General features: G+C 40.1%; 4 protein-coding genes across 16 annotated transcripts in view; all 4 read right to left on the bottom strand.

Moving 5' to 3' along the window:
- Positions 1-33455: 33455 nt before the first annotated feature.
- LOC105491625 (zinc finger protein with KRAB and SCAN domains 8-like) lies at positions 33456-40425 on the bottom strand. 6 transcript variants are annotated; one of them, XM_011758193.2, is made up of 3 exons: positions 38173-38309; positions 35494-36575; positions 33456-33649 (listed from the first exon to the last, which is right to left on the bottom strand). In XM_011758193.2, the coding sequence occupies exon 2, from the start codon at positions 36507-36509 to the stop codon at positions 35700-35702; it is 810 nt and encodes a 269-aa protein (XP_011756495.1). In that variant the 5' UTR covers positions 36510-36575; positions 38173-38309; the 3' UTR covers positions 33456-33649; positions 35494-35699. The 6 variants fall into 6 exon arrangements, with proteins under 6 accessions (XP_011756495.1, XP_070953540.1, XP_070953539.1 ...); XM_071097439.1 differs by lacking the exons at positions 33456-33649; positions 38173-38309 and adding exons at positions 34524-34644; positions 40301-40425; XM_071097438.1 differs by lacking the exon at positions 33456-33649 and adding an exon at positions 34524-34641.
- A 3164-nt stretch (positions 40426-43589) lies between these two features.
- LOC105491626 (zinc finger with KRAB and SCAN domains 8) lies at positions 43590-62487 on the bottom strand. 4 transcript variants are annotated; one of them, XM_011758198.3, is made up of 7 exons: positions 61431-62487; positions 60797-60899; positions 54488-54996; positions 53678-53819; positions 51124-51215; positions 50678-50801; positions 43590-49996 (listed from the first exon to the last, which is right to left on the bottom strand). In XM_011758198.3, exons 3-7 carry the CDS (start codon positions 54902-54904, stop codon positions 49035-49037), a joined length of 1737 nt encoding a protein of 578 aa, XP_011756500.1. In that variant the 5' UTR covers positions 54905-54996; positions 60797-60899; positions 61431-62487; the 3' UTR covers positions 43590-49034. The 4 variants fall into 4 exon arrangements, with proteins under 4 accessions (XP_011756500.1, XP_011756501.1, XP_011756499.1 ...); XM_011758199.3 differs by lacking the exon at positions 60797-60899 and having other exon boundaries at positions 54488-54993; XM_011758197.3 differs by lacking the exon at positions 60797-60899.
- Positions 62488-73716: 11229 nt separating this feature from the next.
- Positions 73717-79109, bottom strand: LOC105491629 (zinc finger and SCAN domain containing 16). 3 transcript variants are annotated; one of them, XM_011758205.3, is made up of 4 exons: positions 79003-79109; positions 77877-78271; positions 76877-77015; positions 73717-74370 (listed from the first exon to the last, which is right to left on the bottom strand). In XM_011758205.3, the coding sequence occupies exons 2-4, from the start codon at positions 78261-78263 to the stop codon at positions 73850-73852; spliced, it is 1047 nt and encodes a 348-aa protein (XP_011756507.2). In that variant the 5' UTR covers positions 78264-78271; positions 79003-79109; the 3' UTR covers positions 73717-73849. The 3 variants fall into 3 exon arrangements, with proteins under 3 accessions (XP_011756507.2, XP_024651761.2, XP_070953536.1); XM_024795993.2 differs by lacking the exon at positions 79003-79109 and having other exon boundaries at positions 77877-78926; XM_071097435.1 differs by lacking the exon at positions 79003-79109 and having other exon boundaries at positions 74268-74428; positions 77877-78935.
- Positions 79110-139084: 59975 nt separating this feature from the next.
- The window catches only part of LOC105491628 (zinc finger protein 165), an 8682-nt gene continuing 3587 nt past the window's right edge, over positions 139085-144179 (bottom strand). For all 3 annotated transcript variants that reach the window (XM_011758204.3, XM_011758202.3, XM_011758201.3), the window contains exons 2-4: positions 142682-143092; positions 142264-142402; positions 139085-139992 (exon numbers count right to left, since the gene is read on the bottom strand). In XM_011758204.3, coding sequence (XP_011756506.2) covers positions 139085-139992; positions 142264-142402; positions 142682-143092 — 1458 coding nt within the window. The remainder of the gene's footprint in view (positions 139993-142263; positions 142403-142681; positions 143093-144179) is intronic.

Consider the following 144179-nt stretch of genomic DNA (forward strand, 5'->3'; position numbering starts at 1 on the left):
GGATATTATAGTTATTTTTGCCCACGTCTCATTTTCTGTACACAGCTATAAAAATTTTGTAGGCAAGACCTTCAATGACTGATTAATCTTTACATGCCCCAGAACATACCACATAGGCTTAGGTGTGCAAGTAACAGAGGTGAATTCTGTTAGGATTAAAAGTTAGTGTAGGAGAAGCAGAGACAAATAACACTGAAAAACTAGGTACTGTCTAGTGCCTGCCATTAGTGAGGCAGAGTTTCCAAGTGCCAATTCCAATATTTATTACGTCTTTCCTAAGCAACAAGAACATTTATTGGAAAGCCCCACCACTACCATCACCACCAGATGTATACCAATGACATGTATAAATAAAAATGTTATGTGACCTCACATCTGTTAGAATAGCATATGTGTGTGTATATATATATATATAGAGAGAGAGAGAGAGACAGAGAGAATTGTACACACAATACTTGTTACTTTCATGTATATGATATATATGCTATTCTAACAGATATGATATATATATATACACACACACACACACATACCTATATATGAAAGTAACAAGTATTGGTGAGAATGTAGGGAAATTGGAATTCTTGTGCATTGTTGGTGGGAATGTAAAATGGTGCAGCCACTATAGAAAACACTATGGTGGTTCTTAAAAGACTTTAATATAGAACCACCATATCATCCAGCAATTTCATTTCTGGGTATACACCCAAAAGAACTGAAAGAATGGCCTTAAAGAGGTATTTGTACACTCATGTTCATAGCGATGTTATTCACAATAGCCAAAAGGTAAAAGCAACCCGGGTGTCCATTGATAGATGAATAATAAACAAAATGTGGTATATGCATATATAATGGATAATTGTTCAGCCTTTAAAAGGAATTCTGACATATGCTACAGGGATGAAACTTGATGGCATTACACTAAATGAAATAAAACAGTCACAAAAAGGCAAATACTATATCATTCCACTTATATGAGGTACTTAGAATAGTCAAATTCATAGAGACAGAAAGTAGAAAGCTGAGGGCAGGAGGAAAATAGGCAGTCGTTTTCTAATGGGAATAGAGTTTAGTTTTGCAAGACAAAAAGAATTGTGGAGATTGGTTGCAGAACAATGTGAATATTCTTAACATTATTAAACTGTACACTTGAAAAACAGGATGATACATTTGTGTTACATGCACAGTAGTGCCCCTTTATCCACAGTTTTGCTCTCTGTGGTTTCAGTTATCCATGGTCAACTTCTATTCAAAAACATTAAATGGAAAATTCCAGAAATAAACTATTCATACATTTTAAATTGCACAGTTTTCTCAGTAGTATGATGAAATCTCTCACTGCCCTGCTTCGTCCCACCCAGGATGCAAATGATCCCTTTGTACAGCATATCTGAGCTGCAGATGCTACCAGCCCATTAGCCACTTAGTAGCTGTTCTGCTTATCAGATTGACTGTCATGGTACTACAGTGCATATGTTCAACTAATCCTTATTTTACTTAATGGCCCTAAAGCGCAAGAGTAGTAATGCTGGCAATTTGGATATGACAGATAGAAGCCATAAAGTGCCTTCTTTAAGTGAAGAGGTGAAAGTCCTTGACTTAATAAGAAAAAAGATCATACGCTGACATTGTTAAGATCTACAGTGAGAATGAGTCTTCTATCTGTGAAATTGTCAAGAGGAAAAAGAAATTCATGCATAGTATATATAGGGTTTGGTACCATCCACAGCTTCAGGCATACACTGGGGATCTTGGAATGTACCACCTGCAAATAAGTGGGGACTACTGTCTTTTATTATAATTAAATATTAAAAAGTTATGTGAGGCCTCCAATAAGTGGCCCTCCTGTTTTCCCCCTTCCTAGAACAGATATGTGGACTGAGGTTCTAGAACTTCATTGGACTATGAGGTGATACTGAGGAAAAGAGCTACAACCCATGGTGTAGCAGAGATAAAGGCAGAATGGGGTCCCTAATGCTCCTAGAGCGATTGACCCACCCCTGGACTGCTTTCCTCTCAGCATCTGATATGGTTTGGATGTTTGTCATCTCCAAATCTCATATTGAAAATTGATCCCAGTGTTGGAGGTGGAGCCTGGTGGGAGGTGTTTGGGTCATGGGGGTGGATCCTTCATGAATGGCCTGGTGCCCTCCTTATGATGAGTTCCTGCTCTGACTTCATGTGAGATCTGGTTGTTTTAAAAGCATGGCACCTCCTCCATGGCTCTCTTGCTTCCTGTCTTGCCATGTGATATGCTTCTCTTGTTTCACCTTCCACCATGAATAAAAGCTCCCTGAGGCCTCACCAGAAGCTGAGCAGATGCCAGCACCATCTGCTTCCTGTAGAGCCAGTGAGCCAGTTGGCTTCCTGCAGAACCATGAGCCAATTAAACCTCTTTTCTTTATAAATTACCCAGTCTCAGGTATTCCTTCATGGCACCACAGAACAGACTAATATAGCTTCTACCTATTCAATACCTTTAAATCTTTCCCTCTCTGTCTTATAACCCAATTGTATTTTGACCATGACATTTACTAGTGCCTAAAATGCTTTTATTTGTTATTTATCTCTCCTTCTTACTTCATGTTCACTAGAATATAAGCTCCATTTTCATGGCGGGACTGTCTGTTTTGTATGCCACTGTTAGTTCCACTGCCTAGAAGTGCCTGACATATAATAAGCACTTAATACATGTTTATACAATAAGAGAAAGAATAACAATACATATTGGAGCCTGGGTGACTAGGTCAGGTGGCATCAATACAGGAAGTCATCAGAACAAGATGATGAAATATGTAGCAAAGGGAAATGAAAATAAAACCTACATATAATAGGATACCAGGGCGTGAAATAAATGTAATATGGTGAAAATGTGGGGCATGGGTGTTTGGAGGAGCTGCTACACACCCACTAAACCTCAGTTAGGTTTCCAGTGTGGGATGGAAAGAGAGACAAATGATCTAACACCAAACTCTTTTTATATGTCAATGACCATCAATCACTATTAAGGGGGAAAAAAAAGTAGTACCAGTACTGGCTACACCAAAAATAATTAGAAATAAAGATAATGTGCACAAAATAACATAAATTTCAAAAGAAAAAAGAATTTTCTATGGCAGTTTCAGCGTAGCTATTTTATTGCATGAACACTTTATTGTACTGAATAGGGTCAAATCACAAATAAAGTTCTCTAAATCCTTTTTTTTTCCCAGAATTTATTACCCATGCAGACTCACTCTCCAATGTGGCACCAAAGATGTTCCTTATTTAATAAGAGATTAATAACATTGAGTCTCATAATGGATAAGCCTTTTCATAGTGACTGATTCTCATGTTGACAAAAAAAAAAGAAAAGAAAAAATCAGCCTTGTTTAAAGTTCTCACTGAACATTGCACCCCAGAGACTGCTAGGTGTCATAATTTTCAGGTTCAGACAGGGTCCTACGGAATCCTAGTAGCAGCAGTGTCTAAACTGCTGGCTGAAGGTCTTCTCTCTGGAAGGTAAAAACCCTAATCCCTGAAGTGGTCTTCCTCAAACTTCACCTTTACTATCACAAAACCTTCCAGGAGGAGCTGCTAGTCAGTAGGCTTCTTTGCATCCACAACCATCTGGGACAACAGGAGCTGTGACCTCAGCAGTGTCTGGGTCGGGAGATATTAAAGGAGCACCCTGAGGAACAAGAAGTAAATGATAAATGGAAATCGAATTTTTTGCTAAAATTGACATAAGTTAAAAAGATGAATTAATGAGAGTATTTCATTAAAAATAAAGTGAGGATTCTGGGATGGTGAAGTAGATGTACTGTTCCCTGTTCTTTCTACTAAGTACAACTAAAAACTCTGGAGATTATATATAAAACAAACATAAGAAGTCTTTAAAAGGTGAAGAGAAGGCAGACTGCATAGGAACCTCAGGATTCAAGGAATTACCCAGTAATGAGTTCCTTAGGTTTTCTTTTGGCCGTATTTATCCTAAACTTGAAAGTGAAGACAGTAGCAACCTGAAAATGCCAACAGAAGCAGATTTAACAGTAACAAAAGCTTGCTGCTGCAGCCCAAGGATCAAGAAAGGGGCAGCTTAGCAAGATAAAAAACCCTTTTAGATAATAACTGCTCTACTCCAGCCAAACATGACAGAAAAACTCCCCCTGCCAGAGTAGTATCAGAGAAAGCCAGGTTAACCAAAAGATTCTGAATAAGATCCAGAGTTTCAGAACATAATATAACAATTTCCAGGTTTCAGTCAAAAATCCTTTTTCATACCAAGGAGCAAGAAATTCTCAGACTGAATGAAAAAAAAAACAATTAATATTAAAACTGAGAGGACAAATATTAGAATTATCTAACAAAGATTTTAAAGCCGCCATGACAAAAAAGCTTGACCAAGCAATTACTAACATGCCTGAAACAAATAATAAGAAAAAACAGACACAGCAAAGACACAGAAAATTTCAGCAAATAGGAGAAAAAAGAAGAACCAAATGGAAACTTTAGAAATGAAAAACAATAACTAAAATTTTAAAAAGCTCAGTAGATAGGCAGAATGGCAGAATTGAGGGGGGAAAAGGAAAGAATCACTGAACTGAAAGAGAACAACAGAAATTAACCAATCTGAATACCAGAGAAAACAGACTAAGGAAATTAAAAACAGCCCCAGGAATCTGTGAACTATAACCAAAGAGCTAATGTTCGTATCATTGGAGTACCAGAGGGAAAGAAGAGGGGGGCAAGGATGAAAAAGCAAAAAAAATAATGACTGAAAATTTCCCAAATTTGTCAAAAGACATAAACCTACTAAATTCAATTAAGTTGAGAAAATCCTAAACATAATAAACCCAAAGAAATCCATACCAAGACAGGTAATAATTAACCTTCTGAAAACCAAAGACAAAGAAAAAACTCTTGAAAGTAGCCAAAGAAAAATGATACCTTAAAAATACAGGAAAAACAATGAGAATGACAGGGATTTTTCATCAGAAACAATAGAGGCTAGAAGGAAGTGTCACAATATTTTTCAAGTGATGAAAGAAAAGAACTGTCAGTCCAGAATCCTATATCCAGAGAAAATATCCTTTACGGATGAAGGCGAAATCAAGAAACTTTTAGATGAAGGAAAACAGACTTTGTTATCAGCAGAGCTACCGTAAAATAATGGCTAATAGAAATTCTCTGAACAATAGGAAATGATGAAAAAAAAAAAAAAAAAAAGGAACATTGTAACACCAGAAAAGAAGACAAAACACAGTAAGCAAAAATATTGGGCTGGGCACAGTGGCCTACACTGTAATCCCAGTGCTTTGGAAGGCTGAGACAGGAGGATTGCTTGGGGGCCACAAGTTCAAGATCAGCCTAAGCAACATAGTGAGACCCCCCATCTATACAACAACAACAACAAAAATTAACTGGGTGTGGTGGCACTCACCTGTAGTCCTAGCTACTTGGTAGGCTGAGGCTGAGGCTGGCGGATCGCTTGAGCCTAGGAGCTTGAGGCTGCCATGAGCTATGTTCATACCACCTCACTCTGGCCTGACAGGGTGAGACCTTGTCTCTAAAAAGCAAACAACAACAACAAGAGTTGGCCATGGAATAGACTTTCCTTCTCCTCCTGAGTTTTCTAAATTGTGTTTGATGATTGAAGTAAAAACTACAACACTGTCTAAAGTAATTCTAAGTGTATGCAGAGTATGTATTTACAAGCATTATAAGTTGGGAAAGGTAATATGGGAACTTGACACTGGTAGACTGTGACAACTTAAATACATAAAATGCAATATATAGAGAATCCCCTAAAAATGCCATACAAAGATACACACACACACACACACACACACACACATACATATATACAGATCAAAATGGACTTTAAAAAAAAGTCTCAGTTACCCACAGGAAAGCAGGAAAAAAGAAAGAAAGAAAGAAAGAAAAAAAATGCAACACAGAGAACAAACAAAAAGCAAAAAATAAAACGGCACCAAGTATATGCTGTCTATAAGAAATTCACTTCAAATATAATGATATAAGTATATTAAAAGTAGGCCAGATGCAGTGGCTCACACCTGTAATCCCAGGACTTTGGGAGGCTGAGGCAGGAGGATCACTTGAGGTCAGGAGTTCGAGACCAGCCTGACCAACATGGTGAAACCCCATCTCTACTAAAAATACAAAAATTAGCCGGGCATAGTGGCAGGCACCTGTAATCCCAGCTACTCAGGAGACTAAGACAGGAGGAATCACTTGAACCCAGGAGGCATAGGTTGCAGTGAGCCAAGATCATGCTACTGCACCCCAGCCTAGGTGACAGAGCAAGACTCCATCTAAAAAAAAAAAGTAAATGGGGCCAGGCACAGTGGCTCATGCCTGTAATCCCAGCACTTTGGGAGGCCGAGGCGGGTGGATCACCTGAGGTCAAGAGTTCAAGACCAGCCTGGCCAACATGGTGAAACCCTGTCTCTTCTAAAAATACAAAATTTAGCCAGGTGTGGTGGCTTGCGCCTGTAGTCCCAGCTACTCAGGAGGCTGCGGCAGGAGAATCACTTAAACCGGGGAGGTGGACTTTGCAGTGAGCCAAGATCACACCACTGCACTCTAGCCTGGGTGACAGAGTGAGATTCCCTCTCAAAAAAAAAAAAAAAAAAAAAAGTAAATGGATGAAAAAAGGTAGACCATGCAAATATCAGTTAAAGTAAAGGAGGAGCAACTATATTAATGTGAGATAGAGTAGACTACAGAACAAAGAAAAGTACCAGTCACAGAGGGGACATTACATAATGACAAGAGTGAATTCACTAATGCGACGTAATAATCTTAAATGTATCTGTACCAAAGAATAGGTAGGCAAAATATGTGAATAAAAACTGATAGAACTGAAAAGAGAGAGAGACAAATCCACAATTATATTAGAGAACAATTGATAGGACTAGACAGAAAATCATCAAGGATACAGAAGAACTGAACAATACCATCAGCCAACCAATAGACATTTATAAAACAGTCTGCCCAACACCAGCAGAACACATATTTATTTTTAAGTACCCATAGAATATATAACAATATGGACCATATCCTAGGCCAAAAGACAAACTTCAACAAGTTTAAAAGAACTAGAATGTGTTCTGCATCCATAAGGAAACCAAACTAGGAATTATAACAGAAAGATAGGGAACCACTGCCAAATTGTTGAAAACTGAATACATTCCTAAATAAGTCAATAACCAAAGAGGATGTCTTAAGAAAAATGAAAAAATACATTGAACTAAATGAAAATTGTAAAACAATAATATTTGTAGGACACAGCTAAAGCAGAAGAAGCAAATTTATAGCATTAAGTGTATATGTTAGAAAAGAGAAAAAGTCTCAAATCAATAATTGAAACTTTCACTTCCAGAGCCTAGAAAAAGAAGAAGAAAACCACAAAGCAAGCAGAAAGAATCAAATAATAAAAATAAGAGCAAAACTCAAATGGAAAATTTTAAAAACTATAACAAAATCAATAAAACAAAAAGCAGGTTTTTTGAAAAGATCAATAAATTAAAACCTCTAGTAAGACTGATAAATAAAAAATTAGGGAGGACACAAATGACCAATGACTACAATGAAACAGGAGCTATCACAGCAGACTCTGCAAACACCAAAAGGATAATAGGGAATACTACGAACAATTCTCTACAAATATATTTATTCTGTTTTTGAGACAAAGTCTTGCTGTGTTACCCAGGCTGGAGTGCAGTGGTGTATGTGATCATAGCTCACTTCTGACTGGAACTCCTAGTCTCAAACGATCCTCTTGTCATCCTCCTGAGTAGCTATAACTATAGGTGTTCACCACCATGCCCAGCTAATTTTTAAATTTTTTTGTGGGGATGGGGGTTTTGCTATGTTGCCTAGGCTGGTCTCTAACTCCTAGCCTCAAGCAATCTTGCCTTGGCCTCCCAAGTTGTTGGTATTACAAGCGTAAGCCACTGCGCCCAGACTGTACACAATAAATTTAACAACATAGACCAATTCTTTGAAAAACACCAACTATCTCAACTCATCCAATATGAAATAATTTTAATGTCCTAATAAATACCAAGGAAATTGAGCTCAAAATTATTAATTTTTTTTTTAAACAGAGTCTCACTGTCACGCAGGCTGGAGTGCAGTGGTGTGATCACAGCTCACTGCAGCCTCGATGTCCTGGGCTTAAGCACTCCTCCAGCTTCAGCCTCCTGAATAGCTGGGACTATAGGGATGCACCACCACATGTTGCTATTTTTATTTTTTGTAGAAATGGGGTCTTTCTATGTTGCCCAGGTTGCTCCTGGGCTCCTGCCTCAGCCTCCCAAAGTGCTGGGGTTACAGGTGGGAGCTACCGTGCCTGGCCAACATTTAACCTTTTTTTTTTTTTTTTTTTTTTTTTGAGACGGAGTCTCACGCTGTTGCCCAGGCTGGAGTGCAGTGGCGCGATCTCGGCTCACTGCAAGCTCCACCTCCTGGGTTCACGCCATTCTTCTGCCTCAGCCTCCTGAGTAGCTAGGACTACAGGCGCCCGCCACCGCGCCCGGCTAATTTTTTGTATTTTTAGTAGAGATGGGGTTTCACTGTGGTCTTGATCTCCTGACCTTGTGATCCGCCCGCCTCGGCCTCCCAAAGTGCTGGGATTACAGGCTTGAGCCACCGCGCCCGGCCAACATTTAACTTTTAAATCCATGATCCATTTTTTGTTAATTTGTATATAAGACATGATACTTAGGTCAAGGTTCATAGTAAGACCGTCTCTACAAAAAATTAAAACACTTAGCCAGGCATGGTGGTGCACACTTCTAGTCCCAGCTGTTTAGGAGGCTGAGGCTGGAGGATCGTTTCAGTAGCTGTGGTGGCACACATCTGTAGTCCTAGCTATTTGGGAGGGTTGTTTGAGCCCAGAAGATCAGGGCTGCAGTGAGCTGTCATAATGCCACTATATTCCCACATGAGCAACAGAGTAAGGCCTTGTCTCAACAAAACCAAAAGAAAAAAAAAGTAAATGTAAAACTATAAAATTTTTATGAAAAAAAGCCATAGAAGATCTTTAGGATCTAAGGTTAGGCAAAGAGTTCTTAGACTTGATACCATCAACATGATCCATAAAAGGAAGAATTGACCACTGGGACTTGATAAAAATTTAAAACTTGTGCTCTGTTAAAGGTCCTCTTAGAAGGATAAAAAGATAAAGTTGCAAGTGGGGAGAAAATACGAACCCATATCTGATGATACTAGTTTCTATAATATATAAAAAACTCTCAAAAATGAATAGTGAGATAGCAATCAGAACATGGCAAAAGATATGAAAAGACATTTTACCAAAGAATGTTCAACATCATTAACAATTAGGGAAATGGAAGTTACAAGCATAGTAAGAAATTACTGTTCTATCAGAATACCTATTAGGATAAAAACAGAGACAAACACCAAATGACAGAAAAAAATGTAGAGAAACTGGATCACTTATATTTTGCTAATGGGAATGTTAAATAGTAGAGCTACTCTGGAAAAGTCTTGTAGTTTCTTTCTTTTTCCTTTTTATTTTATTTTATTATTATTATTATTATTATTATTATTATTATTATTTTCAGACAGAGTCTTGCTGTGTTGCCCAGGCTGGAGTGCGGTGGTGCGATCTCGGCTCTCTGCAAGCTCTGCCTCCTAGGTTCACACCATTCTCCTGCCTCAGCCTCCCGAGTAGCTGGGACTACAGGCACCCACCAAGGTCTGGTAGTTTCTTTAAAAAAAAACTGAACATGTGGCCAGGAGCAGTGACTCACACCTGAAATCCCAGCACTTTGAGGTGGGCAGATCTCTTGAGGCCAGGAGTTTGAGACTAGCCTGACCAACATGGTGAAACCCCATCTCTACTAAAAAAACAAAAATTAGCCAGGTGTGGTGGCAGGTGCCTATAATCTCAGTTTCTCAGGAGGCTGAGGCAGGAGAATTGCTTGAACCCGGGAGGCGGAGGTTGCAGTGAACCAAGATGATGTTACTGCACTCCAGCCTGGGTGACAGAGTCTCAAAACAAACAAACAAACAAACAAACAAACAAACGAAAAACAAAAAACTAAATATGTGACTATACCAGATGACCTGACAATTGCATTTTTGGTCATTATTGCAGAGAAATGATGACTTATGCTCACACAAATACCTGTACATGAATGTTCACAGCAGCTTTATTCATAATAGCCAAAACTCGAAACAATCCAGATGTCTTTCAATGATGAATGATTAAACAAACTTTGGTACACATATACCATGAAATACTACTCTGCATCGAAAAGGAACAAGTTATTGATATACCCAACAACCTGGATAAATATCTAACAAATTACAGTGAGTGCAAAAAGCCAATCGCAAAAGGTTACATACTACATGATTTATATAATACTACTGAAATGACAAAATGATAGCAGTGGAGAACAAATTGTAACTTATCCACACAATGGAATGCTACTCAGCCATAAAAAGGAACAAATACAGGCAACATGAATTAGTGGTGGGTAGGAGCCTGACCAAAGAGACTCAGAGCTTGAGTGTTAAATTTTCCAGAATTCTGCAAGACATTAAAAAATACATTATTAAAATTGACAACTAAATTATTAATATTAATATTTTTTTGAGACAGGGTCTCACTCTGTCACCCAGGTTGGAGTACAGTGGTGTGATAACAACTCACTACAGCCCCGAACTCCCATGCAATCATCCCACCTCAGCCTCCCAAGTAGCTGGGAACCACAGGGGTGCACCACCACGCTCAGCTACAATTTAATTATTAAAAGGTAATATATACTCAAAATATATCAATTTCCAATTTACTACATTTTACTATTACTTCTGCTCTTGAGGTTGTCTGTATATCTATATAGTAGAAAGAATCTATAATCCTGTGCTACCCCACATCTCTTCTCAACTCCATGACTTCAGTGATTTGACTGGTAACCAGCCATGGTGCAAGTACTGTACACCACAGAAAGCTGGATGTTGGCAAACACTTCAAATCAGGGCTCGGTTTATTGTTTTCTTGGCTGTGCAGATTAAGGAAAATGTTAGATAAAATGTTAACAATGCAGAGTAAACTTAAAAGTATGTCATGTCTAGAGCTGTTACACTGTGACTAGCACAAAGAAATGCAATTCTTCCAGTGTTTGAAAATGATTATCAGCTTCGGCAAAGAAGTCCCTCATATCCTTGACCAGTGAGGGACATAGTTAGTGCTGAAGTTGAAAGGGGTTTCAGTTGAGGAAATATAATTTGTAGGAGGGTGAAAATGCTGAAATGAAAGGTTTTTCCATCTCCATTTGAACTCAAGGAGCTGTGTTCACAATGGAAAATATATACCCTGGGCTTTAGCCATGATGGCGCCACTAAATTTTGAGTTACTAGGGGCCAAAATTGCTATGTCCTCCACACTACTTAGAATATTACACATCCTTTTTTCACTAGGAAATGATGATTCTGGAGTTGAGATGTGGAAGGGTCTTTAACTCATCTTCTAGATTGTGGCTTGCTTGGTCGGTAGCCAAAGTAGGAAAGAAACAGAGACAACGTACCTTGCACATTCCAAGCTCTTAGATATTCCAGTGTCCTCAACTGGTACTCAAACAAGTAATTTCAACACTAGGCTATGTTAAAGTTAGTCAGAAATTGAAATGACTTCAAAACAAAATAAACAGAATTCAGTAGAAAAATATATTTTTTAAACAACTGCCCTTGTATACTTTTTTGTTCCACTGATACTTCATTGCATTTAAAAAAGGTAATTGCAGGTAAATTCCTTGATGTTTATTTTCCTAAATTCTCAACTTTCACAGTATTTATGATTTTTATAAAAAGTCTTCAATGTGGCATCCATGATGTTCTTAAACAATGAAGTTCAAGAAACAGTTTATCTCAGTAAGAAAAAATCCTGGATACTACTTGAAGTTGTCACCAAACACATAGGCAAGGTGTTCAGTTGTAGTGGATTCTCTGGTGATTAATCAGGGCTGAGCTTCCACTGCAGGCTTTGCACCACTCACCCCACTCCCAGGTCTTGGCACAATGTGGCTTCTCTGATGTTGAACCAGGGTTGCTCTCTGCCCCTAGGCTTTCCCTCACTCTTCACATTTATAGGGTTTTTCCTCAGAGTGGACTCTTTCATGTTTGTTGAGATCTGACTTCCAGCAGAAAGCTCACCCGCATTCAGAACACTCAAAAGGTTTCTTTCCTGGGGGGATTCTGAGATGGTAACTAAGACCTGTCTTCTGACTGAGGGCTTTGCCACACACTTGACACTGATAGGGCTTCACCTTGTTGTGAATCCCCTGGTGTTCTATAAGATCCTCTCCCCTTGTGAGGGCCTTTCCACACTCAGGACATTGGTATGTCTTATCCCCAGTGTGGATTCTTTTGTGGTTCCTCAGGCCAGTTGACCGAGTAAAGGTCTTTACACACTTATCACATTTATATTTTCTAGGCTCAGGAGAGTTTCCATGCTTGCCTCCTAACTTGTGTTTATTAAGCCTGAACATTGACTAAAGGCTTCAGACACTCATCACATTTATAGGACTTTTCCCCAGTGTGACTTCTCTGATGTATGATCAGGGTTGAGCTCACATTAAAGGTTTTTCCATACTCAGCGCATTCATAGGATTTTTCCCGTGAGTGGATTCTGTGATGTATTATTAGTTCTGAGCTCCGGCTAAAGGCTCGTCCACATAAGGACATTCAAAAGGTTTCTCTCCAGTGTGGATTCTCTGGTGTTGGTTAAGTCCGGCATACTGAGTGAAGGCTTTTCCACATACTTTACATTCATAGGGTTTTTCTTCACTGTGAATTCATTGATATTTAATAAGAGGTGAACACTGCCTGAAGGCTTTCCCACATTCATTACATTCATAAGGTTTCTCTTTGTTGTGGAATTACTGATGTTCAATGAGGTATGAACTATGGCAGAAGGCTTTCCCACAGTTCATACATTCCAAAGGTTTATCTCCAGTGTGGAGAATTTGATGCTTCGTAAGAACTGATCTCCAACTAAAACATCTGCCACATTTACTACATTGATGGGGCTTTTCTCCAGTGTGGATTTTAAGATGTTGGAAGAGTCCTGCCTTTTCACTGAAGCTTTTCCTACACTCTTTACATTTATGGGTTTTTTTCTTGCTGTGAAGCCCCTGATGCTGGGTAAGTTCTGCACGTGTGATGAAGGCCTTTCCACATTCTGTCCATGGGTATGGTTCCTCTCCATTATGGATCCTCCTATGTATCTGAAGGCCTCTGATCCAGGTGAAAGTTTTCCCATACTCATCACATTTATATATTTTTTCACCCGTGGCATCCTCATCGTGCAATTCCAAATTGCATTAGGCTCACTGTCTATTCTATGTTTGGCATGCTGAGACACAGTTTCATTACATCCATCAAACTCCTCCCTATGTGGTTCTGTTACTTAACAAAATTCCTGCTTCATGCCTAACATTGTGATCTCAGTCTTCATATCATCATCTGAAACAACAAACCACAAAACTTGAGGAGAAAAGACAACCCAAAAATAGTAGTTTAAGAGACAGACAGCTAGAAAGGCCAGTCTTTATGTTAGGTTAATTTTAGCAGTGGATATTATATAGTCTCTTTATTTGGAGTTCAGAGAAATATGTCAGTCAAGGCAGTAGGAATGGTAGTAACACAGGTATGGAAGTGAGAAAGAATAAAGCATGGCTGACTTACCAGCAGAATATGGTAAATTTTATAGGATGTCTCTTCTGTGATTATAGAAGATTCCAAGTTCTATCTTGCTAGTAAACTCTTTCCATTGACATACTCCCTTACCGACTTTGATGTAGACAGCCACTATATGGAGAAACCAATGTTGTAAGGAACTGAGGGTAACCTCTGGCTAGCAGTTAGCAGGAGAGTGAGGCCCTCTGTCTGACAACCTTCAAGAAACTGGGTCCTGCCAACATCCATGTGTGGTTGGAAGTGGATCCTTCCCTTGTAACAGATGAGATGCCAGCCCTAGCCAACATCTCATAAAAGACCTTGAAGCAAAAGGCCCAGCTAAGCCATACCCAGACTCTTGACCCACAGATATTGTGGATAATAAATGTGTGTCTTCTTAAGCTGCTAACTTTGTGGTAATTTGTTAAGCAGCAACAAATAACAAATACACCACTAGTATACAAATGCAAAGTTTCCTAACTATAAGAACTATAATTTTTAAAAAATGAGTAAAAACAAACCACACATTAAAAAGCATATATATGTATATACATATATACATACACACAATACGTATCTATGTGTGTGTATATACATTTATACTTATGTCTATATATTTGCATGTGTATGACATGTAAACAGAAAGCAGAAGAAAATTATATTAAGATCAAACATAGCTGTCATATAAATAAATGCAAATAGGCTTAATCTACCGGTTAGATCAAATTAGATTTGATCAGAACAAAACTCAATTTTATTATGTATGTAAGAGATATAACTAAAATAAAATGATTGAAAAAAGTTGCAAATAAAGAATGAACAAGGGTAAATTAAGCAAATACAAATAAAAAGAAAGAATTCATCAAACTCTCAATTTCAGAAAAAGACCAAAGAATAAAGTGAGATAAAGAAGAGTACTTTATAATGTTAAAGAATACAGTTTAAATGATGATAGAACAGATATGAATAATTATGCAGAAAATAACAAGAGTAACTTTCTTAAAGCAAAAATTATAGGAGATATAAAAAGTTTTAGAAAAAAACAGAGACTTTGTCCTCTGCCTAAAAAAACACCAAATGAACAAAAATGAATGAAATCAATAAATTAAATCTTATGGAATATTTACATATGTCAAGCTCTATACCCTAAAAATAGAGAATTATCTTTTTCAGGTATACAGTGAACATTAATGAAAACTGATTACTTATTTGGCCACAAAAAAAACACAATAAATTCTAAAATGTACCAAGAACATAAATATTCTCAGATAACAATGCAACAAATCTAAAATTAATAACACAGTCAGAAAACAAACAAGTCCTTCTATTTAAAAATTTCAAAATTTTCAACTAATTACTGGTTCAAAAGCAAAATACAAATATAAATTTCATATTTTCTAAAAAATAATAAAAATACTACATTTAAAACATTTGAGATTCATCTAAATCAGTGTTCAAGGAAATATTCATAGCACCATATAAATCAGTAATAGAGGGAGAGTGGAAACAGAGGGCGAATAAAACCAACCCAGCTTAAAAGTTAGGAAAAAAACACACAACAGAATAATCCAAGATAGCCTGCTCATTAATGCACACTTTGTTGACTTTTTTTCCCTTTCCTGTTTCAATAATCCCTCCTTGTGCTTCCTGGAATCACTTCTGATACAATCTACTACAACTTAAAATATGTAAATAAATAAATGAACCAAAGGAGAACACATGGAAGGAATTAACCAAAATAAATGCAGAAACAAATTAACTATTAAAAATAAACGCTATCATGTTAAAACTGAATTGAATACATCAATAGGAACTCATGAATTTTTAGAAAAGAACTGTCCATTGAGCTCTGTCCAGGAAATGTCTAGAGGCAGTGTTACTCTAGTGATAAGGACACCCCTAGCACCCAGATTTTGTTTTCCAGTACTAGTCTCCATTAAAAAGAACCAAAGCTCCTTCAGAAATGCTCGAGACCAGATCTGAGAACAGGGGAGGTACAAAGTGAGCCTGGAACAATTAATTTTGCTCAGAAAGCAAGCATTCAGAAATTAATAGGGTCATGGCAAACAGATGTAGACGCAAAACTTAAGATGTCTACACAAGCCAAAGATGTGTCAATTTGAGCACTAAAAAAAGTAATGACTATGGTGGATTAAAACCCTGATTCAATGAAAATCTGTAAGTCTATTACAATAGTAACATAGAGAAAGTCCTAAAATCTCATGTCACAATTTGAAGTGCCTATTAAACCACTCCTTGGACTTAAAAATTGGTAAATAAAGGGAAAAAAACTAAGTACTAATAACTTCCTAGTAGGAAGTGACCAAACTGACATATTTGATGAGGGAAAACTCTACTATAAATAAAAATGTCAGTTAATAATGTAGAAGGAATGAAATACTTATAAAATCATTCTGTCACCCTTGACAAAATGACTGACCCATAAAAAGATTATCAAACATTATGTATTTTGTTGATGAGAAACTGGCCATTCACATAGTGCCAAAGTGACACCACAAAGTTAGTAACAAGGGGAAAAATTAGCTGTTCAATGGAGGGATCAGACTCTCATCATACTAAGAAAGTGATTTAATAGTGGGTCACCCAGATGTCAGTGTCTCCTGTAACCTAATATTAATTTTATCCCCAAATGTTTAACTTGAATCCTTCAAGCCTTTTGATCTAACTTGCAGTTTACAGGAAATATAGGGAATGTAGGTATCAAAGGAAGTGACATAACGAAGAAACAAACAAAATTTCAGAGGGTGAGACAACTAGCCTGGACTCATCAAAAAGACTGTTTAATGGGGGGGGAGGGGGGCAGGGAAGAGACAGTAGGACTGCTCTAGAATAAAAAATTAAGAGGCATAACAACCATAGGTATCGTATAGCTCTGGTTTGGGCAAATCAATTTTAAAGACATTATGGGAAAACTGGGCTAATTTGAATTTGGGCTGAATTTAGGTAATATTAAAATGTAATGACGGGGAAAGAAGAAGATTATAAACTGAAGAGAATCGGTTATAAAATACCATACATAATATGATCAGATTTTTGTAAAAGGTATATGTGTGTATGCATATATCCACACATACACATATATAAACATGGAAAAAGATGTACAGATATAAAAGTCATCAATCATAATCTCTGGGTGGTAGAATATAATGCTTTATTTTCCTTATTTTTATTTTTATTTTTGAGATGGAGTCTCGCTCTGTCGCTCAGGCTGGAGTACAGTGGTGCAATCTCTGCTCACTGCAAGCTCCGCCTCCCGAGTTCAGGCCATTCTCCTGCCTCAGCCTCCCAAGCAGCTGGGACTACAGGTGCCCACCACCATACCTGCCTAATTTTTGTATTTTTAGTAGAGACGGGGTTTCACTGTGCTAGCCAGATGGTCTTGATCTCCTGACCTTGTGATCCACCCTCCTCGGTCTCCCAGAGTGCTGGGATTACAGGCATGCACTACCATCCCTGGCAAATTTTGTATTTTTAAGAGACGGGGTTTCTTCATGTTGGTCAGGCTGGTCTCGAACTCCTGACCTCAGGCGATCTGCCTGCCTTGGCCTAACAAAGTGCTGGGATTATAGGCGTGAGCCACTGCACCTGGCTGGCTCTTTTTTTTTTTTTTTTTTTTTAATGCACATCACAGTTTCTGACCTATATCATTATGCTCCTTTCTAAAGAACTTTTTTGGCAAATGATGTGTATGGGCGACAAATTCTCCCACTTTTTGTCTGAGGAAATCTTTTGTTTTTTCCTTCATTTTTGAAGGATAATTTTGCTGAATATAGAATTCTAGGTTGGTGAGATTTTTTTCAACATTTTACATATTTCACTCTACTCTCTTCTTGCTTGCATGCTTTCTGAAGAGAAGGCCAATGTAATTCTTATTCTGGCTTCCATATAGGCGAAGTAAATTTTCCTCTAGCTTACGATTTTATTTCTTTGGTTTTCTGCAGTTTGAATATGATATGCCTAGGTGTAGATGTTTTGTTTATTCTGCTTCACATTCTCTTGGGCTTTCTAGATCTGTAGCTTGGTGTTTATGATTAACTTTGGAAAAAACTCAGTCATTATTGCTTCAAATATTTCTTCTGTTCCTTTTTCTCTTCTCCTTATGGTATTTCCATTACATGCTGTTATGGACTGAATGTTTTTGTCCTCTGCTCCCATTCACATATTGAAGCCCTAACCTCCACTGGGGTGGCATTTGGGGATGGAGCCTTTGGGAGGTAACTAGAGTTAGATGAGGTCATGATGGTGGGACACTTATAATGGGATTATAAGTACCCTTCTATTAAGAGACACCTAAGAGCTTTCTCACTCTTTTTGCCACGTGAGTATACAGCAAGAAGGCAACCCTCACCAGAAACCACATTTTTAGCCTAGGGAAATGTAGTAGGCAGAAATTTTCCCACCCACCCAAAGATGTCTATGCCCCAATCTCTAGGATCTGTGAATATGATGTTATGTGGCAAGAGGGAAGTTTAAGGTTTGCTATCACCTGACCTTAAAATAGGGAGATTATCCTGTATTATCTGTGTAGGCCCAATGTAATTACAAGTATCCTTAAAAGTAGAAGGGGGAGTCCAAAGAGAGCTTGGAATGATATGACATGAGAAAGACTCAACTCAATGTTGGCTTTGAAGATGGAAAAATAGGGCCAAGGGATGTGAACAACCTCTAGAACCTGGAAAAGACAATAAACCAGACTCTCCTCATTAAGTCCCCTAAATGAATGCATCTCTGCTGACATCTTGATTTTACCCCTCAAGTTCTTCTGCTCTGAAAAAAAGAGATTTTAGCCCAGTAATACTCATTTTGGACTTCTCATTTCCAGGACTGGATGATAATACACTTGTGTTAAGTGACAGCTTGTGGTCATCTGTTGTAGCAGCAATAGGAAACTAATATAGCTACCTATTACTCACTGTTGAGGCAGACCCCTTCCAAGTACTTTACCCAGTGCTTTGTGAATTAGGAGATTCTTCCATGTTGCTGGTGGGAATATGTACTGTTTCCAGCTTTGTTTTGAGTGTTTTGAGGACCTCTAGATGTTGATTTATCTCAGCTTCTATTTATCTGAAAATGTCTTTACTTTTGTTCTTAAAATGCTTTGCTTAGTACAGAATTCTGTGTTGGCAGTTACTTTCCACAAATTTCAGTGTCTTTTGGCACTGACTTTGTTTTACTTAGCTGCCAATCTAATTGTTGCTTCTTTTAAGGTACTTTTTTTTCTTGCTTTTAAGATACTTCCGCTGGGTGCAGTGGCTCACGTCTGCAATCCCAGCACTTTGGGAGGCCGAGGTGGGCAAATTGCTTGAGCTCAGGAGTTCAAGACCAGCCTGGCCAACATGGCAAAATGCTGTCTTTACAAAAAATACAAAAATTAGTGAAGCATGGTGGTGTGCACCTATAGTCCCAGCTACTCAAGAGGCTGAGGAGATAATTGCTTGAGGCTGGGAAGTAAAGGTTGCAGAGATTGTACCACTGCACTCCAGCCTGGGCAACAGAGCAAGACCCTGTCTCAAAGAAAAAACAATATATTTCTGACTTTAATTTTTAGTAGTTTTACTATGATATATCTAAATAATTTTTTTCATTTATCTTATTTGGGGTTCATATGGTTCTTATGGTCCCTGAATCTGTGCTTGATACCCTTCATAAATCTTAGGAAGTTCTCACCTATTCTCTCTGTAAATATTGTGTCTGTCTCATTTCCTCTCATTTTTCCTGAAATCCTAATGACAAATATTTTGGATCTATATTCTCTGTGTCTTACCCTTTTCCTATATAGCCCATATTTTGTCCCCTTGTGCCTCATTCTGGATATTTTTTTCTAAGCTATTGTCTTCAGCTGTTTCATCTGATGCTATATCCATCCACTACTATTTCAGTTGTTTTCCAATTTCAGGATTTCCATTTCATTGTCCGCCCCCAACTGCCCCCCTCGCCTACCTCCCCCTCCCCCCGGCATTTTGTTAAACTTTTTTTTTTTTTTTTTTTTTTTTTTTTGAGGTGGAGTCTCACTCTGTCACCAGGCTGGAGTGCAGTGGCACGACCTCTGCCTCCCAGGTTCAAGTGATTCCCCTGCCTCAGCCTCCCGAGTAGCTGGGATTACAGGTGTGTGCCACCATGCCCGGCTAATTTTTTGTATTTTAGTAGAGAAGAGGTTTCACCTTGTTGATCAGGATGGTTTTTATCTCCTGACCTCGTGGTCCGCCTGCCTTGGCCTCCCAAAGTGCTGGGATTGCAGGTGTGAACCACCGCGCCTGGCCTGTTAAACTTCTTAATCCTGTCACTTATATTTGAACACTGTATACATAGTTATTTAAAAATCTTGTATAACTCCAATTCTATATTCCTCTTCAGTGTATTCTATTATCTGTTGCTTCTGTTGGGTTTTCCTTTGTGTCATTTTTTCTTCTCATATGCCTAGCTTTTAAAATGTTTTGCAAAATTGTTTGAGAAATAATTTGAGAGCTATGATAATATTTCCTCATAGAGAGGATTTCCAGGAAGCTATAGCATTATGGAATCACTGAAATCCAACTGCAGAAGAATATTCAAATTTGAGCTACAGTCCTGGGATGGCCTGCCTGTCTGGTTCACCCTTACTCATCCTTTGGGGTCCCACATTATCAGTGAGCAAGTTAGTCAGTCCTGTCTTTCCCCAAACCCCAACTTGGAAGTTCCCAGAATTCAACTTTGGTGTCTTTTTCTTTTGTGAACTTATCAAACATTTGACTCACTTTCTCAGGTGCCCCTCCTAGAATCAGAAGATACCTAGAAAAACAATGGCCCCAAAGACAGGGCTCATCTCCGTCTATCTCCATGCTCCTCTAATCTAGCAATCTTTCACTCTCTAATTAGTTCTCCAATGCCATTAGGTAGATTTTTTTTTTAAAGCATTATTCCCAGCTTTTCCACTTCTCCTCAGTGGAAGCGTTGGTTCATAGTACCTTGTCTGCTATTATCAGAATCAGAATTCTGGTCATATGTTTTTGCAGGGTAGATGTAATTAGAAAAGTGATTTCAACTCCAATTCCTATGAATTATTTTGACATTCTAACTTAAGGAAACATTTACATTTAACTTACTTGATTAAAAGTTCTTTAAAAAAAGAATACATTATAAGCAATTCTTCCTGAGAAACTATCGATTTTGAAAAAATTCTCTAATTTTAGACCAGATAATTTCAGGATGTCCTTCAGCATTTTAAGCCTAAATCCTTTAAAAAAATCCAAGTGAGGGCCGGGTGCAGTGGCTCATGCCTGTAATCCCAGTCTGCAATTGCCTGTAATCACCTTGGGAGGCCAAGGTGGGAGGACAGCTTGAACTCAGGAGTCCAAGACCAGTCTGGGCAACATGGTAAAGCCCCATCTCTACAAAAAATACAAAAATTAGCCAGCATGGTGGTGTGCGCCTGTTGTCCTATTCGGAAGGCTGAGGCTGGAGGATGACTTGAGTTGGGAGGTCAAGGCTGCAGTGAGCTGAGATCGCACCACTGCACTACAGCCTAGGTGAGAGAGACCTTGTCTTAAAATAAATAAATAAATAAAAATCCAGTTGAGAAAAATACTGCTTTCTTAAACTCTTGGTCTTTAGCAGTGTCTGGGGTGAAGAGAAAAGGGGATTGCCTGTAATTAAAACTTTCACCGGTACTGACAGGTGTGGCTGGGGAATGCTTCTGGACTGAGGGGCAGAAGCTGTCTCAAGAATGCCTCTTCCTTTTTTTTAAATGCCAAACTTTGTGTGAGGTACTAACAGATATCCCAGACTTAACACGTTCAATAAAAATAAAAAACAAATACAAAAAATCCCTGCTCCAACTGCATTCTCCCATCACTGTTAAAGTAACTCCATTCTTTCATTCTTTCAGTTGCTCAGTGCCAAAACATTAAGATTCTAAATAAAAATGAGTCAAAAGAAAATAATTTTGAGACAGGGTCTTGCTCTGTCACCCAGGCTGGAGTACAGCCACCAGATCATGGCTTGCTGCAGCCTTGACCTCCCTGGGCTCAGGTGATCCTCCCCTCAGCCTTGTGAGGAGCTGGGACTATAGGTGCATGCCTCCACACCTAATTTGTTGTTGTTATTGTTCTTTGTAGAGACGGGGTTTCACCATGTTGCCCAGGCTGGTCTTGAACTCCGGAGCTCGAGCTATCTGCCTGCCTCACCCTTCGAAGGTGATGAGATCACAGGCATGAGCTACCAAGCTGGGCCTTAAGAGACATTCTTGCCTCTTCTCGTTCTCTGTAGCTCTATGTCTAATCCATCAACAAAATCTTTTTGGCACTGCCTTCAATGCTTATCTAGAATCTGATCACATATCACCACCTCTGCTACCTTTATCTAAGCCATTCTCATTTCCTTTCTGGATTAGCTTTAATTCATTAATGCAAATAAAAACTAAAGAAAGCCTAAATACCTCCTAACTGTTTTCGCAGCTCTCACCCTGGCCCCATATAGTCTAAGTTTTGACTTTTTAAAAACTGACATGTCATATCTTTCCTTACAATCCTATAATAACTTTCAATTCACTTGGGATAAAATTCAAAAGTCCATAAATTGGCTTACAAGTCTATTTCTTTTCTTTTTCTTTTTCTTTTTTTTTTTCAGGCAGAGTTTCACTCTGTCACCCAGGCTAGTGTGCAATGGCATTATCTCGTCTCACTGCAACCTCCACCTCCTGGTTCTACCTCCTGATTCTCTTGCCTCAGCCTCCTGAGTAGCTGGGACTACAGACGTGCACCACCATGCCTGACTTATTTTTGTATTTTTAGTAGAGACAGGATTTCACCACGTTGGCCAGGCTGATCTCGAACTCCTGACCTCCAGTGATCTGTTCACCTCGGCCTCCCAAAGTGCTGGGATTATAGGTGTGAGCCACCATGCCCAGCCTGCTTACAAGTCTATTTCTACAGGCCCTCTCCCCTGTTTCTCTGACCTCATTTCCTACTACTGTCTCAGTGGCCTTGCTGTTTCTCCAATGTCAGCACCTTTGCAATGGCTGTACTCCCTTTCTGAGATGATGTTCTTAGGTAAAAAGGAAAAATATTTTATTTTCTCTTTGCTCATAGCATAGTCTGATATGTGCCTTCTTAGGTTACACTGTAGTTTAAGTAGTATAATCAGTTTGCATCACCAGACCCTGAAAAGTCAGGCATTATTTTTGAGGTTGAGGTTTTCTCATTCTTATGTTGGAGATTCATCTCACTCCAGGCTGCTAGCAGATGAGAATATGCCTGCCTGGTTTAGTTGTCAGTTGCTCTCAGAAATTCATGCAGAAAAGGGGCTATCATGATCAGGCTAAGCTGCCAGACAGGTCTCTTAGTTCACAAAGAACAGAAACCATTACTTGCTAGTGATATTGACACTGTGCATACTTGTGACCCAGCAATTTGACTCCTGGGTATGTTCTCCAGAAAAACACTCCCAAAAGTGTTCAGAGCAAGACTGTTTATTATAAAGAGTTGTTTAAAATAACCTTCATTAGAGGAACGAATCAATGACTAAGTATTGCACAGCAGTTAAGGGGGTGAACTAGACTTTCATATATTGACATGAATAAACCTCAAAAAGCAGAATGGCATAAAATGAGACATATTAACACAAGACCAGTTTTGTAAATCAAATATTTAAGGATGGGAGAAACACGACTGGGATGAAAGTAAAGGAGAAAAAGTGTGTAAGAATGAAAGCAAGGCCTCACACAGACCAATGATTATGATGTGCCACGAAGTGAGTTCATAATCAGTCCACACTGAGTACCCGAAGTTATTCATTGATCAGGTCTGGGAAGAGGGTAGAATCCTATGGCAAACATAATTAGTGGCCCCTCTGTAGGCTGGAATGAGACCAACCCATAAACAGAACCCTTGGAATAGTCATTCAACAAGCATGTTTTGAGGGCCTTTTCTGTATCAGTCATTATTCTGTATATTAGAGACACAAAGATGAACAAGGCAGTAAGGTCTGTTGTTCATCATACTGCAGGTTCACACAGTCTATGCACATTTCTACGCCTTTTTTTTAAACAAAGGAATAGGAAATTTTGGGAAATGATTTGCCAAAACACACATCTTTATTTGCAGCATTTCTGAGACTAACATCATAAAAAATAAAAGGGAGTAAGTCTGGAAGAAGTGATACACTTATTGGGTCCCAGGAATAAATGTCAAAATCATTCTTAGAAAAATTTTAGTGAGCCTTATGAATTCCAAACAAACAACAATATAGTCAATAATGTTTGGATTATCCAGGTTATAGTTACGTGATTAGTTATAAAGACTTACCCTCTACTCTCTACCTCTACTACAGAAAATAAAAAGTTAATAGTATCAAAGACAGTTAAATATCCATAGAGACTGGTCACAGATTAATTCCTCAACTCTGCCCATGAAGTGATATGCCAATCTTCTTCTAATAACAATTGTCTTTAATTCCATAAAATAATGTCAAAGTGATAATATGCATTTGGTCTATTTTTTTTTTTTACTGTCACCACTTCTATTTAATGGTCTTTTCCTTAACCATGACAGATGATGTTGAAAAATTACTCTCTCTCTACCACATATTTGATCATTGAGGTCCATTTTTGTTGTGTATCCTTTGTTGCTTAGTAAAGGATGAGTTCATCAAAATGTTTTCTTACATTTGTCCAAGTCACAAAGCTTCCATCTAGTGTGGACTCTGATGCTGGATAAGATCTGAACTTTGACTGAAGGTTTTCCCACATAATTTACAAAGAGCGTTTCCCTCTATGGGAATCTTGATGCCCTTTAAGCAATGAGCTAACACTGTTAGCTTCCCTATGGTCATATGCATACAGTTTTGTTCCAGTGTGGATTTTCTGATGTATACGATTGAGCTGTTTTACATTTTTACATTTATAAATTTTCACTTCAGCATGGGCATTCTGATGATTGAAAAGTGCTAGCTTCCAAATAAAGGCCTTCCCTCATACACTACATTCATAACGGTGCTGCTCTCCAGTGTGGATTCTCTGGTGGGTGACCAGAGCTGAACCACAATGAACCTTTTACTATCTTCTTCAGACCAATAGGGTTTTTCTGCAGTGCAGATTCTCTGATGTTTAATAAGGCTGTCACAGCACTTTGAGGCTTTGCTACACCACGAATATAGATAAGGCTCTTGTCCAAAATGAATTTACTTATGTTCAGTAATACTGAGCTCACACAGAAGGCCTTCCACACTGAAGATATCCATAAGAGCTCTCTGATGTCTGACAAGACACTGACAAGATCCAGTGTCTTAAGATTTTGCCACATTCTTTACTCTCATGCAAGCCCTCTCCAGGATGGCTTCTCTGTTGTTTCATGGAACTTGGGTTTACACTGAAGGTCTTTCCATGTTGAAGATAAACATAGGGCTTTCCTCCAGTTTGGACATGCTGGTGTTCAAGTCAGGGCTGCTGGTGTATTAAGGCTTTTTTAAATAGGGAGGGATATTTTCAGAAAAATGACTTTCCCACTAACTTTACATTGAGAGCCTGCTTGTTTTATTACAGTTGCTGAGGTTGAAAATCATGTGCAAACTGAAAGGAGGGTTTCCCACTCTCAGAGCATTGGCAGGACTGAATTTCAGAGCAAATTCTCCCAGGTGTCTCAGGTTCCTTTATCAGTGATACTCTCCTTAGCTTTAGGCAATGTCTGTTGTGCTTCTTCAAAGGGGATCTCCCCTCACTTGGGAAAACTATTCAGAAGCCCATGAACTTCTTCAGTGTTGGGTCCCTAATAAATGTTTCTATTTAGTCCCCTGGGCATCACTCTGTGTTGGACTTCCTCTGGAAAAGTCTTGCTTTGAAACAGACTCCTGTTTAAGGCCAGGAGTCACCATCTGAAAGAAAGGTTGATTATGCAATTAGCACCTTTTTCCTGGAGACAGAAAGGGGAATTCTAATGTAACATATATGAGTAGCCTACAGAGAGAACCTACCTAAAACACACTCTTTATATATGAAGGCTCTAAGTAAGGATATGTTTGCTTTTTCATTGATTTCTGCTCTTATCTTTAGTACTTTCTGCCTTCAGCTTTCTTTGGGTTTATTTTCCTGTTCTGAAACAGTAGGTCTCAATAAATGGTAGACAGTAGTAGTAGTAGTAGTATCGTTAAAGCAAAACAGGAGAAGTAAAATAGAAGTAAGAGGATTGGGGAGATTCAATACTGATACAAGATCTACTATGAAGATAATAACATAGAAAGCAGAGGATGAAAGAGGTCATCATATCAACATCAATACAGTATTTTACTATGTACTTGGAGAAAGGATAAGAAATTCAAAGCTGACGGGGTATCAGAGAATATCTGGTCTGTTTACCTCATTTTTAAGGATACAGAAATTGAGGCCCAGGTATGAGGCATGAGCCTAGGTAATACGGTTACTCAGAGGTAATGACTGGATGAGACCAAGGGCTCCTGAATCTCAATCTCACTTTTAGAGTTTTTACTAGCACACCTCATGACTCTTTAAAGCCCAACATGGTACATAGACATAAACCTTCAGATTAAAACTCTCATAATACAGCACTGTGGTTAAGAGAAAAGATTGTGAAGTCAGACTTCTGGTTTCAATTCCTGGCTCTACCGTTTCCTAATGGACAGGTTATTCAATGTCTCTGTTCTTCAACGTCTTCAGCTGTAAAATGGGAATACAGAAGTATCTGTCTCATAGCATTGTTATTCATTGAGAAAAAAAAAAAATATATATATATAGGCATTCAGGAAAAGCCCTGGTATAGAAAGCATACCATAAATATTGGCTATCAGGGTAGATACGCTATCTCAATAATAGATTATTGTTATTACACACTGAATTCTTTGTAAGGATTATTTTCCCCACCCCACAGATACTAGGCTTGGTAATTTGAGTTGTTTTAGCTAATGAAGTGGAAGTGACATATGCTCCTCCAGAGTAGCTAATTTAAATGCATCACATAGTCCTACAACTGTTTTTTCTATTGCTGTAAGAGCAGCACATTCAAGGTAGGACTGCTCCTCTAGCCTGGATCCTAGAACAGAGAGAATGTATTGCACAGCTGCAACTGACCCATAACTGATGTGCAGTAAGAATAAACCTTTGTTATTGCAAGCCACTGAGATTTGGGAGGTTGTTGGTTACATGACAAAAAGCTAATTGATCCTAATTAGCCCAAGATGACTTGTACAATCTCAAGCCATACCAAGGGCTGCAAAGAATCCATAAATAATAATAATAATCCCTGCAGTCAAAAAACTCACAATCAAAGGAGCAGGACAAGAGAGACACATACAAAGTAAAATAGGGCTGGGTGCGGTGGTTCACGTCTGTAATCCTAGCACTTTGGCAGACCATGGAAGGTGGATTAGCTGAGCTCAGGAGTTTGAGACCAGCCTGGGCAACATGGTGAAACTCCATCTCTACTGAAACTACAAAAATGAGCCGGGCAAGGTGGCGTATGCCTATAGTCCCAGCTACTAAGGAGGCTGAGGCATGAGAATCGCTTGAAACTGGGAATTGGAAGTTGCCTTGAGTTGACATTGTGCCACTGCATCCCAGGCTAAGCAACAGAGTGAGAAACTGGCTCAAAACAAAAAAACAAACAAAGCAAAAGAGAAGATGAATGTTCTAAGAAAGAAACAATGTGCTATGGGAGGTGAAAGAAGGGGAAGATTGGAAGTAGTTACAGAAATGCAAATATGTTTGTTTAGAAATCAGACATCAATAGAGCTCAACCTAAAATGTTTTAATGAACTGTGCAACTTGTTCTAAACATCTTCCAGGTTGAAGCTTTCCTACTTTTTGATAAAGAAGTTTGGAATCCCAACTAAGCACCCAAACTGTGATGCAGAAGATTCAGAGTTTTTTCATGAGGAACAAATTGTCTTTACTTAGAAATTTGTCTACTACTCATGCTCATGCTGAAGTGGGTTGGCTTTATAGCTGGGCAAGAATAAAATTTAGCTATCTATTCACACATCCATCTCCTAAACCATCACAAAAAGAATCTGAGGTAGCTATAAAGAATATGTGATCACAGATACTTGTCACAGAATTCAATCATGAATCTTAAGCCAATACTTGCTTAATGTATGTGAAATCTGAGAGACACTACTTGATAATCATTTAACTTTCCATCCATTTAGATTCTTGAAGTCGAACCCTTTTGATTATCAAAATCAAGATTATATAAAGCAAATCCCTGAACATACTCTTAGCATCATGTAGAAATGCTTCACTAAGTTAGAAATTTCATGGGAGAATGAACTAAAACTATATTCAATAGCTTGGATCCATCTCACAATGTCAAAAGAAACAAGTCAGCCACAAAGGAGTTACGTGGTATACACAAAGTTCAAAAACAGGCATAATTCATCATGGTGTTACAAGGAATCATGGGGATAAAGGCTTTTGGAAGGCTGAAAATATTATTTCTTGACCTGGGTGTGGGCTACACAAGTGTGTTCACTTAGTTTAAGTGATAAAATTGTATGCTTATGATTTGTATATTGTAGGTGTGTTGTAATTTAATAGAAGTTAACACAAGATTTTGTGGGATTGTTTTAGGGTTCACTATGACCCATTTTTTCTTTTTAAAACTATAGTTGAAGACAATATCTATTATTTAATATATTTTACACAGGGATTCAAGCAATATGTTTATTTGAATTTAGTTCCAGGAAAAAGTTCATCTCTGCAGTCAAAGAGAGTTGCTTTCTTTTGTTAGGCAAATAAAAAACAATATAAAACAACCTATTTTCCCTTTTGCTAATTGCCAGAAAACTTCAACTTCAGTGCTCAAGTGCATTAATCAATTATTTCTGAGAAGAGAAAAATTTATCATCTGCAGTAGGTTGAGTGGTGGCCCCCAAAAAGTTATGTCTATGTCCTAACCCCTGGAATCTGTGAATGTGACCTTATTTGAAAAAAGGGTCTTGGCAGATAATTACTAAGTTTATGATCTCAAGAAAAGATCAGCCTGGAATATCCAGGTGGGCCCTAAATCCAGTGACAAGGATCCCTGTAAGAGATAGGAAAGGAGAAGACAAGAGAGTAGACAAAAGCTGTGTGAATACAAAGGCTGAGATTTGAGTGATGTGGCTACAAGCCTAGGATTCCTAGAATCTGGAAGAGGCCAGGAAGTACCCTAGAGCTTTCAGATGGAGTGCAGCCCTGCCAACAACTTAATTTGGACTTTTGGCCTCCAGAGCAGTGTGAAAATAAATTTCTGTTGTTTCATGCCACCAAGTTTGTGGTAATCTACTATGGCAACCCTATGAAAATAATACCATCTGAAAAGTTCAAACAAGGGGACACTCTGCCTTTGTTTTAGCTCTTATCAACAAGTTTCCTTTTGGGGCATAACTAGTGCCCCGTTTTGGGGGTAATTTTTGTTTAAAATGGTACGCAAATATAGTGGTGAAGTGCTGTCTAGTGTTCCTAAGTGCAACAAGACTGTTATGTGCCTTACAGAGAAAATAGGTGTGTTAGATAAGCTTCATTCATGCATGAGTGATAGTGCTATTGGCTATAAATACAATGTTAATGATTCAACAATTCAGTACATCCAGAAAAAGGAAGAGAAAATTTGGTCGTCTGTACATGAGGTCACTAGGGAAAGTGCTAAAAAGCCACAGCTACAGTGTGGGATGAAGCTAAGAAAAAGCCAGGCATGGTGGCACATGCCTGTAATCCCAGCTACTCAGGAGGTTGAGGCAGGAGAATCACTTGAACCAGGGAGGCGGAGGTTGCGGTGAGCCAATATTGCGCCATTGCACTCTAGCCTGGGCAACAAGAGTGAAACTCCATCTCAAAAAAAAAGAAAAAAAAATTGAGAATTCATGAGATGACAACTAATTAAAGAAAAAAACCAAGAACATGTGACACCCATCTAAGTTAGTGCTGGCTGTCTCCCATACTGTGGAAAATGTTAAAAGTGTGTGTGTGGAAAATGCTAAAGTTTCAGGCAAGACAGGTTCTAAAGATTAGAAGGCTATGGAATATTTTTTAAACACCTGTGTAGTATTATACAGAAAAGGGTTATGTGGAAGAGCTGCTTTCCTTATTTATTTTTATTTTTTATTTTTAGAGAGACAGGGTCTTGTTATGTTGCCTAGGGTGGTCTCAAACTTCTGGGCTTGTGATCCTCCTGCCCTGTCCTCCCAATGTGCTAGAATTACAGGTGTAAGCCACCTACCTGCTCAGCCAAGGAAGAGCTGCTTTCAAACCCTGATGGGACTGGTTTATTTCACAAGCATGTTGGCGAACAAATGTTTACAATGCAAATGATATATGGATTGATGAAAATATTATGAGTACAGGCTCACAGGAATTTAACCCCCCATTAACTCTAGGAACAACAGTTCAGTACTCATTAATTCAGTGTTTGTGGTAACATTATAGGACCCAACTAACGGCAAGTAATGTGAACTGACTGTATATAGTCGTTCCTCGGTATCTGTTGGGGACTGGTTCCAGGACACCTCAGCATGCACAAGTCCCTTATATAAAATAACATGGTATTTACATATAACTAAACACATCCTCCTATATACTTTTAAATCATCTCAAGGTTACTGATCATACCTAATTTAATGAAAATGCTATGTAAATAGTTGCTATACTATATTTTTAAAATGTTCTATTATTTTAGAAATCAGCTACCAGTGGAGCTCAACCTAAAATATTTTAATGAACTGTGCAACCACCAAGTAAGACTTGTTCTAAAGTCTTGTTTTTGTGCAGGTTAAACAGAGTCAAAAAAATGTGAAACCCTTCTCAGCTAGTGCTGGTTAGCTCGCATACAGGTAGTGTGAAAAATGTTAAATTTTTAGGCAAGGCAGGTTGTGAAGATCAGGATCAAGATAACTATTTATTTATTTAATTATTATTATTTCTGACTACTGACAATACACGGTTGAATCCATGGATGTGGAACCTGTGGACGGGAAGAGCCAATTTCTGAGGGTAACAAATGGGAAAATGATTTTGTTTGAGTCTAAGAGGTTGGCAGCCTTCTATTTCTCTTCTGCTGAGTGTATCCAAAGAAGTGAATGGTTAGCAAAGGCTTGGAATATCCAAGTTTCAAAAATGTTGGAGGTATGAGAGAAGGGTAATCTCAAGATGAGTCACTGGAGAAAGGAATCTACAGGTGAGGTCACAGCAGGCCTTCCAGACAACGATGCCAACTATTACCACTTCTTTTTATCATGGTAGTAGAGGTCATACTAATGTAGTAAGGGGGAAAAAAAGTATAAAAATTTGAAAGGAAGAAATACAACTGTCATTATTTGCAAATGGTATATGTAAAGACCAAAAATATCTATATGTTGTTAGAATGCTGGCTACAAAGTCAATATATAAAAATCAATGCTAAGTCTCTGTAAACAGAAAGTAAATTTTAAAAAATGACACTACTAACAATTACATGGAAGCAATGTCAAATGTCTAGAGATAAATCTAATACAGATCATTAAGACACAGAAAACCATAAAATATTATTGGGAAAAATTAAGACCCTAAAGAAATGGAATGCTATACCATGTTCATGAATTAGAAAATTCATGCAAGAATGTTGATTCTCCCCATTAATCTATAGATTCAATACACTCTCAATCAAAATCCCAATAATTCTTTAGAAGGGAGTGGGTCAAATTTGACAGCTGATTCTAAAATTTATATGTAAATGCAAAGAACCAGGAACAGCCAAGACACTTATGAAGCAGGAGAAGAAGGTGGTGTTAAGAACTAAGCTGATGCAGAAAGAACTGAGCTGTCAGGTGTTGTGGTGGTCAGTTAAAACATGCCAAAACGATAAGGTATCAGTCAAGGCTTCGATCAGCAGTAGCATTAGCAAGAGGCTCAGCAGGAAAAAGTGCTGGCTCCTGCAGTGTTACATTCTTACCCATGGAACAGAGTCAAGCAAGCGTCAAAAGAATCAGCCAAGTATGGGGATCATCTCACTACTAAGACAAACCTGAATAAAAGGCTCCATCCATTTTATGGGCCTAAGGGCTGGTAGGAGAAAGAGTGAAAATTGCTAGGACTGGAAAAGTACTAAATATTGAAAGTGAAGACAAGTGGCATCAAGGTTCCTGATCCTAGTAAAAAGGTCTCAGAATTGTTTAGAGGAGGCCACCAATAAACAGACCTCCAAATAGAGGTGCTTGGTATGCAGATATGCCTAACAGCATGGCTGGGCTGGGGGTCTGGGTCCTTGACTGCAACTTTCTTCAGAGACTGCAATGCATTGGCTGTGCCCCAAGTCTGGCATGGGAAGCGTAGCTTTCCTTCATGAGGTGTACGGACTTTGTAACTGCCTACGGTTGGGCCTGAAAAATGACACATAAAATTTGGCACGGAGTCTGACTCTTCAAGTAGGATGATTTGCTCCACTGGATACCAGAAAAATGTAAAGCTACAATAATTAGGAAAATCTCATATTGATGCAGGGAGAGCCAAATAAAGCAATGGAACGTAACAGAGAAACTAGAAACAGATCCATGCATTTTTGGAAAATTAATTAATGACAAATTGGCACTGTAGAACAGTGGGAAATAACAGGTATTCCCATAAGTGATGAAGGATGAAAAGAATATCCATATGGGAAAAGAATGAAATTAGACTTTACCTCACTCAGGCAGAAAAATAAATTTCAAATGGATTACAGATACAAATGAGAAAGCAAATTAGAAAACTTTTTAGAATGGTCGAGATTATCTTCTTGATCTTAAGGGAGAGAAAGAATTATACAAAAGACACAAGACACACACGAAAGAAAAAGACTGATAAATTTGACTATATTAAAATTAAAAACTTATATTCATCAAAAGACACCATTAAGAGAATAAAAGGTAAGCTATAAAGATGGAGATAATATTTGCATCCTCTATGAAAAGAGCTCATATCCAGAATATGTAAATAATTCCTATAAACATGTAAAAAAATTGAACAGAACTTTCCAAAAGAATACCAGACAGTAATAAGTAAGCAAGGAAGCTAACCTACTCTTAGTCCAAGAGATGTCACCTCATCTTTCAAGGTTACTAGCTGCATGACAATAAAAAGTGGCCTGAGTAAGAGCTGGTATGCCCTTGCAATGTTGGCACACCCAACAAGACATGTAGGAGTGCAAGGCCCAAGGAGGATGGTCTCTCCCAAAAATGGTACACTGAGTTACAACATAAAATGGGTTTTTTACTGCACAAAATGTTTGAAGAAACACTGGTCTAAAGAATATGCTTCACACTTCTTAGCAGAACAAAGAATGTCATGGTCTGGTCATAATATACTACTTTCATATGCATATTCTATGATTCTTGAAATATAATCAAGGTCCATGAAAACTTCCTTCTTTACCCCCAGATGCATTGTGCTTTTTCACATGCTATTCTCACTGTACCTTCCCTCATTCCTCTTTATCATATGGCTCAAGAACTCATTTTTTTTCCTCCAAACTTTCGTCCTCCTCCAAAGCCTTTCCAATTGTTTTCGTGAGTCATTGTTAAACCTTCTTCAGTGCAAAGTACTCTACAAATCCAGTGGCTTTATCACAGTATTTGTTGTTTTCTATCTACTCTCTTCTCCCTGTCACCAAATAGCCTGCGAGTCCCCTGAGATTAGGGTGCTTTTTTTCACTTATTTTTGTATTCCTAGCACCTGGCACAAGACCCAACCTAAAACAAATAATCACTAGTACCTTACTTTGAGCTCAAAAGGAATAACCACAGTACACATATCCTGACTGCTTAATGGTTAAATTCTTCAACAAAATAAATTTATTTTCAGAAATAGCTCCTCCTTCAAAGTCTTCAGAATACCACTCACTGCTTAATATTTATAGTTGTGCTGGTTTGGAGTGGGATATGGCATCACATTCAGTGCTGATTCCAAAAGGGTGTCTTCCACCCAGATGACTGTCTGTAAACCTCCATTCTAGAAACAAACCAAGATAGCTGGGGTTAGAAAGATAAACATTAAAAACATTGAAGATAACAGCACAGAAATGGGGTGACAGGTCAAACAAAGGAAAACCTAGTCTCCTTCAATTGTCAAAGACAGGAAGAAGCAGGGCAAAAGAATTCACACATGAAGTCAGCAATGCAAAGAGAACTTCTTGAAGCCCTTCACTTCTGCTATAAGTACAGTATGTGTTTTAACTTCTCTAATGTGCCCAATTCCCTGAGTAAGGTCCATTTCCTCAATGTGAGCTCCAGAACCATGATCTTCTTTGCCTTCAATCCCCATATCCAGGCCTTGGGCAGGGCTGTAGGCACTACTCCAATACCAGAGGCTTCATCATGTGCTTTTCCACATGAATCTCTGACCTTAGTGCCTTCTGGTCACAAGTTGGCTCAGAGCTTCATGAGGTCCAGTGTGTTTTACAGCTGACTTGCCTGAAGTGCTGATTAGGATAATTCATGGAAACTGTGCATCCCTTTGCAACACAGAGCCTCTTTCTGAGAAGTGAACAACATTTCACCTTCCCAGAGAGCGTTCTCTATAATCTCTTCCAAATGTGAACCACCAAAGCTATTTGTAATTTCTATCAATTTGGCATATTCATCTTGAACCTCACATTAATTAAATTTCAGGAATAAAAAATTTCAGGACTATTACTCACGAGGGAGAAATCACTGTTAAAATAGAAAAACAGCCTAACCCGGTGGCTTATGCCTGTAATTCCAGCACTTAGGTAGGATAAGGCGGGAGGATCGCTTGAGCAGGGGAAGTGGAGACCAGCCTGGGTAACATAGTAAGACCTTGTCTCTCCAAAAAATAAGAAATTAGCAGGCATGGTGGTGCAAACCTGTAGAACCAGCTATTTGGGAGGCTGAGATGGGAGGATCACTTGAGCCCAGGAAGCTGAAGCGGCAGTGAGGTGGGATCACACTACTGTACTCCAGCCTGGATGATACAGCAAGATCCTGCTTCAAAAGGAAAAAAAAAAAAAAAAAGGAAAGAAAAATAGTAACAAAGTAATTTTAAAGTCCAGATTTCTCTCCTGAGTTTCACATGTGCAAATACAGGCTTTGGAGATTAGGGTTAGGAAGTGAGATCATGGTCTGGTGGACAGCTCTAGTGCGATTCCCATAGACAAAGCAAAAACATTTTCAAAATCAAACTCACCTCTCAAATCTGAGTATTCTTGGTTGACATTAGGTATCAAGCTTCACATAGTCATCCTAAAACCAACACCAACCTCGAAAAATTCCCCAAATGTCCCATTATTATACCTCTGAGCCTTTGCATATACGACACCACACACAGCAATGAGCTATGATCAGCTATGAGCAAGGGTCAGAAGTCAGAAATACTTAAATCTCCTCGGGAAGTTTTTGTCTTTGTTTTGTTTGCGTTGGTTGAGGAACCTCAGTCAAACTCAAAAGCTTATTGAGTCAGTAAGTCAAAAAAGGTTTAAGGCTTTTTGACTATGCAAGAATCTCCCTGAAAAATTATCTGTTGGGTTTCCTACCTAAAAAGATGCTCTACCTTCTGCCAAGAAGTCACAAACACATCTAATCATCCTAAGAGCACAGTGGTACATCAAAGGCAAAGAAAGATAAATGGGTTGGTATTTTCCAGATTCAACTAAGGATATGTCCTTCCTCTCTCACCAATTGCTTCCAATGTCAAAATCTAATGTTTTATCTATAACACCAACAGCAACAAAACAACAACAAAAGGCTTGCTCATAAGAGGAAAATGTTTGAATTGCTAGTTTGCTCTAAGCCAACATAAACTACATTATATACTATATGGTTTTTAAATGGCTTTACCTTATGAGTTGCAAAATTACATTCTCAGAAGTAGATGTGATTTTAGAGCCTTAGAAACAATGCTGATGGAGTTACTTTTCAGTGATTTCTCACTTCAGTATTTCAAGGATGAAGTGTCAATTAAGGGATTAACTTTAACCATACTCTTCTTTCGATGGTATCTTCTGATGTAACAAAAGCCCTTTGGAATATATTTGCCACATAAATCACTGATGACACTTTCCTTTGGCATGTATTTTCTGGTGTTTAGTAAGATTAGAACTCCCACGGAAAGCTTTCCCACACTCTTCACACTCATATGGTTTCTCTCCAGTATGGATTCTCTGGTGATGAATAAGGGTTGAGATCTGGCTGAACGCTTTTCCACACTCTCCACACTCATAGGGCTTTTCTCCAGAGTGAATCCTCTGGTGATTAATAAGTGCTGAGTTCACATAGAAGGCCTTCCCACATTCCTTACACTCATACGGCTTTTCTCCTGTATGGATTCTCTGATGCTTGATGAGGGCTGAGCTCACACTGAAAGCTTTTCCACACTCATCACACTCATAAGGTTTCTCACCAGTATGGATTCTCTGGTGTTTGATAAGGTCTGAGCTCACACTAAATGCTTTGCCACACTCATTACATTCATAGGGTTTCTCTCCATTGTGGATTCTCTGATGTATAATCAGGTGTGCCCTTACACTGAAGGCTTTCTTACACTCATTACAAGTATAAGGTTTCTCACCAGTGTGGATTCTTTCATGCACAGTAAGGGTTGAGCGCACGCTAAAGGCTTTTCCACAGTGATCACACTCATAGGGTTTCTCTCCAGTGTGGATTCTCTGATGTCGAACAAGGCCTGAGCTCTGGGCAAACTTCTTTCCACAATCATTGCATTTATACCGTCTTTCTTCCATGCGCCTACCCTCATGCCTTTCTAACTGGTCCTCATACTGAGAGACTTTTTCATACTCAGGAGTCTGTAAAGTATCCCCATTATATATGCTAGGGACCTTCTGGTGTGGGTCCATCCTTAGAAAAACCTTCCCTTCAGCCCTTCAGAGTTGACACCTTGTTCACACCTCTGGCCTTGAATCCTAAAATAATAAAGAGACCTTTGAAATGTGCTTTATTCCTGTTGCTAAAGCAATATAATATGATATAGACTAGAGCTCTCAAACACGTTCAGTAATCCCAGGACACGCCAATCATATGGCACTCACATAAAATGTTTTCATTCAGCCTGTATCATGTCTCAGTAACATCAAAGAACTGCTGGAATGAATATCTGACTCAAACGGCTATTTAAATATATCTTCATGGCACACGCCTATCATCTCAGCTACTTGGGAAGCAAAGGCAGAAGGATCACTTGAGTCTGGGAGATTGAGGCTGCAGTGTGCTGTGATCACGCCACTACACTCCAACCTGGGCAACAGAGCAAGACCCTGTCTCAAAAAATATATATGCATAAATAAAATATCCTCTATAAAGGCATCTAAAACATACACATACAATCTGGAATATAAATAAATATAAAAATAATATATAGTTCCTACTTTTAAAGGCGAATCATATTTAATTAAATTGGAAAACAAGACAGAAACTCAAGAGATTTGCAGATAGAGCAGATGAAGGAGTATGGGAATAGAAATGGCAATAGAAACAAATTCAACTGATAAGAAGTTTGGAAAAATGACAATAACACCATTAACAGGTATGTTTTACCACCCACAGGAGTCCATACTACTTGAGATGGAAGAGAGACATGGGGACGAAAAAAGCTCTGTTCATTGCTATGCCACTACTAATTCTGCAGCTGTTGTTGCTATGATAAACAGTATCTCAGCAACAGGGATGCTTTGTCTCTGCTGGAATTGTGACAGAATAAACCCTTCACCTCTCCAAAGAAAATGGATGGCTGCTACTTTCTTGGGAACAAACCTAGTTTTGTGTCCAAACTTGATAAAATTTTTGCTTCCAACTCAAATTACACTAATTACCCCTCTCTGCTTTTTTCCACCTTACAAATTGTTTTATGTCTCGACAGTTATAACTTAACAGTATGCACCCTTGATATGATGAGAATGGCACTTCAACTTTGTGGCCTTCCTCCCCAGAATGTATAACCTCAGTATAATAATGACAAAAACAGTTAAATCCCAATTGAATGATATTCTACAAAACAAACAAACAACAACATTACCAACAAAAACCAACACAAAGCAGAACTGAGGATCCAGACCAACAGAAAATAAGGTCTCCATACCTGCACCCCACTCTCGCAAATTTAGCCCTGTCAGAAAAGCAAGTCGGAGTCACTCCTCTAATTAGGAGTTTTAAGAGCCTCAGAGACAGCCAAGGACAGGACTCAAGACATCAGCCTGCCCCAGCCATCCTCTCTCCCAGAGTTTCTGAGGGTCTACTCTGCCAGTGCAGAAGGGCCAGGCAGGAGATGGGGTAGTGAAGGGAAAGAAATATAAGAGGGAGGATGATGGAGAGGGAGGAAAAGGGAGGAAAGAGAAAAGAGGAGGAGTGTGAGAAAGTGGGTGGAAGAGGGGAGGGGTGGGGAAGGATGGAGGGAAAAGGCAGGCCTGAGGCGACCTGGCACAGTACATAGTTTCTCCCATCCTCCGAGGGTGTCCACCCCAGGGCATAAGCAAAACCCTAGAAGAAAGTCAAGAGGGAACTCACCTGAAAAACTGCGATTAGACTATCTGACCAAGCGACTGAGGACAGCTGTTGGCCTAGAAAGCTTGACTTTCACTTCCACAGATTGTGCGCCTGGGCATCTGGTCATCTACTCTAGGATCCTGGAGGCTTCCCTCTCAGTGGTTTGTGAGCTGGCCAGAATGGACCGTGTGAAGAAAGGATCGCTTACTCCAAGAAGGCATTTTATGCTTTTTATCTCATTTAATCCTACAGGGCAGACATTCAAGTCCTTCTCGCATATATATAAAAACTGAGAAGCAAATAAATTTTCCGAGGTCAGGCACCTGTTAAAACAGCCAAGATGAAATTTCAATCTAGGGCTTGCTTCCCAGATTAAGCCACTTTATGGCTCCTCAGGGGTTAGTACTCAGAGAGTAATCTCCAAATTAATTTGTAAATTCAACACTATTTCCATGAAAATATCAACTTTTTAGAAGATTTTAATGTTCACCTAGAAGACTAAACATGCAGGACTACCTGGGGAAACTGAGAAAGAAGGGTACTTATCCTAAAGAACTTACATATTACAAAGCCTTAATACTTACAGTGTGTAGTACTCATGAAAATGGTACAGAAGGCTCAGAAATAGGCACATACATTTAGCATACAATAAAGGTAGCAAATAAGTTAAAAAAAAAAGTGAACTCTTCAAATGCATGGTGAGAACTGGATAACCATCTGGAAAGATGGTAAATTAGATTTCTACCTTACTCTATAAACTAGGATATATTCCAAATAAACCAGTTTTAAATGTTATAAATGAAACCATAAAAGTACCAGAGGAAAACATGAGGTGAGTCCTTTATAACCTCAGAATAGAAAGGCCTTCCTCCTGGCCGGGCACAGTTGCTCACGCCTGTAATCCCAGAACTTTGGGAGGCCAAGGTGGGTGGATCACAAGGTCAGGAGTTTGAGACCAGCCTGACCAACAGGGTGAAACCCCGTCTCAACTAAAAATACAAAAATTAGCCGGGCGTGGTGGTGCATGCCTGTAATCCCAGCTACTCAGGAGGCTGAGGCAGGAGAATTGCTTGAACCCGGGAAGCGGAGGTTGCAGTGAGCAGAGATCGCACCACTGCACTCCAGCCTGGGTGACAGAGCAAGACTCCATCTCAAAAAAGAAACGCCCCCCTCTATGAGACGATATCCAGAGGTCATTAATGAAAAGATTGATAAACTTGACCCACATAGAATAAAAACTCCTGTGAGGTAAAACAAACAAACAAAAGCACTTTAAGCAAAGTAAAAGACAAAAAAATGGAAATACAGTTACAATTTCTATTTCTGAAAACTGGCAGCCAAGATGAAGCTCCTGAACGATAAAAAAACGTGGAAATGGCAGATCTGAGCTGTATTCTCTCCTGCTCCAGTCTCACTCTGAACTTAATCAGACTCTGCTAAGCATTCACAACTCACTTATCCTGATCCTATCCTATAGCAGTTGTTTTAAAGTCTCCTTAGGTCCCTTACTTCCAGAATCCCCAGAAGACCACAAAACGCCAAGTTTAGCACAACTCTTCTGTAGAGGGAAGAGTCTGTCATTGACACCTCAGTGGCATATTCCTGGATGGCACTAGAGAATATCTTATTCTCCCTCTGCTTCCAGAGCTGGCATTTCTTGCCTACTTCCTGACTGTATCCAAGAGCTGGGACCAGAAAAAAAATAAACACATGAGTTTATGAAAGAATCGCTGTAGAAATGAATAAATCAGCAGAACAAGCTAATCCCAGGGAGGTAAGGAGAGTAAGAAATAATTACAACAAATACCTGGATAGCACTTCCTATGTAGCAGGTACTGTACATGTAATCCTCATAACAACTCTAGACAGGTTCTTTTACTATCCCCATTGACAGATGGCATATAGGCACAGAAAGATAAAATGACTTGGACAAAATCACAGTTAGTCTGGCTTCTGACTTACGTGCTTAAAAAGTAGGGGAAAAAAGGGAAGAATCCCTAAGGGACCAAAAGTTTTAAGATAACTTGATAGTATCTCTCCCCACCTGCTCTCTGGATTCACTCAATTCCTTGAAATCATCCAGCTTAGCCACTTCCCCAAGGAAAATCCTCCCTCCCTCCCCTGGTCAGTGCTGCTCCCTCTCCCAGACCTGGTGTTCCTCAGATAGGATGATCAGGAACTGGCCTCAGCCACTGTCAACTGGACTGCTGGAGCCAGCTTACAGAATGCTGGCCTGTGGAGTTTTCTCATTAACAGAATCCTTGGAACCAGCGAAACCAACTCCTCTAAAGATGCAGTCAAGCGTCTTTTCCTGTAATTGAAGAGTCTTCAAGAACACTTCTGTAAAAGAAAAATTATTTTACTCAAAGAAAAAGCAAAGATTGCCATAGGTGTTACACTACTAAGGGTTTTGGGGGGAAAGAAGTGCAATGCTAAATAAGGAGCTATTTTGCAAAGGGCTCTCAGATCACATGCTGGGGCAGCAGGTCTGCAGTGGGAATCTTTCCCATTGCCTTTGAGCACTGGTTGGGATAGTGGAAGGGCTCATGAGAGAACAGCATTAAGGGTGCTGTAAGGTGGTCCTGGCGTGGATGGAGGTGACTGTTAAAGGGAAGGGTAGCCATTTACTGCCAAGCTGAAGTACAGAGAGAACGAATTCTGCATTCAAAATGAAATGTCACGGGGACAATTAAGTGGTAGAACAAGCCTCTCCTGAATTTAGAGCACCGAACACTTATTTCCAATTCTTTGCAATTTCCCCCTTTTGTTTGAAAAAGCTGAAGATCTGATGGGCAGTGATACCAATTGGTACCAGAAGCACACTTGTAGTTGGTACTCAATGAAGTTCTGAAGACGGCAGTAAAGACCAGGGTTGTAACTGAAAGGGAAGTATCCCAACTCTGGGCCCCTGCAGCACTAAATCTCGAGGAAAAACCCTTTCCTGGAAGACTGCATTTGCATACAATCCCCACTGTCCCAGGAGGGGTTGCCTCTCCTGGGGTTCCTGCTCACATTCCACCCAGGCAGGCGCGGAGAGAGGAGGTCTGAGGGGTTGCAGCTGTGCAACACCCACCCAAGCGGCACCCAGATGCATACCAGCCTTTCTCTGCCTGTGCGCAGCAGCCAGCTCCGAGGCCTCGCCGCAGGGAGGAAGTCCCTCTCAGCACTTCCGGGGCGTGCCCCGGAAATCTCTGGGCGGGGCCTGGCTGCGCCCGAGTTTGCCAGAGAGGGGTTGAAACCTCCACCTGTCCAGGCTGTGGTACGGGCGGGGTCTAGACCGGGAGCGATTTGCTGTGGACCGTCGGCAATGCTATGACTTCCTACCTCACCTCTCCCGAAGGTTGTTTTTGCTTCCTGAGTTTTATCCAGGGCACGACCACCCGTGTATGTTGGAATTTAAAGATAGTACAGCTGGTGAAATATCTCGTGTGGGCCCTACAGGATCCCTTAAACCGACAAACGGGGCCACAGAAATCTGGTCTTATTAGTGATCTGAAAGCCAACACACTATATCCTGTGTGCTTTCTCAAAGATTAGAGACAAGAACCAAGAGCAATCTTTTCAAAACATGACTGCGATACTGCAAAATTTCTCCGGCTATTCAATTATTTATTAAAGAATTTAACTCAAAACACTGTAGTCAGCAAATATACTGGCTTGAATATAAAGCTGATAAAAGGAGTAATTCGTAAAACAAAACATTAGAGGTGGAGGCACAAAGTTTGAATCCATCTTATGGCAGAGCATGAATTAAGAATATACAAGGGTCACATCTGAGAGCATAACTAGGGGAGAATGGGCAAAGCCCCAGGAAACCTAACCAAGTGGCCTCTTTGAGCCTCCATTTACAGAATAATGGATTGGAACACTAAACTTAGCATTCTAGACTATGAATATTTAAATATGACAGAACAAGCAGTTATTTCTTTGGTGTATTACACATTTAAACTGATTTTCTAACTTGGGTTGAACTTTTGAGACCTCTGTCGCCCAGTGGCATAATCACAGCTCACTGCAAGGGCTCAAGGGATCCTCCCACCATATTCTTTTGAGCAGCTGGGACGACAGACGCATCCCACTACACCTGATTAATTTTTTTATTTTTTAAGTTTTTTTTTAGAGACAGTCTTGCTGTTGCTCAGGCTGCTCTTGAACTCCTGGCCTTAAGCAATCCTTCTGTCTTGGCCTACCAAAGTGCTGGGATTACAAGCATGAGCCACTGCACCCAGGGGTTGAACCTTTCTAAACCTGCTGGATTTAGTACCACTGAACGGCAAAAGGAAGCTAGTGCTTCTAAAGGCCTACTTTTTAACGATTTAATTTAGGAAATCACATTTCCTCCTACATATTTGCCTTCCTAAATAGGATTAACACAGTATGTTAAAAACTATGTTAAAAACAAGTAAAGCTGGAATGGTTTTACTTGGCAAACTGACAATATTCTGGCTTGTGGTTTCCTTGGTGTGCTGGTAATTCCTGCCTAGTGGCTGTCCAAGGGACTGAGGGTCGTACGTTGACCTCAAGGATAAATCTTTGATGTTATAGCCCCTCTGCTAAAGAGACAGCCCCCAGCATTTTACCGTTGATGCTATAATGAATCAAGATGTGGAAGACTAAAACTAGTACTTCTGTAACACTTGGATGCTGAAACACTTGGCATAGAGATGATGGCAGATCTGATGCTGAAAGCAACCTTAAAACATCAATAACTTTATTGTTTCTCAATACCCTGACATATGTTGCTGTGAATGCCAAACACTAAGTCTTCTTTTTCTTTTGTAGTCTTAAACACCACAAAATATGCACACACTTAGGATTCTCTTAAAGCTTGGAATAGCTACTTTTTCTAATTGTATTGCCAGTACTTCATATCTCTTTCTCCTATTTACCTTAAATATATCAAGTCTCGCAACCTCAGCATTAAGGATTTTGGGCCAGATAATTCTTTGTGGGGCGGAGGCAGGGGCAGGGGCAGGGGCAGGGCAATGTGGGGGGTGGGGTTGTCCTGTGCAAACATGATGCTTAGCAGCATCCCCAGCCTCTACCTACTAGATGGCCAGTAACATCCCAGCTGCCCACCAATGGTATGACCAAAAATGTCCCCAAACATTGCCAAATTTCTCCCAAAGAGAATCACTAATCTCATATACCAAAGCCTATTCTCAAGCACTTTTGGAATTATAACCTTAACACAATAGTCTCAGTGCTTATTTTCTTTCTTGACCAATAAGGCTGGCCAAATGGAAAGCTTCAGCTTTTTACACATAATTTCCTAAAGTTGAATTTTTTTGGCCTTACTCAGGTAGAGGCAGATCCTGACATACTATACTAGCATATGAAAATAGGTCTGTACATTTTTGAGCACCCAAAGTGGTAAGACACATTCTTGAAAACAGCTTAAAAATTTCTGTAGATAACACCACAAATAATCCACACAATACTTCAACAAGCATTTATTAAACGCCTACTATGTGCTCAGCACTATACTAGGCACTCGGGGGTGCAGAGATACAAATGTAAAAGTTATTATTCCTGCCCTCAAGGAGCTTACAATTTAATTTTGGAAATAAATACAAATATGAAACTATAACACAGAGTGCTAGAAAATAATTACAAAGCAACATATAAGTACATGGACCACAGTATAAACTCAAAAGATAAGTGCTGAGGCAGCACAGAATGAGGGAGGTCACCACATAAGGTGATGTCAATCAGGGAGAGCTAACTCAGAAGATATAAAGATAAGCTTTGAAGGGAGTGATGAACATGAGCTGGGACCAAAGAGCAATCTAAGCACAAAGAATAGCATGAGAAAGGCACAGAGGCAAGAGCTTGTAAGACATCAGTAGAAGGCTGTAGGAAGTTTGAATCTGTTGAATCAAGGTGAATATGCTAGAGTAATGAAGGCTGATGAATATTAAGCATAGAGGTAATGGAGAATTTGGAACACCACTGCTCCGTAGGAATTATCTACTGGGTGTTACTTAGTGAAAATGAAATTTTACAATAGAGATATTGTAAAAAACAGGTGTTTGAGGAGGATTGCCTTGGAAAAATTATCTACTGGGTGTTACTTAGTGAAAATGAAAATTTTACAATACAGATATTGTAAAAATGGAGTTTGAAGAGGACCACCTTGGAAACTTTATACAAGATGAGGATCCTGGGAGCAAGGAAATTGGAAAAAAAAGAATTACAGTAACCTGGGCCTCAGATCTACAAGAAAGGCTATAATGGGATGTGAGAAATGGGAGATCAAGCCTCAAGGAGAAAACTGATTAAAAACTAGACTGACAGCAAGTTTTTGGACATGGAGAATGGAGAGCAGAAAAAGATAACTCCAAGGCTGGGGTAAAAATATGAAAGGTGGTGACACTTTTCAGGGCAAAGGAATTAGGCAATGAGGCCGGTTTAAAAAGAAAACAGGAGTTGGCGATATATGGTGATGAATCCTGTTTTCAAATATCAAGTTGTACAGGTACCTGTGGAAAATTCCAAAGTCACAAACTGACCCACAGGGTGGGAAAAATGAAGTCATTCGAATACAAATAGTAGGTATAAACAATCAAAATGGATAAACAGGAGTACAGAAAATAAAGTGAATAAAAGATAGACAGGGAGATTATTCTCAGCGGAGAAGAGAAGGGGGAGTGGGTGGAAAGATCAGTCAAAAAAAGAAAGCCAGATATTAGAGAAAAAGGTTCCCACAAGCCAAAGGAGGGAGAATTCAACAATATAAAATATAAATTAGATCAAAAAGGACATTAAAAAAAAAAAAAAAGGCCTTACTATTTGTCCACTGGTGAGTCTACGAACCTTTCACTGGAATGCTAAGTATGAAAGCCAGCAAGAAGAAGTTTTAAGAACAGATTAAAGAAAAAGGGGGGGTTGAAAAGCGGAAGACATGTTTGAAAAACCATGAACAACAGAGGAGAAATAGAATGGTAGTTAGAAATGGGCAATGAGGTTGAAAGCATTTCACGTTTTATGCTGCAGATGAACTTACTATTGTTATCCTAACTGACCATCTGCCTGGCCTGGTACATGGATATTTCATTTCCCTCCACAATTCTATTTTCCCTTTGGCAGTTTAGAGAAAAATTATATTTGAATTTATTATTGCTTTATCCTCCCAGTTACTCTGTTAAATATGTTTTGTTTGCACAATTTAGTTTTATGGTACTACAAAGCATCAGCACTTAAAAATGATATAACTATAACCCCAAAGGGCATTTTCAACCAATTTACCAGTAATTCTAATGTATTTGCACTCTACTGCATATTCTCTTCCCCAGTACCTCTCATGACAAGGGCTACATATTTTTAAACAGCTGACTAGATTACCATGTACATTATACACAGCATAGCACAGTAGTCAGAAGCACAGGCTCTAGTCTAGAATCAAACTGTGTGGGTCAGAATCAGTTTTATCACATACTGGCTGTGTGATATTGGTCAACTCACTCAACTCTCTAAGCCTCCGTTTCCTCATCTATAAAATGGGGGATAAAATAATACCTACTGATATGGTTTGGCTGTGTCCCCATTCAAATCTCATCTTGCATTGTAGCTCCCACAATTCCCATGTGTCGTGGGTGGGACCAAGTGGGAGATAATTGAATCATGGGGGCAGAACTTTCCTGTGCTGTTCTTGTGATAGTAAGTCTCATGAGATCACACTGTTTTATAATGAGGAGTTCCCCTGCACAAGTTCTCTCTTTGCCTGCTGCCATCTATGTATAAGACATGATTTGCTCCTCCTTGCCTTCCACCATGAGTGTGAGGCATCCCCAGCCATGCAACTGTGAGTCCATTAAACCTCTTTCCTTTATAAATTACCCAGTCTCAGGTATGTCTCTTTATTAGCAGCATGAGAACAGACTAATACACTTATTATGAGCCTGAGAAAGGCATAACAGGGTTGGGCACACAGTAAGTGCTCAATAAATGTCGGTTATTTTTATCTGGAGACTCAGAACCAACAGTAAAGTTAACTGCTCTGTTTGGGAATCAACCACCATATTCTAGCACTGCACCTTGCTCCACGGAGAAAATCTTTGAAACCTAACATGCCTCTCCCAGGGCTATGTTGGATGGCATTAGAGTTATGAAAGAACCACCTTATCATGTCAGTTCCTAAAATGAGAAGCTTAGGATGGGAGGAAAAAGTACTGATGAATAGTTCATTTCAGGTAACATAAAGATAGAATCTATAGGATAAAGGAGCTTAATGAATGCCATTCACAGTTAAGAGCTCAAAATAACACACAGCCTGGTCAATAATATTCTATGCTAAGAGTGTGAACTTGAGACAAAGAATGATTTATAATGATATCCTCAAAGAATCCACAGCCTTTTTCTATTGTCTTATACCGTTTGGCTAATTCTATATATGTGCTGTATCAGCTTTGATAATTCTTTCAAGACACAGTCTTTTCTCACACCGAATATAACACTAATTTTTCTAGTCATTATTTTCTCCGAATTTATGCCAGATGCTTAGTGATTCTGAGATTTAAGTAATCTGGCTACACATTACTCTGAATACTGACACATAAAGAGACTTTAGCTAGTACATATGTACACATTTCAATATGTTGCTCTGGTCTATGGCCATACCACCCTGAATGCACCCAATCTTGTTACTATGTTGCTTTGCTAAAAGGGCTTTTTATTGGAATAGAAGAGAAGCGTTCTTCTAAAGTGTACGGCAGGTGTGTGTGTGTATACATACACATGTGTACACACACATGTATTTTCCCTCTGACAATGCACCTATCATATGTAATACCTGCATACAAGGTAGTACTGGCCCCAGGAAGAATCAGTATCTTACAGAGGGTAAGGCACAACTGAAACAGAGAGCGAAGATCTAGATATGACCAGATTTAGTTGTTTCTGGTTTCTTAAAATTTCAAATACAAAGAAATTAGGAATGGTAACTTACAAATCAAAAAAAGAAACAAGAGAAGGGAGAATAAAATAAAGGATAATGAAAAGGACTGTTGGAAACCAATTTGACAAGTGATGGGTGCCTTCATTCACCAACAGCTCAATGAAATTGATGTAGATAATTCTGATGTTGTTAGTAGTCAAAGTGGGCCATAGGGAGGCAGAGAAGGAATGTTATAGGGAAAGAATTTATGATCCAAAAGGTGGTCCTCTATGAGATAAGATTTTGATTGCTATTTTTGACCCATCAATCATAAAATAATATGATTGTTATTTCTTTTCAAGATAGTCACAGGGTGAAATTATGAAGCTTTCATCAGAACCTATTTTTTTTTTTTCTGAATAGGCTTAATGTAATCAATTTTAAGTTTGAAGGTTAATTTTGGAAAGCCCAAAATTAACTCCAACTCTGGTAAATAAGTGGCTACTCAAATGGTAAAACTAAAGTGTAAGAGTAATAGAGGGTTTTCTCATATGGGTTATTAAATGGGAATTCTAAGAATGTTCCAAATATTTGGAAGAATACAGTAGTACTATTGGAATAACAGTACTTGGGAATAACAAGTGACAACCCACATTGGATGCGTAAGTTCTGGCATGTTACTTTAAACCAGTCTCATTACTTTATATAGTATTCCTTGGTATAATGAAAGCCTCAAAGATGAAATATAGTGCCTGGTGATACCGAGTTTAATAGTACATCTCTGTTGGTAGATTACAGACATGGATTACAGATCAAGTGCACCAGAGTTCAAAAGAATGAAAAACTGTGAGGTAAGATATTAGATTACCACTGTGGATATTAAAGTCATATAAACTAATGGCAAGAAACAGATGGAGAATAACGAGTGAGGTGCTAAGGCCATCTAAAGAGGTGGGTGCAAGGTAGTGATAGGAGTGACAGACCATCTAGTCAGGGAATTTGCACAGGCTGATAAGAACCTGAGAAAGCAGTACTGTAATGGGCCAAAAAGGATGAGTATACATTCTTTGTAAGGTTTTTATCTTCCTAAAGCATCTTTGTCTCCTTCTCCTACCTGATGCCATAACTAGCATAGTGCAAACTATTTGTACCACAGTGTACAGTGGGGAGGTAGAAGGAGAGTCAGAAGTCAGCAAAATGTATAACTATCCAAGATCAAGAGCAGCTGGGCTGAGTCTCCACTCACCTCTTTCTCTGTATTACTCCCATAACCATCACTATATGTGTCCACTTCCTTTGCTGACACAGGTATTGGGACTGGGGGTGGTGAAGGATATATATAGATGCTTAATGACTCAATGGAGTCAGTGAAGGTGATACATGAAGAAAAATGCTGGAGTGCTGTTAAAAATATAGCATTCTGAGTTTGTATGGGAATACAAATTTCCACTGACTAGAAGGAATATTAGAATAAAAAAATGCACACTTAAGCATAAATACATTAAGTGTCTGTAAAATTTTCCTAGAAAGCTACATACAAATATAAGTTTCACACAGAAGCTACTTGTGACTCTAAAGCAGCTTCTTAGATCAGATTAGGAATACAAGGGCACCTTCAAGGGAATAAATGGGAGAGAGGGATCACAGGAGATAGGAAGAAGCAGAGGAACTAGGAGTAGCAGCCTCTCTCAAATCTATAGCTACTCACCTAAAAGACAAACTTAAGCGCCTCAAGCCACGACAAGCAACTTGCTCTAATGCTATTTTAAATTTCTAAAGGATACATTTGTCAGGAGCTCCATCAGATACTTTCAAAGACAGTCAAGCTAATCAAACCCCAAGGCACTGGGCCCAAATTACTGAAGAGCTATCCTAATTTTGCCACCACTATAGATTCTGACACTAAAGTTGTGATGACCTTTCTGCCTTTTAGTACACTGAAAGACCTCTCACTGATGTGTGGTTTCTCTAATGCTGAATAATGCTCAAATTGTAACTGAAGTTGTTCCTAAACGCCTATGGATTCAGATTTTTCACCACTGTGGATTCTCTGATGTCGAATGAGACTCGACCTCTGAATAAAGGCTTTCCCACACTCATTACATTGGTAGGGCTTCTCCCCTGTGTGAATTCTCAGGTGTTGAATGAGACCAGTGTTCCCATTGAAAGCTTTCCCACATTCTTTACACTTATAGGGTCTTTCTCCAGTGTGGATTCTCTGATGTTCAATAAGGCCTGACTTCTGACTGAAGGCCCTCCCACACTCATTGCATTTGTAGGGTTTCTCCCCAGTGTGGCTCCTCTGATGACCAATAAGATGTGAGCTCCGCCTGAAGGTTTTCCCACACTCATCACACTCATAGGGCTTCTCCCCCGTGTGGATTCTCTGATGTCCAATGAGGTGTGAGCTATGACTGAAAGCTTTCCCACACTCATTACATTCATAGGGTCTCTCCCCACTGTGGATTCTCTGGTGCAGAATAAGGCCCGCACTCTGACTGAAAGCCTTCCCACACTGATTGCACTGATATGGCTTCTCCCCAGTGTGGATTCTCTGGTGCAGAATCAGGCCTGTGTTCTGACTGAAGGCTTTACCACACTCCTTACAGTGATAGCGTTTTACTTTGTTGTGGATATCCTGATGTGAAAGAAGGGCTGACCTGTAACTGAAGGCTTTACCACACACATTACACTGATAGGGTTTCTCCCCAGTGTGGATTCTCCAGTGGCGAACAAGGCCTGAGCTCTGAGCAAAGCTTTTCCCACATTCATCACACTTATGTCGTCTCTCTTGTGTGGGATTTCCCCGCTGCCTCTCTAATCTGCCCAGAAGGTCTCGGGCTTCTCCATGCTCAAGACCCCTGATAATATCCCCGTTGCATTTTGCAGCTGTCTCTCCATGTGGTTGGATTCCAGTAGATATTACCTGTTTTGATGCTAATTCCCTGTTCTCATTCCTGGTCTCACCACCTGAATAAAAATGCAATAAATAAACATTAAGCCAATGTCACATCCTATTCTTTATGGTAGGAGAAAGGAACTGAAGATAGGGGAAGAGGAAAGTACACATGAACAGCTATAAGTAAACACAAAACTTCTGTCTCCAAAACAGCTTCTTAATAGTGACCTTGCTTAATATGAGCTAGTCAACTGGGAAAGAGGTACCATTAAAAAAAAAAAAGGTAACTGGAAGGGGAACTAAAGTCAGGAAAGGATCAACTGAGGTAAGATGAAAGCTGGGGAGTGAGAGGAATATGAAACTACTAAAAAAACTAATGAGCAGGACAGAAATGGGAAAACACCCCAAACAGTCATCAAAAGGGAGGAGATACAATTAATTTATGTGAGAAAAATCTATGTAGGAATCCCATGACAACTTGGAGAAGAAATGTATGAACTCAGACAGCACCTGTGAGATGTCAATTTCCAACTGGCAAACACGCCAGTACCCTAGTACAAAATATAAGGAAGTTCTGGACAGGAGAACAGAAGTTTCATGTAAGATTTCAAGAAGTCTAAACATTATATCCCTCCGTTGGATCCTGAGCTTAAACTCAACTATGTCTTTCAGAAAGGCTGTAGCTACTATACACATAAACAACAAACAAACAAAAAATCTAAAATGACAATAATAACCACAGTTCTCCTTACCCAGGGAGAACACGTTTCTGAAATTTTCTGGCCTGTTATCTCTACTCAGATCCTTCTGTGATGGATCAAGAAGCCACTCCTCTCGAATAAGGGACACGGCCATGTCTTCAATCTTCTCCAAAGTCTGAAACAAAACAAGATACCCATTTGGGGACTGTGATTCTTCCACAGCTCAAACCTAGAGCTTGGGAGATCCACCAGTATTGGGAGAAGATTACAACTTGGAAATGTACTATGTAAAGGGATATGAATAGCCAGGAAGAAGAGGAAAATGCATGAGATCAATTGGGGGAAATTTAGGATCGATCTGTCCCTAGGCAAAAGAATTTTTGGGACAAGTTTTTGGGTAGGTACTGCTACAAACTAGACAGTCTAGATATAGGGCAGATGCCACAAACACTGACAAGCACAGCTATGGGGTTTCAGTGAGAAGGAGCACAACTCACCTGGAACCCTGCTGTGAGAAGTGTAGCTGTCATTTCCTGGTCTCCAGAACTTCCTTTCTGGGAAGGAGTAGGACTCTGGGAAGTAGACATGGCTGAGAGGAGAAAGGAGCTATGAATGAGACCAGTCCTGTCCTGTGGTTGTGGGAGTCGGCAGTCACCAATTCCAAATTATTTGTATTTTAGCAGATATACATGTATGCCAAAGATTTTGCACATGAAGTGCTGATATCTTGGATTCTGGGCCCATATCTATGGTTGCCCCACAAAACATATGCACCTCAATGTCCCTGAAGTCAGACTGAAGTTACATTCAAAAATAGAAAGTATACTGGTTTCCTAACAGGAATCACTTTTCAATTTCTTCTCTACCATCAAAACTACTTCTATCTTTGTGCTTGTACACAGTATTTCCTTAGGTCCTGTTCTCTTGGCAAACCAAGTATCAGAATCAATCAATCTCTATTAATTCATTATCTTTCTGAAATGTCTACTATGGCTTCCAATATTTGCTTTCTATAGATATCAAACAACTTACTATTAAAATATAGATTACTGTATCTCAGGCAACAAGCTTTAGGACTTTAGACAAGAATTATTAAGAGTGTTTTAATGCTTCTTTAGAAATATTAAAAAGTCATATTTATAAACTAAATCGCATAAATGAAAAAATATGAAATGCAGGGGAAGATGAGATTGGAACATCTCATTCTGCAATAAAGTAAAAAAAATACTCAAAAAACGATGGGAAAATGTCAAGAGGATACAAGAGCCAGACTGAAGGGGCCTTCTGTGGCCAAATCTGAAATGATTTAGCAAAATAAAGACAGTGGCCGAGCACAGTGGCTCATGCCTGTAATCCCAGCACTTTGGGAGGCTGAAGTGGGCAGATCGCTTGAGGCTAGGAATTCGAGACCAGCCTGGCCAATATAGTGAAACCTCGTCTCTACAAAAATTAGCCAGGCATGGTGGCATGTGCCTGTAATCCCAGCTACTGGGGAGGCTGAGGCATAAGAATCGCTGGAACGCGGGAGGCAGAGGGTCCAGTGAGCTGAGATCACTGTGATCACAGTGAGCCACTGCACTCCATCCTGGATGACAGTGAGACTCTGTCTCAAAGACAAAACAAAAACAAAATAAAGACAGTGACAGAATATTTATGGAATAAATAGGAATTTATGAGTCCATATTGATAAAGAAAAAATAATAAAATTGGGACAAGGGAACACTCTCCTTTACAATAAAGAAATGTAGAAGAAATGACAGAGTTAGAAAACCACTACTTCATAACTATTTCAGTAATCACTAAGTCAGTTAAGAAGCACCAATGAACACTAAAACTAGTGTTTTAACAAGAAAAGTTTAATGAGGACTAAGATATTTAAATACACTCAAGAGTATCTTCCACAAATTATTTATTACTTATTAGTTACAAATTACTTATTAGTTACAAAGGGAAAAATAGTAACTATACAAGAATAACTTTAACCAAGTCATCAAAGATAACACCACCAATAATAGGACAAATTCCTGTTGTACCCTTAAGAAGGAGTACAACATCTCTTGTTAAGATTTAGGTCCTGTATCCTTGGCAGGGTGAGGTGTTCCTGCCAAGTATATATGACCTCAATGTAAACATGATCAAACATCATGCAAATCCAAATTGCAGCCATTCTACAAAATAACACACCTGTACTGTTCAAGAAAAAGAAAGGTTGAGGAACTGTTCCAAATTAAAGGAGACTAAAAAGCCATGACAATTAACCGCAAAGTGTGAATCCGGACTAGACTCTGAACCAGAAAGGACATAATTGGGGCAACTGGTAAAATATGAACTGTGGCCTAGGTTGGTATTGTAGCAATACTACATTTCTTAATTGTGATAAATTTAGGAATGTATTTATTTAAGTTACCTAAGAAATGCTCTTGTCTGAGGAAATACATACTGAGTATTTCCAAATGAAGTGGCATGACACTACCAGCATAACCCCAAAAACACCTGTGTTGTAAATGTACTGGGGTAACAGAAATACGCAACTACATAAAAAATAGCCAAATTATTTAATTTGTCCATGAGTTTACCACTAGAATGAATAATCTATATTTAAAGCCTAAACATTTAAACACAGACATTGGGACTGGTCTGTAAACAGGATTTTAGTTCCTGGGTCTTCAGGAACGAGATAGGTATCCCAAATGGACTTTTTTTTTTTTTTTTTTTTTTGAGATGGAGTCTCGCTCTGTTGCCCAGGCTGGAATGCAGTGGCGTGATCTTGGCTCACTGCAAGCTCTGCCTCCTGGGTTCATGCCATTCTCTTGCCTCAGCCTCCTGAGTAGCTGAGACTACAGGTGCCCGCTAATTTTTTGTATTTTTTTTTTTTAGTAGAGATGGGGTTTCACCATGTTAGCCAGGATGGTCTCGATCTCCTGACCTCGTGATCCGCCCACCTCGGCCTCCCAAAATGCTGGGATTACAGGCGTGAGCCACCACACCGGCCCCAAATGGACTTTTATTTCTACTTCCCCTCCTTATTATCAATGAAATCTGGCTACTCACCTCTCTCTTGTGACCCTTGGGGCACTGGAGATTTATGCTGGGTTGCTTCAGATTGGAGCTGAGTATTTGGAGGCTCTGGTGCAGATTCTGAATGTACTACCTCCTCCCAGAGTACCCTATGTCCATGTACACGAGCTGAGACCTGGAAACAACAAACAGTTGGATAATAAGAAATTCCTTTGCGAAATGTAATGAACAATGAAAAAGGACCAAGAACACATCTATAGGGATACATACTTGGGGAAGGAAGCAGCGGACTCTCCCTTACTCCTTAGGGACAGTAAGGAACACCAATATGTAGATGAGCACAGAAAGAAAGGCATCATTTTTGCTTAGTACTAAAGGAAAAGATTTCTGCGGATGCCTTCCCTGCTACACAGAACACCAATATTTTGTGCTCCTAAGGCAGAAGAAGGAGGAAAATAACAAACTTAAAGCAGTGCTATGCAGTAGAAAAATCTTTTAATAAGGAACTAGAAAGCCTGATTTCTGGTCTCAAATTTACCTTTAATTATTTGGGTGTCCCTGAAAAAGTAACTTAAGCTTCCTATGCATTAAGTTCCCATCTGGCAAATAAGAACAACACAGTTGTAGGGACATTATGACAAAAAAAAAAAAAAAAGGATTTATATCCTTTACAAACATAAAAAGAACTCTACAAGTACGAGTCATAACTACACTAAAACTATTTTCATCCTTATCCAACAGAAACTGATGCTAAGCATCTGCTCTCCCACTGTGATGCCTATGTCCCTCTACCAAGCTTCCAGGACTCCCACAGTCACAGCATGCACACCTCCTTCTACTTACTGGTCGTCCTAGTATATCAATCTGCCTTTCCAAATCCTCTAATAGGGTCACCACCTCCTCTCCGTTCTCTAGCTGATGTTCCTTAACCAGAGTCTGGAGCTCCTCAGGTAGGATGGTCAAGAACTGCTCCAGCACCAGCAGCTCCAGGATCTGCTCCTTGGTGTTCAAATCTGGCCTCAGCCACTGATGGCAAAGTGCCCGTAGTTGGATCAGAGCTTCTCGGGGTCCTAGTGTCTCCTGGTAGCATAACTGCCTGAAGCGCAGGCGGAACAGTTCTTGGCCAGGAGGATTATTCTCATGCAGACTAGATTCCTGGTCCCAACCATGATCCTCCTCTACCTTGACGATTACAAGATCCTCTTCAGGAGTCTGGTCTGGTGGGGATGGGGCTGATGGCTTTCTTGATTCTTCAGCCATTAGAGCCTGAAAAGTTCAGTAGGTTCGTTTCCACTATCTTCTTTATCTTCTTAAGAGAAGACTCTTCTGAGGGCCTCTTTCTAAGGGTACTTCTTCATGAAGAAAATATGATAGTGTTAAGGCAAGTCAAAAGTCACTGTAACTTACTATGGTATCTTAACAAGTTCCTTATCATGACATGGACTTCACGGTTCAGCCAACTAAATGATCCTCCCCACTGTTCCAGAAATAACTTCTTACTTCCCTTTCTGCCATGCCAGTCACGCCAAACCCATCCATAGAAAAACCCCTTCCTTCTGCTTTCATCACCATGTTTGGGGATGTGCAACATGGCTAAGCAAAGTTAGGAAACTATGTAGACTGGGTCTAGTTGAAATTCTGTGTTCAATCTCAGCTAGCCTTCAGGGCTGCTCATTTAACCCCTTTTAGCCTTTGTTACACCAGCTGTACTAACCTGGTTCTACACACTTCAGCTCTCAACCTTTCCCTTACTTGTAACAGATGAGACTAATTTCCATATAATCTAATTCAAGGTATTGTCAAAAACTTTCCTAACACTTTGCTCTTCTCCACCCAACATTCCTTATCCTACCTGTGCTCCCCATCTTTCCTCCTATCTCAAGGTTAATTTCCTCTACTATGGATGTGACCTCCAACTCAAAAACTCTCTATGGAGCACTCCAAGGAACCAGGATGCCCTATTGACACCTACAATCCAAAAGTCTACTCCTACACTCAAAAGGCTACATACCATATGATTTTATTGATGTGAGATTCTGGAGTGGGAATCTCACATAAAATCATATAGTATGTAGTCTTTTGAGTCTGGCATCTTTTACATAGCATAATACATTTGTTTTTAATCAATGATGCATCAGCAGTTTGTTCCTTACGTGGATGAATGTTTAAATGTTTATCCACTTCCCAGTTGAGCAATATCTGAGCTGTTTTGTTATCACTGAATAAAGCCACTATGAACATCTGCATGAGTTCTGGTGTGAGTGTAGTTTTCATTTTATTTGGGCAAATATTCAGAGGTTAACTTGCTGTGTCATAAAACACATATATGTATAACTTTATAAGAAACTGCGAAACTGTTTTCCAAAGCACTTTGCATTCCACTACCTGTATATGAGAACTGCAGTTGCTCACCAATTTGACCAGCACTTGATATTGTTTTTGTTTTTAATTTTAGATATTCTAATAGGTTTATGTGTGGTGGCAACTCATTATGGTTTTAACATCTCGTATGATTTTAGTATGCATTTCTCTACCAATAATGTTGAGCATCTTTTTCTATGCTTACTTAACATCTGTATATCTTCTTTAGTGAAGTATTTGTTCAAAACTTTTACCTATTTTTTAATTTAGTTATTTTAAAATTAGGTTTTAAGCGTTCCTTATATACTCTGGACACAAGTCCTTTATGAGATATGTAATTTGCAAGTATTCACTCTTTTTCATTCTTTTCACAAGGTCTTTTGAAGAAAAAAAGTTCATTTTTTTTTTAGTGACTGTGCTTTTTGTGTCATATCTAAGAAATCTTTGCTTAATCCAAGGTCACAAATATTTTCTCCTGTTTTTTACTAAAAGTTTTATAATTTTAGGTTTCACATTTAGGCCTATGATCCATTTTGAGTTAATTTTTGTATAAAATTTGAGGTATGGATGGAGGTTCATTTTAAGGATTCTCCTTTACGTACTCAACTGTCTTTGTGTATTTGTCAAATATCAGCTCACTATATGTATGTATATATAAGGGTCTATTTCTGGAATCTCTATTTTGTTATTTGACCATCTATTCTTTCACCAATACAGAATAGTCTTGATTGTGTGACTTTTAAAATCTTGAAACCAAGTAGGTGTGAGTCTTGCAACTTTGTTGTTCATTTTCAAAATTATTTTCACTTTTCTAGTTCTGTTGTCATTTGATACACATTTTAGAATCAGTGTATTAATTTCTACAAAAATTCTTGAATTGGATTTGTACTGAATCCATAGCTCACTTTAGGGACAATTGATATCTCAACAATACTGAGTTTTCCATTCCATGAATACAATATGTCACTCTGTTGAAGTCTTCTTTGACTTCTTTCATCAGTACTGACACTACCTTCTTAAAGGACAAGATAAAATACTGTTGCCTTTAAAATCCTTTCCTGGTGTCTCCAATTCTAAATTATTTTCCTCTCATTCTATACCTCTGTTACTTAAATGTGTATTGTTTTAATGTGACTTTCCCCATAACTGTATATTTATTAGTTCTAAAGGAATTCTGACTTCGTAACTTAATTGTATTTTCCCCAGAGGCAAAGGTCCATATCTTTATCTTATTGATAGACTCGAAGAACATTAGCTGTATTTACAATAGCAAACCCAGAACATGTTTATATTTCTTGTAAGAGTGAGGTTTAAAAACAAGACCTGACGTCCAAAAAAAGTTCAATTTCATGATCTTATTTCTTTGTGAAATATGTCTATGGTTTCCATCTTTGGTATAGACATCATCTTTTGCCTAGAATTGCAATGGTAACTTTGGTTATGCTTTTTTCCCATTCATGTTCTACAGTATTGCCTACCGTGGGTTGAAATGTGTCCCCCAAAAAGATATGTTGATTTCCTAACCTCTAGTACCTGTTGATGTGACCTTATTTGGAAACAGGGGCTTTGCAGATGTAATCAAGTTAAGATGAAGTTATACTGGAATGGAAGCCAATACAACTGGCACACTTTTAAAAGGAGAAAAGACACAGAGAGACTCTCAGAAAGGAGAAGGTCATGTGAAGACACAGACACACAGATGAATGACAGCTAAGTGACTACAGAAGCAGAGATGGAGTTATACAGCGCAAGCCAAAGCTTGTCAATGACAAGAAGCTAGAAGAGCATGGCTCTGGCGACACCCTGATTTTGGACATCTAGCCTCCCTAACTATGAGACAGTAAGTGTCTATTGTATTAAACTACCAGGTTTATGATACTTTTTTTTTTTTTTTTTTTTTTACAGTAGCCCTATACTGCCAGAGAGATTTTAAAAAAATATGTAGTATGACTCACTTTCTGAAAATATTTCAATAGGAACCAAATTATTTAGCATGGTATGCAAGGCCCTTTATGAATGTAAACCTGGCTGGCTTTATCTACTTTAAACTCACATAAAGCCTTTTTGGGCTGTGGCTTTCTCATACTTCCACTCTACTACAGAGTTCTTTACTCTAGCTCAGTGGTTCAAAACTGATGGCAATATTGTCCTTACCCCCATCCCAGGGACCTTTGGTAATATCTGTAAATATTTTTGTTGTCACAACTTGGGGGGAAGGGGTGCTACTATTATCTCATACATAGAGGCCAGGGATCCTACAACGCTCAACACAGCCCCCACCACAAAGAATTATTTGGCCCAAAGTGTCAATGCCAAGGTTGATAAATCTTGGTCTAGCTAAAACCATTCAACTTTTTGTTTTTTTTTTCTTTGAGACAGAGTCTCACTCTGTCGCCCAGCCTGGAGTGCAGTGGCACAAACTTGGCTCACTGCAAGCTCTGCCTCCCGCGTTCACGCCATTCTCCTGCCTCAGCCTCCCAAGTAGTTGGGACTACAGGCTCCTGCCACCACGCCTGGATAATTTTTTTGTATTTTTAGTAGATATGGGGTTTCACCGTGTTAGCCAGGATGGTCTTGATCTCCTGACCTCGTGATCCGCCCACCTCAGCCTCCCAAAGCGCTGGGATTACAGGTGTGAGCCACTGTGCCCGGCCTAAAACCATTCAACTCTTAACTATAATTTATCTACTACCATTTTCATGAGTTCTTCTCTGTCATCCCCCTGCCATCTGTCATTCCTACCAAAGCATTTTTTACATGGTCCAAATTTAGGACTTATCACATTGTGAGAATGGGTCATAGCCTTACTGCAAATGTTTACTGACAGAGGTGATCATTATCTTTGTATTTCAGGAAACACTGTAGAGAATGAAGAAGAATGTAAGTAAAGGTAGCATACCCAAAACCAGTTGTCATAAGATGCTAACATCAAGATAAAACCAGAGACCTATAGTCCACAAAGAAGAGACAGGTACTTAGGAAAAAAATCAGATTACTGTACATATAGTTCCCCATACGGATCATCAAGGCAGCGCTTATCTTTCTAGTTTTTGGAGTTGCGGCGGGGGGTGGGGGTGGGGGTTGGTTTATAGACTCTTCAACCTAAAGAAAACACAGAACTTCTTTCCAGCAAAATGTCCACAGATACAAAATTATACATTCAATTTTAGCAGGGTTCACAGACTCAAAGGCCATCTAAGAATGACAGAAAGGTTAAAAACAAACAAACAAACAAATCCTCCATAGAGAGTATGTACAGAAAAGGAAGCGAATTTGAAAATTATTTTTAAAGTTAGACAAGGCCAGGAACAACAGGGTGGAGAGTAAACTACAGATTAGAAGAACCAAGGAGCAAAAGATATGGTTAAATATATCAATTAACATCAGGGGTATAGTTCACTGATTACGATTTTACAGGAAAGTGGAGGAATTTGCTAGAATAGTGAGATTTGGGGGAAGAGAGAATTTGAGGAAGATGCTGAGATTTTTTTGAGAAAGGGTAATCAATTTGGTTTGAACAAATTACCTATTTGTTTTTGTTTGAATAAATTATCTATAATTTTAAGATAATTTATTTTAAAATGATCTTAGCTCATTTTAAAATAATTTAATTTTTCAAATCAAAACAAACTTAAATTTTCTTAAAATAGCTTCTTGTGGTTTAATGTTAAAAAACTTAAAGGTCATTACATGGGACATAAATTCTAACTGTTTAGAATGTGATGTTATATAGTGATAGTCTTACCATGTTTTCTTGTAAATTTCCTTAAAGCCGAAGTTCATTTTTAACTACTGAACAACTGGCCATCTATTACTGAACAATCCTCATCCATAATGGTTATAAAATATTTATTATTATTATCATTATTATTATTTAGGGACAGGGTCTCACTATGTTGCTCAGGCTTGAGTGCAGTGTCTATTCACAGATGCAATCCCACTTCTTACCAGTACAGGAGGCTATAAAATATTTTAATGTGAAGTGTGCAGCATTCAAGAACTTTATATTGTTGATGTGGTATTAAAAAGTCTCAATAGTAATACTGATGAAAACCAGCTAATTACCAGGTTTGTTCATTTTTTATACCAAATCGGCCAACAGCTCTTGCCCATTGCCCATCTTGATTATTCTATTTAGTGGCTAATTTTCCATATTTTTAAGTCTCTTCCCTCTCTAATCAGCTAGTTTTTGAGAATTACAACCTATAAATAACTGAGTGCAAAATTACTCCACTATGTACTTTCCTCTCAGTTTTGTGCGTACATGTCTGTATTAAGTTGGTGAGCACTGTGTGGATACAGACTGATTTTTACAGTCTCCTTAAATAACACCTAGTCAAGTTTACATGAGTTTAATATGCCATCTTTAAAGCTTCCTCTGAATTTTAAATGCTGTAATCCTGTGAGATACTGAAGGCACAACTCAATTTTAACAGCATTATTTTTTCAATAGTTGTAGAAGGAATGTATTCTTCCTTCAGACTAAGTCTAATTTGAGAAATGTTTGGGAACTGAAAACAAAACAAAAAAGACATTTTCCAGGATTTAAAATCCAAGAAAAAGTAGGTGAAGCAAATACTATGCTTTGTTATCTCAAATTGCATTAGCTGAAAGTTTTAATTAACATCACATTTTACATTTAACCACAACAGAAATTCAAAACATGTATGTATTTGCTAAAACAATGACTGTTCGTAAATATACTCAACGGAACTAACAAACAACAGAAATATGTTTTTAAAGGTGGTGGTGGCAGTCAAAGTAGCCTGACAAAAATTATTCATGACTAACCAGAGTTTTGGAAATGGGGACCTCCCAGAGTTCCTCGTTGGCTAACTTCAGTTTGCTTTAACGAATGAAATAGGCATTCTGATAACGCTGAATTCTGAATTACCTTGAAATTAAAAAAAAAACAAAACAAACTTTCGTATAATTATCTAGTCAACACACCACCAGTTTCTGAAAACACTAAAGAAAGCAGAGTAACAGCAAAAATGGGTATGCATGGAAAACTGGGGCTTCCAAAAGCAAAATATGTCTTTTTTTAAAAACTGAGAATTTTGTTGTGACCGAAACGCAAAATAGGGCTATCTGAAAACAATTCAGACTCTGGAAATAATTGGATAAAAAATAACATGGGGGGGGTCAGTTCCCCATTTTAAGATAAACACGATCGACTACAAAATCATACCACAAAACGATTATCTATGAAGAAAGCTTCATAAAAGGTTCCCTCGCAAAAAGTTCGAGGGCAATGCGTGGGGACGTACTCTGCCTGTACCAGCAACTAAGGCGTCGGAATCGGTCCGCGGCGACGACCACCGCACATGCCCCTCTGCGGACCCCTCACGCCAGTCCTCAGCTGCGGCCTGGACCAGCCACAAAGCACCCACTTTTCTCCGACCCAGAGCCCGACCGTACTCACTGTGAGTTGCAGAGGCGCCCCGGCGGGGGGAAGGTACGCTGCAACGGATAAACACACCCGGAGAAAGGTCGGGAAGTAAAGGGGATGAAAACTGTACTCCAACCAGGGCCCTCCGGCCACTAACTTCCAAATCTGCGGAGGCACAACACCGTCCAGCACGCATCTTGCCCCAAAGGCACTTCCGGAAGCTCTCTAGGAGTCCTGGAGGTCTAAAAGCTCTATGGTCTGCCGACTGCGGGTACAGGAGTACCACGCCCCTCACCTGCTGTGTGCTGTGCCTCGGGTTCGTCTGCGTGCCTCAGGCTTCCCCGTCGCTGGGGCAGTGAACGTGCTGGGGAATAACGGACCTTGGTGTCCCCTCTGCCTTGTGTGCTCGTGCAGCTCCGCGCGTTCGCTGACAATAGTAACGGCCCCCTGGGGGTAGATATCCGACGTAGGGAGGCTGGAGCTGTGTAAGGAGGCTAGGAAAGTGTTGGAGGAGGGAGCACTTCATGGTTCCTTAGGATTCCAACTGGACTCGCGTTTGGCCCCGTTACATACCCTGTACTTTACTGTTCATAAATATATTCATAAATATATCCAATCCTCCCACATAGAGTACAAACTTCATGAGAAATTCCTGCTAATCACAGTTCATAGTTTTGTGAAATCCCTATGGCATGGCACTTAGGAATCGCATACTTAAGTATTCAAAAAATCGTAATTAAATATATATTCTTTTTGGATCTTTACATATTTCCCACTCTTTCCTATGTTAATGAATTTCAATTGCTTACAACGTCTGCTTTGCTGCTTAGCTGTTTTAATGCTAAACCTATGATGTAAGCTTGGGGAGTAAACCCTAGTTTTAATACCACAAAATTTGGGGAACAAATCTATGTTCATTCTTTTTTTGCTAGTCTTTTTTTTTTGAGACGGGGCGCTATTGCAGAGTGTGATGGTGTGATCATAGCTCACGGCAGCCTCAACCTTCTGGGCTCAAGCAATCTTCCCACCTAAGTCCCCCAAGTAGCTGGGACTACAGGTGTGCAGCAACCTCAGCTTTAAAAAATTTTTTCTTGTAGAAACGGGGTGGGGGGGGGTCTCAGTATGTTGCCCAGGCTGGTTTCGAACTCCTGGGCTCAAGTGATCCTCCTGCCTCAGTCTCCCAAAGTCCTGGGATTACAGGCATGAGCCACCGCCCTGGCCCTATGTAATGAACAGACCTGTTGCATTACAGCTTTTTAACTTTTGAGACTAATAGGATTTCAGGGGTGGAGGTTGTGGCAAGAGTTAATTTTTGTTGTTTAGGTCTCATGTATTTATTTCCTTCAGCGCCTTTCCCAACCACCTATTTATTGAGTTCTCAGGGCTCCTCCAATTTTCACCTTAATTTCCCTCTTTATCTGCTCCTGCTGGTAGCTACCACCACCGTTTCTATCCCTTCCCAATTACTAACTCCCCAAATTTTGTGTACTGACAAAGTTGTTTTGATTTAAGGGTTTTGTCATCTAATTATCACATGAAAACAAGTAAATAATAGTAAACACTAGGAAGCTACAGTGCTTCTGGACTCCTTCAAAGCACTTATTTTTGCTTTTTATTTCACAGCTGTTGCTTTCCACCTGGGATGGTAACTGGAAGTAACTGGTGACAGATTAGAACTCTACTTTGTTTCTTTTTTTACGTTTAAAAAATAACTTTTTTGGCTGAGCAAGGTGGCTCATGACTGTAATCCCAGCACTTTGGGAAGCTGCGGGAGGATCACCTGAGCTCAGGAGTTTGAGACCAGCCTGGCCAACATGGCAAAACCCCATCTTGGCAAAAAATACAAAAATTAGCTGGGCATGGTGGTGGGCTCCTGTAGTCACAGCTACTCCAGAGGCTGGGGCAGGAGAATCACATGAGCCTGTGAGGCAGAGGCTGCAGTGAGCTGAGATCCTGCCATTGTACTCCAGCCTGATCAGTGGAGCAAGACCCTGTCTCATCTTAAATAAACAAACAAATAATTTTTAAGTCTGAAGTTGTGCACATACGTAGTTGTACAAATTCAATGTGCACACAACTATGACTGCACATACTATGTATAAAATTGTGTACACATAGGAAGTAAAATAGCATCATGCTATAGGCAGTTTTCTCAAACTGGACACACAGACACCGATTATAACAGATAAAATTGATAAATTTGACTTCAAAATTTTAAATTTAAATTCTCATCAGAATTTAAATCTTCTCAAAAAAAGCACCATTAAGAAAGTGAAGAAAAACTATACACTGGAAAATATTTGTAATACATCTATCTGACAAAGAACTATCCAGAATATATAAAGAACTCTCACAATTAAATGAATAAGATAATTCAACACAAATAGGCAAAATATTTGAACACTTTGTTTACAAAAGATAAAAGAATGGCCAGTACGCACACTAAAAAGTAATAATTATTCATCAGGGAAATGCAAAGTTAAAACCACAATGAGTTACCACCACATATCCATTAGAATGGTTGATAATATCACCAATTTCTAAGTTATCCAGGTTTGAGAGGCTTCCTTAGCTTACTCAATGAAATATGGAGATAAAGGAGAAATTATCAGCACCAGATTTCTCCTTTGAAATGTTACTTTTCTCCATTAATGTAACCACCATCCTCAGTTCTAATTAATTCATACCTATGTGACTGCAACAGCCTTGAGATAGTCTTCCTAACTATCCAAGACGTGGTCCTTAAATATCATTATCATTCTTCCAGTCACTAACCCTGAGTGGTTCCTTATCTCTAAGTAAAATTTAAACTTCTCTGTTTGCCTTTTATTTTTTGTATTTTTAAAAATAAATGAAACATGATATATTATATCAAATTATTAAAAGCTGGTATCTCTACCCTCAAATGGTATTTACCTAGAATGTTGGGAGATAATTCGTTAATGGTCTCTCAAATTACTCCTAGTCTTATGGTAGATTTTTCTTTCAGGTTAGCTTTTCAAGGATATTTGTATCTCCTTTTAGAGCACAGTTGTTTCCTGACCAGGATAAAGATAATGGCTCATTCTGGGGCAAGGCTAAGCAAAGGATGGGCTTCCTACGCTTGGCATTCCTCTGTTAGGTTGCAAACCCACTGTTCCATCCTAGCAGAGGAATGCCAAGCTTAGGCCACTCTGTGGGCTTTGGGAACATAAGCTTTGGGAACAAGGGAATATAAAGCTTATGTTGCCTGTGTTATTAAGTAATAAAGTCTTATGTCTCTGACGCAGGAGTCCAGTGTCTTCTGTTAGTATCCATAAAACTGTGGCAAGTTAAATTGTTAGCTTGCAAAGTAGGGTAAAAGTTTCACAATTTTCGACATGGGGTAATCACTGTTAAGTCTGGAGTGCATCCTTTTCCTGTACAAATACCCCACAAATTATATCTACATACACAAAATTTTTCAACAAAAATGGAATATATATTGTTCTGACACTCCTTTTGTCACTGATCATTTATCGTTTTAACGGTTGAAAGGTATTCCTCAATAGCATATGTCATATGTAATTCTTCCCCATTGATAGACATTGATAAACAAGTGTTTTCCTTTTTTTATACCACTAGCATCCAGTCTGCCTTTTATTGCCTTCCAGAATGACCTTCTCCCTATCCCATACCCCTGGTCACAATTCCCCTGTACCCCCAAGTCAAAGGACTTATCTCATTGCTCACTACTCAATCTAAACACTCGTCTATTATTCTAATAACCCCCTCTCAAGACTTTATTATTCGATTTTGCACTGATCACATTCTGTCTTATATTACTTGCTATTGTTACATTTGCTGTCAATAGATTAAAGCTTCCATAGTTGAGGTGTCGGTTCTGAGATCTCCCTCCCAGTTCTAGTAAGTGGTAGCCCTTGAAATATGCAGATGTGCCATACATTTCTGACAGGAAAAGTGGTTTGCCTTTTTTTGTCAAGTAGCTAATCAATCTGATTCATCCTCTTCCTTCAATTCTAGTCTTATTCAATAATTACTTCTCCTTAGGTAGGTCCTCATTCACCCAAGTACTTATCAAGCACCCATCATGTGACAGACGACAAGTGAGGAGAAAGTGCTGGGATGAGCACCTCTGTAGATCATCCATCCATCTTTTGTATCCTTCTTGGTTTTTCCTTTACCCAAGTCCTGTACTTCACTCTTCTTCACCCGTGCTTCAGAAAAGCGGAAGTTGGTTAATTAATTCCATTTGTCTGACTTGGATGAGAGTTGACAGCAGACAAGGGGAAAAGCAGGGAAATGCCCTTAGACTGTTCTTACATGCACTCTCACACTTAATAGTCAAAGCCACCCTATGAAATAGGCACTACGCTATTAGCCTGACTTACATAAACGAGTAAACAGAGGCTTGAAGAAGTTAAAAAATAAATTGCCCTAAGTCCTCACTGGAGAGTGGTGGAGTCAGAATTTGAATCCAGGTTTAAAGAATTCCAGTGCCGGCACTCTGCACCTATTTCGCTCTAGACACTCATTTCCCCTAAGGATCAGAGAAACTCAAAATAGGCCCCTTGTCTCCGTAAGTCCGCAAGGTCCTGCCAGTTCCCAGTGAGCAGGGCACCGGCAAATACAGTCTGCGACCGCGAGACGTAAAGGGAGGAATGCTCCTCGGCGCCCCTCCCCAGTCTATCCTAAAGTCAAGAACGTCCGAGCCCGCCTTTCTCCGGGGGCGGGCTGCACTAAAACAGTAAAATCCCCCATTCCCCATCAGCGGTCGACTGGGGGCTCTCCCGAAGCGGCAGCTCTATAGGACCACTCTTCTACCCCAAGATCCCTCGGCTTCGGCCCCCTCAGTGCCAGGGTTTGCGGGACCCCACGCTCAAAGTCTCAGGCTGGGGTCGACAACTGCAGAGAGGGTCGGGATAGGAAATTGCGGGTAGCGGCAGATGCGGGTCCCCAGGCATCCCGGAGGTTCCCACAGGTCTGCACTGGGCCTACTTTGCGAAAAGGGCCCAGCTACGGCAAGCCTCGTTCAAATCAGATGCCAGACAGTGTTTCTTCGGATCCATCCAAATAGGTCCCTAATTTCTCCTTGTGGGAGCCCTGGGCCTCCTTCCAGGCCGGAACCCAAGTGTTTAGGCAGCTGGGAAAGACCGGCCCCCTTTTTCAGTTCTCTCGCGACCTCTAGCCACTTCCGGTTGCTAAAGGTTCCCAAGCAGCCCACGAAAACGCTACGTGAGCTGGGCCCTGGGCCAGAGGCAGAAAACGGACGGAAGAAAAGGTCTGGCCGGTGAGTGTCAGAGTGAGAGCGAGGTTGGGTGGTGTTCTCTGCCGGTGGATAGGCTCGACCGTCCGGTTTGGGATTGAGGTTAAGTATTAGGGAGCGGTTCAAAATTATGCTAATTGTTAAGATTACGAGTATTATTTAAAAATACACACAACAGCAACAATACAATGTATCCATGAAGATCAAATGTCAGTTAACTGATTTAAGCAGCTTTGATAGGAAGAAAATGCTGAATTTAAGGCTAACAAAAAGATCTAAGTGCGCTGTTAGGGACTAAGACTTTTATAACATTATGGGCCAATCACTCTTCTAAACCTTTCACATTTGGTCACTCATTTAATTCCTACTTTATGAGGTAGATATCATTATAATACTGTTTTACAGATGGGGAACCTGAGTTTCAGAGAAAATAAGTGTATTAGCCAAGGTCATATAACTAGTAACTGGCAGAACAAAGATTCATGTTCAGGCATTCTTCCTTTAAATTCTGTACTCTCGCCTTTCGTTGATAACCTGGTTTTATCAGCTTAGGAAATTTGCTGTCCAGATGAAAGTATAAGTTTCTACAGAGATACGTTATTGCAGCAGTGTTCTGAATCTCATCGGGTTTGTTGGCAATTTGTCTTTAAACAAAGGGTTTTTTGTTTGTTTGTTTTTGTTTGTTTTTTCTTTTTCTCTCTCTTTTTTTTTTTTTTTTTTGACAAGGGTGCCTTCCACAGAGAGATTTAAGGAGAAGAGAACAATAAAAATTTTCATTTTAATAAATAAGCCCAATGTCCCCTCTCCAGTTTCATGCCTCTGATTCTTCTCTGTCATTATTTGTTTCTATTAGGTTAAATCATTTTACCTTTCTGGTATTTAACCATTTTGACCCACAAAAACAAGGGATTTCATTTGTTTAACCTAATACAGAGACATCTTTTCAAGCAGAATTTAGGAATCTACAACAATGAGCAAGATTATATTTTCATCTCCAAAATGTACCTTAAATCTGTTTGTTTCTCTTTATACCCACTGGGAACCCATGGTCCATGCCACCACCTTCCCTCACTTGGGTTACTACAGTAGCCTCTGGACTGATTTCCTTACTTCTGCTATTTTCTCATTCTTGCCTCTTTAAGGAGCCAGAATGATCTTTTAAAAACAAACATTGGATTATGTTCCTCCCTTCTAGTAGTTCCCCATCACGTTTAGAATACACATCCCGGCCCCTGCTCACCTCTCTAACCTAATCTTGTGTGACCTTCCCCTTAATCCAGTGCTTTCAACACGTGACCTTTTTCAGTTCCTGTAACACACCAAATTCATTCCTAATCAGAGACTTTGCATTACCTCTCTCCTTTGTGTGGAATGGTCTTCTGCAGAACTGAAGGTCAGTTCTGTCTAATAAATAGGAAGATAATAGGATTCACCTATGTAATTTAGGACTTTCTTATTAATAGCCATATTAAAATGCAAAAAGGCAGGTGAAATTATCTTTAGTTTAAACCATCATATCCAAAATATTACTATATCAACATCTAATCATTATAAAAATTATTAATATCCTGTATTCCATTTTTTGAAAGCCAGTGTGTTTATACTTATTGGACATCTCAATTCACATATTACATTTTCATAAATAATTTATACTGAGATTACATAAAATTTAAAATGGAAAAAATAGATTCACATATCCAAATTATTTCAAACATACTTAAAAGTTACCTAGTGAATTATGAGTTTTAAAGTTTAATTAAAATTATAAATTTAGTTCCTCAGTTGCAGAGCTGAATGTACTTCGTGGCTACTACACTGGACAGTACAGATTTAGATCAAGGATAAAATGTCTATGTTCATGTTTGGGTCAAGGGGCAAAGAAGAAAATTGCACCAGAAGTGTGGCAAGGAGGGAAGGGGAAGGTCTGCAAAAATGCAGTGTAAGCTCTTTATGCAAGTCACACTGAAGTCACATTACTAGTCCTCACTAGTAAATAAAGTAAGGCTTTCTAAAGTAGACTACTTTTTAGCATCATTGCTGCACTGATTTTAGGTATGTTGGGAATAATTTTCTGGGGTAGGAAAAGGGTCCAGTAGTGCTGGTCACATGTAGCATTTCTTTCTTCTCTTTCCTTCCTTTCCCTCCTTTCTTTCCCTCCTCTCTTTCATTTCCTTCTTTCCCTCCTTTCCCTTTCCCTTCCTTTTGTTTCTGCTGTTGTTGCCCAGGCTGGAGTGCAATGGCACGATGATCTCGGCTCACTGCAACCTCTGCTTCCCGGGTTCAAGCCATTCTCCTGCCTCAGCCTCCTGAGTAGCTGGGATTACAGGCATGCGCCACCATGCCCAGCTAATTTTGTATTTTTAGTAGAGACGTGGTTTCTCCATGATGGTCAGGGTGGTCTGGAACTCCCAACCTCAGATGATCCACCCACCTCGGCCTCCCAAAGTGTTGGGATTACAGGTGTGAGCCACCGCGCCCGGCCACATGTAGCATTTCTAAGTAGAATTTTATTGTATATGATGTGGAACAGTCATAGTAATCTGATTATTTTCCTATAGTTCAGGGGTTCTCAACTGGGGGTAATTTTGCCTCTCAGGGGACATTTGCCTCACTCAGCCTGCCCACCAAATTGCCTGGAGACATTTTTGGATATCACAAGTGGAAGTACTAGTAACATCTAGTGGGTAGAGGCCAGGGATACTGCTAAACATCCTACAGTGCAGAGGACAGCCCCTGACATCAAACAATTGTCTGGCCCAGAATGTCAATAGAAATAGTTTCTCAAGGTTGAGAAACCTTGCTCTAGAGGATCTGAGTAAGAAAGACTGAGATACCTACTCTTTTAAAACCTCAGCCTAACTCCCTTGTAATAGTATGATGGGAAAAACAGGTTGTTTTGAAGCATTTCCGTTTCCATTTGTTTCCACTGTTGATGGATTTTGTGATGAGACTATAATAAAATAATTTCATCCTCAGGATAAGAATGTAGACCATTTAATAAAGCTAATATAGTGTGTGCTGTACACATAAGACTCAAAGCACTTGGGATCAGGAGCTAGTCTTTTTACCTTTATATGGCTTGTATCAGATAATCCACTGTCTCCAACAATGATTGATGCCAATATATTAGAATCACTTGTCTATCTTTCCTATCTCCATCCCTTGTTTTATAGTTGTTCCTCTCCCTATGCCCTTGCCCTCCTTTTAAAATTATTCTCTTTTCATCCCTTTCTCCTCGTTTTCCCCCTTTTCATCAATACCCACTGACACCTCCTATAAACCCTCCCTCAACACTCATCTATTTGTTCCATTCATACCTGTTGACACCCTCACTTAGAACTGCCAGTTCACTACCATCCCATCTGTGTCTGAGAGAGCTGTCCCCCATAATCCCTATAGCTGTCTGTTGTAATTACTGTCTTGTTAGTCCATGAAACTACAAAATATAAATTCTTGACTCCTCCCCCAGAAAAAAAAAAAAAACCCTCCAGAAAGATATGAAGAACAACAACACATTTGCTTTCGACACAACTCTCTGAGGAACTGCTTTCGATGTTCAGGGTTTTTTTTTGTTTTTTTTTTTTTTTTTGTTTGTTTTTTTTTCAGACCAGGTGCTGTCCATTCGGGATGGCTCTCTTCTAGAACTGATACAGTGTCCAAAATATTACACCTCCTCTTCCAAGAAATGTGGCTTGATTGAGCTGTGTTATTTCCAACTGGTTGCACTCTCACCCGTTTCTTCTGTGGGTTTCTACATGCTTACTAAGACACTGCCTGCGTCTCCATAGTACCAGCAACTACTTCGATTTCCTTTGACCTCATGCCTCTTTTGCCTTTTGCCTGCAATTATCCTAGATCCCACTGACTGTTCTTCTCTTACCTACATCATGCTAGGCTGTCTCTGGCCCCATGTCTTTCTGTCCCTCCCTGACTCTTACCGTTACCCTTCTGATTAACATTAGACCAAACCTGTGGTGGGCACTGTGGTGGCAATTTGGAATCAACATAAAATCTAAGAAGGGGCCGGGCGCGGTGGCTCAAGCCTGTAATCCCAGCACTTTGGGAGGCCGAGACGGGTGGATCATGAGGTCAGGAGATCGAGACCATCCTGGCTAACACGGTGAAACCCCGTCTCTACTAAAAAATACAAAAAAAAAAAACTAGCCGGGTGAGGTGGCGGGCGCCTGTAGTCCCAGCTACTCGGGAGGCTGAGGCAGGAGAATGGCGTGGACCCGGGAGGCGGAGCTTGCAGTGAGCTGAGATCCGGCCACTGCACTCCAGCCTGGGAGACAGAGCGAGACTCCGTCTCAAAAAAAAAAAAAAAAATCTAAAAAGGGTAGAATGGTTATACTGCTCCAGACTGCTCTTCACTCAGCCTTTAAGGGTGCAGAACTCTAAGACTAGAACAGCTCTTTGTACATAATACGTATTCAAAACTACTAGCTGAATGGAATGTTCTGTCATATATAGCAGAAGTCCCCACGTCCCCGCCATGGCCAGGAAATCAGGAGGTGAGGGGCCAGTGAGCAAGCAAAGCTGAGCTCTACCTCCTCTCAGATGAGCAGTGGGATTAGATTCTCACAGGGTCGCAAACCCTATCGTGAACTGCACATGCGAGGGATCTAGGTTGCACTTTCCTTATGAGAATCTAATGATAAATGAAACCACACCCACTTCCCTGTCCCTGGAAAAATTGTCTTTCACGAGACCAGTCCCTGGTTCCAGAAAGGTTGGGGACTGCTGATACAGAGGATAAAGGAAAATCAGTCTGTCATGTGTTTACCAATTTTAGGAAATCTACTCTTGGGGTAGCCAAAATCATCTTTCTTACCATTGCAGAAGCCTCCCTAAATTCAAGGAAGGATAAGATCAGAAACGTGAGTTTCCCCTTTAAAGATCTGAACACTTTCTAAGCATTGTAGTGTTTCTCAGAAAGATTAAAGGTAAAAGGGGAAAAGCCATTATTCAGAAAGCACCTAACTTTATTTTTAAAATAAGGATGTTTCTAATACTAATATTAAATATTTCATACTTTACTTTTCAGGACCATTAAAGAAAATCCTTTCTTTGACTGTTTCAAATTCTTTGAAATATTGCTCAGGTAATTATAGTAAGTCACAAAACAAGTATTCGTGTGAAACCTGACATTAAAAAATGTGTTGATGTAAGATATTCAAAGTAAATATACATTTTTTTTAAAGGACCATTATGTTAAAGGGACATAAAAGCTCAGTTTATGTTTAGGGCATTATGAGAAATACCTCAAGATTCATTTTCTTGGCGGGGCATGGTGGTTCATGCCTGTAATATCCAGCACTTTGGGAGGAGGATGGGAGGATTGTTTGAGGCCATGAATTCGATACTAGCCTGAGTAACATAGTCAGACCCTATCTCTAAAACAAACAAAATACCCAGACACGGTGGTGTGTGCTTGTAGTCCCAGCTACTCTAGGAAGGCTGAGGTGGGAGGATCGCTGGAGCCCAGGAGTTCCAGGCTGCAGTGAGGTATGATTGTGCCACTGTACTCCAGCCTGGACAATGAGGCTAAACTCTTTATTATTATTATTTTTTAAAGATTCATGTTCCTATAGTTGTAGACATAAAAATGATTCTTGTAGTTTTCCTGATCTTAAACACAACGATAAAGCAGGTGTTCTTAATAGATATCTTCAATTGAAATCTCTTAATTGAAAACAAGAGATTTGAAGAGATTAGATCACTTCTTTCCTGATTGTTTTGGTGATCATTATTCCTAGAACTAAGCAAAGAACCAGAGTTCTGCTCTTGGCAGTTTGATTGGTGGTGTGAATTTGAATGTGCAAGGCCTTCGGCCACAATTCCTGTCATGGTATAAGATTCTCAAATTAGTGACGTGGCCAGGTGTGGTGGCTCACACCTTTAATCCCAGCACTTTGGGAGGCTGAGGTGGGCAGATCACTTGAGTTTGAGACCAGCCTGGCCAACATGGCAAAATCCTGCTAAAAATACAAAAATTAGCCAGGCATGGTGGTGCATGCCTGTAATCTCAGCTACTCAGGAGGCTGAGGCAGGAGAATCGCTTGAACCCGGGAGGTGGAGCTTGCAGTGAACAGAGGATCACTCCAGCCTGGGTGAAAAAAAGACAAAAAAAGTGTGTATCTGTGCTATCCAATATAGCTATGAGCACTTGAAATGTGAGGAACTGAATTTTCCATTTTATTTGAGTTAATGTGAGTACTGGCCACCAATCTGGACAAACTGGACCAAGTTAGATCAACCCCTTCCTATCTCCCTCAGTTTAAAATAACCTGAAATCCAGAAAAGAAGTTATTTATCTAGTTATAGATCCTTTCCTCTCCCCAGCAACTCCTAATGATCACAGACTGCCTTCTCCTCCATTTTGTTTTCCTCAGCCTCCTTTTTTTCTTCTTTTTGAGATAAGGTCTTGCTGTTGCCTAGGCTGGAGTGCAATGGTGCAATCACGTCTCACTACAGCCTTGAACTCCTGGGTTCAAGTGATCTTCCCACCTCAGCCTCCTAAATAGTTGTGTGGGACTACAGGTGTGTGCCACCATGCCTGGCTAATTTTTCTTAATTTTCTGTAGAGGTGGGGTGTCGCTGTGTTGACCAGGCTGGCCTTGTCTTCTGATGGCTTATTCTTTATCACTGGCAAACAAAAATTTCCAAAAAATAATCATACTCCCCATTTTAAGATAAAAAAGGGATATTTAGGATATTATATGAGTAATGATGGAAAACAAATAATTAGCATTGTTTTATATGTTAATCTCAAAAGTAGTTTTCATCTGTTTTAACTTGTCAAAACATACCTGGTGAGCTTCCATTATCATCTGTACAGAAGGGGAAATGAAGGCAGAGAAAAACTGTATGTCTTGCCTAAAGTCAGACAGTGAATGGTCAACTAAAAGGATCTAGAGCAGAGACAGAATTAATTCACTGTCTTTCATCCAGGAACCATTGATCTTGGACTGCAGGTGACCAGTGTTGTCAGTGGACAAAGCTTTCTGAAAGAATTCTTGATTCCCCCTCAAAACTGAACTAATTTGAAATAAAAGGACATTTTACTCAGGTAGATTCTTTGGTGCCAGAGAAATTTAATGATGACTGAAGCTTTGACCACACTGAGGAAACTCAAGGTTTCTAAATTAGATTCTCTGATAACTAGTTAGGCCTGAGTGTCTAAAGAACTTTTGATATCACTACTATATTAGTAGAGTTTATTTGCTGTATGAATTCTTTGATGTCTAATAAGAGCTGAACTTACTCGGAAAGGTCTTCCACACTCATCACATTCATAGGGTTTTTCACCTGTGTGGATTCTCTGATGTTGAATAAGACCTGTGCGCCCACTGAAATCTTTCCCACATTCTTTACATTTATAGGGTTTTACTCCAGTGTGTACTCTATGATGTCCAATGAGATGTGAGCGCTGAATGAAGGCTTTTCCACACTCGTCACATTTATAGGGCTTCTCTCCAGTGTGAGTTCTCCTGTGTTTACTAAGGTCTGAGCTATGACTGAAACTTTTCCCACATTCATCACATTTATATCGTCTTCTTTCCCTCTGTTGCCATTCTGATCTGCCCTCATTTTCCATAATATCTTTGGACTTAGGATGCTGAGGAGTATCTTTGTTCAGTCTGTCATTTATCTCCCCAAGGAATTCCTTGTCTTTGGGCATATCTTCCTTCTGGAACAACTCTTCATTCTTAGTCCTAGTTTTATCACCTGTAACAAACAAACAGTACACAAACGGGTCCTATTGTATGTTTGAGAAGCAAACAGCCTATGGAAGAAAGAACATGTAAATGTTATAAATGTGTTATAAAATAATGAGAAGTCAACATAACAACACACATATCAAATATTTGGTACCATCTTATTTTTGGTATCATCATAGCACAGAGTCACAATGGAGGGAAGAAATAAAGAAGGAAGATATCAGCAGAAGAAGTTGTTTGAGAGTAGATTAAGAAGAAAAGGCAAAAATAGAGCTCAAAAGATAAGCTAGCAATACTGTATAAGGGAAGAAGGATAAATGAGAGGACTATAGATATGCCAAGGATAATTAGAGAGACTGGAGAACAGAGATGGGGATGGAGGTAAAAGTTTGGGAGAAACATGCAGGGGCCCGAAACATAGGTGGCAAGTAAAATCAAGTAAAAGTGAATGGAGAGGATAATAGGATTTGGGGTCTGAAAGGAATATAGTGAATAGGAACCATCCAAGGAGAGGTGTGTGTTTGAAGGATAATAATTAGCTGGAAGCAGGGTGACAACATGCAGGTCAGGGTAAACAGAGGAATGAAAAGGAATAGGAAATGACAATGGATAGTCAGTGTATATGCTGGATAAAATATTTTTTTCCTGAAACTGATGTTCTTGCTGTTATCGCCTCCTGTCTAAATCCTAGCTTAGTGGTTTCTAACCTTACTGTGCATCAGAATCAGCTGGATGGTTTATTAAAATACAGATTGCTGATTTTCCCTCCCACAGATGACTCCTTATCAGAATCAAACTCAGAGCAGTTGCTATTCTTAGAATATTATTCTCTGATGCTATTTTTTTTCTCTGTTTCTTTGCCTAAAATGTCACCCCCTTTCAGTTCCCACATGACCTTCTCAGCTCAAGCAAGCCTACTCTGTGATACTTTTGCAGGTGCACCTTAGGGATAGCTATCCTCTTTGCAGTTCACAGTGTATCTCTAGTACAGTAATTATTATGCTATTGTAAGTGCTCACTCTCCTGCTTCTTGAAGAGAAGTAATGTAAGTGTCTTACCTTTGGATTCCTTACATTTATTTTAGTATAGTGCCTGGCATACAGCTGCTACTTAGTAAATGCTCAATGAAAGATGAATGAATCAAAAGATGGGTTGAGCTAGGCACAGTGACTCACGCTTATAATCCTAGCACTTGGGAAACTAAGGTGGGAGGATCACTTGAGCCCAGGAGTTTGAGACAAGCCTGGGAAACATAGTGAGACCTCTCTTCTAAAATAAAATAAAATAAAATAAAAATAAAAAAGAACGGATAGGAGGTTCTCAATCTCACTTCTAAAGTCAAACTAACCAGTACTCCACTCCTAGAGTTAAAGCACTTAAATGCTTCTTTATGTTACATATAATTAAATGTCATCCTTTCCAGATAGCAGCTAGGAACATCTTCGCTCAAAATAATCTTTCAGATTAGACAAATCATTGGGTAGGGATCCTACAAAATGGGAGAACTATATTGGTAAAACTTAAGTAGTAAGAATACATACAAAATAGGCTGGAGTAAAAGGAACTACCCGGAGAGGCATTATTAGACATGAGAGCCTCTAGAGAAAGGGCGGTAAGCACTGAAAAAGGTAGGGTTTGGACAAACTGGAATTTAAAATTCACCTGCTTTTTAATGTAGCCTGGGGGATACACTAGACACCCTCGTTTGTAATTAGGGAGCTGGGATGGGGGACCAAACCCAGTTAATTTGACATGCAGATAAAAACAAGAAACTTTGCTGTACTGACTGATCATTGTCTCTTTTCCCTACTTCTTTCATCATGGGAATGTGTTATGGATTGACTTGTCTTCCTCCACAAATTCACACATTGAAGCCTTAACCCCTTTCAAACATTACTGTATATGGTGATAGGGCCTTTAATGAAGTAATTAAGGTTGAATGAATTCATAAGGGTAGGACCCTAATCCAGTAGTACTAGTGTCCTTACAAGGGGAAGAGACACCAGGAGTGTGTGTGTACAGAGAAAGGCCATGTGAAGACACAGCAAGAAGTCTGCAAGCCCAGGAGAGAAGCCTCACTAGAAACTAACCCTGTAAGCATCTTCTTCTTGGACTTCCAGCCTCCAGAACTGTGAGAAAATAAATTTCTATTGTTAAGCCACCCATAAGTCTATGATATTTTGTATGGCAGGCCTCGCTGACCAATACAGGGTGCCATAAGTTCTCCTGTCTCAAAATGGAAATTTAGGGAGATTTGGAACTAGAATCATTAGATAACAACAGAATTATAAGGATATTAAATAAACTCCATCCTCATCCCTTGGGCCAAATAACAGCTTTTTTTGTCCAGTGAGAAACTAAAATATAACTCTATCATGGAGCAAGGGTAGTAACAGGAGAAAATTATCCACAGTGAGGTGGAGGACAAGCAGGGAATCTTTAAAAGGAGAAAGTTCTCCTCTCACCTAAGGAAGCACCTCTTCCCTCATATACTTAGAGCTGTTCCTGCTTACCATTCCTTTGTGGTTTCCCAGCTTCCTGCTCCAGTTGGGTCTTCTTGGGATGGAGCTGGACAGTCAGTGATTCATATGGCCTTCCCAAGGGGGCCAACTTGTCCATGAGTATGTCCTGTCTCTCTGAATTGCCTGGGACCTAGGGAAAATAAGGTGTGTAAGGTGAACTTTATGGAAACTTAAGTAACTTCAGATAATCAAATGAAACATCTGCCAGGGACATAGGAAGGGGGGACAAAGTCTCATTTCATTGTAAATGGCAATAATGGCTAGGAAAAGGAACAGAGGCTAATCTCTACAATTGAGGACACTAGAGAGTAAAATTCAGTGTCTCTTCTTTCATTGATCTGCAGAAGTCCAGGATCAGAGCACTGGGATTTGGAAGGTAGCTTAAAAATCATCTAGCCCAACTTCCAGCAAATGGGAGCATTTCTTCTATAACCATTCTGTCTGATATGGTAGTCACTAGCAAAATGTGGTCACTGAGTACTTAAAATATGGCTAGTACAAATGAGATAAATATCGTGGGTTAAAAATATATTTCACCTGTTTTTGTTTTTTTAATGTGGCTACTAGAAAATTTAAATACATATACAGCTTTCATTACATTTCTGTTGGACAGGTCTATTCTGCAATATCCTTGACATCTACTTGAATCTCCGCTTGAATACCTATATGGAAAGGGAGTTTCTTATGGGGTAGCCTATTTTATTTATGGGTATCTATGAATGGCAGAAGATTATTTCTTTTCCTCTAATACCTGATTGCCTTTTGGTAACTTCCCATTGATCTTAGCCTTCCAAACAGGCATAGAATCAGTCTAGTGACTCTTTTCTCTTTACCCAGCCACACTTTAATTATTTGACATAGGTAGTCAGGTCCTTTCCTATGCCTTGTTCTTTAGAGTATAAATATTTTGAGATGTTTTTTCATATGCCTTTTGCTTTGGCTCCGTCCATATGCCCTTATCACTCACAGCCAGATGACTGCCCCTTCACACCTGCTTTCCAGGTTCATCAAGCTCTCTCTCCAGATCCTCCAGCACAGTCACTGCCTCCTCTCCAGTCTCTGGATGGTGTGCCTGCACCCATGCTTGCAGGTCTTTAGGAAGAATGCTCAGGAACTGTTCTAGCACCAGCAGGTCTAAAATTTGCTCCTTGGTGTGGCATTCTGGCCTCAACCACTGACGGCAGAGCTCCCATAGCTGGGTAAGAGCTTCACGGGGTCCAGGTGCATCCTGATAGCAGAGCTTCCTGAAGTGCTGTCTACAGAGTTCCCTCCTGTGAGGACTGCACTTTGGTGAGCTGGAATCCTGTCCCCAGTAATGGTCTTCTGCCTTAATTATCGGAAGTCCTTTTCGTTCCTCAGGTTCCAGGGCTGTGGTCATTCTGGGCTCTGTCAGGAGAGATTGAGTCAAAGAGAATCTCTTAGAATCCTGCCTCAGAGACACTCCTACGGCATAAAAAGTTGTTACCATAGAGAAATTACAAAAATTGCTGTGAACATAAACACATCATAATGAAGCCAAGCCACCAGAAGTCAATCAGAGAAAACAGTCTTATAGGAAGCTGAAAACAACAAAACAAAACAATAAACAGTGACGCAGGGACATGGTTTGAATCTGTGCTCTATTGTGTAACTTAGAGGAAGTTATTTATTTGGACTAGAACTACAGATCCTCATGTACAATTCTCATGTGTGTTACAGGGTTGATACATAGATTACATGAGAACGTATGCAATGTCTCTGGCATGGCAGCAGGCACTAGTAAGCACTAAATAAACACCAAGTATTATTAACTGCTTTGTTAAAAGGCTCTTCATTCTGTTACTATGAGATGCATGGGCCATTTGTGTCCCCAGGATTCACTGGTTATAGGATATGTGTGCCAACCCTGGAAGGGAATCAGATGCCTCTGCAAAGGAACCCGCAACCAGTGTCCCCCTTCCACCCGTCCTCTCCCAGAAGGTCGGGCCAACTCCTCTCCCGTAGATCTGTTGGGGGACGGAGGGAGGGAGAGGAGTATTACACTCTGCCCGCGACAGGGAGGTGTGGGGAGGGTGTTGCTGCTGACCACAGCTGCGCCTTGTCCCCTTTTCTCCACCTGGGAGCCGGGAGACACTCACCTTACGCGCGGGGAGGAACAGGTGCAATAGCTAGCGTCCTTTGCACAGCCCCGAACAAAGACTAGACTCAAAGACACCAATCAGCGCCCGGCCGCTTCAGCCGGGCACTTCCGGGCCGCTCTAGGAAGCTTCGCCTCTGTGGCAGCTTTAGGGCTTACCTCCTCAGCCCTAAGCAGTGGAGGACCCGGGTTCTACACCTCGTATTGATGGGATTGCGGGGCCTGCAGGCAAGTCTTATTTCTACTTTTTAAAAATGTTTTCCGGTTTAATTATTAAATAAGTAATATGGATAAGTAATGCATTCACATACATTTATTAAAAAAAGTAAATGTCCCCCAGCGTCTAGTTTGACAGTATTTTTCGTGACTTGTATATCCTTCCATAGATACATTACACCGTTATAGATTGTCTGCGCTTTTTCCCCTCTGCATAAAGAGTAGCATTTCTGTAACTTTCTTATTTTTCTTTTTACCAAGTGATCTTGGTAAAGACTGTACATAACTGTTTCCTTGATCTTGGTCTTTTTAAACAACTGCACAGTATTCAACTGTGTATTATGTGCCGTAATATATTAATAAACTACCCCATTGGTGGCCATGAGGTTGTTTCCAATTTTTCTTTTTCAAACATTGCTGCAATAACTTACCGTGAACTCACATTTTTCATGTGTAAGGATATATCCATAGTCTGCATTTCTAGAAAGGGAGTTACTACAGCATAGAAGAGGGAAATTTGTACTTTTGTTAATGCCAAATCACCAATCATAGAATCTACTAGCAATATTCTTATTTACCTATACTTGTCAACACAGTGTTATAAAATATTTTGATCTTTGCTAAACTGATGGTTGAAAAATGCTCTTAGTTTTTTCCTCCCTCTTCCCGTTTCTTCCACAAATATTGATTTACCTACTATGCCAGGCACTATTGTGGAAGCTGGAACTAATTTTGAGCAAAACAATGCCCTTTCTTTCATGGAATTTATAATCGTGTGTGTGTGTGTATGTGTGTGTGTGGTGGCAAGGCAGGCAATAAACCAAAAAAAATATAGTGTATAGATGGTGAATATTAGTGCTAAGGAGAAAATAAAGGAAATAGGGAATTTGGGGTGAGAATGAAGTGATACAGTTTAAATAGGATATTCATGGAGGACCTGACTAGTAAATTGACATTTGAGCAAAGATTGAGGGAGCTGAGGGAATGGGCCATCAGGGATAAAGATGTTTCAGGGAGAGGGATAACAAATGCAAAAGCCTGGAGTGAGGTGTGTTTTAAGTAATTTGGGCAAAGGAAGGATACTTGTTTTTCTGGAGCTGAGTGAGCAAAAGAGCATTGGGTGGAGAGAGAGTGAGAACCTTCGGTGAGTGCAAGGGTATTTTTACTCTAAAATGATAAAATGCTAAGCTACTGAAAGTTTATTTTCTTTTCTCTTTTCTTTCCTTTTCCTTTTTTTTAAGTGATGGGTCTCATTCTGTCACCCAGACTGGAGTGCAGTGAGTGGTGTGATCATAGCTCACTGCAGCCTGAAATTCCTGGGCTCAAGTGATTCTCTTGCCTCAGCCTCCTGACTAGCTGGAACTACAGGTGTGAGCTACACAGCATGGCTCATTCGAGATTTCTGAGTAGAGAAGTAACATGATTAAACTTGGGTATTGAAATTATTATTTTGGCTGCTAACAGTAGACTTGAATGTGAAGGGGTTGGGCAAGGGCAGAAGCAGGGAGACAGGTTGGAAAACTGGACTGGGAAGGGGCTTTTTAAGAATAACGCAAAACCCTAAAGACATAAAACTGAAAAGGCCATGGAGGAAAAGATAAATGAAACTGGTCTTGTAAAATTAAAATATTTGAATGAAAAAAGTAAAAATAAAATATAAATTAAAAGTAAAATATGCCACACATCTAAAAGACACAGCTGATTTTCCTTATATACAAAGACCTTTTATCTTACCAAAAAATAAAAATATGAACAAGCCAATAAAAAAATAGACAAAGTACTTAACCTGCATGCATTTATTGTCAGGCCTCTGACAATATGATACAAAGCCATCATAACCCCTGTGACCAGCAAGTATACATCCAGATGACCTGGAGCAACTGCAGAACCACAAAAGATGACATTCCACCATTGTGATTTGTTCCTGCCCCACCCCAACTAATCAATCGACCTTGTGACATTCCCCCCACCCCCGACAATGAGTCTCATGATCTCCCCACCCTGCACCTTGTGACCCCCGCCCCTGCCCACAAGAGATAACCACGTTTAACTGTAATTTCCCACTATCTACCCAAATCCCGTAACACTGCCCCATCCCTATCTCCCTTTGCTGACTCTCCTTTTGGACTCAGCCCACTTGCACCCAAGTGAAATAAACAGCCTTATTGCTCACACAAAGCCTGGTGGACTCTCTTCACACGAACTCAGATGACATTTATAGAACACAAAACTAAGAATAATGAATATGAAAAGATTCACTAATAAGAATTTAAATAAAACAAGAAAGATGTTTAAAAATCTTTCAGATTGCTAAAGACAAACAATTTATAATATTCAGTGTTAGGAAGTGTATGGATATACGGGCAAACTTAGTTGTACATTTTTAGAAGGTAAGACTTATTTAGAAGGTGAGAAGTTGTCCATACCCCTTGATTCAAAACTTAGCTTCCTGGATTTATCTATATAGAAATGCTTACTTAAATGTTTGAACGTATGTACAAAGAAGCACTGTTTATTTAAATTGGGAAACTCGAATGCCTAATATTTGGAATTTAAATTTCTATATGTCTATTCATTAAAATACCACCCAGTTTTTAGAAACTAAGAGATGCCAAAGGTATATTGAGTAAAATAAAAAGTTACAAAAGATATGGTATGATTGTTTTTGTGAAAATTATTATCTTAAAAATGTTGGCCAGGCATGGTGGCTCACACCTGTAATCCTAGCACTTTGGGAGGCCAAGGCAGGCAGATCACGAGGTCAAGAGATCGAGACCATCCTGGCCAACATGGTGAAACCCCGTCTCTACTGAGAATACAAAAATTAGCTGGGCGTGGTGGCATGTGCCTGATAGTCCCAGCTACTCAGGAGGCTTAGGCAGGAGAATCACTTGAACCCAGGAGGTGGAAGTTGCAGTAAGCGGAGATCATGCCACCGCACTCCAGCCTGGTGACGGAGTGAGACTCTGTCTCAAGAAAAACAAAATAAAGTAAAATAAATAAATAAATAAATAAATAAAATTCACCGTGAGTATCAGTTGGGGGTAATCTTAAGGAGAACTTGCATTTTATACATTGTATATTTCTGGAATATTTCAATTTCTTATGAAGATTTGCTACTGGGAAATGGGAAAAGATAATTGTTCTTAAAACCCTATTTATTCTCCACAACCTACAAATTGATGGAGAATTTCATCAATATCTATTTTCCTCCTCTGAAATTCTTTGTTTGACAAGTCAAAGATAAGTAATGAATTTACATAAATTTATTAAAAAGAATAAATGTCCCCAGCATCTGGTTTGACAATTTTTTTTTTTTGTGAAATGTATATCCTTCCGTAGATATATACCTTTTGTAGATATATACCTTTCATCTTAAAGGAATTATGCCTTGTAAAAGGGTATAATTCCTTTAAGATGAAAATCAGATTCAAATTCCCTGTGCTTTTAAACAGTAAATATAAGTGAGCAAATAAATTTGTGTGAAACATTTAGAAAGTGTAGATATAAATAATTTTCAAATAAACTTTAGAACACTCTCCACTCTGGAAAGAAAATTTTAGAAAAAGTATAACCCCTGCATTTCTTTCCATTAGAAGTACATGATCAAAAGCCAAAGTCCCTTTTTCCCTTGACTGTGACATAACATGTCCCTCATAGGCAACTGAACAGATAAAAAATCCAGACAATGCTTAGTAATTTCCTGCTTCCCCTTTAGTGCACAGTGTATTATCAGTATATTTTGCTCTCTTTATTTTAAATATCTTACTGAATTAAATTATCTCATCAGGTTTTTAAGCACAAGCCCAGCCTGCTTTCTGGATGACACCTGCCACAGGTCAACCTTCCTGAACTTCCTAAATAGCCCAGAATATTCAAATATGCCCCTGGCTCATCATCCAACTTCGGAGAATTAACTGGCTAGCACCTTGGAGCACCTGCTGTGGTAACGTGAGTGGCTGAACACCAGACAAAAGGAGGATTCCAATCATTGTCGCAGATCTTGTTAAAATCCTGGCTCTATCCTCAGCTTAGGTGTATTCTTCCTGTACTATAGGATAAAGCCTCTCTGACGTCTTCATTAGTCTAAGTATACAGTCTGGTATATGACAAGCAGGACCTTCCTCTCCTGCCCCTGTATCTTCCAAAACTACAAAAACAGAAAGCCCCAACCTTCTCACCCCTGCCACACACAAATCCCTACAGTGGACTATTTAAAAAATAACAGTACTTGGTAGATGTATATTCTCACTTGCTTTCGTTATAGAAAAAAGAAAGAAAATAAATGAACTAAGCATCCAACTCAAGGAATTACAAAAAGGAGAAAGCCTCCCCTGCCCCCAAGGAAAAAGCTAGAAAAAAATAAAGTAAAAGCAGAAGAAAATTGATTAGAAAATAGAAAAATAGTGACATTAATAAATAAATACAAAAATAAAATCTTTGTTAACAAGCCTATGGTAAATCCAATTGAGAGAAAACATTTAAACATTATAAATCACAAATAGCAGAGGAAAATAGCCTGCTAACATTTTTGAAAATCTCAATGAAATTAGTGATTTTCTGGGAAAAAATATTAGTTCCAAAATTCATTTGAGAAGTGGACAAATCTAAATAAACTAACCCTACCCTAAAGACAATAATTGAAAATGTTATGAAAGAATAATCTCTGGACTCAGATAATTCTGTAGCATTTTAATTTTTCAAAAGCATTTACATGTGTGTGATGAATTCTTTCTAACTTTTCCATTTGGAATATACAGAAATTGGAAGAAAAAAGGGGAAATCTAATTACCTAATTACCCAAATACAGTTGAGTTTGTTGTAATTTCCTTTCAATTTTTAATATTTTAAATATTTTACATAGTTGTGATTATATTATGTAATATATTCAGTGATGAAAAGAACACAAGCACGGCTATGCTGCTTGACTTTTTTTTTTTTTTTTGAGACGGAGTCTCGCTCTTTCCCAAGGCTGGAGTGCAGTGGCGCTACCTCAGCTCACTGCAGCCTCTTCCTCCCAGGCTCAAGTGATTCTCCTCCCTCAGCCTCCCAAGTAGCTGGGACTATAGGCGCACACCACCATGCCCAGCTAATTTTTGAATTTTTAGTAGAGACAGGGTTTCACCATGTTGGCCAGAATGGTACAATCTCTTGACCTTGTGATCCACCCGCCTCAGCCTCCCAAAGTGCTGGGATTACAGGTGTAAGACACCATGCCCGGCCCGCTACTTGACATTTTAATGTAATAAAAACTTGTCATTTTATTATAAACTTTTCATAAGAATAATTTGTCTATACATTGTTTAAGAAAATATATAGAACCTAAAAGAAGAATTGGAAAGTTTACATTAAATATATAAGGTGCTTGGTACAATGTCTGAACCACAGTAAGTGCTCAACAAATGGCAGCTACTATTGCTATACTTTACAAGGGCTTTTCCTTTTGCATGTATCATTTATTTAATTCAGAATGAGTATTATTATCTCAGAAAATACTGTTGCAGGGTGGAGAGGGGGAATAGACAAACTTCTTCCCACAAAGGAGCACTCTGGATGCCTCTGGAGAAGCCAAGCATATATTTTTGCTCCTCAGGAGAACCTTTTTTGCTGAAGTGGCATCTAGGCTGAGCAGGATTCAACAAATTGGGGCCTAGAGTGGTAGACAGGAGAGGTATCCTGTGTCAACACTCAGAGACTAACACAGGGCAAGGATCCTGAGTGGCCCTCAAGGAATAGTAGTAAATTTAGATTTGGGTTAGGATCCTTCATATAAGGCATTTGGCTTACATGGCTTGGAAATAAAAGGTTGATTATTACTCTGAAGTCAGTGATAAAAAGAACATAAAGTACTCCTACCTCCAGAGACCTTCAGCTTCCATCTCACATTTCTCTAAAGGTTGCTGCGTTCTCCCCTACTATACTTTCACTAGCTTGGCTTCCATTTCCTCTTTTTAGTTTGTTTTTGTCATGTCCTTGTCTTTTTTAACCTCTTTTTCCCTTCCCCCATCCTAATTTCTCTTCACTTTCCTTTGCTCATAGAGTTTATTCCCATCCTTCCCTTATTCTTCGCTGCTTTTTTCGGCCTACCTCTCCATTTTCCCACTTTGGCCCCATTCTACCGTTTTTCCCACAACTGCTCCTAATACTAAATACTTCAAATGTAAATGATTCTCTCCTTAGTTTAATACCTGCTTTTGGCCCAGTGTTTTTTCACTATTACACTTAATGTTGACCCCCTTCATGTGTTTTTTATCTTACCCAAAGAACTAGTCTTTAAGGAGTCTCCTAGAAGCTATTATAGTTGACTTCCCATAGATTACCTACAAATTCTATCCAAATAAAATTTCGAAGTGGCTTTCCTCTAACTTCAGGTGATCAAAGAATATATTTAAAATTTTTAATCTAAATCTTCAGATTTGTTAGCAGAAAACCTATTCTTCATAGAAAAATTTAATTGGAAGGCTAATATATAAAACTAATGAAAGTGAAGCTGTTTGGGTGGTAAAGCATCTACAGTCCTTGAAGCCTCACTAAGAAATCCTTAGGGCACACAGTTTAAATGGGTGAATGAAGGGGACAGTGAAGGGGTGGCCTGCCCCTCCACACCTGTGGGTGTTTCTCCTTAGGGGGAACCAGAGACTTGAGAAAAGAAATGAGACACAGAGACAAAGTATAGAGAAAGAAAAAGTGGGCCCAGGGGACCGGCGCTCAGCTTACAGAGGACCGGCCAGCCCAGTCTCTGAGTTCCCTTAGTATTTATTGATAATTATCTTTACCATCTTAAAGATAAGGGAGTGGCAGGACAATAGGATCATTTTAGGGAGAAAATTAGCAGTAAGACATATGGATAAAGATCTCTGTGACATGAATAAGTTCAAAAGAAAATACTGTGCCTTGGTACACATATGCAAACATCTCCATAAACCTTTTAGCAGCATTGCCCCAGCGAGTCCCACCTTATGCCTTAAGGCGGTTTTCTCCTATCTCAGTAAACAGAGCATACTATCGGGTTTTACACCGAGATGTTTCATTGCCTAGGGACGGGCAGGATTTTTAACCAGCAAGCTGCCTTCAGGCACTTGTTTAACAAAGACACATCCTGCGCAGCCCAAAATCCATTAAACCTTGAGTCACCACAGCACATGTCTCTTGCAAGGTCAAGGTTGGGGGTAGGGTCACAGATTAACAGCATCTCAAATACAGAACAAAATGGAGTCTCTTAATGTCTACTTCTTTCTATATAGACACAGTAAGAGGCTGATCTCTCTTTTCCCCACAGGACAGTATAAAGCAACAGAAGCTGTGTGGCAGTGAGGACCGTGTCCAACTGGAGAGTAGAATGAATTTGAATGAATTATTAGAATGAATTATTATTTACACAGGTAGGATGGTTCAGTGAGGGTAAAACAAGATTCGTCACGCAAATTCCCAGTAACCTTTCACATCTTAAAGATGGCAAACAGTCCAAATGGGCTGTATTTGGCCTGCACAGGCATTTCCCCACCCAATGCAGTATTTTTAGTACTTTGTGTTCTAGGTGAGAGTAGAATGAATCAGCTCGTCAACTGCTGCCATGTGGGAATGTGGTGTCTAATGTAGTCACGTCATGCATTTTTGTAAAAGTATCTGGAAAGTTAGATTTTATGTGAAATCTCCAGATTCTTAAATAATGGCAATAGTTTTAAATACTTTTAAAAATACTGCATTGGGAGGAAATGCCTGTGCAGGCCAAATACAGCCCACTTGGACTGTTTGCCTTCTCTAAGATGTGAAAGGTTACTGGGAATTTGTATGATGAATCTTGTTTTACCCTCACTGAACCATCCTACCTGTGTAAATAATAATTCACTCTAATATTACAAAATGGCTTTTGTATTTCACAATGCTTTTAGGGTAAGTAAGTAAAAAGCTATAGTATTTTATCAAGTTAAAAAAATACAGGGCTTTTTTATGTAGATCAGATGTTCTAATTTCACACTCTAGAGAAAATTATTACTCCAACTTCAAAGAAAGCAAATAGAAGAGGAGAAAAAGGGAAGGGGAAAGAGAACAGTAGTAATTGCTAAAACCTCCAGTATATGTCTAATAGAATTTTTAGATTTCCTGAGCCACTTGCTTTAGAGACATTTTGAGAGTATGGAATAAGCCCCTGCAGAGTCCCAGTTTATCAGGGGATGTGCCTAATGGCAGAGAATCAGAAAGCCTTGTTTAGCAAGCCTGCAGGTGCTTGCCCATTTCAGCCTTCACATATATTTTCTTTCCTTTTTTCTGGGACAGAGTCTTGCTCTATTGTTCATGCTGGAGTATGGTGGTGTAATTATAGCTCATTGCTGCCTTGAACTCCTGAGCTCAAGCAGTCCTCCTGCCTCAGACTCCTGAGTAGCTGGAACTACAGGCATGCACCACTATGTCCAGCTAATTTTTAAATTTTTTGTATGTTGTATGTAATTTTTTGTTATATGTAATTTTTCTATGTTGCCCAGGCTGGTCTTGAACTCCTGGTCTCAAGTGATCCCCCACCTTCACCTCCCAAACTACTGGGATTACACGCCTGAGCCACCATGCCTGGCTGTATTTTTAAATGACTGCTGAAATTGCAATAGTGATTGCAGAGTTCCCTACAAGACTGTATTGGTGGCATCTTTTTCTAGTTGGGCTTTTTTGATGTTCCACAGGAATGAGCGTAGATGAACAATGTTGCACCACGCTTGACATCACCAGGGATTCTTTTCAGTGTGGATTTGCTGATGTAAAATGAGGTGTAAGCTCCGCTGGAAAAGTTTTCCATATGCACCACATTTGCAGGGCTTTTCTCCAGTATGGGTTCTTCGGTGTCCCAAAAGATGTGAGCTGTTACTGAAAGCTTTCCCACACACATCACACTCAGAGGGCTTCTCTCTACCATGGATTCGCTGGTGTCTAACAAGAGCTGAACTGTATCTGAAGGCCTTTCCATGCTTGTCCCATTCATATGGTTTCTCTCCACTGTGGATTTTCTTGTGACAGAAGAGGACCAAGCACTAGCTAAAGCTTTTCCCTCACTCACTACACTGCTATGGCTTCTCTTCAGTATGAACTCTGATGTTGTCTCAGATATGAGCTCAGAGAGGATTTCCCACAATCATTACACTGGTATGGTTTCTCTTCTGTGTGAGTTCTCTGGTGTCAAATAACATCTGAGCTGTCATGAAAAACTTTCCCACACTCACTACATTGGAAATGTTTCTCCTGTGTGGGTCCTTCAATGCTGAATAAGATATGAACTGTAATAAAAGACTTGCACACTCATCACACTGATAGGGTTTTATTTGGCTAAACTAAAATTTACTGATGGTCAGTAAGTTGTGAGCTCTGAGTAAAAGTTTTGATACATACATTACATACATGAACAGCGTGTCTTACGGTACAGATTCTTTTATGTCTAATGAGGCTTGAGTTTTGAGTGAATGTTTTCCCACATTCATCACACTTATATTTTCTCTCAGTTGATTGTGTTTCTCTGATATACTACTTTGCTTTTTTTTTTTTTTTTTAAAGACGGAGTCTCGCTCTGTCGCCCAGGCTGGAGTGCAGTGGCGCGATCTCAGTTCACTGCAACCTCCAGCTCCTAGGTTCAAGTGATTCTCCTCTCAGCCTCCCAAGTAGCTAGGATTACAGGCTTGCACCACCACACCTGGCTAATTTTTGTATTAGTAGAGACGGGGTTTCACCATGTTGGCCAGGCTGATCTCAAACTCCTGACCTCAGGTGATCCGCCCATCTCTGCCTGGAGTGGTGGGATTACAAGCCACTGCGCTCGGCTCTCTGATATATTTCTGTCCATCCTTCATGTTCTTGGGTTTCTCCTCATTCAGAAGCCTTTCCATTGATTTTGCCAGGCAAATTTTCTTGGGATTCAATATCTACAGAATCAGTTCTATATTATTGATTCTGATAACATAATCTGAAATAAAAAGTAGAGCATCCAAATGTCACTGGGGTATACAGGAACTAAAATCATATACTAGAAGTAAATGGCTTAAATATACCAACAAAATGGTTTTAAAACATTTGAGGAGGAAATTGGGGGATGGCAATGGAAGAGAGGATGGACAGAACTTTGAAGGCATGATTGAAGAAAAGAATGGAGAAAAGTAGGGAGGAATAATAATCATGATCCAATGAGCAAGCACAGTAAACAACAGAAGAGATCTAAGATAAAAATATGTTCACCAGGAAAGGCCGGAAGTTGAGTAGAGAAAAGTAAAAAGAGAGACAGGAAGTCAACAGTGGCAGGTACCCCGTGAGTGCCATGAAATAGTTCTGTGCAGGTTGCCCTGAAGGCCTCTGGGAATACCGAAAAAGTCAGGGAATCAGAGCACAGGGAAGTATCCCATTTCCCATGTGCAGAACAAACAGATTAGGCACCTTAGACAAAACACGATGTTATCACGGGAATAGAACAGAAATTACTTTGGTCCCTAAAGACCTCACTACTTTTTTTGTAGAGAACACTGGGGATCTGTCAAGCTTGAAACTGCATTCTGTGGGTCATTTCAGACTTCCCAGGCTAACAGTCACTAATAGAGAGAAGGTTCTTTAACAGACCCTCAACTTGCATCTGTCTTTGCCCAGGGGATCCATGTTCCTATAATTCCTCTGCCTATATTTTCTGGAGAGGTTCCTCTGAGCAGGGTCTCAATACCCTCATTTCTTCAGGGCAGGAGATGTGGCCATATCCTCAGTAATCTATAGTTTTTGAAAACATGAGATTTTCATACCCAAGGCATATTTGCTTGAACTTAATCCTATTTTTAGGACCCAGAGTAAAGGGGAGAATTTGTAACTACATAGGAAGAACACAGAGAAAAGCAGTGTTTTGAGTGGATAAGGAACATTAAATGGAAAAAAAAAAAATCATGAAGACAGCTGAAGCACTAGGACACGGACAAGTCACAGCTAACTCTAGGCAGAGGCAGTGGGATTCATTGTGCTAAAATATGTTGACTAAACAGACTCGGATGAAGAAGAGAAGGAGCCATGGTGAGACAGTGAATTCAAATCTTTGAGAATGTGGATGAGGAATAAAGTTCACTAAGCAATCTGTCTGAGAAAAATGACTCTCATCTGGGTCTTGGAACTTCTGTGAAGGGCAGGAACAAGGGATGAGGCAGAGCTGAGAAAGCACATTGCCAACAGTGAGATCAACCTTCTCTGGGGGCCTCGTTTTACACCAGAGCCTGCAATAATCTCACCATACCAGCTTGCCACACTGCTTAAAAACCCCTCACTGTTAGTGGCTATTTAAGGTTATCTTAAAGTCTTTGGGTACTTTAAAACTTTATGTTACAGCTACCTGTCTTGGTCCATTTTGTGCTGCTATAACAGAATACATAGACGAGGTAATTTATAAAGAACAGAAATTTATTTCCTGACTTCTGGAGGCTCGAAGGTCCAAGATCAAGATGCTGACATCTGGTGAGGGCCTTCCTGCAGTGTCATCCTAGTCAGAAGATGGAGGGGAAGAGAGAGAAAGAAAAGGGGAAAGAGGTGTTGGAGGAAAAAACACACCAAACTCATCCTTTTATTAGGAACCTACTCCCATGATAACTAACCCACTCCCACAATAAAGACATTAATCTTTTCATGAGGGCAGAGCCCTCATAACCTAGTCACCTCCTGAATATCTCACCTCTCAACACTGTTGCACTGGGGATTGAGTTTCCAGCATGTGAACTCTGGGGGACAGGTTCAAACCATAGAGCTACCTGAAATATATCTGTGTGCAGAATCTGAAAGCAAATTGTACAGATACACATTTATAAAAGAACATAGTCTTTTAGAACCATTAGCAGATAAAAAAGTGACTATCATAGATGGCATCCAAAAGACTACTACAGATATAGTAACTAAAATCCATATTAGCATCAGAAGAAAATATATGGATTATTATAAAAAAGAAGCACAACATAGAAACTCAATTAGTAACTGAATAAAAGAGGTTGAGGAAAATGGTGTATTTCCAGTCAAGATGGCACAGTGAGTTTGAAGGGGTGGCCTGCCCCTCCACACCTGTGGGCGTTTCTCGTTAGGTGGAACAAGAGACTTGAGAAAAGAAATGAGACACAGAGACCAAGTATAGAGAAAGAAAAAGTGGGCCCAGGGGACCAGCGCTCAGCATACAGAGGACCCACACGGGCCCCAGTCTCTGAGTTCCCTTAGTATTTATTGATAATTATCTTTACTATCTTAGAAAAAGGGAAGTGGCAGGATAATAGGATCATTGTAGGGAGGTGGTCAGCAGTAAGACGTATGAATAAAGATCTCTGTGACATAAGTTTAAGGAAAAATGCTGTGCCTTGATAAGCATATGCAAACATCTTCATAAACCTTTTGAGTGCATGAAGAGCGGCATTGCGCTAGCAAGTCCCACATTTCGCCCTAAGGCGGTTTTCTTTCTCAGTAAACACAACATACAATCAGGTTTTACACCGAGATGTTCCATTGCTCAGGGACGGGCAGGAGAGAGATGCTTTTCTCTATCTCAGCCGCTAAGAGGCCTTCTTTCCTCTTGTACTAGTCCTCCTCAGCACAGACCCTTCACGGGTGTCAGGCTGGGGGACGATCAGGTCTTTCCCTTCCCACGAGGCCATATTTCAGACTATCACATGGGGAGAAACCGTGGACAATACCTAGCTTTCCTAGGCAGAGGTCCCTGCCACCTTTGGCAGTATATGTGTCCCTGGGTACTTGAGATTAAGAGAATGGTGATGACTTTTAACCAGCAAGCTGCCTTCAGGCACTTGTTTAACAAAGCACACCCTGCACAGGCCAAAATCCTTTAAACCTTGAGTCACGACAGCACATGTCTCTTGCAAGGACAAGGTTGGGGGTAGGGTCACAGATTAACAGCATCTCAAATACAGAACAAAATGGAGTCTCTTACGTCTACTTCTTTCTATATAGACACAGTAACAGGCTGATCTCTCTTTCTTTTCCCCACAGAATTCATACTTCACCTCCAAATACAAAAAGTAATAGATAAAAATTAAAAATCTGTAAACACATCTGTGCTAAAAAAAAAAAAAAAGGAAAAGGAAAAAAACCCAACAAGATAAACATTTCTGTGTACCAGAAAGGAAGCAAAAACACAGAATGGTGGCTATAGCTGAAGCTCTAGGCCTGCTGGGCTCCTGGTCTTAAAAAATGACTGAAGTCTTGTCACCAGGGGAACCTGGAGAACTACAAGTGCTCCATGAGAGGAGGGACTGGCACCATCACACTGCATGGTGCCAAAGGCTAGGTGGAACAGACAGGCACCCACATACACAAGTACCTTAACATGCACAGAGCAAGACAGTACCCTGTGGCCAAGAACCATGTGAAGCCATCTGGAAGCCTGTGACTACGTTGATGATATTTGTGATATCACATGGAACAGGAGTCCTAAAATATCACTGTATAAAACCTCGTTCTGGAGGACGAGGTGCAGGTAAAGGTACAACAGAATTAGTAAACAAAGAAGAAGAGAAAGTAAATAGGCCAGAACTCCAAATGAGGCTAGAAATAGAAATTTCAAAACGAATGAATTGAATGCTAAGAAAGATGGTGACAAAATCACCAACTGGAAGATGAATTCAATCCAGATGAAATTACTTTCATCAAACATCCTGATGAAATTAATAGATTAAAGATATGGGGAAAAAAGATAAATAACATACCATCCATGGCAAATATAAATTTATGAAATGAAATAAGCAGAACAAGGATAATTGCTATGAAAACTGAATAGAAATTTTAGAAGTAATAGTTTTTGAAATAAAATCTTCAGTGGAATGGATAAGCTGAAGACAGTCAAAGGGAGAATAAACTGGAAGATAGTAGAAGAGGAATCCACTAGGATGTACCACAGAGACAAAGACATAAAACGTGAAAAAGCAGTTAAGTGGAATCGATGATTGGTAAGTGGTTTTAATGAGTACATGTTGGAAGCCCCAGCAGACGATAATGTAAGGAATAAAAAAGATGCTTATTTAAGGAACTCATAGCTGAGAATTCCCCAGATTGAAAAAAACCATGGGTATTAGAGCAAAAGTGTGCATTTATAGGCCAAGCAAGCTGAACAAAGATAAAACCGTACTGGACATACTTAGTGAAACTCAGAGCATAAAAGTTAAGAGTAAATTTAAAAAGCTACTAAAGAGAAAAAAATGGAATCTTTTTTTTTTTTTTAAAAAGGCAGACTACTAGTAGCTTTTTGCTAGCAAACAATAGAAGCTAGAAGAGAGTAAAGTATTAATAGTATCTTCAAAATGCTAAGGGAAAAAAAAGTCAGTTTAGAATTTTATCCCAGCTACATGATTTCAAAGGAAGGGTAAAATAAGAGAACTTTCAAACATGCAAAAGCTCAGTCTACCACCCAAAGAACCTCACTAAAATTTTTTTTTTTTTTGAGACGGAGTCTCACTCTGTCGCCCGGGCTGGAGTGCAGTGGCACAATCTCAGCTCACTGCAAGCTCTACCTCCCAGGTTTACGCCATTCTCCTGCCTCAGCCTCCTGTGTAGCTGGGACTACAGGTGCCCGCCACCTCGCCCGGCTAGTTTTTTGTAGTTTTTAGTGGAGACGGGGTTTCACCATGTTAGCCAGGATGGTCTTGATCTCCTGACCTCGTGATCCACCCATCTTGGCCTCCAAAGTGCTGGGATTACAGGCTTGAGCCACCACGCCCGGCTAAAATAATTTTTAAAGGATAGACTTCAACAAGAGTGAACCCAGAGGAAAGGTGTTAGTATACAAGAATGGTGACCTCGGAAATTGATAAAAATTATCAAAAAATTTAATTTACTATTAAAGAACTCATCTGTTGAGCATACAAGCCCTTCATGATCCTAGAACTGGGATTCTTGACCCTAGCTACACCTGGAGAGTTAAGAAGAAAAAGCAAGCCCATGCCTGGGCCCCACTGTAGTCCAAAGAAAATCCACTTTCTGAGGGTGAGGCCCAGCCACTGATAAATTTTTAAAGTCATCCAGATGCACAATCACATCACTCTGATGTGAGACTGCCCTGCCTACCTTTCCAGTTTCATTTTCCTAACTCTTCACCTCTCTCACATTTTTACATTCCATCTCTACTATAGAGTTAAGAACATGGGCTCTGGAGACAGGCTATTTAAATTCTACATCTGCTATCTATTAATATGGCAGTCTAATACCATTTTAGGATAAATCTGATAGACCTATCTACCTACAGCCTCTAAGGGCAGCAGTGATTTGCAGGCCAGAGTGAGCACTCATGTCCATAATTTATAAAAATTTCTAAATTATGAACAATAGTTTTATTATTAATTAAATTAATTGTAATTAATTTAAATCTTCATGAAAAGGATCATTTGTGTTCACCCTACTCCAAGAATATGTTATACATCTTAGTAAGATGACCATTAAATAATAAAGTTTGACCAACAAATGGCAAGCTTCAGTTATTTAGGGAAACCCTAGCATGTAGAACACCTTATTTTCTAATAATGCTCTTACTAGAAAATTTGGAAAACATGCATTTCACAATGATACCAGAATGAACAAACATACCCCTATAGGTAAGATGTATCCTACAGTCATTAAAAGTCCTCCCTAGGTATAATGAGGAAGACCATTATGAAGAAAACATAGCTCATATTTTTTAGATGACACTAGTTCCAAAAATTATGTTCTTCATTTCCATTGGGAAAGTGAGCATCATTTCCACCCATCAGACATAGGAAGATTCCAACCCTGATACCTGGATCCTTACTGAAGCCAGGAGAGGTGTCAGAAAGAGCCATTCTGTCCTCTTTCCAGTACGCTCTGGAGCTTTAGGACAAGTGATCTAGCTAAATCTCTCGCTCCCTCTCCATCCACCACCTGAAACTGCGCTACTGTTGGCCCTCATAATGTTGAGTTGCAACTATAGCAACAGTCTTTAAGGTGGTCCTTTTTCTCCTCCCTCTGCAATACAGCTTATATCTAGTTTATAGGGCACATGTTAGTTCCTGCTTGTATAGTTGGTTTTCACACTGCTATAAAGATTGAGACTGGGTAATTTATAAACAAAAGAGGCTTAATTGACTCAGTTCTGCCTGCCTGGGAAGGCCTCAGGAAACTTACAATCATGGCGGAAGGTTAAGGAGAAGCATTGTGGAAGGTTCAGGAGAAGCAAGTACCTTCTTCACAAGGTGGCAGGAAAGAGAAAGTGCACAGGGAAAACTGCCACTTTTAAAACCATCAGATCTCATGAGAACTCCCTCACTATCACGAGAACAGCATGGGGGAAACTGCCACCATGATCCAGTCATCTACCACCAGGTTTCTCCCTGGACACATGGGATTACAATTCGAGATGAGATTTGGGTGGGGACACAGAGCCAAACCAACTGCTCAAATTAACCCCCATCTCAAGAAGAAAAGAAAAATAGGCTGTCTACAATTTTGTTCCAGACCACCTAGTTAGCATTATTCCTCTATTGGCTACTCTGTCTCAGCCAAACTGATACACTCACATCCTCTTATCATTGTTTGTACTTTTCCACAGTATTCCTCTGCTTAGACTTCATCATTCACCTTTACTGAGCATTTTCTACATATCAGTTGCAGGGGATACACAAGAACTTCAGACAAGTGAAGCAGTTAATACAGTATGCTAATGCTATGACAGAAGTATGCATAAGATGCATCATATAACTCAAACATGTGGGGGGTATCAAGAAAGGCTTCCTAAAGAAGGTGACAACTGAGTTGAATCTTGAAGAATAGCTATGAATTGGGTTGGCAGAACAATGGAGAAGGTTTGGTCAGAGGTGGTATTTTACAAGACTAGCTCAACAAGGTGGAGGTGTGTGTGTACATGTGAGTATGTGGCAGTGGGGTGGAAAAATGTTGGCCATATTTGCAAAAAACTAAAATGTACCATGGGTCCGATGCAAAAATCTGAAATGTACCATGGGTCTGATGGGACAGGGAAAGAAACATTGAGAGGAAAAAAGGGATGAATGACTGTAAGTCTTAATGTGACAGAAGAAGATAATAGAGGGACAGAGAGCTAGAAGAGGGGTAAGTATGAGGAACATCATTCCTGATACTGTCTGCCCAGTGAAATGTTACCAGTTCTTTATGATCCAGTTCAAATTCCAATCATTCCACTAACATTACCATCAGGGCCTGAAAAGACAGATTTCTCCCTTCTCAGAACTGTTATCTCTTATTTGGCAATCATTCATTGCCTCAAATGAGGCAATCTTTTTATTGGTACCCAACTCCTTTAGGGCAGGGACCCTCATAGAAACCAGAGCTAGGTTTTACACACTGTGAAAGCTAAATATTTAGTGAAGTTTTGGTGGGGGGACTGGAGTCTCACTGTGTTGCCCAGGTTGGTCTCAGACACTTGGACTCAAGCGATCTTCCTTCCTCAGCCTGCTGAGTAGCTGACATTTTCTTTCTTCTTAACAGGAGCCACGAAGCTCTCATGTCCTGGTCCCTGACCACCTCTTCTCTGGGGCTCTGCCTCCATGCTGCAGTCACACTGGTTTTCTTTCAATTCCTCAAACCCACCAATTTATTTCCCACTCCAATTTTTGCACATGCTCTTTTGGTCTGGAATGCTTTCCTTTCTATTATTCACTTAGCTAATTTCTACACCACCTTTAAGATTCAGCTCCCATATTACTTCCTCAAAGAGGCGTTCCCTGACTACTTCTCTCCCCATATACAATCTGTCACAGTGTATTTATATGTGTGTTTAGTACCTCTGTCACAATACTGTCTCCATGAAAGCAAAGATCATGTCTGCTTTGTTCACTATTCCTAGAGCCTTGCACAGTGCCTAGCACATAAAAAGTAAATATATATTTGCCAAATGATGGATGATTCTAAGGTCTCCAGGGGAGCCATATGACCCAAGTGTCAACACTAACCACAATCCTTTTGCTGTTGAGAGTCCTGAGAGTCACTTTTAAGCTGAGTCTCCACGGAAGGATTGAGAGGCACTGAAGTCTCAGAAAGCACTTCCTGACCAGGTGCAGTGGCTCACGCCTGTAATCCCAGCACTTTGGGAGGCCGAGGCAGGTGGATCATTTGAGGTCAGGGGTTCAAGACCAGACTGACCAACATGGCGAAACCTCGTCTCTACTGAAAGTACAAAAAAATTAGCTGGGCATGGTGGCATGTGCCTGTAGTCCCAGCTACTCGGGAGGCTGAGGCAGGAGAATTGCTTGAACCTGGGAGGCGGAGGTTGCAGTGAGCCAAGATCGTGCCACTGCATTCCAGGCTGGGCGACAAAGTGAGACACTGTCTCAAAAAAAAAGAAAAGAAAAGAAAAAGAAAAAAAGAAAGCACTTCCTGCACATGGACCTGGGCTGAAACCTGAGGACTAGCAGGCTCACTTGGGCATCTGAAGGGGCGACAGTGTACATGATCCCCAGAGATCCCACAAAGGACCAGCTTGGATACCCTCTCCAGGCTGTTCTACCCAAGTGTATAGGACCCTTTCTTAACTCCAGCAAAGCCACTGCCTCCTCTCCATTCTTTGGATGATGCTCATGCATCCAGGCCAGGAGCTCCATGGGCAGAATGGCCAGGAACTGCTCAAGCACCAAGTCTAACATCTGCTCCTTGGTGTGCATCTCAGGCCTTAACCACTCACAGCAGAGCATCCAGAGCTGGCTCAAGGCCTCACAGGGCCCAGGAGTCTCCTTGTATCAGAACTGTCAGAAGTGGTGGCAGAATAACTCCTGTTTGTTTGGGCTACTCCTTTTTGGGCTGGATCCCTGCTCCATGGCAAGGCTTTCTTTGTTGTTTACTTCAAAGAGCTGCTTTGTCTCTTCAGGAGCCCATGAAAGGGACACAGTGGGCATTCTAGCTCCAATGGGCTAAGAGGATTGCTGCTGTAAGTGTTATGTTAAGACACACTCCTAAGGTAACAGAAACTATAGTTCAAAAAATAAAAGTGTAAAGCAGTTCAAACCTTTTCTCAAATAGAAGGAATGTTTGTCAAGAAACAGCAGTTTTCACAGTCCTGAGAAAATTTTTGAATGCTTGTTTCCCAAAAGTAACAACAAAACAATGTTGGTAAGGCAAAATGAAGTTTATTCTTGTGGGTGATAAAAAGCACTACCTTGACAGAGTCCTAGTAGCATCTCTGAGGGAGGAAGGCAAAGTCAGGATATTTACAAGATTTGAAAGGTTTAATGCTGATCTTTCAAAGCAGAATTAGGACTGGGCAAGGATGGTGATACAATAATTTAAGGTTGATGGACACATTCATTAAGATGAAGGTTTTGAGGTGAGGGTTTCAAAAAGTCTGGATGCTAATTATTTAAAGTTGAAGAATGTGATGTTCATTTAAATAGATTTTTTGAGGGGGAAGTTCTTGAAACAAAAATATTTTTTATCTCCTACAATTTTTATCTCCTACAGCAATAATGTCCTGGAATACTAAAGTCATGTTGATAAAGACAGTACAATAGTAGTATCACATTAGTAAAGACAGTTGAATAGTAAAATTACGCCAACGTAGTTAGGAGGCTGTGTGGGTATAGGCATTTCCAATTTTCCAAGTAATAACTGATTTAGGCAGGGCCTATCTGTTACCCAGGATTAACATGGTGGGCAGTGGTTAAGGGCATGGGCTGAGAATTCCAAAAGTCCTGGGCTCGAATCTTGTCACATTCTCTTATGTGTAGTGGCCTAATCTCTCTAAATTTCTATTCCCCTTCCGCTGTTAAAAACAAACTTCTAATTTTGTTTGTAACTTTTTATTTTGAACTAATTTTAAACTTAGAGAAAATTTCCAAAAAGGTATAGAATAGTCCCTATATCCTTCACCCAGCTTCCTATTATATTAACATCTTACATAACCATAGCACAATTGCAAGGCCAAAAAATAGTATTGGTACAATGTGGTTAAACCACAGACCTGATAATATAGGGTTGTTTTAGGAAAATTACAAAAAGCATTAGATGCAGTGCCTGGAAAGCATTAGACTCAGTGCCTAGCACTTAGTAAGACCTCAGTAAAGGACTGCAGTTATCGCTGACCTGGTCATCCAGGGGCTGGCAGGGGAGTCCACACCTGGTGCTCAGGGACACTTCTCTGTTTTTTGGCACAGAACTTAGGACCACGCAATAAGGCCCTCTACTGCCTTCTCTGTGCTTAACTTCTGTTACCCAATCGGCATCTTTGAAAGATATCTTCACTTCCTGGGCTCTAAGGATTAATTCAGGGGCTTCTGGAGCAGGTTTGGAGAAAGGCTGTTTCAGGAATCATTCAAGACAAAGGACATGGAAGCGGGTTCTACAGGTTGCCTTCCACTAGTTTAGATCTTTGAAAGAATAAGGCAAAATACATGTTAACCAACGAGACTGCAAACACCTTCCCTGTTTACTCTGTAACATAAACGAAATGGCAGATCATCAGTGGACAACCATAACGAGCCTCGGACTCAACAAGATCTGGCTATGTTCCTTAAGCCATCAGGGCCTGACAGATCCCAAAAAAATTCCAGTAATCGGCGGTCACGTTGGAGAAAAGGGTGGTCCGCACAGACCGACCAGGTCGGCGTCTGTGAACCAGAGTCGGACTTCGCAACGTCTGGGGAAACGTCTGGGCTGTGTGGGGAGCTGGGCTCCGGTTAGCTAGGGCAACCCGGCGGTGCCAGTGCCGGGAAGCCCACCAGTCCGCCCCGTGCAGTGTCTCCGGACGCTTCCAGCGCGGGGATGAGCAAACACGGGGCTCCTCCCGCCTGCACCTGGCTGAGCTGGGAGACTCCGGGGGCGGCGTCCTGCTCTCTTCCCGCCAGTCCTACTACCTGGGCCGAGTGGCCGCTGCAGCCCAGCTCTAACTAGCTCTTCTGCGCCCTGCCTGGCCGCCGGCGGAAGTGCATTTGCGAACCCCTTCCGACCTTGCGCCCCAGCTTCCAGAGGCTTCAAAGAGGTGCGCACCGTGTGAGGTCCCAAGTGCGCGCCGCGGAGTCTCTAAATGGGGTCACTTAGGCATGGGGTTTTGTTTCACAACTTGTCTCATCCCAAACAAAGGATTTGAGTGCCAGTTCCGCAGCGATGAGTCCGTCAGTACTCCCCGCTCGCTCGGGTCGGCAGGCGGGAACCTCCCCCACTTCATCCCTGTCCACATACCTGGAATTTCAGTTTTCTCACAAAAGTACACTTTTCCCAATCACTGTAACCATAAATGGCTCAAAATAAAAATGAAGTCTTTCTTGACTCTGGAAAACAAAACGAAAAAAGAATCAGAATTGTTTCAAACAAAATGTCATAAAAGATCACTGTAGTCTTCTATCAGATTAGGCCTATGTTATTAATTCTTGTTCTGCTTGATGTTGGGTTTGTAATCTTCATGAATCCATCAGTTTTTGTTTTTGTTTTTGTTTTTTTTTTAAGAGTTCTGGAAGTTTTTAGTTAGTCCAGTGGTGTGATTTCCAAAGTTATCGGAGACCTGCATTCAAGAGTACTTGGCAGTGTCCTTTCCATGAATTTCCTTGAAGAAAAATAAAATTTTAGACTGTAGCGAATTGTACATCACTTTTTGAGAAGTAAAGAAAGACAATAATTGTCTGGGGATGACAAAAGGCTTAGAGTAGCCATGGTTAAACACACAGTTAACAAGAAAATTTGGTTACTTCTGTGGCCTACAAAATTTGCCATAATCATAATTATGACTGATAACAAAGACACGTCAGAATTTAGGAATATACGATTTTGGAACACATGTTAATAACATTTATACAGATGTGACTGAAAGTTTTGGGGTTTTTTTTTTTTTTTTTTTTTGCCTTTTCCCACATCTTCTAGTCAATGAAAGTTAAATGCCATTTCTTATTTGACAATGCTTCCTGTGTGATTTTAACATGCCAAATAAGCCTAATATGTTTCTCTTGACCTATCAGACATTCCTTATAGAAAATACTTAATTTTAGAATTTGAAATTTGATTTTGGGAAGTATGCCAAATATCAAAGTCTTAAAACCTTTGATATCAAAAATAAGATCACAGTCATAATAATCATTTATTTAGCCAAAGTGATAATTGAAGTATTTCAAAAAGCATAAACCTTTACTCTTTGAAAGAGAGGAGATTCAAAACAAGAATCTGTCTCTCTCTCTCCTTTTTAAATTTTTAACAGTTTATTCAAAAGATGAACACCAGTCTTATATCTCTTATTAATACTATATTGTTCAAGCAAGACAATGAAATTCTACTTTGTATCAGTGTATTGTTAATATTAAACATAATTTTAATAATACCTTATAAACAGATCCATCTATTCTCATAAGCTTTGACCATGAACTTTTTAAAACCTTTTCCACAAACTTTTTATAACCTTTTACAATTTTTCCTATTCTCTTTTCCCAAATTTCTGTATCCATTCAGTTTATTATTCTTTTTAAGCCTTTCACTTTAAAGCAACCATTTTTAAAAAAATTTTACTTTAAATTCTGGGATACAAGTGCAGAACATGTAGGTTTGTTACATAGATATATGTGTGTCATGGTGGTTTGTGGCACCTGTCAACTCGTCATTTACGTTTTAGGCCTGCATGCATTAGCTATTTGTCCAAATGCTATCCCTCCCCTTGCCTCCACCCCCTGACAAGCCCCCATGTGTAATGCTCCCCTCCCTGTGTCTATGTGTTCTCATTGTTCAACTCCCACTTATGAATGAGAACACGCAGTATTTGTTTTTCTGTTCCTGTGTTAGTTTGCTGAGGATGATGGCTTCCAGTTTCATCCATGTCCCTGCATAAAGGACACGATCTCATTTCTTTTCATGGCTGCATAGTACTCCATGGTGTATATGTGCCACATTTTCTTATCCAGTCTATCATTGATGGACATTTGGATTGGTTCCATGTCTTTGCTATTGTGAATAGTGTTGCAATAAACAGACGTGTGAATGTGTCTTTATAGTAGAATGATTTATATTCCTTTGGGTATATACCCAGTAATGGGATTGCTGGGTCAATAAGTATTTCTGGTTCTAGATATTTGAAGAGTCACCACACTGTCTTCCACAGTGGTTGAACTAATTTACATTCCCACCAACAGTGTAAAAGTGTTCCTATTTCTCCACAGCCTCACCAGCTTCTGTTGTTTCTTGACTTTTTAATAATCGCCATTTTGACTGGCATGAAATGCTATTTCATTGTAGTTTTGATTTGCATTTCTCTAATGATTAGTGATGTTGAACTTTTTTCCTTATGTTTGTTGGCCACATAAATGTCTTATTTTGAGAAGTGTCTGTTCATATCCTTCACCCACTTTTTGATGGGGTTGTTGTTTCCTTGTAACTTTGTTTAAGTTCCTTGTAGATTCTGGATATTAGACCTTTGTCAGATGGGTAGATTGCAAACATTTCTCCCATTCTGTACGTTGCCTGTTCACACTGATTATCCCGGCCCGCGGGATAGTCAGTGTAGGCCCTGGAGGAGGGGGTGGGAATTTGGGGAACAAGAGACACGAGAAATGGAGACAAGACAGTGCTCTGATCAAGTCTTGTTTAATGGCGGTAATGCAATGCCTTATATACATTTGGAGGGGAAGGGGTTGGGCTAAGGCGGAAATGACCTAAAAAAAGAAGGCGTGGCCAGATAAGCCTCGGTTTCTCCGGTCGGACGTCATGTTGCGCCTGCGCAGTCAGGTAGTCTTTTCGCGGGCACGGGAAAAAAGAATGAAGAAGCGGGAAGAGCGCCATCTTTTAATGGCGGTATTAATACAGGGAAGAAGGTAAATCTAGGGAGAAGGTGTGGGGTGGAAATGAATATAGCTCAGGCGTTTAATCCTTAATTATTATTCGCTATGGCTGGGGCGTGCAGCTCCGGACAGGTCCCCCTTTTTATATTTTTATGATAAGAAAACCCCTCGGGAACTGCGCCTGTCTTAGGTTGGGTCAACTCACCCCCACCTTCTAGGCCCGTCATGGGATAAGGCAGCAGCAAGGGCGGCCCTCCTGTCTTAGGCTCCGATGGAGATAGTGTCCTCTTACCCGTCATTGACTGTCCAGTTCAGCACACAGGGGAGGTGGTCTTATTAAGGTAAATAAGACTCACCATTTTCAGTCATCTCAAGGCGATGATAATGGAACTGTATAGGTTTGGCCTGGAAGGCCTCGATTTGTTGTCTGACAAATGCCATAAGCTTATTAAGGATTATAGGCCCGAGAGTGAGGAAAAGTAGAAGAGTGAGTAAAGGACCAAGAAATGGCAGGAGATAGGGGAGAAGTCCATCGAGTCCAGTCCATAGTGGATTGGCGGCCAGGCCTTTTCTGCGCTTTTCTAGTTCTTCTTGCAAAGTTTTTATCTTATCTCTGACGATTCCGGATTTGTTGGCGTAAAAACAGCACTTTTCCTGTAAAGCCAAACATATCCCTCCCTGTTCTGCCGTTAACAAATCTAGACCTCTTCTATTTTGGAGAACTACTTCAGCTAACGAATCTACTTGGTCTTGTAAATCTTGTATAGTACTGGATAAGGTCTGTACATCTGAGATTAGTTGATTGGATAATTTAGTATACTGGGTTAGTGAGACTCCTAGGCCTGTGGCTCCTGTAGTAAAAGCAGTGGTGATTCCTAGTCCAGCCAACAAGGGAATAAATTGTATGGCTCGTTTCGGTCTATAAATAAAATGTTCAATAGCGGGGATGGGGATAGGTTCATCTCCAGGGATGATATCAATGTCGGGGAGAAGAGTGGCCAGAACACAAAGCCCTGTCCAATTTGTAGGTAGATACGTATATGCCATGTTGTTTCCACAAACGAAAACCGAGCCATTTATAGCACACAAAGGGTCGGTGGCATTAATTATGGAAGTACAGTTGCCAAACACAACATAGCCTAAATCAATTTCTTTTTTTTTTTTTTTTTTGAGGCGGAGTCTTCACTCTGTCGCCCAGGCTGGAGTGCAGTGGCACCATCTCGGCTCACTGCAAGCTCCGCCTCCCGGGTTCGCGCCATTCTCCTGCCTCAGCCTCCGGAGTAGCTGGGACTACAGGCGCCCGCCACCGCGCCCGGCTAATTTTTTGTATTTTAGTAGAGACAGGGTTTCACCGTGTTAGCCAGGATGGTCTCGATCTACTGACCTCGTGATCCGCCCGCCTCGGCCTCCCAAAGTGCAGGGATTACAGGCGTGAGCCACCGCGCCCGGCTAAATCAATTTCTTTAGTGTTATTATATGATGGTGAAAAGAGGCAAGAAGAATTAGAAAACGTCATCGGTTGAACTAAGGGGGGGGGGTAATAGGACAGGAATTATTTACTAAGGATTCATTTGAGTAATTGACATAGGGCAATGAAAGTTTAGGTATGGCTAGAGGAATAGGGGGGCCCATTTTAAGACAAAGCCAACAATCGTGGGCCAGGCTTGTATTGGACATTTGAAGTAAATTGTAAGTAGCATTGAGGATATCAAAGGTTTGGGCATCGAGCCTAAAATTATCTCTAAGCTCAGGCAGGGCTAAAGGGTGATATTGAAGTTCAGGATATGAAGCTTTATGAATTTCTTCTAATTTTTTCTGGACGGTTTTAATTCTTGCAATATCTAATGGGCCTCCTCCATCAGAAATGTGAATGGGGGTGGTAGTGCTCCAACAAACAGGCTTTCCTTTTTGGCCGTTACAAGGAGATTGTACAAGTTTATTAGTAGATCCTAATACTTGTACGTCATTGATGCCTCCAGTTTGTGTTTTTAGTAACGTGGCCGTATAATATGTTCTATTGCCTGATTTGCATTGTTGATAGGAGGTATAACAGGAACTATGTACAGAAGATTGGAAAGAGCTACAAGGGCATTCTAGGAGCGGCCCGCTAGGTGAGGTATCTCTTGGGGTAGACTTACATTTCCATAACTGGTTTGGCATTAGGTAAGCTGTCTTGCCCGTGCAGGTCACCTGGGTGATTCTATCTGACGGAGGTTCAGATATTTGTCCCCCTCTGCAGTCACAAGGCTGGCCGTATTGTTTTCGTAATAATTCTCTTGCCTTACGAGGGTCACCAAAACCTGCATAGACTGTCACTATGTTATATAGAGCGATTATTCTCCAAAGGAATTTCATGTTAGGCTTCATTTTCTGAAAAACAAGAAGGAAAGAACTTCTCAGGGAGATTTATCTTCCCTGGACTGACAATGGTTATGATTTATTTGTCTTACCAATCTTTCAGGCAGCCATCTGGCTGCATCATTTTTTTGTGAGAAGATGCATACTGAGCCTCTTCCCCAAATTAAAACTGGATCGGGGCCATGCCATGAACCATCAAGTGGATCTTTCCATTTTACCATTGCAAACTGTTTTTGAGATTCAGGATGCCAGAAACGGTCGGCAGCCGATTTTCCGTGACTGTCCAAATTTAAAAAATTAAGGATAAACAGGGCATGATTGAGTATGTTTCTGGGGGTACCCTTCACGGGGTACCAGCTCCCCCCTTTTAATTTTGTGATAATAGTTTTTAATGACAGATGAGCTCTTTCTACTATACCTTGTCCTTGGGGATTATAGGGAATGCCTGTGGTATGTTTAATTTGTAGGGTATTACAAAATTGTAAGAAGGTTTTAGCTGTATAACCGGGGCCATTATCTGTTTTGATTTGTTTGGGTATTGCTAAAATAGAAAAGCAGTGTAATAAATGAGCTATGACATGTTTGGTGGCCTCTCCTGTTTGGAGAGTTGCACTGATGAATCCACTATAGGTGTCTATGCATACATGGATATATTTTAGTTGACCAAATTCTAAGTGGTGAGTAACGTCCATTTGCCAAATTTCGTTGGGGATGAGTCCTCGGGGGTTAACTCCTAGATGGGGAACAGGTAAATATGTTATGCAGTTGGCGCATTGTTTAACTATTTGTCGAGCTTGTTCTCTGGTAAGTTTAAACATAAGTCTTAAGGTTTGGGCGTTTAAATGATGTAAGGCATGTGCTTTTTGCGCTTGTTGCAAATTGTCTGTAGTGACTGTGGCTATGGTTTTTGTTGCCGTGTCAGCTGTTGCGTTACCTTGTGTTAGAGGTCCTGGTAATCCTGAATGTGCTCTAATATGCCCAAGAAAAAAGGGAGTAGTCCTCTTTCGGATAAGTTGTTGACATTGTAAAAATAGGTTAGCTGTGTCTGAAATATGTTTAATTTGAGACACGGTCTCTAAGAGGGGTATTGAATGGGCCAGGTAGGCGCTGTCTGTATAAATGTTAAGTGGCTGACAAGGAAAAGCTGATAGTGCTGCAATTATAGCTTGCAATTCGACCAGCTGAGCTGATGTATAAGTGGTCTGGAATTTAACGACTACATTATTGTAAGTGTAAGCGGCAAGTCCTGTGGAAGATCCATCAGTGAAAATTAGTAATGCGTCATTGAGAGGTTCTTTACTGGTAATATGGGGAAATACAAACGCATGAAGTTTACAAAATTGAATAAGTTTGTTAGGTGGGTAATGGTTGTCAATCGCGCCAGTATAAGAAGCACAAGCAATTGGCCAGGCTTCCGTATTTTGTAACAGCCAATGGATGCGTGATTGAGTGTAGGGCTGTATAATGGTAGAGGGTTCTATTCCAAAGTATTTTCTACTGTTTTCTCTTCCCAAGATAATTAGATCAGCTATGGCATCATAATAAGGCAACAAAACCTTTTTAGGGGAGGAGGGCAGGTGTACCCACATAATGGATTGTTCTGCCAAAATAGGCCAGTAGGGGTTATTGTTGTGTTAAAAATAAGGAATATTTATGGCTGAGAATAATCAATACCGGTAACAAATTGTGTTGCAATGGCATGTTCTACCTGTTGGAGTGTTATTAATGCTTCTTTAGTAATGGACCTGGGGGATTTTGGATTAGAGTCTCCTTTTAATATATCGAAAAGAGGTTTTAACTCTCCTGTGGTGAGCTTTAAGTACGGTCGAAGCCAATTTATGTCTCCCAGTAATTTTTGGAAATCATTTAAAGTTTTTAAATGATCACGACGTATAACGGCCTTTTGATTAATGATTTTGGGTCCATTAATCTGGAAACCAAGATAAGTGTATGGATCTTGTAATTGTACTTTTTCTGGGGCTATCTGTAGTCCGGCTGCTGTTAACTCTTGTTTGAGTTGGGCGAAGCACTGTAAGACTTGTTCGCCAATTTCTCCTGCTATTAAAATATCATCCATATAATGTATAATATACATTTGTGCCCATGTTTTTCTGACTGGCTCTATAGCGGCAGCTACATATTTTTGACACAAGGTAGGACTATTGGCCATACCCTGAGGTAAGACTTTCCACTGATAGCGCTTCATTGGCTGTTTAAAATTTGTAGATGGAAGACTAAAGGCAAATCTTTTCTGGTCAGCAGGGTGAAGGGGAATTGTAAAAAAGCAATCTTTAAGGTCAATAACGATTTTAAAATATTTTTGAGGAATCGCAACCGGTGAAGGCAATCCTGGTTGTAAGGCACCCATAAGGATCATAGTGATATTTACTGCTCTTAAATCTTGTAAGAGTCTCCATTTACCAGACTTCTTTTTAATAACAAAAATAGGTGTATTCCAAGGGGAATTACTTTCCTCAATATGTCCTGCTGCTAGTTGTTCCTGCACTAACTGTTGGGCAGCACTTAGTTTATCATTGAGTAAAGGCCACTGATCAACCCAAACGGGCTCATCTGACTTCCAAGTAATGGGGTCAGTGCACCTTTGGGGTGCAGGTATGTCAGTGGCCTGAACTAAAAATTTCCAAACCCCTTTTTATCAAGTTGTCCTGAAACCAGTATAGGCTGTGGGATACCGTTCTCTCCTTTTCCAAGACCTTTACCAGGGGTGTATCCTTGAGTTAACATTTGTGCAGTAACTATATCATTTGGACTACACATTATAATTTTCATTTGGGAGAGTAGATCTCGCCCCCAAAGGTTAACAGGTAGGTAAGGGATGACAAATGGCTTAATGAGGCCTGAATTGTTTTCTTTATCTGTCCATGTTAGGTATTTAGAACTTTGTTTAGGATTACTGCTTTGTCCAATTCCTCTCAAGTGAGTTAAAGTTTCTGTGGTAGACCAATGAGAGGGCCAATCTTCCTGTTTAATGATAGTTACATCAGCCCCTGTGTCTATTAGTCCAGTGAATGCCTTCCCATCTAACCATAAGGTTAGAGAGGGTTTTTGATTTGTAATTGGTTGCACCCAATATATATCTGATGATCCGAAACCTTTTATATTTCTATTAGAGTATTGGATATTATTATCTGTTTTAACCAAAGGTAGCAGGAGTAACTGAGCTATTCTAACTCCTTGAGGGACAGTAATAATACTATCAATAGCTCTGGCCATAATTTTAATTTCTCCTTCATAATCATTATCGATAACTCCAGGGAGGACTTGTAAGCCTCTCATGGTGACACTACTTCCTAAAAGTAGCCCAAAAGTGTTAGGTGGTAAGGGTCCATATATTCCGGTATTTAAGGTTTGCAGTCCCATTTCAGGTGTTAGTATTGTGTGGGAGGTGGAACTGAGGTCCAATCCTGCACTTCCTGGGGTTGCTCTACTAAGTTTTGAAATGGATTGCTGTTGCTGGCTGGAACAAAGCTGACTGCCCCATATGCTTGTTTCGGGGCCTGAGGCTGGCCCCTCATCCCGTTTCCCTGCCTGGGGGGTAAAGGATTTCCTTGACTGTCAGTTTTAGATTTACATTCGTTTGCCCAGTGCCTTCCTCTTTTACACCTTGGGCAAAGGCCTGGGATTTTTGCTTCTGGACTCTTATTTTGGTTTTCACAGCAATCTTTTGCAAAGTGTCCCCTTTTACCGCATCTAAAACATGCCCCTTTATCTTTACCTTTGTTAATGAGGAAATCTCTTACTGTTTGGCCGCTAAAAGCGGCGGCCATTGCTAGGCCTTGTTGATATGAGGGCCCAATATCTGAACAAAGGCGAATGTACCCTGTTAAATCTGTTTTCTTTCGATAAGGTCTGATTGCCGCTTGGCAGGCGGGGTTAGCATTTTCATAAGCTAACTGTTTAACATAATCTACACCCGTTTCTGCATTTCCAAAGATTCTACCTGCCGTGGTCATAAGTCTATGCACAAAGTCTGAAAATGGCTCATCGGGTCCTTGTTTAACCGCTGTGAGCGAGGCCCCTGGATCTCCTTTAATGGGAAGTTTTCTCCAGGCCTTTGTAGCAGCAGCCTGGATTTGTGAGAACAGTCCAGGGTCATATTGCATTTGGGCCTGAGTGTCTGCATAATTACCTGAACCAGTTAACATATCAAAATCCCAACCGTTTCCTGCCTGTTGATTTCTTTTAGCTGTATCTTTACAGTTTTCAAAGAACTCTGACTTCCAAATTAAGTGGTCTCCCCCAGAAAGAACTGCCCTGACTAAGGTATTCCAGTCTGTAGGAGTGAGCCAATTCTCAGCTACAGATTCCACTATAGCAAGAGTATATGGAGCAGTAGCCCCATACTGAGAGACAGCAGTCTTTAACTCTTTTATAATAGTAAAATCAAACCCAGTCTGATGCCTCCAAGCCTGTCCCTGTTCATCTATGGTTTCCGTGACTGGAAAAACGTCTTTGGGGGAGGAATCTTCTCTATGTCGGCTAGCAACTAACCCCCCTCTTGGAACATGTTGTCCAGGCCGCTGAAGTGTGCGCAAGGAACCCTCCATAGCGTCTGAGTTAGGTATTTTTTCATTTCCTGTTTTTAGCTTTTGAAGCCTAATTATCAATGATTGATGTAACTCTTCAAGTTTAATCTGTTCTTCTAGTTGAGCAATTTTTTGCTTTAATTCTTCTTTGGGATCTACTGCTGCCATGACAATGGGCGCAGAAGCCTCATTATGTGTCTTATTATATGGGGGTGGGTATGAAGAACAGGGAGGCAAATCAGGGTTGTGATATTTAGCCGCCTCTTCCTCCAAATCATCCCAATTTATATCCGATTGATTAGGCTTATTAACTTCCTCCTCCTTTTGAAACATCTGTAAAATTGGGTATTTTTTTGGTTTGTTTTCGTGTGGTATTTCTTTATCTATTACAGAAGGAGACTTGATTTCCTCATGATCACTTTCGAGGGAAATGAGATCTTCCTCCGTATCTTGCGGAGGCTTTGTGAGGTTAGAGCGGGAGCTAACCTTTAAAATATGCTCTGTCTGAGCGACCGCAGCCATGACTTGCGGATTGGCCTCCTTCTTATCTATTAAATCTCTAATGAGGTTCCAATAAGAGAAGGCAGTTACAGGAATTTTTTCTGGCCCAAAAGTATTATAATAGTCCTGAAAACAATCCCCTACTCTACACCATCTTTTAATATCAATAGTTCCTTCCTGTGGGAACCAAGGGCAAGTGTCTTTTACAAAATCAAAAAATTTAAACAAATCATTACCTTTAACCTTTACTCCTCGTATCTTTAAAGCCTCTTTTAATTGTCCTACATATATTTGATGTTGGCTTAATTCTTGTCCCATTTCGGACGCGTCACTTACCTTCGATTCTGACGCGGCAGGTTCCCGCGGTGATCGGAAGAGTTTGACTCCTTTTGTCTTCGTTAGCGGTCGACCGTCCTTTGGCGTCCTCTTCCTCACGGAGTCCCTCGTTTCCAGGCCCCACGTTGGGCGCCACGTATCCCGGCCCGCAGGATATTCAGTGTAGGCCCTGGAGGAGGGGGTGGGAATTTGGGGAACAAGAGACACGAGAAATGGAGACAAGACAGTGCTCTGATCAAGTCTCGTTTAATGGCGGTAATGCAATGCCTTATATACATTTGGAGGGGAAGGGGTTGGGCTAAGGCAGAAATGACCTAAAAAAGGAAGGCGTGGCCAGATAAGCCTCGGTTTCTCCGGTCGGACGTCATGTTGCGCCTGCGCAGTCAGGTAGTCTTTTCGCGGGCGCGGGAAAAAAGAATGAAGAAGAAGCGGGAAGAGCGCCATCTTTTAATGGCGGTATTAATACAGGGAAGAAGGTAAATCTAGGGAGAAGGTGTGGGGTGGAAATGAATATAGCTCAGGCGTTTAATCCTTAATTATTATTCGCTATGGCTGGGGCGTGCAGCTCCGGACAACTGATGATAGTTTCTTTTGCTGTGCAGAAGCTCTTTAGTTTAATTAGATCCCATTTGTCAATTTTGGCTTTCGTTGCAATTGCTTTTGGAGTTTCGTCATGAAGTCTTTGCTCATGCCCATGTCCTGAATGGTATTGCCTAGGTTTTCTTCTAGGGTTTTTATGGTTTTGGGTTTTACACTTAAGTCTTTAATCCATCTTGAGTTAATTTTTGTATACGGTGTAAGGAAGGGGTCCAGTTCAGTTTTCTGCATATGGCTAGCCAGTTTTCCCAGCACCATTTATGGAATAGGGAATCATTTCCCCCATTGCTTGTTTTTGTCAGGTTTGTCAAAGATCAGATGGTTGTAGATGTGTGGTGTTATTTCTGAGGTCTCTGTTCTGTTCCATTGGTCTATATGTCTGTTTTGCTACCAGTACCATATTGTTTTGGTTACTGTAGCCTTGTAGTATATAGTTTGAAGTTAGGTAGGCATGATGCCTCCAGCTTTGTTCTTTTTGCTTAGGATTGTCTTGGTTATATGGGCTCTTTTATGGTTCTATATTAAATTTAAAGTAGTTTTTTCTAATTATGTGAAGAATGTCAGTGGTAGTTTGATGGGAATAGCATTGAATCTATAAATTACTTTAGGCAGTATGGCCATTTTCACGATATTGATTCTTTTTTTGTATGAGGATGGAATTTTTTCATTTCTTTGTGTCCTCTCTTATTTCCTTGAGCAGTGGTTTATAATTCTCCTTGAAGACATCCTTCACATCCCTTGTCAGCTGTATTCCTAGGTATTTTACTCTGTTTTTAGCAATTGTGAATGGAAGTTCATTCATTATTTTGCTCTCTGTTTATTACTGGTGTATAGGAATGCTTGTGATTTTTGCACATTGATTTTGTATCCTGAGACTTTGCTGAAGTTGCTTATCTGCTTAAGGAGTTTTGGGGCTGAGATGATGGGGTCTTCTAAATATACAATCACGTCATCTGCAAACAGAGACAATTTGACTTCCTCTCTTTTTATATGAATGCCATTTATTTCTTTCTCTTGCCTGATTGCTCTGGCCAGAACTTTCAATACTACGTTGAATAGGAGTGGTGAGAGAGGGCATCCTTGTTTTGTGCCAGTTTTCAAAGTGAATGCTTCTACCTTTTGACCATTTAATATGCTATTGGCTGTGAGTTTGTCATAAATAGCTCTTGTTATTTTGAGATATGTTCCATCAATGCCTAGTTTATTGAGAGTTTTTAACATGAAAAAGATGAATTTTATCCAAGGCCTTTTCTGCATCTATTGAGATGATCATGTGCTTTTTGTCATTGGTTCTGTTTATGTGATGGATTATGTTTATTGATTTATGTATGTTGAACCAGCCTTGCGTCCCAGAGATGAAGCCAACTTGATCATGGTGGATAACCTTTTTGATGTGCTGGTGGATCTGGCTTGCCAATATTTTATTGAGCACTTTCACATCGATGTTAATCAGGGATATTCGGGACTTGAACTCAGCTCTGGATCAAGTGGAGCTGAGAGACATCTACAGAACTCTCTACCCCAAATCAACAGAATATACATTCTTCTTAGTGTCACAGGGCACTTATTCTAAAATCAGCCACATAATTGGAAGTAAAACACTCTAGCAAATGCAAAATAACTGAAATAATAATAGTTTCTCAGACCACATTGCAATCAAATTAGAATTCAAGATTAAAAAACTCACTCAAGGCCGGGCGCGGTGGCTCAAGCCTGTAATCCCAGCACTTTGGGAGGCCAAGACGGGCAGATCACGAGGTCAGGAGATCGAGACCATCCTGGCTAACACGGTGAAACCCCGTCTCTACTAAAAAATACAAAAAACTAGCCGGGCGAGGTGGCGGGCGTCTGTAGTCTCAGCTACTCGGGAGGCTGAGGCAGGAGAATGGCGTGAACCCGGGAGGCGGAGCTTGCAGTGAGCTGAGATCCGGCCACTGCACCCCAGCCTGGGCGACAGAGCAAGACTCCGTCTCAAAAAAACAAAAACAAAAACAAAACAAAACAAAAAACTCACTCAAAACCACACAACTACATGGAAATTGAACAACTTCCTCCTGAATGAGGTCTGCTGTTAGTGTGATGGGCTTCCCTCTGTAGATAACCTTGCCTTTCTCTCTGACTGCCTTTAACATTTTTTCCTTCATTTCTACCTTGGAGAATCTGATGATTTTGTGTCTTGGGGTTGATCTTCTCGTCAGGTATCTTAGTGGTGTTCTCTGTATTTCCTGAATTTGGATGTTGGCCTGTCTTGCTAGGTTGGGGAAGTTCTCCTGGATGATATCCTGAAGTGTATTTTCCAGCTTGGTTCCATTCTCCCTATCTTTTTCAGAAACTCCAATCAATCGTAGGTTTGATCTTTTTACATAGTCCCATGTTTCTCGGAGGTTTTGTTCATTCCTTTTCATTCTTTTTCTCTAATCTTGTGTGCATGCCTTATTTCAGCAAGAGGGTCTTCAAACTTTGATATCCTTTCTTCTGCTAGGTTGATTTGGTGTTGATACTTGTGTATGCTTCACAAACTTCTCGTGCTGTGAGCTCCATCAGGTCATTTATGTTTCTGTCTGAACTGGTTATTCTAGTTACCAGTTCCTGTATTTTTTTGTCATGTTCTTACCTTCTTTGCATTGGGTTAGAACATGCTCTTTTAGCTCAGCAGAGTTTGTTATTAGCCACCTTCTGAAGCCTACTTCTGTCAATTTGTCCATCTCATCCTCTGTCCAGTTCTGTGCCCTTACTGGAGAGGCACTGCAATCATCTGGAAGAGAAGAGCCACTCTGGCCTTTTTGGTTTTCAGCAATTTTTCATTGATTCTTTCTCATCTTCATGAATTTTTCTAGTATCAGTCTTTGAGGCTGCTGACCCTTGGATGGGGTTTTTGTGGGGAGTTTTCTTTTTGTTGTTGATGCTGTTGTTGTTGCTTTCTATTTGTTTTTCTTGCAATGGTCAGGTCCTTGTTCTGTAGGGCTGCTGCAGTTTGCTGGGGGTTCACTTCAGGCCCTATTCACCTGGTTCACTGCAGCTTACAGTGAGACCAATGCAGAAGGTGAGTGATTTCTGCCTTTCCAACTGAGGTAACTGGTTCATCTTATTGGGACTGGTTAGACAGTGGGTGCAGCCCACAGAGGGCGAGATGTCACTTGAGGACGCTGGAGAGCACAAAATGGGTGCCTGCTCCTTCCTCTAGGATCTCTGACCTCAAGGGGCACCGAACTGATACCAGTAGGAACACTCCTGTATATGGTGTCTGACAACCCCTCTTGCAGGGTCTCACCCAGTTGGGTGGCACAGGGAACAGGACCCATTAAACGAAGCATTTTGACTGTCCCTTGGTGGAGGGGGTGTGCTTCTCGGGGGGGAAGCCCACTCGTTTGGTCTGCCTGGATTCCTCAGAACTAGCAGCAGGAAAGTCTACATCTTTTGGTCTGTGGAGACTATAGCCACCCCTCTCCCTAGGGGCTCAGGCCAGCAAGTGATCCTATTGTCTTGGCCTCCCCAAGTGCCAGGATTACAGCTGTAAGCCACTGTGCTGATCCCGAGTAAGCAATTTAAGCAATTTTCATTGTTATGTACCAGATGCAGAGTCCAGGACAAAAGATAGATTTGTGAAGATAATGTCTGGTGAAACTAACCCTTCCTAGCATGTCCAGGGGATACAGCTGAGCCAGGGAGAATATACTTGTTTGGTACTTCCCTGCAGCTATTGGCCGAAGTGCTGTCATCATACATATATTCCCAGGCCTTAACATGGCCACCTGTCTAGATTCCAGAATTTAATGGCTCTAAGACATATGCTCACACACAAATTGAGCAAGTATCAAAGAATATCACAGAAGGAACAGTTTTATGACTTAAAACATTTAGTAGAGATAAGCCTAAACCTGTCTGACCAGCAGACCCAAGCCAAATGTCTGAATTATATTTAATACTGACAATTCTGAAGACATTTTTACTTTACCAACAATGTTTTTCCTAGAGATACGAGCACAAAAGAAAATTTACCAACAACTTTAAAACTAGTTTTATTTAATGAAGATTACTAAAGTCCCATGAACCTGAAAAATATTTGGGCTTATTAATTCATGAGTGCTCAGTTATTTATAAGTCAACTTGGTACCATGTAGATAATATACAAACAGATAGGTATACAGGTATACATAAAAGTAGAGACAAAAACTTTTATAGCATTTTAAAAAATTATTTTATTTTTATTTATTTGTTCTTTTGTTGAGACAAAGTCTCACTCTGTCGCCCAGGCTGGAGTGCAGTGGCATGATCTCGGCTCACTGCAAGCTCCACCTCCTGGGTTCACGCCATTCTCCTGCCTCAGCCTCCCGAGTAGCTGGGACTACAGGCGTCTGTCACTGTGCCTGGCTTTTTTTTGTATTTTTAGTAGAGATGGGTTTCACCATATTAGCCAGGATGGTCTTGATCTCCTGACCTCGTGATCCACCCACCTTGGCCTCCCAAAGTGATGGTATTACAGACATGAGCCACTGCGCCCAGCCTATAGCTTTTATTTTAAAACTTTTCCATGAAGTAGATAAAACTCACTAGTTTAAAAGGACAATTTGTGCCTTTGTAAATGGAAGAAGTTAAAGTTTATCTGTTTCACAAGGCTGAAGCCTTAACTGAGTTTTAGAGAACAAGGTAGCAAGTTTACATCTCAAAGTGAAGAGAAAGAGTTTAAGCTTTCCAAAAGGCCAATTAAGTTTTACATTTTTCTCAGCAAAAGTCATGACAAAGGGATCTGACAAGATGACCAAATAGGAACAGCTCCAGCCTGCAGCTCTCAGCGAGACCAATGTAGAAGGTGGTGATTTCTGCATTTCCAACTGAGATACCCGGTTCATCTCATTGGGACTGGTTAGACAGTGGATGCAGCCTATGGAGGGTGAACAGAAGCAGGGTGAGGCATCGCCTCACCTGGGAATTGGCAAGGGGCAGGGGACCTCCCTCCCCTAACCAAGGGAAACTATGAGGGACTGTGCTATCTGGCCCAGGTACCATGCTTTTCCCATGGTTTTTGCAACCCACAGAACAGGAGATTCTCTCATGTGCCTACACCACCAGGGCCCTGGGTTTCAAGCACAAAACCCAGGTGGCTGTTTGGGCAGACATCGAGCTAGCTGCCGGAGTATTATTTTTCACACCTCAGTGTTGCCTGGAACCTCAGGGAGACAGAACCATTCACTTCCCTGGAAAGGGGGCTGAAGCCAGGGAACCAAGTGGTTTCGCTCAGCGGGTCCCACTCCCATGGGGCCCAGCAAGCTAAGAACCACTGGCTTGAAATTCTCACTGCCAGCACATCAGTCTGGAATCAACCTGGGACAATCAAGCTTGGTGGGGGAAGGGGGACCCACCATTACTGAAGCTTTAGTAGGCGGTTTTCCCCTCACAATATTAAGGAAGCCACCGTGAAGTTCGGATTGGCCTTTCTAGATTCCTCTTCACTGGGCAGGGCATCTCTGAAAGAAAGGCAGCAGCCCCAGTCAGGGGCTTATAGATAAAACTTGCATCTCCCTGGGACAGAGCACCTGGGGGGAAGGCAGCTGTGGGTGCGGCTTCAGCAGACTTAAACATTCCTGCCTGCCGACTCTGAAGAGAGCAGCGGATCTCCGACAGCACTCAAGCTCTGATAAAGGACAGGCTGCCTCCTCAAGTGCATCTCTGACACCCATGCCTCCTGACTTGGAGACACCTCCCAGCAGGGGTCAACAGCCACCTCATACAGGAGCACTCTGGCTGGCATCAGGCAGGTGCCCCTCTGGAATGAAGCTTCCAGAGGAAGGATCAGGCAGCAATCTTTGCTGTTCTGCAGCCTCCACTGGTGACACTCTGGCAAACAGATCTGGAATGGACTTCCAACAAACTCCAGCCAACCTGCAGAAGAGGGCCTGACTATTAGAAGGAAAACTAACAAACAGAAAGCAATAACATCAACTTCAACAAAAAGGACGCACACCCCAAATCCCCATCCAAAAGTCATCAGCATCAAAGATCAAAGGTGGATAAATCCATGAAGATGAGGAAAAACCAGCCCCCAAAATGCTGAAAATTCCAAAACCAGAATGCCACTTCTCCTCCAAATGATCACAACTCCTCTCCAGCAAGGGCACAAAACTGGACAGAGAATGAGTTTGATGAACTGACAGAAGTAGGCTTCAGAAGGGGGATAATAACAAACTCCTCTGATCTAAAGGAGCATGTTCTAACCCAATGCAAGCAAGCTAAGAATCTTAATAAAAGGTTACAGGAACTGCTAACTAGAATAACCAGTTTAGAGAAGAACATAAATGACCTGATGGAGCTGAAAAACACAGCATGAGAACTTTGTGAAGCCTACAAGTATCAATAGCCAAATCGATCAAGCAGAAGAAAGGATATCAGAGATTGAAGATCAACTTAATGAAATAAAGCATGAAGACAAGATTAGAGAAAAAAGAATGAAAAAGAATGAACAAAGCCTCCAAGAAATATGGGACTATGTGAAAAGACCAAACCTACGATTGATTGGTATACCTGAAAGTGACAGACAGAATGGAACCAAGTTGGAAAACACATTTCAGAATATCATCCAGGAGGACTTCCCCAACCTAGTAAGATGGGCCATTATTCCAATTCAGGAAATACAGAGAACATGATTAAGATACTTCTCAAGAAGAGCAATCCCAAGACATATAATTATCAGATTCTCTAAGGTTGAAATGAAGGAAAAAATGTTAAGGGCAGCCAGAGAGAAAGGTCAGGTCACCTACAACGGGAAGCCCATCAGACTAACAGTGGATCTCTCTGCAGAAACCTTACAAGCCAGAACAGAGTGGGCGCCAATATTCAACATTCTTATAAAGAAGAATTTCCAACCCAGAATTTCATATCCAGCCAAACTAAGCTTTATAAGCAAAGGAGAAAAATAGAATCCTTTACAGACAAGCAAATTCTGAGGGATTTTGTCACCACCAGGCCTGCCTTACAAGAGCTCCTGAAGAAAGCACTAAATATGGAAAGGAAAAACCAGTACCAGTCACTGCAAAAACATACCATAATATAAAGACCAATGACACTATGAAGAAACTGCATCAACTAATGTGCAAAATAACCAGCTAGCATCATGATGACAGGATCAAATTCACACATAACAATATTAACCTTAAATGTAAATGGGCTAAATGCCCAATTTAAAAGACACAGACTGGCAAATTGGATAAAGAGTCAAGAGCCATTGGTGTGCTTTATTCAGGAGACTCATCTCATGTGTAGAGACACATGTAGGCTCAAAATAAAGGCATGGAGGAATATTTTCCAAGCAGGAAAAAAAAAAAAAAAAGCAGGGGTTGTAATCCTAGTCTCCGATAAAACAGACTTTAAACCAACAAAGATCAAAAAAGACAATGAAGGGCATTACATAATGGTAAAGAGATCAATGCAACAAGAAGAGCTAACTATCCTAAATATAAATGCACCCAATATAGGAGCACCCAGATTCATAAAGCAAGTCCTTAGAGACCTACAAAGAGCCTTAGTCTCCCACACAATAATAGTGGGAGACTTTAACGACCCACTGTCAATATTAGACAGATCAATGAGACAGAAAATTAACAAGCATATTCAGGATTTGAACTCAGCTCTAGACCAAGCAGACCTAATAAACATCTACAGAACTCTCCAACCCAAATCAGTAGAATATACATTCTTCTCAATATCACATAACACTTATTCTAAAATTGACCACATAATTGGAAACAAAACACTTCTCAGCAATTGCAAAATATCAGAAATCATAACAGTCTCTCACACCACAGTGCAATCAAATTAGAACTCAGGATAAAGAAAGTCATTCAAAACCACACAGCTACATGGAAACTGAACAACCTGCTCCTGAATGACTACTGGGTAAATAACGAAATTAAGGCAGAAATAAGTAAGTTCTTTAAAACCATTGAGAACAAAGAGATAACATACCAGAATCTCTGAGACACAGCTAAGGCAGTGTTTAGAGGAAAATTTATAGCACAAAATGCCCACATCAGAAAGCAGGAAAGATCTAAAATCAACACCCTAACATCACAATTAAAAGAACTAGAGAAGTAAGAGCAAACACATTCAAAAGCTAGCAGAAGACAAGAAATAACTAAGATCAGAGCAGAACTGAAGGAGATAGAGACACGAAAAAGCCTTCAAAAAATCAATCAATCCAGGAGCTGATTTTTTGAAAAGATAAAAAAAAAAAAAAAAAAAAGACCACCAGCCAGATTAATAAAGAAGAAAAGAGAGAAGAATCAAATAGACACAATAAAAATGGTGAGGGGGATATCACCACTGGTACCACAGAAATACAAACTACCATCAGAGAATACTAAAAGCACCTTTATGCAAATAAACTAGAAAATCTGGAAGAAATGGATAAATTCCTGGACACATACACCCTCCCAAGACTAAACCAGGAAGAAGTTGAATCCCTGAATAGACCAATAACAAGTTCTGAAATTGAGGCAGCATAATAGCCTACCAACCAAAGAAGCCCAGGACCAGGTGGATTCACAGCTGAATTCTACCAGAGATACAAAGAGGAGATGATCCAATTCCTTCTGAAACTATTCCAAACAATAGAAAAAGAGGGAATCATCCCTAATTCATTTTATGAGGCCAGCATCATCCTGATACCAAAACCTGGCAGAGACACATCAAAAAAAGAAAATTTCAGGTCAATATCCCTGATGATCATCAATGTGAAAATCCTCAATAAAATACTGTCAAACCAAATCCAGCAGCACATCAAAAGCTTACCCACCACAATCAAGTCAGTTTTATCCCTGGGATGCAAGGCTGGCTCAACATACACAAATCAATAAACGTAATCAATACACAAACAGAACCAATGACAAAAACCACATTATTATCTCAATAGATGTGGAAAAGGCCTTCAATAAAATTCAACACCCCTTCATGCTAAAAACACTCAATATGGTGGATGATGCCCGTAATCCCAGCACTTTGGGAGGCCAACGTGGGTGGATCACGAGGTCTGGAGATTAAGACCATCCTGGCTAACATGGTGAAACCCCGTCTCTACTAAAAATACAAAAATTAGCCTAGCGTGGTGGTGTGCGCCTGTAGTTCCAGCTACTCAGGAGGCTGAGGCAGAAGAATTGCTTGAACCTGGGAGGTGGAGGTTACAGTGAGCTGAGATTGTGCCACTGCACGCCAGCCTGGGTGACAGAGCGAGACTTCATCTCAAAACAAACAAATAAACATGTTCAATAAGCTAGGTATTGATGGAACATATCTCAAAATAATAAGAGCTATTTATATCAGACCCATAGCTAGTATCATACTGAATGGGCAAAAGCTGGAAGCATTCACTTTGAAAACCAGCACAAAGCAAGGATGTCCTCTCTCACCACTCCTATTCAACATAGTATCGGAAGTTCTGGTCAGGGCAATCAGGGAAGAGAAAGAAATAAAGGGTATTCAAATAGGAAGAGAGGACGTCAAATTGTCTCCGTTTGCAGATGACATGATTGTATATTTAGAAAACCCCATCATCTCAGTCCCAAAACTCCTTAAGCAGATAAGCAACTTCAGCAAAGTCTCAGGATACAAAATCATTGTGCAAAAATCACAAGCATTTCTATACACCAATAACAGACAAACAGAGAGTCAAATAATGAATAAACTCTAATTCACAATTGCTGCATAGAATAAAATACCTAGGAATACAACTTACAAGGGACGTAAAGGACCTCTTCAAGGAGAACTACAAACCACTGCTCAAGGAAATAAGAGAGGACAAAGAAACAGAAATGGAAATGGAAAAAAATTCCATGTTCATGGATAGGAAGAATCAACATTGTGAAAATGGCCATACTGCCTAAAGTAATTTATAGATTAAATGCTATTCCCATCAAGGTACCATTGACTTTCATCACAGAATTGGAAAAAAACTACCTTAAATTTCATATGGAGCCAAAAAAGAGCCCATATAGTCAAGGCAATCCTAAACAAAAAGAACAAAGCTGGAGGCATCATGCCTACCTAACTTCAAACTATATACTACAAGGCTACAGTAACCAAAACAACATGGTACTTGTAGCAAAACAGACATATAGACCAATGGAACAGAACAGAGACCTCAGAAATAACACCACACATCTACAACCATCTGATCTTTGACAAACCTGACAAAAACAAGCAATGGAGAAATGATTCCCTATTCCATAAATGGTGCTGGGAAAACTGGCTAGCCATATGCAGAAAACTGAACTGGACCCCTTCCTTACACCGTATACAAAAATTAACTCAAGATGGATTAAAGACTTAAGTGTAAAACCCAAAACCATAAAAACCCTAGAAGAAAACCTAGGCAATACCATTCAGGACATAGGCAAAGACTTCAAAGATTTCATGACGAAAACTCCAAAAGCAATTGCAACGAAAGCCAAAATTGACAAATGGGATCTAATTAAACTAAAGAGCTTCTGCATAGCAAAAGAAACTATCATCACCATGAACTGGCAACGTACAGAACGGGAGAAAATGTTTGCAATGTATCCATCTAACAAAGGTCTAATATTCAGAATCTACAGGAACTTAAACAAATTTACAAGAAAAAAGCAACCCCATCAAAAAGTGGGTGAAGGATGTGAACAGACACTCCTCAAAAGAAGACATTTATATGGCCAACAAACATAAGAAAAAAAGTTCAGCATCACTAATCATTAGAGAAATGCAAATCAAAACCACCATGAGATACCATCTCATGCCAGGTAGAATGGCGATCATTAAAAAGTCAGGAAACGAAAGATGCTGGAGAGGATGTGGAGAAATAGGAACACTTTTACACTGTTGGTGGGAGTATAAATTAGTTTAACCATTGTGGAAGACAGTGTAGTGATTCCTCAAGGATCTAGAATCAGAAATACCATTTGACCCAGCAATACCATTACTGGGTATATACCCAAAGAAATATAAATCATCCTACTATAAAGACACATGCACACGTATATTTATTGCAGCACTGTTTACAATAGCAAAGACTTGGAACCAACCCCAATGCTCACCAATGATAGACTGGATAAAGAAAACATGGCACATATACACCATGGAATACTATGCAACTATAAGAAAGAATGAGTTCATGTCCTTCTCAGGGACATGGATGAAGCTGGAAACCATCATTCTCAGCAAACTAACACAGGAACAGAAAACCAAACACCACATGTTCTTACTTATAATTGGGAGTTGAACAATGAGAACACATGGACACAGTGAGGGGAACATCACACACTGGGGCCTGTTGTAGTGTTGGGGGCAAGGGGAAGGAGAGCATTAGGACAAATGCCTAATGCATGCGGGGCTTAAAACCTAGATGATGGGTTGATGGGTACAGCAAACCACCATGGCACATCTGTACCTATGTAACAAACCTGCACATTCTGCACATGTATCCCAGAACTTAAAGTATAATAATAATTAAAAAAAAGAAAAAGAAAAAGAAAGTCATGCAAGCAAAGTGAGGGACCAAGCATATAATTAAAAGGTGGTTTATGTTGACGGAAAAAACAAACAAAAATTCCTGGAAACAGAATCCAAAAGAGAAAAAGCGGAAAGGCCATATATACATACATCTCACGCACACACACACAGACTCTCACACACACACACTCACACACACACTCTCTCTCTCTCACACACACACACGCCTGATTATCAGCTTTTAATTAAGCTGACTTCTGACCATAGAGCTCTTAATAAAATTCTTTTCACATCTTTTATCAGATTTCATCTGGGACAAACAGCCAATATTCCTAGCTTTTAAGCTTTTTTTTTTCTTTCTTTTAAACCAAAGGTACCTTTTCAAGTGACTCACCTGAACCAATAAGCCTTACCTAAGGCCTTGTGATGCACAAGGAAATCTCCAAAGAGGTGCAAAGCAGTCCTCACAAGACCCAGAACCAACTCAAATGTCAAAGAAAGAAATTCTTGCAAGCCACAAATGGTATACAACCTATGTTTTAGTCAGGCCATATTCTCTAGGGTCTCTGCTTCTCAGCTGATGTCCTACACATAAAGGCCAAATGGAAGATTGAAAGAGACAGCTGGTAAAACAGGAAAACCAAAGGTGCCTATAGGGGTAGTGCCAAAGGTGGGAAAATATGGAAAAGTAAATTTATGGGAAGAGTAAAGTCTGCTTCTAGATTCTCTGGGGCTGTCTCTGAGCTGATATGTAAGCTTTGTAGAAGGACCAGTCTTCAGGTGGGGCAGGAAAACCTTTGTCTTTGAAAATCGCTTTCCTGCCATCAGGCAAGCAAGGAAGGAGGCAGAATGTCCTCATGCATTTTCACCTTTTCTAGCTCAGTATTTTAGAGAGGAATATTTTAGTTTCCTATAGTAGAAAGAATTACAAATGAGTACCCCAAAATGTCAAGAGTCATATGAATAATTTGAAACAAATAACTCAAATTTATTCTAATATATGTTTGTTTGTTTGTTTTCCCCTGAGCTAATGGTGTCTGCTAGAGGTGTTTGAACCAGAGCAACCCCATCCTGAAAAGGAGCTGGGCAAAATACAGGCTGAGACCTATTGGGCTGCATTCTAGGAGGTAAGGCATTCTAAGTCACAGGATGAGACAGGAGGTCAGCACAAGATACAGGTCACAAAGACTTTGCTGATAAAACAGGATGCAGTAAAGAAGCTAGCCAAAACCTACCAAAACCAAGATGGCTAAGAAAGGGATCTCTGATTGTCCTCGCTGCTCATTATATGCTAATTATAATGCATTAGCATGCTAAAAGACACTTCCACCAGCACCAGGACAGTTTACAAATGCCATGGCAACATCAGAAAGTTACCCTATATGGTCTAAAATGGGGAGAAACCCTCTGTTCTGGGGAATTACCTATCCCTTTCCCAGAAAACTCATGAATAATCCACCCCTTGTTTAGCACATACTCAAGTATTATCAGTCAAGCAGCCCAAGCTGCTGCTCTGCCTAGGGAGTAGCCATTTTTTATTCCTTTACTTTGCTAATAAACTTGCTTTCACTTTACTCCATGGATTTGCCTTGAATTCTTGCACGAGATTCAAGAACCCTCTCTTGGGGTCTGGATCAGAACCCCTTTCTGGTAACATATCCACTGAGGAAAGGAATTTTGTGATGGCCTAAAGAATTTTAACTCTTTCAAATCTGATCTCAGCTAGAATGCTGCTTAGCTAATTCCTTGGATGTTAACATTTCAAATGAATAATAAGATTTATATCTTCAAGAGACTGCAAAATCCAGCAAGACATTCAAAGGGTATTGGCTGATATTGGGTAAGGATTTAATCGGGTTTACTTCCACTTTAATGGTGGCAGCTGAATACATTTTAGCAATGTCAGTGGAGGATTGGGACCATAAATGGTCTGGCAAAGCTTGCAATAAATTATCACTGGCATTTATTAGTCCCAGTGTAGAAAAATATTATTGGATATGTATTTTTTATAATCTTAGGAGTTTCATTCTTATTCCGTAGTTGTTCATTTGCTCCTTCTGTTACAAATTTAAATACATTTCTCCCTTTCAAGAGAAGAAAATGTGTGCATTTTGAAATTCCAAAAAATATTTGCCTAAGAGATATACGGGAGCTGAGGGAACAAGCAGAAAGGAACAACACTGAGGAAACCTACCTGGAATTCTAAGGTTTTGGACTTACATACAGTAATAGGTTGATTAGATACGCCTACCATTTAGTTTCATTACTCTGAGGAAGCAGACAGTTTAAGGTAGTAGGGTAGAGGACAGAAAAAGTAGCTCTAGTGTTTTGAGGGTATGTGTCTGTTCTCCATTCATGAAGATGTAAGATACATTTGGAGAAATGGGAAAGCCCCCTTTTGGTCCTTGAAGCAACCCTACTTATCTTGTCAGGCCCTGTCCTCTTGTTGTTCCTGTTGTCATTTAAGTTTTCCACAATCCTTTTAAAAATGGCCAGGCATGGCTGGGCACGGTGGCTCACTCCTGTAATCCCAACATTCTGGGAGGCCGACAGGGTGGGCGGATCACCTGAGGTCAGGAGTTCGATATCAGCCTGACCAACATGGAGAAACCCCATCTCTACTCAAAATACAAAATTAATCGGGCGTGGTAGCACATGCCTGTAATCCCAGCTACTTGGGAGGCTGAGGCAGGAGAATCGCTTGAATCCAGGAAGTGGAGGTTGCGATGAGCTGAGATCGCGCTCTAGCCTGGGCAACAAGAGCGAAACTCCATCTCAAATAAATAAATAAATAAGTAAAATGGCCAGGCTTTTTGCAATAGAAGCAAATGCCTCTTTTGTCATTAGAAAGAGGATCATTCATCTTTTCTCAAAAGGCCTAGTTTGACTAGTCAATTGTCATAGTTACAAACTAAGGCCTCTTTGAGGCCTTAGTTATTTTTTTTTTCTTAGTAGCTTTAGAAAGTTGATCTGCTAAGCTTGCTAATTCATGAATTTATATATTCATCCAATTAAGCTGGTGTCTTTTAATTAAGATAACCAAGTCCTCATTTAAGTCGTTGAGGAAAGTAGAATTTATAAGATAATCATTCTGTTGATCTTGGAGATTAGAATCAGCCATTCAGAATTTTGTTTAAAAGTTTTCTTCAAATCGTTCAAAATAATCAAGTACAGAATCAACTGATGTTTGAGTACCTTGTGGAATTCTACTCTAATCTACATGTTTAGAAAAGACCTAGGAGACTTCCCCAGGCAGTGATAATGGAAAGAGAGGCAAGTCACGACAGGGGAGTTCAGATAAGAAAGAATATGAAGGCACAGGGATGTAACCACTCAACAGATTTACCTTGCCCACTGCCTAGACAAAGCTGATATATCAAGACAGGGGAACTGCAATAGAGAAAGAGTTATTCATGCAGAGCCTATGGTGTGGGAGACTGGAGTTTTATTATTACTCAGATTAGTCTCTGTAAACTCAGGGATCAGAGTTTTAAACTATAATTTAGCAGGTAGGGGCTCCGGAATTGGGGAGTGCTGATTGGTCAGGTTGGAGATGGAATCACAGGAGGTCCAAGTGAGTTTTTCTTGCTGTCTTCTGTTCCTGGGTGAGACTGCAGAACTGGTTGATCCAGATTACCGTCTGGTGGTGTCAGCTGATGCACTGGAATGCAGGATCTGCAAAATATCTCAAGAACTGATCTTGGGGTTTACACCAGTGATGTTATTCCCAGGAGCCCCTTGAGGAGGTTCAGACTCTTGCAGCTGGAGGCTGCATGGCCTCAAACAGTAATCTTACAGCTAATTTGTTAGTACTACTAAAGTAGACTGGTCCCCAGGCAAGAAGGATTTGTGTGTTTTGTTTTGTTTTGTTTTGTTTTTCTGGGAAAGGGCTATTATAATTTTTGTTTCAATGTTAGATGATAAATTCCTTCCCAAGGTTAGTTCGGCCTATGCCCAGAGATGAACAAGGACAGCTTAGAGGTTACAAACAAGATGGAGTTGGTTAGTTTGATCTCTTTCATTGTCATAATTTCCTGAGTTATAATTTTTGCAGAGGCTATTTTAGGAGTAGAAGGAGGAGGAGCTGGAGGTGAAAGAAAGCAAGTCTCTGAAGTCTTTTAAAATTCAGAAATAGTTTCAGATATTCTTTTGTTTACCTCTTGTGAACCCCGAAAACCTGAGACAGGTCTCAGTTAATTTAGAAAGTTTATTTTGCCAAGGTGAGGACACACACCCATGACACAGCCTCAGGAAGTCCTGACGACATGTACCCAAGGTAGTCAGGGCACAGCTTGGTTTTATACATTTTAGGGAGACATGAGACATCTATCAATACGTATAAGAAGTACATAGGTTCGGTTCGGAAAGGCGGGACAACTTGAAGCAAAGGCAGGAAGACTGGAAGTGGGAAGGGGGCTTCCAGGTCACAGATAGATGAGAGACAAACGGTTGTATTCTTTTGAGTTTCTGATTAGCCTTTCCAAAGGAGGCAATCAGATATGCTTTTATCTCAGTGAGCAGAGAGAAAACTTTGAATAGAATGAGAGACAGGTTTGCCCTAAGTAGCTCCCAGCTTGAGTTTTCCTTTCAGCTTAGTGATTTTGGGGGCCCAAGGTATTTTCCTGTCACATTCTTGAATAGAGAAAATTTTCTCAGAATTTCTTTAGAAGTTTCTAGTTGCCGTTGGAAGTAAGTCTCCCCATTCAATTTGTCTGGTTCTAAACCAGCTTCTTCCAACTGTGTGCACCAATAAATGATTTAGCCATTTCTAAAGATGCCTATTTTGGCCATTGCTGCTATGACCATCCTGGTTTAGGTGGGCCCACATTCCTAGGTGTTTATAAGAGGACACTCCGTAAACATTATAAATTCAATTGGTATTTCTAAAAGTGGCTGTCCCTTAAAAGAGTGCTTAGATTTTTAGGCTTGATTTCTCATATTTTAGGAACTTTTCAAAAGTGACTAAGGCTAGGAATGTGTTTTGAGTCCAAGTGTGCTGCTTATAAGCGTCACTGCTCTAGGTGTCACCCAAGAGTTGTGAATTGCTCTCTTACATATCTTGGGCTATCTCTAACTACCAGGTGACATTAGAGTGCTCAAGGTATAGGGGACTATGCCCTCATATTATACCTGAAGAGCAGAAGGGGATCCCTAAAATGTTATTTTGGTGAGGAATGCCCTACAAGGCCACTTCACACCCTAGGCCATATACCTGACACCTCTGCAAAGTCTTCAGTCATCTGGAACACCTGAATGGGTCAGAAGGCGCAATTGCTTCTTTTCTTCAGGTCAAGAGAACTCACCCTCATATATTTTTCAGTTATAACTAACAGGAATTAGTAACAAATGAAAATCTACATCTGGATTTCCAGCAATAGAAAACACCTGTAGTCTTAAAAGCATGCCATGTAAAATGAAACCACCAGTGCCTAATTGCTAGTACTTTGAACTGAACCCTCTGTGGGACAGAGGTGGAAAAGGCAGGAATTCTCTGCAAAGCTCTTTGCCTGACTGTGACCTAAACCTTCTGTCCTCAGGCAGAGGCAGAAAAGGCAGTTTTTCCTGTAACCCAAATCTTCTATCTGCAGGGTGACAACAGAAAACCTTCATTCTAGAAAGGGAGGATTGGAAAGAATAACTCAAACAAAGTATAGACTTTAAACCAAAAAGTGAAAAGGTACAGATTTTCAGTAGAACTTACCCCTTTATCTTCAACAATTTCTCTCGGAGTCAGAAGAATGAACATAAGGGGTTGGAGGCAGCCAACCTCTTGAGTCCAGGAGGAACGTTGGATGGTAGGGGATGGGTTGTTCTGAATCCTGCTCACAGTGCCAAAAATGTCAACCTAAAAGGAAGAGATTGAGGCACAAAATATAATTTAAGGAGTTTACTTGAGCCAAAGTGAGGACAGCTGCTCAGGACACACTTCCAAGTTGCCTGGGGAGTGCTGTGCCAGCCTTGGTTACAAGCGGGCTTTTAAAGTCAAAGGGAACAAGGAGTGAACTGATGCAACATTGTTTGACAGTAATTCTCATTGGTTTACAGAGATAACATTGATTAATGATTGGTTATATGTTAACATTGGCTATATGAACTATGGGGTATGAGTTATGGTGTCCAGCATATTGTACTTTATTGCTTCTTGGCATCAGTTATTTGAGAGTCCACACAGCAGGTGGCTTCAAGAGATAATTATTTAACTTGAGGTGGACTGACATGACTGCTGTTTCATTCTAATATCTCTCTGGGCCTGATAATTTAAAGGGGCTCACATTTCTTAGATAAAAGGTTTATTTTCTTTTCTTCCCCCCACAACCCAAATACACTTTTTTGACATAAGGATTATTCTGAGAAACAGCAAACATGGGAGAAGATCTGAAAACAAGGTAGAAGTTACCCTAATGAAAGTGAAACTTGTATTTATGAAACAGGACATCTCTATTTGTAAGGGTGTCTCCCTCTCCATACCAGGAAGAGAAGGAAGACTGAATTACAAGACAGTCATATCAATGGAGAAGGCACAAACTTTGATTTGTACAACAAACCTTATTCTTGTTTACTTTTCCTGGTCATTTCCATAACTGGTCTCTCTCACACCTCTGTTTTTAGCTAAAGATGGTGTTTAAGCCTGAATTCTAAGCCATCTCTTCGAGAGTTACTCTTTCTTTGAGTTTTTCCCCATGCATACATGAGATATAATACATGTTAACCATCTTATTTGTTTTTTTCTTATTAATTTGTCTTTTATTACAGGGGCCCCAACAAAAACTTAGAAGGGTAAAGGGAAAATTATTTTTCCCTCTTTTATAGACCAGTCAGGGAAACATAATAGCTAGGGGTGTATTTTAAATTATTAGCATTAATTTTATTGTTCATCTTTATATTATGCAATGCCAGTTTTAAATGCAAACATAAAAGGATTTATCTCATGTGTAGAATTACCAAGATTACACAAAATTCATATTTTGTAGCTTCTACATGCATATATATTTTGTTCTTACCACATTAGTGAAAACACTGTATAAAACGAACTCATCACTTGAAAGGCACACAGTCTACCAAAACTCTCTATCTTTAGCTTACTGATGAGTTAGGAAGGATTGAAAGAAAAAAGAACTATGAGTTGCTCAATCTTTCCCTTTCCTTCTGTGTCATTTTCAGGAAGTGTTTGCCTAATATAGAAAGTAACATGAATAAAAAAGAAATACTTTTTCCTTATGAAACACAGGAGTCATGGCTGACACACCTATAACAAAAGACATATTAACAAGAGGAAAGCATTACAAATTTATCTAATTAAAGTTTTACATGCCACAAGAACCTTCAGAAATGAAGACTGAATCAGGTAAAACTGTATTTTTAGCCTAAGTATGATGAAAAAAGCAGATGGTTGTGGAGAAACCTGATTGAACAAAAAGGGTATGATTTTACGGTAATAAACTGAGCAAGGTCTCTTTGTTCAGATTCTTCTTGGTCTCTCTGCATGAATTCCTTTCCTTTAAGTATAAGGCAGGACATCTGACCCATGAGGATCTTGTGACCTACTTTCAAGGGAGGTAGGTCAGAGAGAGTGACCTTAGTAGGTGTTATAGTTTGCTTTGAGAAAGCAAACTATAAAAAGAGAAAGATGGGCAAGAGACAGGAGGGAGGAGAAGGTCAGAGAGATTTTCTTGCTTCTGAAGTCCTCCTGTCTCCTTCAGCACATGCCAAGGTGCCATACTTTGGCACACCATGCTTTGAGCCCTGATAGTTCCTTGGCTACTCCAGTTTTTTAGACCCTGCCATTGACAGATTTCTGACTTAAAGCAAGTTCTGGTTCCTGCAGAAAGCATGATCTCTCCAGGCTGTGAGTGCCCCAGCTTACTCAAATACTTTCCTTGTACTCACTTTGAATCTTGCTGAATGAACTGTGATGCATTGTTGACCCACCAGAATTCCATGCTCATGGAGGATCACAAGTGCCATACATGAATGGTGCAGCAGGAAACCACAGATAACACATATAGCATGGAGAGCTTCTGCTCATGTGGATGCCCTATTGTTCTACTTACCTCACTTACAAAACACAAGTTCAAAGGTAAAATTAACAGTTTCAAGCCGGTGACAACAGAGCACTAAACTGTGCTCAGGGCCCTCTAAACACAGTACCCTTGTGAATACTGGGCCCTGTGGCCTGTGTGACTGCATAGGTCACACATCTTTGAGGCCAGGCATGAAGATCTAGCAGACTCAATGGGGAAACTGACAAGGAAGACAATTGCAGAGAAGCCTTTAAACATACAAGTTGTAATTGTGAGGATAATTTTGCCTGGAACTCAAATCTCATTAGACACAGGAGAAACCAGACTGGAGAAAAACCTTATAATTATAGTGAGTGGAAAAATCTTTATTTAGTGTTTCCAGCTTAACTGGGTATCTGAGAAGTCGGTCTTGGGAGAAACTGTATCATTGTAATAAGTGTAATTGGTCAACACTGTTATCCTGAAAATCTATGTCAAAGTGAGGTCTTATAAATGTAAAGAATGTGGGAAAGCTTTAAATTAAAGTGCCAGCCTTATTCAGTACAAGACACTTCACACAGTAGAGAAACTCTATGAATGCAATGAATGTAAGAGAAGTTTTCGGGTGAGCTCAGCTCTGATAAGGCACCAAACTTCCATGTAGATAAGAGACCCTAATAATGGAATAAATATGGGGGCCAATTTTGCTAAGAATTCAGGCCTTTCCCAATGGATAATGCATTTTGGAAAAGGATGTTATGAGAAGGAGCACAAAGAAAGCTCCAAAGTCATTTCCTTCTCACATGGCACATTTTTTTCCTGACTTGATGGCCCTCATATGGAGATGATTCTTCAAAATGTCTTGCAAGGTGAAAAGACTTTCCCTCTACCCTCTGAGGATTTGATAACTGAGTCTATGACAGAAACTGATAACAGGCAGGTTAACATGAGAAGATGTACAATTTTATTATGTGCATGGAGGCAGTACAGAAAAGAAAGCATACACCTAAACAACCAGTGAGATTCAGGAGTTTCTATCTACAGGGGAGGGGAGGGGAGATGTAGGCAATTTAGGGGAGAAATAATGTTTGGGAAAGATGAATGGGTCCTCAGAAGAAGAGCTGATAGTTTTTGAAGAAGTTTGTCTAGGTGCTGTGTCAACTTCTAGCCTCTTCTCTTGTGATAAGAGTTAATCTTCCCTGGTTGATGAAACTCTCAGGGAGGGGACTGATGACAACTGAGCTCCTTTTGGAGGATCTGTCTTTAGGCAGATAGGGGGAGTTCAGAGAAAGCTTCTCCTTACATTTGTTGTTTTTCAAGTCGCTTTGGCTAGAATTAACCCATATACCAAATTGGCATAGTTTGGAGTGGCATTTCCTGAATTCCTTCAGTCTTCTAGCTAAACACTCATAAGTCTTCTTTGCAATGCACTAGACACTTATAATGTAAGGGTTTATGTATTGTCTTTGTATAAATAGCTGTAGCTTTGGAGACTGTTGCTTCTTTGCCTCATAACCGTGTAACTGTTGACAAGTTATTTGACTTCCTTATACTCAGAATTTTCTTCAATAAGATGAGGGTAATATCTGCCCTACTATCTGCCAAGGATATCTGAGGATAAAAGAAGGTAATACATGGCAAGTATTTTGAATACAGCATTCTTGTGCTGGCATAAGAAAGCTGTAGTATAGGTGAGTATTGGCTCTGCCAAATCAAAATGGAAGAACAAAAGGATTATATGACATATAAGTAAAGAAATAAACAATCATAAAATACCTGTTAAAATGTCATGAATCTCATTTAAGCAACATATTACAAATGTATTTCTAGGCTATGGACCAAAATCTTTTCCCAGGCTTTATGTTATAAAGGGTTTTTTATTTTGTCTTTATAAAATGTACATACTCAGAAGACAAACTTTACTGTGTTTCTAACCAAATATTTTTTCTTGAAAAAACGTGGAATGTCAGTGCTTTCAGATGAGAAAGATGGGATTAAAATATTTTAAGACTTCTACAAAATTTTACGAAATGATGTGGATACATAAAAAGTTATGTTTCAGAGTTAGTGTATTAGTTCGTTCTCACATTGCTACAACGAAATACCTGAGACTGGGTAATTTATAAAGAAAAGAGGTTTAATTGGCTTATGCTTCTGTAGGCTGTACAGGAAGCATGACGCTGGTATCTGCTTGGCTTCTGAGGAGGCCTCAGAAAACTTACAATTATGGCAGAAGGCAAAGGGAGAGCAGGATTCTTACATGGCAGGAGCAGGAGCAGGAGCAAGAGAGACAGAGAAGGGAGAGGTGCCACACACTTGTAAACAACGAGATCACACAAGAATTCACTATCAGGAGAACAGTACCAAGAGGATGGTGCTAAACCATTCAGAAGGATCCAACTCCATGATCCAATCACCTCCCACCAGGCCCTATCTCCAATATAGGGGATTACAATTCAACATGAGATTTGGGTAGAGACACATATCTGAACTATATCAGTAAGTAACTTTGGGTTGAAATGAAAAGAATAAAGAGGAATTATTTCTAAATTCAAATTTGTTATACAGTATGAATTTAAAATTTGGCTTATTATCTGTAATAGTGGATGACTAAAGAATTTTTATTATATTGTATTATGAACCTTCATAATTTGCCTTTTTCAGTGCTTCTGAGAAGTGGGTTCCTTTGTAGGAGCTACATATCAGAGAGCTATCTTGGCCTACATTTCACTGCTGGAGACACATTATTTAGAGCCAGAGCTGGAAATGAAAAATAATTCCTTAACTCCCCCAAACTGGTGCTGATTGGGAGGAAACTAAGGGGTGAGAGTTTCCAACTACAGACTCATTTGGAAGATGGGGAACCAGAATAAAGAAAAGGAAAACTAGGCTAGTTAAGTCTGAGTCTTGAATCATAAAAGATCTCCGTATCTCAAGGGTATAATCTCAGTAACTAAAGTTTCCCCAAATTAAGGGAAAGAAATATAGTACAGAGTAATACTTAGGGATTTTCTAGGATATAGCCACTGTGAATGGAGTATGCATCCTATATTTTTAAAATTTTTCATGAATTCTATTCCTAAGTATATGTTTCACTTTGAATAAAATACTAAATTGGGTTACTTATACTTTTGGGAGCACACACTGGTTTTCTGTGAAAAAATGGCCCTTAGAAAATGTAAATGGTTCTTCAGTCAAAAACTACTATTAATACTTTTGTCCTTTTCTTTAAGCAAGCAAGCTATGCTCCATGCAGATAACTATCTTCCCTGCTTGTGATATCTCTAAGAATATATTCCTTGTAAGCGAGGAATAAGATAGCTGGTAAATGGAAGGAGACCTCTCGTGCACATTATTGCCACAGAATTGGGACATGAAGTGGTGTTAAGTTGGGCTGCCATAACAAAATACTATACTGGTGGTTTTAAATAAGAGGAATTTATTTTCTCACAGTTCTGGAGGTTGAAATCAGGGTACTAATATGGTTGGTTTCTGGGGAGGGCTCTCCTTCTGGCTTTCAGATGATCACTTTTTTGCTGTTGTGCTCACAAGACCTTACCTTCATGTGTGCATGGAAGAGATATCAAGCTCTCTGGTGTCTGCTTTTAAAAGGGCATTAATCCTATTATACCAGGGCCCTGCCCTCAAGAACTAATTACCTCTCAAAGGCCGCATCTATAACACCAACTCATTGGAGGTTAGGGCCTCAATGTATAAATTGTTTGGGGGTTGTTGGTGGGACCACAAACATTCAGTCCAAACCACTGAGCAAAGGAAGAGACAGAATAAAGGAACAACCAAGAAGAGAGCTGTGTTGAGCAATGGAAGTAAAAATGAGTGTCAAAAGTAGAGGAGGATGAAAGTGAGTGGAAGGTCTGAAGATGGCATGTGGAAAGTGACAGGTAAGAGAAAATAATTTGTTTCTATTGAGAGTCAGGACAAATTCCAACATACTGAAGTTAGAAGTAATGGGTCCAATGAGGAAGTAATACTGAAGACGATTGACCTAAGGGATATTTTAGAATTATTTGTAATGTTTGAATTAAAGACAACAGGGACTAAAGAATAAAAATGTTTAGATGAGTCTAAAAGATCAGGTCAATGATGTAGCTTCTATTACAAGGGAACAGAAAAGAGGGTACAAAATGGCTGTAGGTGATCCAGGGGATTCAGAAAAGGTAATTTTAAGACAAAAGAATAAAGTCTACTTTACAGAGAAAGCACTAAATGTGTAGTAGAGATTGGTATATGAAGTTATATATTATGAAAATATTACAAAAAATTAAAGGTACTTTTGTTTTATGAGAGTGGCCTAGAATAGCTTTTTAAAAGATATTAGGGAAGCTGGTGTACAACTTCCTGCTGAGGCTGATATGAGGGAGGACAGCATTATGCCATTCTGCATCAGGTCCTTTGTTAGTGCCACATAAGCTGGAATGTAGTACTTCAGGAGATGGACCTTCAGTCTGATTCAGCATGGTGTTATGTCTGAGATGCTCCTGATGCTGTTCAGCCTGGGTAACTGGCAGAGCTTTCAACCACTCCCTTTCTCTTGAGATGGATTGCAATGCTCACCTTGCTCATGAATGGCCTGGAATTCTGAATATTCCCATTTAAATTGTCTTTTCATTGGCTGGAAAGGAATAGTTGGTGGCTCCTGTGCTGCTTGATGATGATATTCTGAGTGCAGTCCCATTCCACATGCACTGGCTGCAACTTGGAAACGATTAGATATGGCTGGGCTTGTGAAAGACTCAATGAGGGAACCACAGTTAATATATTTAAAAGACATCTTACAGAACACATCTCAGGGCATAGAATAGAGAAAGAATGCTGACACAGTCTTCTTCCACCCTTAAGAAGTAAGGAGCAAACCAGAAAGGATGAGAGTGAGAAACACAGAGAATTATATATCTAGTGGGAGGGAGTAGAGATTGAGCTCTGCAACCTTGCTTCCCTGGGTGTGTGGCTGCTTCTTTCTCTGGCTAGGGTGTTCATGTGCCTTTTAATCACACCTGACATTCTGTTTCATCAAGCTCTCTTTCCAAATCCTCCGCCATGATCACCACATCCTCTTTGTTCTCCAGCTGATGCTCTAACATCTGGGCTTGGAGCTCCTCTGGCAGCATAGTCTAGAACTGCTCCAGCACCAGCAATTCCAGGATCTGTTCTTTGGTGCGGGTCTCTGGCCTCAGCCACTGATGGCAAAGTTCCCAGAATCAGCTCAAAGCCTCACAGGGTCCAGGTGCCTCCTGGTAGCAGAAATGCCTAACGTTCTGATGAGCTACCTCCTGGTTGCTGGAGTTCTTCCATATGAAGTAGCCCATATCTTGGCCCCTAGTGTAGTCCTCTGCTTTAACTGTCAGGCGACTTTTCTATTCCCTTTGAGATTTAATAGTCAAGGCTGCAGCTGTTATGGGCTATAACAGTTCATGTAAAGTCTTATTTTGCAGGTTGGGGTATATAGAAGTCTGCTTTAAGGAGGCTGTCCTTGGGCAAGTTTCTTTTGGGTCACTCCCAAGGCAAAATAAATCATTACTAACTTGCAGAAATGAAAAGGTTGCTAAGAACTTTTATTTATTTTTTTAAGATTAAAGACATCTAGTTATCTTGAAACTCATTGAACCACTAATTCAAAAGGAAAATGGACAATTCGGGTGAATTTTATCATGTGTGACAGAAAGCACAAACTAGGTAAGACAGACATACAATTAATAATATGATTTGAAAACTGCAGATACGAGGATGAAATCACTTTTGTCAGACCCAGGTAAAATACGGCTGGGAAGGCATGAAGGAGAGGAGGCTCATGCTTACATGTTTGAGATAAGAACTGTTTCCAAGGTCTTTCTAAACACCGCACAAGAAACCCTTTCATTTCCTCCATGCATCTCCTGCTTTGACAAGGTTTATCAGTAGACATTCTTTAGGACTGCTATAATTCAGATACGATGTTCTGGAAAGAACACTTGCCCAATTATGGCATCTCCACCATGAACTGACAACTCCAGATTTGAGCCTCTGAAACCAATGAACACGGTCTCTAAGCAGCTTATATGAACCTCTCTTTTTGCTAATAAAAACTTGCCTTTACCCTTCCCTCACTGAATGCATTAGTGGCTTGCCATTCTGTGCATTCTAGGTTATAATCTTCATTTCTCATTTGCGAGTCAACTTTTTTTAAGTTTAACAATGGAAACAATGTGAAGCTTGACTACAAATATTATAAAATTAAGACACCAAAGCAAGCATACTAGTGTGTCTCACTACAAATACATCTACATATAACACTTCTGATCATTAGAAAATAATCCAATTGTGTTTAGAGGTTCAATGACAGCATAAACAGATTTAAGTGTGATTATACACCTCATTTCTCCCACAGGGCTCCTCTACTAATGCCTCTGGGAGACAGCTTCATACTGCCAGCACCAGGAGGGGAGAGGAGAAGAAAGGAAGTCTTCTCTCCATGCCCTCCTGGGGCCCATCTTGGTGTTGTGTGTGGTGAAGGGGGGACGAATCTGGGGTCTCAGTCGCAGCCTCCTCTTGCAGCTGCCACCTTCATCCCCGAAATCCTGTTCCTAACAATCAATAGGAACCCTGAGAAAAGTTAGTGTGAAGTCTGCACATAACCCTGGGCCACAAACTCGGTCCCGGACGCCACAGGACACTCACTCACCCGGGACACACATCCTGGCCGGAAGATGGGCGTGTACCGGGGCTCCTGCTGCTTCCGGCCCCTCTAGGAAGAGGCTCTCCGTGGTGGTCTCGCGCACCCCGTATTGGGAGGGAGCCGCCGCGGGGTTTAAGGGTGCAGTCGGTTCCTAGCCTAGCGGGTGGCAGCTCCCTCCATGATTTTGAAATGTTGATGCATTAACCTTCTAGAAGGGTGCTAGGTCTCCCTCTTTCCCCCGCCACCAACTTTAGAGTTGTGGTGTACAAGCGCTATCTTTTCTGATGTTATATTCCATAGGAATATTTTCAGTGACATAATCAAGTTTAAGCGTTAAGAACTAGGGCCCTGGAATAAAATGCGTTAAAATCTTGGTTCTACCACTTACTATGTGATCTTTAGCAAGATAGTTAACTTCATTACTGCTGAGTTTTCTCACCTATAAAATGTGAAAAATAATAACCGTTACAGAATGAAGTAGGACATACTAGTACAGTGCCTGTAAAAAACTGTGGGCTCAACATTACCTTAAAAAACAAACCAAATATTGTGTTACTTAGATCCTGTCAGGACATTTTTAAAGTCATTGAAAGTAAATGCTATCTCTTACAAAGCCTCTTAGTGGGAGATTTTGTACATTTCACATTATCATACATCTAACATCAAGCTCCTGTTTATATTTTGTAATGTAAAAACCTTACATACTATGGAATGTTTCAGACTTAAATCATTCCTCCCTACCCTCTTTCATATACTATTGCTCTACACTCTCTTCTCAGTCTTCTGTAGACAGCAGCCAGCAGCAATGAAATAACATTTCAGGACCATTATTTCCAGTACTAACTTCCTCAGTAATCTACCACAATTGCCAGTAGCCAGAGAATCCTATCACTTTCTGTCAGGAGAGCTCACTATAGTCCCTATCAACCTACCCCAGAAAGGTGCCAAAAACCAGTAAAAGCCTGGTTATCCTGTGTTTATCCTCCAACTTCTGAGGTTTAGTTCAATTTGAACACATTTTCTCACTCCTAACCCAATTCTATTTCTTCCTGTCTTACTTAAATATCTGGATTCTGGCCTCTTCCCTGGGGTGCTCTTCTGCTTTTTTACTCCCTGGTATGACCTCTGGACACAGATTTTGGCCTCATATAGGAATGCCACCATTACATATGTCCTTATTTGACATGACTCTCTAACTTAACATTAGCATCTAACTTAGTTTTGTGGTCTTCAGTTTTTAAAGGGATGCTCTGAAAACACTGTTCTGCAGTGCATTGTGCAAGCTATTTCACTCCTGGGTTTAGCTGACCTCTTTTTGTGCAAAACTAACTAGGAAAATAAACTAGGACTGATTATCAGTCTCTTTACCTAAATCTTTATTTTCTTCCCACACTGTAATCATGGTTGTTTCCCCAGTCTCTATTTCTCTACACTGCACTGCCATAGACTACCCTATTTATTAGGCCCCCTAAATGTAGCTCTTTCGGTTTGACTTTAGTAGTCAATGAAAGAAGGGGTACATCATCAGTCTCACAGAAAGTACACACACACAGATGAAGACCAGACACCGGTCTTTCAGTCTTTCATCTTGCCCAATACTTATTTTTTATTTAATATTTTTCATATTGTGTCATTTCCTCAGCATTTACATACAAATTTAAGTCCCTTACATTAATAGGTTTTCCCTCATGTGAATTCTCTGGTGTTGACTAAGGTTTGAGCTCTGACTGAAGGCTCTTCCACACTCACTGCATTCATAGGGTTTTTCTCCAGTGTGAATTCTAAAGTGTCGAATAAGATGTGAGCTCACTCGGAAGGTTTTTCCACATTCACTACACTCATAGGGTTTCTCTCTGGTGTGAATTCTCTGATGCCGGATAAGATGTGAGTTCAGGTTGAATGCTCTCCCACATTCTTTGCACCCAAAGGGTCTTTCCCCAGTGTGAATTCGCCGATGTCTAGTAAGATCTGAGCTCTCTGCAAAGCTTTTCCCACATTCATTACATTCATAGCGTCTCTCTCCAGTGTGGATTCTCTGATGCCTAGCAAGTTTTGAGCTGTGCCTGAAAGCTTTCCCACATTCATTACACTGATGAGTTTTATCTGCACTGAAAACTGCTGCATGTTTAGCAAGTTTCGGGCTCTTGAAAGATTTTCCATATTGGTGAATTTTTTCTCCAGCATAAATTCTTTGAGGGTTAATAAAATCTGAGTTCCATTTGAAGCTCTGGTCACAGGTACCATGTTTACAAGATTTCTGGTGTGTGAATTCATTTGAGTTCAGATTTAATCTCCTCTCACATCCATCATGGCTTATTATTTCACCTCTGACTATATTTTTGTGGGTGAGGATTTTACCAAAACCTTCATCCTGGGCAGATGACAGTCTCTGAGACTCCCCTGATTCTTTTTCCCATTGCTTCTTTACCCTGCCTGCAGACTTACAGATGTCTTGAGATTCACCAGATGCTTCTGATATGTATCCTGAGATTCTTCCCGATGTAATTCTCTGTGATTCAATTTTTTCGAAAATTTCCAGCTTTGGCATGGATCTACTGTTTTCACTCTCATTATCTAAAATAAAAAAGAAAGAGGTAAATATCACCTGTTTGCTGCACTAGAAGAAAGAAAATTTTGCAGCATGCTCAAGATAGTAACATATTGATATGCCCACTTTAATATATGACCTTTCATATGAGAGGAATGATAGAATGAAAGAGGATGACAGGAATGAAAGAAACATTGGTAAGAACAAGTAATGCCTGCAGTGGTTGGCAGAGAGAGGAATCAGACATGTGAAGCATATATATTAGAAAAGATTGGGAGGAGGATTGCCATCAGCAAGAACTCAAGAGATAGGGGGAGACAGAGTAAGGAGAAGGAACTCTACAATGTTGACTGAAGGGGATCTTGGGAACCTTGGATCTATGATACATTTCTAGAGGGAAAATGGAGGCACTACCTCAAAGAAAGCAGATTAGAACACAAAAAAAGTAAAGCTATGTTACTCTGAAGTATGTGTGAGAAAACTTCCATCCAACTATCATCTATTTCTTCCTCATATTCCATGGTAAATCAGTCTTCTAAATCCTGTCATCTCTGTCCGCTAAGTGTCCCTTGTATAAATCCCTTCTTTTACATTTCTGCTACCATTGCTGTAGCCTTCAACCTCACCATTTCCTATCTAGACTTTAACTGCCTCCTTGCTGTTTTGACTGCACTTTTCTTCTTCCTAGTTATCCTAAAGATCCTTACTAGACTAATGGTCATTAAACACTGTCATCCTTACATACTCTACTCAAAAACCTTGAATCTCTCTCTCTCTCTCTTTTTTGTTACAAGACTAAACTCCCCAGCCTGGTTTCCAAGATCCATTTATCATCTAGTCTTCACAAATCCCACCTTGTAGCTCACAACTCTATACCATGCTGGAGTTGAACTGCCCTTCTTTGTTATAAGGTATCCTTTGTCTACAATATGCTAGGGCAGGAAAGAGGGTTAGGGAGTGCTATTCGCGGGGTGAGGGAAATTTACAATTTTATATAGGATAGATGGAGATGTTTCTAGAACAAACCTGAAGGCAGAATGTGTAGAAATTTATTAAAAATTAATGGTGGCTGGGCGTGGTGGCTCATGTCTGTAATCCCAGCACTCTGTAAGGCTGAGGCAGGTGGATCACGAGGTCAGGAGTTTGAGACCAGCCTGGCCAACATGGTGAAACCCCGTTTCTACTAAAAATACCAAAATTAGCCAGGCTTGGTGGCAGGCACATGTAACCCCAGCTACTCGGGAGGCTGAGGCAGGAGAATTGCTTGAACACAGGAAGCAGAGGTTGCAGTAAGCCGAGATCACGCCACTGCACCCCAGCCTGGGTGACAGAGCAAGACTCTGTCTCGGGAAAAAACAAAACAAAACAAAACAAACGAATAAACAGTAAGTTATTCTTGGGTTTACTATAGGGACCATTCACACCTTAAGTGATACTGTATCTATGAATCTTTTAAATAGATGAGTTTTAGAATAGAGATGCATAGTCTATGGAAGTAGTCTCTAGAAGTATAGCTAACTTTCTATAAAAGTGTAAAAGAGCTTTATAAGACCAAGAGCATAAGAGGAAAAATATGGACCAGGGTCTATGTTACTTGTGAATTATATACTATTTCTCAGTATATCATCGTGTATCTGTTTCTCTTGATCATTATATGTACTTCTCTATGAACATATTTTGCTTCTGCCCATGTATTTCTTTTTGTTTTGCTTCTTTTCTCTTTTTATGATATTTTTTCACTCATTCACTTTTATTTCCTTTAATTTGGTCATATCATAAAAATGTTCTGTGTTTTGGAAATATTCTGGATAAGGAACAAAATTATTTTTTCCCCCACAATTGGCCAAAGACTCACAGGAAAACAAGTTCTCTCTTTTCATTTTTTTTTTTCTTTTTGAGATGGAGTCTTGCTCTGTCGCCGAAGCTGGAGTGCAGTGGCGCGATCTTGGCTCACTGCAAGCTCCGCCTCCTGGGTTCACACCATTCTCCTGCCTCAGCCTCCCGAGTAGCTGGGACTACAGGTGCCTGCCACCATGCCCAGCTAATTTTTTAGTACAGACGGGGTTTCGCCATGTTAGCCAGGATGGTCTCAATCTCCTGACTTCATGATCTGCCTGCCTCGGCCTCCCAAAGTGCTAGGATTACAGGCATGAGTCACCGCACCTGGCCACAAATTCTCTCTTTTCATTGGGTAATAAAGGAAAGGACCACCTACAGTTACCAAGACTAGTTTGTGAAGGGAGATTCATTCTCCTGTTTCTTCAGTGATGTGCACTGTATGGCATTCTGCCCCTTACCACAGTCCCATAGGAGCTGGGGTTCTGATGAATCAAAATAGGCCTTGGTTTCCACTGGCTGTAACTGGACACTAAGTGCTGGTCCAGATGGTGACACTTTTTTCCTGAATATTTCTTGTCCACGTTCATGGGCTTGAACCTGAGAAAAATAAAGTACATTTGGGCTATAAAAGAATCCCTGTGTTAAACATCTTCTAACAACGAAGAGAAACTCCCATAGGAATACAAAACTGGGGAAGGAAGAATCGAGTCTGAGTCATTTGTAAAATGTCATGTGGAATCAAACAGACAGGAAAGGAGACATAAATGCACATTCAACCAATAGCTCCTGCAAGCTAGATACGCAATCTCAGGCCTCTCCTCCCATTGTGGGACTTTATCCATTATGGAGGTGTTAGATCTCCCATCCCCTATGCACCTGGAGTACTGCTTTATCAGTGCCTCTCTCCAAATCTTCCACTATGGTCACTGCCTCCTCTCCACTCTCTGGGTAATGTTCATGCACCCAGGCCTGCAAATCTCCTGGCAGGATGGTCAGGAACTGCTCCAGCACCAGCAGTTCCAGAATCTGTTCCTTGGTATGGATCTCCGGCTTCAACCACTGACAGCAGAGCTCCCGGAGCTGGCTCAGTGCCTCGCGAGGTCCAGGAGAATCCTGGTAGCAGAACTGCCTAAAAAGCTGCCTGTAGAGCTCCTGCTTAAGGAGTTCACTTCTCTGTAAGCAAGCGTCCTGCCTGTGGATAAATTCTTCCTCTTCTATCTTCACTATCAAAAGTCCTTCATCCTCTGGAGAGTTCTGGGCTGCAGCTTTCTTTGATTCTGTAGCCATCTGTGGAAAGAATATATTATCAGAACTGCTTTGGAAAGGGTCTTCTTTAGTTTCAAGAGTCCTCCTGAGGGATCAAAAATTACTATTACTGTCTAGGAAAATGAAAGACCATGTAATAAAAATCATCATTCTCCATTACACAAAAATTTACTGGGCATTTATTGTATGCAAAAGCACTGACATACTTGATTTGTAGAATACAACTGTTATGATTTCTGCTTCAAGATAGCTTAACGTTTAAATTTAAAAATAAGAATTTAAATTAGAAACAATAAACTTAAATGTAATACTAAATATTAACAAGGTACATGTTATTAAATTTTAAAAGTCACAGAGAAAATAAGGATGAAAAAGAAAAATGACAGAAGTGCTTCATAAAATGGAGATGGGAAAAATACAGATGGTTGCAGTGGTCAAGGGAAGCTTAATGAAAAAATGAAATTCTGAAGAATAGAAAATATTTGACTGGGATACAAGAGAGAAAGAAGTAGGAAATTACAAACAGAGAAATAGTCTGAACAATTGGGTAAGGGTAGGAATACAGAAGTGGGAAAGCAAAATGTTTAGTAGGTTTGTATAAGAAAATTATCGAGACAAAGCTTGGAGATGTCACTGCAGAAAACATCAAATGTCAGGTTCATGAATTTGGAGTTTATCTTTTAGGCACTAAGGAGTCATTGAAGAGGAGTCAATTCTTCTGAGCAGAATGACCTGCTGAACACTGTAGAGATGAATATGTTCTTAATTTCTAGGGTGGGTAGTAATAGGAAAAGACAGAAGCCACTGTATTCATGAAAGTATGAGGTTCTTTTTGTTTGTTTTTTGAGAGGAAGTCTCACTCTGTCACCCAGGCTGGAGTGCAATGGCACAATCTCGGCTCACTGCAACCTCCGCCTCCCAGGTTCCAGTGATTCTCCTGCTTTAGCCTCCTGAGTAGCTAGGATTTCAGATGCACATCACCACACCTGGCTAATTTTTTTGTATTTTTGGTAGATATGGGGTTTCACCATGTTGGCCAAGCTGGTCTCAAACTCCTGACCTTGTGATCTGCCCACTGCCCAACTCGGCCTCCCAAAGTACTGGGATT

This window comes from Macaca nemestrina, chromosome 5, assembly GCF_043159975.1.
Source record: "Macaca nemestrina isolate mMacNem1 chromosome 5, mMacNem.hap1, whole genome shotgun sequence".
Lineage (NCBI taxonomy): Eukaryota > Metazoa > Chordata > Mammalia > Primates > Cercopithecidae > Macaca > Macaca nemestrina.

Excerpts from the sequence above, each read along its gene's own strand:
- LOC105491625 (XM_011758193.2), bottom strand. The coding sequence starts at position 36,509 with ATGGACCCACACCAGAAGGTCCCTAGCATATATAATGGGGATACTTTA.
- LOC105491629 (XM_024795993.2), bottom strand. The coding sequence starts at position 78,353 with ATGGTAACAACTTTTTATGCCGTAGGAGTGTCTCTGAGGCAGGATTCT. Across the intron at positions 77,016-77,876 it reads TTGATGAACCTGGAAAGCAG|GTCCCAGGCAATTCAGAGAG; the intron begins GTGTGAAGGGGC and ends TATTTTCCCTAG. Across the intron at positions 74,371-76,876 it reads TGGGAAACCACAAAGGAATG|GTGATAAAACTAGGACTAAG; the intron begins GTAAGCAGGAAC and ends TGTTTGTTACAG.
- LOC105491626 (XM_011758199.3), bottom strand. The coding sequence starts at position 54,904 with ATGGCTGAAGAATCAAGAAAGCCATCAGCCCCATCCCCACCAGACCAG. Across the intron at positions 50,802-51,123 it reads TTCTCACAGCAGGGTTCCAG|ACTTTGGAGAAGATTGAAGA; the intron begins GTGAGTTGTGCT and ends GTTTTGTTTCAG. Across the intron at positions 49,997-50,677 it reads CAGAAACGTGTTCTCCCTGG|GTGGTGAGACCAGGAATGAG; the intron begins GTAAGGAGAACT and ends ATTTTTATTCAG.